Source organism: Corylus avellana, chromosome ca7, assembly GCF_901000735.1.
Source record: "Corylus avellana chromosome ca7, CavTom2PMs-1.0".
Classification (NCBI taxonomy): Eukaryota; Viridiplantae; Streptophyta; class Magnoliopsida; order Fagales; family Betulaceae; genus Corylus; species Corylus avellana.
In genome coordinates this window covers 3,544,172-3,657,955 of record NC_081547.1, presented here as the reverse complement: position 1 = coordinate 3,657,955, position 113,784 = coordinate 3,544,172, and the positions used below count along the sequence as shown (strand labels likewise).

The 113,784-nt window shown below is 35.7% G+C and overlaps 14 protein-coding genes across 15 annotated transcripts in view; 4 read left to right on the top strand and 10 right to left on the bottom strand.

Annotated features, from left to right (window-relative positions):
• Window positions 1-5,212: 5,212 nt before the first annotated feature.
• On the bottom strand, window positions 5,213-9,299 carry LOC132188810 (uncharacterized). The gene is made up of 6 exons (XM_059603362.1): window positions 8,948-9,299; window positions 8,059-8,294; window positions 7,715-7,973; window positions 5,982-6,161; window positions 5,746-5,901; window positions 5,213-5,653 (listed from the first exon to the last, which is right to left on the bottom strand). Exons 1-6 carry the CDS (start codon window positions 8,981-8,983, stop codon window positions 5,486-5,488), a joined length of 1,035 nt encoding a protein of 344 aa, XP_059459345.1. The 5' UTR covers window positions 8,984-9,299; the 3' UTR covers window positions 5,213-5,485.
• An 8,200-nt stretch (window positions 9,300-17,499) lies between these two features.
• LOC132188262 (patatin-like protein 3) lies at window positions 17,500-20,414 on the top strand. The gene is made up of 7 exons (XM_059602681.1): window positions 17,500-17,640; window positions 17,739-17,920; window positions 18,059-18,245; window positions 18,456-18,617; window positions 19,405-19,695; window positions 19,878-20,053; window positions 20,342-20,414. The coding sequence occupies exons 1-7, from the start codon at window positions 17,500-17,502 to the stop codon at window positions 20,412-20,414; spliced, it is 1,212 nt and encodes a 403-aa protein (XP_059458664.1).
• Window positions 20,415-20,881: 467 nt separating this feature from the next.
• LOC132186880 (uncharacterized) lies at window positions 20,882-34,344 on the bottom strand. Its single transcript, XM_059600990.1, has 12 exons — window positions 33,919-34,344; window positions 33,525-33,626; window positions 31,288-31,368; window positions 30,020-30,129; window positions 29,764-29,899; window positions 29,123-29,221; window positions 25,845-25,950; window positions 25,306-25,745; window positions 25,062-25,238; window positions 24,270-24,467; window positions 22,213-22,539; window positions 20,882-21,478 (listed from the first exon to the last, which is right to left on the bottom strand). The coding sequence occupies exons 1-12, from the start codon at window positions 34,222-34,224 to the stop codon at window positions 21,386-21,388; spliced, it is 2,175 nt and encodes a 724-aa protein (XP_059456973.1). The 5' UTR covers window positions 34,225-34,344; the 3' UTR covers window positions 20,882-21,385.
• Window positions 34,345-35,746: 1,402 nt separating this feature from the next.
• LOC132188648 (methionine aminopeptidase 1D, chloroplastic/mitochondrial) lies at window positions 35,747-45,083 on the bottom strand. The gene is made up of 10 exons (XM_059603165.1): window positions 44,844-45,083; window positions 43,960-44,029; window positions 42,334-42,562; window positions 41,806-41,967; window positions 41,667-41,708; window positions 39,579-39,650; window positions 37,908-37,987; window positions 37,307-37,404; window positions 36,820-36,867; window positions 35,747-36,216 (listed from the first exon to the last, which is right to left on the bottom strand). The coding sequence occupies exons 1-10, from the start codon at window positions 44,938-44,940 to the stop codon at window positions 36,071-36,073; spliced, it is 1,044 nt and encodes a 347-aa protein (XP_059459148.1). The 5' UTR covers window positions 44,941-45,083; the 3' UTR covers window positions 35,747-36,070.
• Window positions 45,084-58,947: 13,864 nt separating this feature from the next.
• LOC132187204 (cyclin-dependent kinase inhibitor 7) lies at window positions 58,948-60,605 on the top strand. Its single transcript, XM_059601430.1, has 4 exons — window positions 58,948-59,465; window positions 59,590-59,639; window positions 59,858-60,043; window positions 60,216-60,605. The coding sequence occupies exons 1-4, from the start codon at window positions 59,118-59,120 to the stop codon at window positions 60,283-60,285; spliced, it is 654 nt and encodes a 217-aa protein (XP_059457413.1). The 5' UTR covers window positions 58,948-59,117; the 3' UTR covers window positions 60,286-60,605.
• Window positions 60,606-65,152: 4,547 nt separating this feature from the next.
• LOC132187625 (uncharacterized membrane protein At3g27390) lies at window positions 65,153-69,610 on the bottom strand. The gene is made up of 9 exons (XM_059602001.1): window positions 69,393-69,610; window positions 69,057-69,165; window positions 68,720-68,915; window positions 68,471-68,604; window positions 67,680-67,968; window positions 67,483-67,589; window positions 67,159-67,333; window positions 66,183-66,631; window positions 65,153-65,448 (listed from the first exon to the last, which is right to left on the bottom strand). The coding sequence occupies exons 1-9, from the start codon at window positions 69,481-69,483 to the stop codon at window positions 65,304-65,306; spliced, it is 1,695 nt and encodes a 564-aa protein (XP_059457984.1). The 5' UTR covers window positions 69,484-69,610; the 3' UTR covers window positions 65,153-65,303.
• Window positions 69,611-72,845: 3,235 nt separating this feature from the next.
• Window positions 72,846-77,646, top strand: LOC132188473 (B3 domain-containing protein Os01g0234100-like). Its single transcript, XM_059602932.1, has 8 exons — window positions 72,846-73,075; window positions 73,169-73,249; window positions 73,501-73,535; window positions 73,647-73,797; window positions 74,189-74,395; window positions 76,358-76,448; window positions 76,563-77,266; window positions 77,472-77,646. The coding sequence occupies exons 1-8, from the start codon at window positions 72,905-72,907 to the stop codon at window positions 77,493-77,495; spliced, it is 1,464 nt and encodes a 487-aa protein (XP_059458915.1). The 5' UTR covers window positions 72,846-72,904; the 3' UTR covers window positions 77,496-77,646.
• A 612-nt stretch (window positions 77,647-78,258) lies between these two features.
• LOC132188347 (uncharacterized) lies at window positions 78,259-79,407 on the bottom strand. Its single transcript, XM_059602771.1, has 2 exons — window positions 78,851-79,407; window positions 78,259-78,726 (listed from the first exon to the last, which is right to left on the bottom strand). Exons 1-2 carry the CDS (start codon window positions 79,316-79,318, stop codon window positions 78,718-78,720), a joined length of 477 nt encoding a protein of 158 aa, XP_059458754.1. The 5' UTR covers window positions 79,319-79,407; the 3' UTR covers window positions 78,259-78,717.
• Window positions 79,408-83,727: 4,320 nt separating this feature from the next.
• On the bottom strand, window positions 83,728-84,315 carry LOC132188828 (calmodulin-like protein 30). Its single transcript, XM_059603387.1, has one exon. It carries the CDS (start codon window positions 84,256-84,258, stop codon window positions 83,728-83,730), a length of 531 nt encoding a protein of 176 aa, XP_059459370.1. The 5' UTR covers window positions 84,259-84,315.
• Window positions 84,316-86,528: 2,213 nt separating this feature from the next.
• LOC132188572 (protein DETOXIFICATION 48-like) lies at window positions 86,529-88,620 on the bottom strand. Its single transcript, XM_059603069.1, has 2 exons — window positions 88,088-88,620; window positions 86,529-88,001 (listed from the first exon to the last, which is right to left on the bottom strand). Exons 1-2 carry the CDS (start codon window positions 88,214-88,216, stop codon window positions 86,637-86,639), a joined length of 1,494 nt encoding a protein of 497 aa, XP_059459052.1. The 5' UTR covers window positions 88,217-88,620; the 3' UTR covers window positions 86,529-86,636.
• Window positions 88,621-90,688: 2,068 nt separating this feature from the next.
• Window positions 90,689-94,122, bottom strand: LOC132187005 (ATP-dependent RNA helicase eIF4A). 2 transcript variants are annotated; one of them, XM_059601155.1, is made up of 7 exons: window positions 93,855-94,113; window positions 93,715-93,763; window positions 93,449-93,586; window positions 92,485-92,718; window positions 91,416-91,455; window positions 91,226-91,323; window positions 90,689-90,947 (listed from the first exon to the last, which is right to left on the bottom strand). In XM_059601155.1, exons 1-7 carry the CDS (start codon window positions 93,902-93,904, stop codon window positions 90,930-90,932), a joined length of 627 nt encoding a protein of 208 aa, XP_059457138.1. In that variant the 5' UTR covers window positions 93,905-94,113; the 3' UTR covers window positions 90,689-90,929. The 2 variants fall into 2 exon arrangements, with proteins under 2 accessions (XP_059457138.1, XP_059457139.1); XM_059601156.1 differs by lacking the exon at window positions 90,689-90,947 and having other exon boundaries at window positions 91,264-91,323; window positions 91,416-91,521; window positions 93,855-94,122.
• A 2,696-nt stretch (window positions 94,123-96,818) lies between these two features.
• On the top strand, window positions 96,819-106,751 carry LOC132186355 (uncharacterized). The gene is made up of 8 exons (XM_059600286.1): window positions 96,819-96,956; window positions 97,173-102,519; window positions 102,610-102,863; window positions 102,943-103,090; window positions 103,929-104,127; window positions 104,215-104,535; window positions 104,629-105,326; window positions 105,685-106,751. Exons 2-8 carry the CDS (start codon window positions 97,363-97,365, stop codon window positions 106,342-106,344), a joined length of 7,437 nt encoding a protein of 2,478 aa, XP_059456269.1. The 5' UTR covers window positions 96,819-96,956; window positions 97,173-97,362; the 3' UTR covers window positions 106,345-106,751.
• Window positions 106,752-107,691: 940 nt separating this feature from the next.
• On the bottom strand, window positions 107,692-108,423 carry LOC132186547 (ethylene-responsive transcription factor ERF098-like). The gene has a single exon (XM_059600524.1). The coding sequence runs from the start codon at window positions 108,421-108,423 to the stop codon at window positions 107,752-107,754; it is 672 nt and encodes a 223-aa protein (XP_059456507.1). The 3' UTR covers window positions 107,692-107,751.
• A 4,282-nt stretch (window positions 108,424-112,705) lies between these two features.
• The window catches only part of LOC132186546 (ethylene-responsive transcription factor ERF109-like), a 7,843-nt gene continuing 6,764 nt past the window's right edge, over window positions 112,706-113,784 (bottom strand). Inside the window, exon 2 of the mRNA XM_059600523.1 lies at window positions 112,706-113,012. Within this exon, the coding sequence (XP_059456506.1) occupies window positions 112,706-113,012 (307 nt within the window). The remainder of the gene's footprint in view (window positions 113,013-113,784) is intronic.

Here is a 113,784-nt window from a genome sequence, read left to right as displayed (position 1 = left end):
ATAATTAGTTGTTTTCGCAATTTTTTTTGTTTTTTTTAAATTGCGTTAACCTAAATTATGTTTTCATCCAGCCCCAACATTCAAAAAAAAAATAAAAAATAAAAAAAAAATTACATGTAAATAATAATAAATAAATAAATAAAAAAGAAAAAAAGAAGCTTTAATAAACTTGATCGTAATACACAATTAATTGCCGAAACTGCACTTGTACATTAGGGTGAAAACATGAGATCTTCACCTGACAAAACTAAAGTCTACAAATTTAGAGACGATTAGCACATGAGAACACAATAAACCGGCCGCCACATGATTTCGGTCAATCCACATTAGCATAGGAAATTTTTTGCATTTTTTCAAGAGTTTAGATTTAATTCACTAGCTTTAACAAAAGCTAAAATTTAAACGATTGCAATCTTCGGCCTTTTGCCTAGACACGGTTTCCCAATATAGTTGATACACATTCCTCAGTAGTATCCTGTCAATTTTAAGGTGGAAACACAAAATTTTATGGAGAATCATGGCGGCATATACATATAAAAGCTAGCTAGCTCTGCCTGAATGTGAGGTGTTTCTCAAGTACCAGTTATATATGGTTGCTTCAGGAGTGAATGACTCCACAAAAATCTAGGCAATGTTGTACTCTTTGAAAGTTTTCAAACAAAGAGAGGAAATTTTCATTGATCGTAAACAGTAATATGTACACCACTATATAACTAGTGATGTGGTTCGTGATTTACAAGGCAAAGCAATGAGATAAATATAATTTATAGCAAGACAATTCCACATATTGCTAGTCAAGTATTTCCCATAGGTGAGCTTCTTTAATTGTTGGATATTTCCTTGATGAGACAAATTCCGATCCTTTTATTATGATAGTTGAATAGTACAAATCTTCTTGAGTGAATATTCTGAATTATCTCTCTTTTGCATTCCTGCGTGATTGATAGCAAGGCTCATTCCATTCTTTGTATGTCCAACAGCTGCAAGGTTATTGACAGCAACACTCCTTTCTTTCCTTGCATAATTGACCGCGCGCTGGAAGATGATCTTCATTTGGCAAGTGGAATTGCACTACACCTTGGCAGCAATATCATTTTCATTCTTAGGATTTGGGTAGAGGCAACGGCACTATTCACGTTAACACTCTTAATTCATGATAGTACAAATAAAGAAAGATAAACAACTCCATAATATTTCATGGAAAACGAAACAAATTAATTCATGAAGAACGACATATTACAATGCCTTATTGTTTGCACAACAATACAGAGAGTTACAAACCCTACACGTTCTAACATCAACCAAATTCAAAAGGCATAACATAGATGAAGATTATAATTACAAATGCTTTTTTTTTTTTTTTTTTTTCTTTTTTTGCTACAAGCAATAGGAAACAAACAACACCATTAATTTCGAACAACTGGACTTAATTATTTCCTGTACGACGAATGAGAACATGCATGCATATCACATAAACATGCAGGAAATTAACAAGTGGCCCTAGTTTTCAACGGCATGCCCGACACCGGGGCTGTGACCTGGAGCTGTGGGTCTGAAGTCATTGACGTCATTACCAGCTGGAGGTGGCGGCTGAGACACACCTACGGCCGGTGGCGTAGGAGGAGACTCTTTAGTAATTGCTTCGTTTGCTGAGTCATCACCATGCAACTTGCCGCCGTGCTTAACAGTTTCCTTAATTTCATAGATTTTATTTTGAGTTTGGAGGGTTTGGAATTCGCTATTCTTCCCCACAAGCAAACGCCTTCCCTCTATACACTGAATTTCTTGGGCAAAAATCAAAACAAGGAAAAGAAAAGCAGAGATTAACTTGTTGTGGGCCATGATAGAGGTTGAGAGAGATAGAAACAGTGATAGGGGGGGCTAAGAAATAAATTTAGAGCTGCTTAGGAAGCAATTAATTAGTGGCCAAGCTAGAGTTGAAAAATCAGCTAAGAAAGCAAAGCAAGTAGCTAGAGCTTAAATCAACTTAGCATTTGAGTTGCCTAATTAAACTCTTCAACCTGTGCTGGTATTTATAGAGCTTAGAGAATTCAAGTTGGCAAACAAGACCAATGGGAAACGTTACATTTGTTATTAATAAAAATTTTACAAATATAGTGCCGATAGTGCATAGCTAGAAGCCTAGAATAGCTAGGTCCACAGGAAATGACCTGTCAAAAAGTTGGATGTCCCCATGCAAATTGTTTATTTACATTCCCACATTATTATTAATTTGGATTAAAAAAAAAATGTAAATTCGGTTATTGTAATTTATTGTCCTTGTGATATTAAAATAAGCTTAGAGGTCCTAATTAAGTAATGTCAAAAAATAATTTAGTTTATGCATCCAAATTTTGTCAAAATATTTGACTGATTCTATTAAATGTCACGCTAGCATCAATAAACACCATTATTAATTAAAAAATATATAAATATAAAATATAAAAAAATTAAAGAGATTAAAAACTTACAAAATTAAATTTAAAAAACAAATGAAAATGGGGTAGCCTCGGTGGCTGCCGGTTCCTTTTTTAAGTTTTTTTCATTACTTTTATTTTTTAGTTTTATTTTTTATATATGTATATAATTCTTTTTTTATTAAGAGTGACACATGTATCATCATTTTATTTACGTTGGCGTGGCATCTAACATAACTTGTCAAATTTTTTGACATATGAGTTTGTTTTAATATATATATACCACATGAAACTAATTGTAAATCAAGTAAATCATATGGACTGATCAATGGTTGAAGAGTGATACAATGCAAAACATCCCATGAGTTTTGTTGCATAAATGAAACAAATATAATCTATTTTATGGTCCCCCCTTCCCTTTTCCTTATTTGATTAAAATAAAATAAAATACTACTTAAAGTCAGTATTGACACGTTTTTTTTTTTAAAAAAAAATTAAATAATTAAAAATCATATGCACCATTAAATACACAAACTTTTCATGAATAATATTCATTTTATTTAAAATTGAGAATATCCTTGTTCGAATCCGTGTAGATACCAATATTATATGGGTTTTACTACACAATTCAAAATACTGATCATTAAGACGGCAGCTAGCTAGAATGTATCTCTAGTACTTCTTTTATAAAGAGGAAGAACATGCATTAAAATATAAGTAAATTTTGAACACTTGACTGATCTCTAATATATCCAAGAAAAAAGGGTAAAATTTGAACGCACAACAAGGTATGTGGAGGACAAGTTGGAGTTCTTTTGTTATTGTTACAACAAGTAACAAGGATATATATATATATACACACACCAAACATTAAGGCATGTGGAGGACAAGTTGGGTTTCTTTTGTTGTTGTGCTCCACTTCTTATCGTGCAAAAAGTCTTGTATATCTCCGGACTCTTCTGAAGCCCCCATTATCTTTTGTACTTGGCAGCCTTGTTAATGTTATTTCCCAAGTAGCACTGGAATCTTTGGCTCTTTGTATAACTTTACAGTCAGCACGTGGGCGAAAAGAGTGGAAGAGCTAGCTAGGCTTTCACTCCAGTGAGGCTATTTGCTACGGCGAAGGCTAAGCGTGCATGGCCGCCATCGGCCCTCCATTAGAGGAGAGAAAGGAAGAAAAGGAAGCATGTGCCCGCCCGCAGACATTAAAAGCAGAACCCACGTGCACGCTAATGGGCCCGATTGACACATGACGGTCCACAACAATTTCTTTAATTTTTGCACTCAATATATATAAAATAATATGATCCTGATTCCTGGCTAGTGAAATCTACAAAAGGGACCACATGCATGAACCTATGCAGAAGACTATACATAATAATACACTAACACTGGGATGAATAATGAAAATACGAGAGAAGTTAAAGGAGGAAGAAACAGTTCAACTTCAACCGTACCTTCATTCAAACCTTTTTTATAATAAAAGTTTTGGTGGCTTGACTTTAATTTGAATTCCAACAGCAGCCAACTAAAAACCACTGGTGTCTGCGAGAAAGCAAAGGAAAAGTATCTGGCATATACCCAACTCTTTGGAGATTCTTTTTATTTTATTTTTTCCTTTTTGGTTGTTAATGGTCGGGTTTTAAATTCTTCCCCCAGCCGACATGTTCTTATTGACAAAAGGTAATTTAAGGCATTAAGTTGGATCTCATGTGGCTAAAGAGTGGGATCTTTGCTGCAATCGAAACGCATGCCATACTGCTTAACCACAATTAGGCTAAAGTTGATTCGTTGAATCACCACCGTCAACAATTTTTTTAGTATAAAAAATAATAATAATTATTATTATTATTATTTTCAAATTAAATAGTTAAGATTTTGATTTATCACTTTTAATTACTGAAATTTATCACATCAGGTTTTTTTTAATTAATTAATTTGAAAAATGAAAATTGTTAGAATTTCAGAAAATCTACAAATAGAATACGCTAATTCCTTGGGTTACGGAATGCGTGGATCGTGTCTAGTGACCCGAGAACGAAATAAATGGTCAATGCATTGGATCGTAGCCCACATGTCCAAAAACAGAAAAATACAAGCCCATTTGATCTTAAGGCCTCTTATTCTCTGAGCTTCATCTTGCATATGAGTTGGGCTTGAGCTCTTCTTCCATTTCTGTGTTCGTCTGCTTTACTACTTTATACGAACTGAGGAGTATAGTGGGTTTTGATAAGCCGGATGGTGGAGCTCTTGGCGTGTTGGGAAAAAAAGGCCACATCTTGTTTAATGTGATGCATTTGAAGAGAAAGGAATATTCTTTAACTTACAAGGATTATGAAAAGACAAGCTCAGTTCTACAACTTTGTTTCTTTAAATTCCTCTTCGAATAGAACTCTATTAATGCCCTTTTTATACGCCTTTAAGAGATTCTATAGAAGAAATAGTGGGTTACATTTGACAACATGCTATTGGGTAGTGGTCCAGCTTACGGGTCGAATCAATTTGTTGGATGCTCTATCTTGTATGCCCCTTACATTTTTAATAAATTTTCTTTGCTTAAATTAATTTTTTTAAAGTTTAATGACCGACTTGTCTACCATATATTATTAATAATTTATCTTCTTATAGATTGTCACGTTAATTTATAAGAGAATTGAGATTTTTTTTTTTTTTTTGAAGGTAGAGAATTGAGAATTGTAATAAAACCAATAGCTCCTTCAAGCATTGGCCAACAAACAGCCAGTGGACCAAACACACATACAGCCATGTAACCATCACGCAAATTACTCAACACAAACCTGAAAATTCAGAGCTATTTGCACTAAACAATTGCTGATCATTCACATTGATTATCTTAGATATACATGGCCTCTATTTGACCAATAAGAAAATGAAGGAAATGGTATAGGCTCATGACCATCAACGGTGGATTGATTGATGCTTTGGGAAGAAACAACCTTAAAAAAACAAAAAACAAAAAAAACAAAAATTTCCAACCAGGGCCAGTATCCTGTCAGCTTCGTATTTGGGTAAGAATAAGTTAAAGAGTTAGCGGCGGAGGACCTTGTTTAATAGTCTGAGGAGAGAAAACTCTCATAAGCTGTTCCAGTAAGTGTCCTGTTAACATCCTCCCAGTTCTTGATGTGATCCGACAATGGCCCTTTGTGTATTCGAATTTGACGGCTTGTCAATTCCTTCAGTGGAAGCTTTAGAAACTCCTGAACATCTTTTAGTTTCTGCAAGAAACATGGAGAAAAGAGGCATAATTACAGAGATGTTTTCATGTGTAAACTGCTGAACATCTTAGATTTCATGAATAAGTCCTTACAGTGCGGTTCATCATAAGATCCTCATAGTACAGAATGATATGCCGAGTGCTGTTGAAGTATTCCAAAACTTGGGCTGTTGTGACCTCCATATCCTTCAGATCCTTAATCAATGAGCTGGAGTTTATCAAAGGCTTGTACTCTGAGAGTATATTAGCCTACATTAAGCAACAGCCAATTAGCTCAAGTCCATGCATATGTCACAGAGAGAGAGAAAGAGAGAGGGAGAGAGAGAGACCTCTTCGTGTGTATGTACATGTGACTTGTGAGTTCCATTCAATTGCTTAGCATATCGATCATAGGAATTTGCAAGCATTGAAACCATCCGACGCAATAAATTTCTTCGGAAGAGAAATATTGCAGAAACGCCCTTACGATTGAAGTACTCTGCTATTTCTTTATGGTGCTCCACCAATCCCTGCATGAACCATAAGTTACCTTAATCCATGAGGTGATAACTGAATTTTGGACTACGATAATCATCATTATCCCCATTAGACAGGGACTAGCACAAACTTACATTTAAGGACAGTAAAAATATTTCAATCTTCTCATTTGTGCCATGAATGATTACACAAGGAAACAGTAAAGATATTTTGGTCTTCTTTTTGTGCTTTGTAGGGCACAACCAAATTAATAGCCACATTTGAGTTGCTTCATTTTTTTTCATGCCATATAAATGCCCAATTTCACTAGTTCTTTTAAAGCAAAGCCGCATCTAAGTTCTATATACTCCAGTCTCCCACAAAATAGCATATATGACTGCATATCTCTTAAAAGACATTAAGAGTGCACATTAGAGATCTAGCTTAAGATTGGAAGAACCACACTCCCACCTTCTATAACTAAAGCTCTTCATGCCCATTGCTTCGTTATAATCTGACCTACAGACCTTTCCATCCATAACCTAGAAGAGTTGTTCTTAGCTCCCGAGAGAGGGAACTTTGGGGCAAAACAATAAATTATAAAAATGAATATAAGCCGAATCCCACAAACTGCACAAGCATCTTAATAAACCAAATTTAGCATGTTTGTGTAAAATAAAACAGATGTGAGATGTGAGAATTCTACTTCATACTACCAGAAGAAATTTCACTAATCCAATGATACATCTGCAATCCATATTCGATAATTTAAAGGAAACATATTAATACAATATTTTCAAAGAAAACCATGACCACAAAAATCTGTTTCCTTGAATAGTTCAAAAAATATGCTACCCCTGACCTTGGAGCAACCAATGAAACCCATACAAGTAGTTAGAGAATCAAAAAAATTAACCGCTACAAACTCTGTGCAATTATATAATTCCCAAAATTATGCCCCTAGGCGATAAATAAGATGGTGAATTGGTGGGCTTGGATGGCACAAGACTTAGATTTAAATCTTGCACCAAAACAAAATCACAGGGCAGTTTAGAGGAGGGCAATTGCAACTAATAACACAAAAGTGGGGTGTTTGCATTACAGATTTAAAGCCAATCAAACAGTTATATGAATGGTAATTTTAAGGTTAGATAAAGAGTAATGCTAAAAACTACATTTTTATCCTACAATGTTGACGTTTTAGTTCCAATTAACCCTTGGATTGGGACTACCCATTATGAGATAGTTGTAAGATAAAAATATGGTTTATAACATTACTCTTAGATGAATAGTTAATCAGAAGTGTTGGACTGAGAAATGGCTTTGCCTTGAAAAGTCTTGGGATAGTTGTTGATTACCTTGATATTAGCTTACTTCAAATACAAAACATCATTAACATTAGAGAACACATCATTCACTGAAGAGAAACAACATAAAAATCAACAAAATGGTCTGGCATGAGAAATCGAGCAGCTGTTCTGATGTTCAGACCAATGACAATGACAATGACAATGACTACCTCCAGCTAATATAATAGAGACTAGCAAGAAAATATTGCCAACAACCATGGGGACCATTTATTGGCCTGAATCAAACACAACATTACCTGATTAAGCATCCACTTGAAGCCAACTGCTGCAGAGCATTGATTTTTGGAAGCACTACTGAACCAATCCAAGTTGTAAACTTTATCTAGAGTCTGTACAACTGAAGAAATATTTTTCCTCCTATCCTTAACAGAGAATATCTCCCCATTGGAGCTCACATTAACATGACTATTTAATAGGGTTTCAAACCACCCACTTCCTGATCTCTGCATCGATAAGATGGCAAAGAACTGTACAGGATTATGTTCACACTCAGCCCTGGTTACAATTATAAAAACAGAAATTAGTCCTAGGAGATCTGAATGAACCCAAATATAACATTTTTTAAGAAATTCTCAATTACCTGCTAAAAGTTTCAGGATTTGGGAAATGGACATAGGGAATTTCAGATAGCCCCATGGCGTTAACATGGCAGGGATTTTCAATGAGTTGGACGTTCAGAATTCTAGTCTTGGTGTAGATGCTTATCTGCTTTAGACAGACTGAGTAGATATAAACGCCACACACCATTGCAAACACTAAGACTACCATTCTTGATAACAATGGAGATTTCTTAGAAGCCTTTAATAAAAGAGGATCCTGTGACCCACAGAGAAAAGGGCAAAAAAAATTAATGGGAGATTACAAGAAAGGGTGAAACATCTATACAACTTGATTTTAAGTTAAATAGTTGAAAAATTGAAACTAGCGGGTAAAGTTTTCAAATTCACAAAGCACATAAATCACAAAACCACTAGATTCCAGCTGAACCAGCTGCAGAGGGACTGTCACTTGGCGGAGATGTTAATATATGGTGGGTTTTACACTGTAGAGATAATAAATAAACCCAAAATCTCTGAATGTAGATAAGTTGTAATGCATCTGAAACCCAGATCAGAACTTGCAGAACAATAGCAAAGCATTCTTCTTCCAACCCATCTACAATTTTCCTTACATTCCCATCACTCATAAAACTGAAATAAAACTATTTAGTTTCTGAAGTACGATTTACTGGTAGATGAAGAAGAACAAACAACACGACCGAGAGGGAACAAGAAAATGAACACCATTATCCTTCAAGACCAATTTTCATACCCATAAATCAAAACAACAAATTCCCACCCCCCCCAAAAAAAAAAAAAAAAACCACTCATTTATCTCAAAAAAGAAAGTCAATTTTGAAAAGTAAAGTGAGGAACAGCTAATAATAATAATTAAAAAGAAAATAGCGGAGGAGTGAGGGGCACCCTTACCTTATTGAAGAAACAGATTGCCTCTGGCTCTGCCATGGCTATCTCGGGAACGAAGAGAAAACTGGGGAAAGAGGGTATCCAGAGGAAAAGGGAAGTGCTCAGATTGTACTGCCCATCTTCTACTCAGTGCCAAGTCCTTCGAACATGTTGAAAGACAGAGGGACACAGAGAGATTGAGAAAGAAGCCAAGTAGAAATGTACTCCTACTGCCTCGTTTTGGAGCGGAGCTAACTTTTGCCTCGTGGAAAGCAAAGCCATTAAAGCCCTTCCTCAGGGCCAACAGTGAGGTTCCTCCTGTTTGGATCTTTTTCTGCTACTTCGTGCAAGTTGTGATTCTTCCAATGTGAATTTGTAAAATGCACATATAATATTGTGAAACCCCGTTTGTCACGCACAGAGTCCACACATGCTGTAATCTAAACAGAATACTTTGAATAGTCCAATGTTGGTTCCTTGGAAAAAAAAAAACAAAAACAAAAGTCCAATATTGGTAAACATCTAGAACAGCGTGTTTGAAGCGTGCGAAGAGGGGAGGGAGCCAATAGCCAATAGAACTGCTCTCCTTAATTACTTTGACTTTTACAGTGCATTAACCAATGAAGGATGGTAGATAAGTAGTACCCTTTTTTTTTTTTTCTTTTTTTCTTTTTAATAAATAATGTTGTTGTGTATTTATCTATTCTTTTTTTTTTTCTTTTTTTTTTCACAATTAGTCCTTAGATTAGTAAGACCTAAACTTTCACCACGTAAATTCTACAGATTCAATAACTGATTTTAAAAAAAATAAAAAATAAAAAATTGATGGAAGAATAATAGGAGAAATACAAAATGAACTTTCTCTTTTTTCTTTTTTCTCTTCGGTAAACTTGAAAATATATATAAACTGATAAACATAGGAATAACAAAAAATAAAAGGACAAAGTTTTTATTATCAAGTCATCCTATCACAGTTTATTAAATAACATTATCTTTTTATTTTTGACAAAGTTTTTTCTCTAAAATTTCTCCAACCTAATCTATAAAAGTAGCATGTATCCCTTGAACATGTGAGATGCACATATTTTTTTTAATAGTAGAGATAAAGTTTGAATAAATTTTATTAAAAAAACATGTACATCTCACATGTTATTAACAAAAAGGACACATGTCACTTTATAGACTAGGTTGAAAGAAATTCTTCCAACCCAATTTGGAGGAAAATTTTGTCCAAAATAAAAATATAATGTTATTTAATAAACTGTTATAAGATGACTTGATAATAAAAATTAGTTATTATATTAGCATGCACTTTTACAATAAAAAAGAAAATAAGAAAAGTTGATTTTCATTGTTACATCATCATAGTTGCATAACAATCATATAGCAGTCATAGAGCACACTAAAAATAGTTCAACAACAACGAGAATGGCACCCATTGTTTTTAACAAAATTCGCAAAAAGTGTTATGTTTGAAAGTGCGTTTAAAAAAATTAGTAATTCAAAAATGTAAAAAAAAAAAAAAGAAAAAAAAAAAAGAAGTTACGTTTTCAAATTGCATGTAAGGGAGTACATTTTTAAAAATGCCTTAGCTATGATTTTAAAGAGCAAATTGTGATTTTATCAAACACTTAATTGCATTTTCATCGATTGTATTCTTAAATCACTATTTTTTCAAACCATGCCTTTTGAAAACCGCCAAACTAAACATAACACTCAATGTTACTCGAATAAGTAACGGAGAAAGAATTTAGAATTAGAAGGAACCTAAACCTTTTAGATTTTAACAAATTAAAGATAAAGATACAAAGAAAACGGTTAACTAATAGATAACAATTGAAACTAGTTAAATCCCAAAGATGTAGCTCAATTGGATAGGACCACGCCTAATAAAGTGGAGGTCACTAGTACGAATCTCCTTCATCCCTCTTATGCGAATATGTAAAAAAATAATAATAATAATAAAATAAAAGATACATGCTTACAAGTAGCCCGTAGACTTTTTGCCGTAAAATTCTACTCTTACAACATTCAACTACCCAGTAACAATTCACTTATTACACTTACCATATCCCCATTAAAATGTGAATTATTATATGAATTTATAAAAAATTGTAATACCAACAACATCTCCCACGTTAAATTCTCAAAGAAACCACATGAATGTTACGTGAAAAAATCAAATGAGTACTACAACCCACGCTGCCAAAAAAAAATAAATAAAATAAAATCTGATTCTATAAATTCAAGATTTCTGGAATGTGGATTTTTCATAAGAGAATATAAGACTATACACCCTTGATAATTTCTTAGTAATTATTAGACAATAGACATATTGACGTCAATCCCAAGAAAATTGAAATTTGCAGAAGCTAGTTGCCATTGACTTGGCCATGGGAAGACCGACACTTGCAAACGTAATCGATGATGAGATAACGGACGATGAAATAAACGGCTCAACAAATTCAAAAACGAGGAAAAAGAAGAAGCCTTTGATTGCCAATTCAAACTTTGTATCGCATATAATATTAAACTATTAAATACTGTAAATTTAAACTATTTGGTCTAAACGGGCCAAAGTCGGCCCTTTATCATTATCAATGCTAGCATATATAGGCATGTAGATGTTGGTGTAGTTTCTTTTTATTTATTTATATAAAATATGAATATATATTCACGATGAAGGTAAAGTGGAGGTGGGGTTTGGGGTAAATTTGCTGTAACATGCAGAAGGCTATAAATAGGCCATGTGTGCTGAAAATACCCAAATTCCTATTAACGTGTGACCCTCATGCCTCTACTTTTCTGAAACTCGGTACTCGAGAACCTGCAGCCTGCAGTGATTTTTAATTGACAAATAAATTCCAAATTGAATTTAAATATGTATGGTCACGGTTCTGATATTACTGGACTGTCCCCTCCTCTTGGGGGCAGGCTGAGTGATGGAGTCTGACTCTACAATTTTAATTATTATTATTATTTTTTTTTTTATGACTTCTAATTTTGACATAAATTATTATAAAATTATTGTATTAAAATTAATGAATTTTAAATAATTTAATTAAATAAATTGATTTATATATTTTGTGTTATATATGGAATTAAGTTTAGGATCCTAAAAAAGTAAAAAATAGCAAGCAAAAAAAAAAAAAATTTCTTTAAGTGTCTTACAGCATAACAAAGCAAGAAAACACTAGTGAGACGGCACAACCTATTGCTATGCAGTAGCCGTGGCTTACACATATTTTTCTCCACCTTGTTGTGTTGCAAAGTCTTCCTTTTATAAGTCATTAAGTCGATCAAATAGCAAACTTCAAAATCAACTTGGACAATGACTCAAAATCAGTGCTAAAAGAAATCCCAAAACACAATGGAATTAGGAAGATAGTTTGGCCCTACTACTAGACTTGAGTAATTCAAGTCGTATCACAATAGTTTAATACTCATATTTCGGCATAATATGTTATATTTGTTGCTAATAATGTTTAACACGACTCGTATCTAACAAGAGAATACAAATTGCCTCATTTAGGTGAAAAGGTTGCCTCCTATTTGAGTAGGACTCCGTCTAAATAATGGTTAATTCGAAGAGAAGGGCGCCTACTCAAATGAAAATCTTTCTTTCACACCTTCCTACGATTTTTTTTTAAAAAAAAAATTTTTGACAAGAGATTGTAGAAAATTCAAATCCAATGTTAAGTAAACATGGCACATAACTATGTGTATTAGTGTGTAAGAACACATTTTTACTTTACAGGAAGATGTTAATATTTTTTCTTCACATGGGAAATTTCTTCAGAAACAAATAGACCACTAAGATGTTAATATTGTTCTTCTTTAGATTAGTAAGAAAATGCAAAAGGAATCATTTCAGGCATGGTGAGTCCATCATTGGCAATAAGTAGCACACATGTTACTTTTCTGGAAAGGAATTTGTGGCAAATGGATTAGGTTCATTCCACTTTTCTTTTCTTTTCTTTTTTGTTAATTTTTTCACTAGGTTTTGGGTATCGTTAAGAGTGTCGGCAATGATAAGTGAAAACTAGTAACAATAATGGAATATATTAATTAATTTCTCCTAACATTTTCCTTCTGCATGAGTTAGTAATTTCTTATTTAAAAAATATATATTATATGCAAAAAATTTAATATAAAATGATAAGGTATTAAATACTATAATAAAATATCATTAGTTCTCAAAAGTTTAAATTGACCGAAAAAATAAATTTAATCATTTAATTATATATTATTATAAAACTTATCGGTTGGAGTGAATTTATAGTAGATAAAACAACATCAATTCAATAAAAATAATTATTTTTAAATAAATGCGAATCGGAGAGTCCTAATTCTTAGAAGATTTATTTAACACTTAACAATACTACTATTAAGCAGAAAAAAATTGTCACTTCCAACACCTCACTATTATATATATATATATATATATATATATTGGTGTGGAGATGCATCAATCATTAGTACAAAAAATGACACCATGGCCCATGCGGAAATTTCGTAAAAAAAGAAAAAGAAAAAACGATATAAGAGCAACAAATAATTATCTACATAAATTACTAAAAGAACCCCACAATGATTTCTCCACCAGCCCAGTAGTGTTTCGGGACAACAACTAGAAACTTCAAATGATTTCTTCAACTCGAAGTTTAATCCAAATTTCACGACAAGCCAATAACAAAAAACAAAAAAAGAAAACAAAAAATCATTAAAAATAGATATCGGTCGTATGGAGACGTGAATCCGACGCAGAATAGTTTGTGGTGCCCATGTTTGTTAACATTAACAATCAAATAAATCATTTTCTTAGGTATTGTTGGAGATTCTGTCAGGCACTTCTTCTCCAGATCTGGATGAGCCCTCGCTTGCATTATAAACTACTTGAAAAATCCAGAGACTTTATTCACTGAGAAAAACTAGAGAAAGGGGAAAAAAAAAAATGGTTAATCATTTCCCCCAAATTCGTTTCTTCACATTACCAAACAGTTTTCTTTATTATTTTCTCACATAAAATTCAAAATTCATTTTATCTTTATATCACATCAATCAATTTCTTTATATTTCTCATCTTAAAACTATTTTCTAAACAACCCTTAAAGTTTTATTTAATTCAGTCATATTTGAGAGCACATTCATTTTAAACACGTGTCAGCTTAATTTCTCTAATTAAAAAAAAAAAAAATTGTCCATAAATGAATGTTCACGTAAGAGTTTAAGTATATATTTAAAATAAAAGTGAAAAACCTATATGAGACTCCAACACTTAGAAGGGGGTTGAATAAGTATATGTAAATAATACGCGAAATTAAAAATTAAACAATTACAACTAATCATTTTTCAAAATATGTAAAACAATAAATAAAAGAAACACATATATTTTAGTGACTAAGAATAAACATTTTAGAGAACGGTGTAAAAGTAAAACCTTTACGTGGCAGTCAAATATAGAAAATCAACCAATTATAGAAAAATAAAGATTACAAGAAATTCACACTTACAAAACCTTTGCAGTTGACACTCTCTTGCATAAGAGTCAAGACAAGCGACCCACTTAACATTTACCGCAGTAGTCATTTTCAAAACCTAATCTCCTAACTCTCAATATCTTAAACGCGCTCTTGGCATATGGAATTCTTATGTTGAATTTTTTACAATTTCATGCATAATAATTCTCTATATATAGACTATAACAAAATCTAGTATTAGTTGAAATAGGAAGAAAATCTTAGTAGTAGTTGGGAGTATGATTCGTCCTTATCTTGCGAGACAAATTTAGTGTAGAAAACGTCTGAATTATAAAAATCTTATTTCTTAAAATACTTGAAAGAATTTCGTAGTGTATGACGTAGAAAATTGAATTTGAAAATAGATATAAATATTAGATTTATGATTTATCCTCTTTCTTGCCTTCCGTTTCTACGAGACACCCAAATGGGCCTTTTTAAAAATAGATTTATGTTAGATTTATGAATTATCCATCCAACAAATGTCAAGTTTGGGCTTTACTCGCAGTTCGGTCATATTCTTAGCCATATGCCCATTGTCGGCTTTTCGGCTGGATTTGCCAACTGACCCAAAAAGCAAAAAAGAGATTTTACTTTTCTTAAAAGTCTTTTTGGTACATGTGGAAGGCCCATTATCAAATAGTTATGTATCACAAGTAGTACGTGCATATATTAGCAAGGGAAACGCTAGGTGTTTTTTAGTGTTCTCCGTATATCCTCTTCGTCTTAGATGTAAATTATTTTATAAAAACCAAGTGAGAAAAATAAAAACATCTTTCGTTTTTGTTTGTTATAAAATAATTTTCTCATAAAATCAGGAGAGTACTTAGCATGCCCCTATTAGCAATTAACATATATCTAATAAACGGATAGGATTATTTCGTCTAATATTTTAACGACATGTCAAGTCAAACCAATTAATAATTGACATATGTCTTACATACTTTATTAATATTATTTATTTATTTTTTTATAAAAAAAATAAAATAAAATTATAAAACACTTAGACTGTTACGTCAATTTGTAAGTCCACAAGGTACTTACTTATCACGTTAATCACTAAATAATTAAATTTTATTATAGCTGACATAGGAATAATATTCTATTCTATTTCATTTCATTTGAAATGGAAATGAGTTATTTTATGGTTAATATTTTTATAATGACGTAACATCATTAACACCATTAAATATAATAAAATATTATCCATAAAATGCCTCATCTCAATTTCAAGTGAAACAGAAAAAATCAAGTTTTAAAAAGATAAAAAAGGACTTAAGAGCGTTAATTAATTGTAATATTGTATGATGCACATGTAACATGAGGCACAGCCAAATTGGACCGACAATGGCTGGTCTTAGGAAGAAGCTGGCACCGCCTCTTTCTCACCCAGAGAGAGAGAGTAATAGTTTTGAAACGTCCCTCTTTATTTTGGATATATATAGAAGAAGGGACGACGTACGTGGCAGAAAGACGTACAGATTTCATGAGTAAAGCAACCGGCATAAACATTAAACATAATTAATAAACTGAAAAAAAATTAATTAAGGAGAGTGCCAACTCTTACTTTGTCAAATTCTCATTAAATAGGTCTGATCAACAACATCTATATGGTAGGTAAAGGATGTGTCCAGGTTTTCTATAATCTCACTTCAACCTTTTATTTTCTTAATATATATTTCTTGTACAAGTCAAGTGGAAAATATATGTAAATTCACAAGCTTATTTAATGTCAACTTGCTAGAGGCATCTCTAAAAAACAAAACAACCAAAGAGAATATTATACACTTCTGACAAATGCTATACGGTGTAATGGTGATTTGGGTACACTTTATTTAATTCTTGTTTACTTTATATTAATTAAAGTAAAGAGTATTTTTTGATCAAATTATTGTGAGAAAAATGCAGAGTGAATGTATATACTAAGTCTTTGTTTGAAAACTTTGGGAACTCAAGGTTTGCATGTAGTGGCCGGTATGCAAATTCATGTTAGCATGCCTTGTAAAGAAAAACTTCCCATTAATCTTGCAAGAATGAATTACACATTATTCTAAGAACATGCACTTCAAAGGGATAATGATGTCATCATGCATATGCATATTATCGAATAAGGTTTTTTAGCATATATAAGAAAATTTTTATAAAGTTCACCTGCTTAAATAGATCCTAGACAACTCATCCACTTGTTGAGGTAAGTGGGTTTGAGATCCCCTCCCATTATTCAAAATTAGAGAATCTCATGTTACGAAATCGTGGCCCTTCATTTTAAATTTAATGATCTATAAAATGTCAGATACATTAAATTTTAATTTTAAGTTGGCTTTTGTTTTATCGAAGTTTAAATAATTTTATAGACCATTGAATTTAAAATGAAAAGTCACGAATTCATAATATGAAAATCTCTAATTTTAAGTAATCGGAAAGGATCTCAATCCAAGTAAGTGACCTATATATATATATAGAGGCCTAGGCTCTCTCACGGGAATCCGAATCCCATATTATTAATGGCAACAAATTTTTGATGATCCAAATATGACCTCACAATTGACATCAATATGCATGATCAAGCCAATGACTATTAATTATATATGTTTAAAATACATATGATTCTCAAATGTATTTTATGAGATCCAGACTAGATCGTGGCTCCATAATCCATCTCTCTCTCTGATCTCTCCAAGTCAGCTGGATTTGTCTTTTCTTTACTTCATTAATTAAGGTTTTTTTTTTTTTGGGTGAACAAAGCACAGAGGGTGGGGGATTGAAGACCCACACGTAAAGTTACCAGAAATTGCATTAATTATTACAGCAGTCAGCAGTCTTGATCAGCACAGTGCACCCAATTGCTCAAAAGTCATTTACCAATGAAACGGGCCAAAACATTGTTCACTTATATATATATATATATATACATATATACATATAATACACTACTACTTCTTCGTGCCTCGAGAAAACCATCTTTCCCTACAGATACTGTGCATTTTTCTTTCTCATACTACTCTCGATCTTTTCTAGCAACTTTTTTCCCAAACTTCAACCAATTAATCACTATTAATGGAGCAGCAAAGTGCATCGTCCTCTGAAATTCAACCTCAAACATCTGGAAATCTCATTACAGTTCTTAGCATTGATGGAGGAGGTGTTAGAGGAATCCTTCCAGGAGTCATTCTTGCTTACCTCGAGTCTCAAATTCAGGTAATAATATATATATATATATATATATATATATATATATATATATATATATATATATATATTCGGTTCTAATCAAGTGTATATGTTGTGGTGTGTAGAAGCTGGATGGCGAGGATGCAAGGCTTGCTGATTACTTTGATGTGATTTCTGGGACAAGTACAGGTGGCCTCATTGCAGCCATGTTGGCAGCACCAAATGAAAAGAATCGCCCTTTATATGCTGCCAAAGATATAGTGCCATTTTACCTTGAAAACTGTCCCAAAATCTTCCCGCAGACAAGGTAAAAATGGACCACATTAGCATGGATATATATGATCCTAACCAAAATTCATGTTGACGATAAATACGTACCATGCAAATTAATCATATTATTAACTAACGCCGTGGCTCTTGGCTTTTCTTAATTAAACACATGCAGTGGAATATTTGCATCAGCAGTAAATCTAGTGAAAGTTTTAACAGGACCCAAGTATGATGGAAAGTATCTTCACAAGCTCATAAGAGATAAATTAGGGGACACAAGGTTGCACCAAACCTTGACAAATGTTGTTATTCCGGCGTTTGACATCAAGAAACTTCAGCCTACTATCTTTTCCTCGTATAAGGTGGTTGTTGTATTATTTGCTTAAAACTTAGTAGGCCAAAAAGAGAAACGAATTAATGAAAGACGGTGAACTTGAAATACCATGCACCCTTCTACCTAATAAATGCAATTTCACACGTTAATAATAAAAGAAAAAAGAAAAAAAAAAGGCTTCAACCTCTTCAAGCACTTGAACTTAATTCATATATAAAATTGGAAATTGTTGATGCAGGTGAGGAACAATCCACTCCTAGATGCTGCACTAGCAGACATATGTATGGGCACCTCCGCGGCCCCGACTTATTTTCCTGCCCACTATTTTAGAAACCAAGATACGCATGGGAACATGCAAGATTTTAACCTAATCGATGGTGGCGTTGCTGCTAATAATCCGGTAAATTCTTTGACAAAATTCAAATGTTAGAATATATAGGATATTTTCTATTTTAACCTTGCTATGTTTTCCTTATTGGTATGTGTTTATTAATTATAGTTGCTTATTGGTATGTGTTTAGGATTTGATTACCTTTTCTAACCTACAATATTTTCTCTATAAATAGACTGTGCAATATAAATAGTAGGATAAAAATATATATAGTATTTAGCATTATTCATTGTATAATGACTTTATTTAATAAAGAATAGTAAAAATTACATTTTTATCTTGAGTAATGTTATAAGTCTTCCTAGAGTTATCCTAAATGTGATGTGGCTTTTAAAATTACAGTTGAATTTGAGATGTAGTGTATTAAACTTTGATCTATTGGTAATTTTAAAAGGTACATCACATTTAGGATATATGACTTCAGGAGGATTCTAGAAAGACTTATAACATTACTCATTTATCTCACAATTATTCTAATAATACTATGGTGACCGTCCCAACCAACCAACCAACTATTAAATTAGTAATTGTCAAAAAATAAAAAATTCAAAGATTGAAATTGCCACATCAGTATTATAAGATAAAAATGTAAATTCTAACATTATTGATATAAATATAGTCTTATCGGCCGGACTCTTCCTGGCCAGTTGTGAACTTTGTGTTCTTTTCCACTCTCTCCACGTAGACTTTTATGACATATCTAGAAGGGCTTGTAGAACTTAAAAATTAACGATCAATCATGAAACAAACGGAAACTAACAGTACTCATGGTTTTCTGCTATATATACGAGTGAAGGCACTGGTCGCCATTAGTGAAGTGATGAAAGAGAATATTAAGAAGGATGGGGATTTCCTCCCAATATATGACCGTTTGCTGGTGGTCTCCGTGGGAACGGGTTCAAACAAGAGAGAAGAAAAGTACAACGCTAAAATGGCTTCAAAGTGGGGGGCAATATGTTGGTTATATAACGATAGTCATACTCCATTGATAGATTGCTACAATGAAGCCAGCAAGGATCTGGTTGATTTCTACAATTGTGTCGTTTTTCAAGCTCTTCGTTCCGAAAATAACTACCTGCGGGTACATGTATGTTAGCATCTCTATTCTTTTGTCTCTCACCAACTCCTTCACACAACACCATTTATATATATAAATTTTCCATTATTAATACAAACAACAATATAAAATGTCCCAACATGGAATATGAGTCGTCTAATGCTTTGGTTCAATTAATAATGAAGTGATATTGCTTTTGGATGATGAACCAGGACGATAATCTACGCGGTAATTTGTCTTCTGCTGATGTTTCTACGACGAAGAACTTGGAAGATCTAGTCAAAGTGGGTGAGGACTTGCTAAGGAAACCAGTAGCGCGCATAAACTTGGATACTGGTATCTATGAACCAATTCCAAATGGTGGAACCAATGAGGAAGCACTAGAAAGGTTTACTACTTCACTTCCATTGCACTCAAAATTTCTCCGAATGATGCATTTTCATAGATAATGAATAGAGATTCTCAGCAATTTTGGTGGATAGCATATGTGAGTCTTTATGTGGCCCATATGTCCGAACAAGTTTTGGGCAAGCCGCTTCTTTTAGTCTTATAGAGTTTTTTATATTAATTTGAGATATGAATTGCTAATAATTTGGATAGCAAAATATTAAACCAGAGAGGTAGCATCCATTCTTCTGCCAAACTACGTACTAAGCATAGTTTCAAATGCTTGCAGGTTTGCAAAATTACTTTCAGAGGAAAGAAAACTGCGAAGGTCGAGATCACCAGACACCAAAGGCACAAAGTAGTGAACTGAACTCCGTTTTGTTGTGCTACGAATGCCCTACGTACAAGTACAGTTATCCATTGATTTGTTGTTTACGTACAATGGTGGTGCAGAATAATTTGTTATTCTAATTGCAAAGCAAGGATAAACAGACGAAAATAAGATGGAATGTCAAGGATTTACAATAAGAGGCACTCCTTTACCCGCCTATCTACTTTCCCATTTTTGATGTCCCAGTGTTTTCTTTTTTCTTTTTAAACAAAGAGAGATCATTACTCTTTCTGCATCAGTGCTGATTGACAATGCTGCTTCAACAACGTTGGATAAAAATGAAATAAAAGTATAGTGTATTTACTCTTTTGGTCCATTCTTTAGGAGCCAGAAGCTTAAAAAAGAAGACGAAAGGCAAAGATACAATAAAAAGTGCATTGGAAAAAGCAGTGGTGAGCCTGCAAACAATAATACAAACGTATATCGGACCAGTTCAAGTAACTTCACAAAGAGAACCATATTTGATATTCCTATCAACCACTTGAATTATGGTAATGTACAAGAGCAATAAGAAGCAGACATATTCATGATACGTTATACTATTGCGAGGATTGACCCTTCCGCCTACATTTAAAAATGGAAGAAACAAACTGGTAGGGCAGTTATGGAGCCGTGAGGATGCGAAACAGCAACTGGAGGGCTTTCTGGAATGGCGGATGGAGTACGTCCCTCGACTGGCAAATGAGGAGGCTCATTAGCTTGCCAAATTAATTAGCTGTGTCTTTACAATCCGAGCAACTCTGGAAGACTGATTTTCCAGCTTGTATTTTCCCACGTGACCTTGCTTTGCAAGATTCTCTTTGATTAATGCAATTCTCGATGGTTCAAAAAACAAAAAAAAAAGGAAATGTATGGCGCGAATTGAATCAAATAATATCCATAAATAAATAAATAAACAAAAATATTCAGCTTTAGTAAGCTTTACAAAATTACACTCCTAAACTACGCAAATATTTGCTGAATGACCATCTCGGCATTTCCATTGCACTGTGCAAGAAGATGGATCGCGTCTGCCCTTGGCAAAGCAAGAAACTCCTGGCACCACCCAAAATATTAGACCCAACTAAAAAATTTGAATATCTTGTATGAAACAAACAAAGTACTCATATAAGCATCATCTTTCCTTACTAAAACACCCGGGAGAGAAAGGGGGAGAGAAGGGGTGGGGCACCCGAATTATGTTAAGTGTTGAAAAAGAGGAAGGCACTTTCAAAGAAAACAAGTGTTTAAAGTGTCATTAATGCTAAACTTACAACTCTTTTATAACTTGTTCACACATGTCAGGATGTAATTAAAGAGTATTAAAAAAATTTGTTGCTGATATGGAATCACACGTTTACACATATTAGCAATAAAAGAATTGTGGGGGTAACATTATTCTGAAGTCGGACAAAGGTTCAAAACTTGCAAAACACCACAAAGATGTGAAAAAAGCTAGACAAGAAATAAGCCCTGATGCCAAGAACACATGCACATGCTTTCTAGTGACCATTGTAATCGAATGGTTCTTACATAGATGCAGCCCTACAATTTATTGTTAAAAAAAAAAAAATCCTTTTTGACCAAGAAAAAGACCTCAAAAAGGTTCTAGAACGGAAAGGACAATAACATACAACTTACTAGAGTAATTAAATGAAGATCACACGTTCTACCAAAAGGCATGATAATATGAAGAAACACAATGCCAGAGCTCATAATATTAGATGACAAAAAAAATAAAAAATTATTGGACTTCACCGAGTAGTAGCGAGTAAGACATTCAAACTCACCATTACTTTAAGAATTGCATTTTCATCACAGACAACATCTCTGGATGATGCTTGGGTTGGACTGCTACCATCTTCTGAAATTTTGGCGCTTGAACATATTGTAACTTGAGAAGATCCAAGGGTAGAAGTATCGGCATTTGAATTCAGTGTAGCACCTGCAGTGAGCAAGGAAGTGTTGACTTCTTTCAAGGAATCAATCCTCAAATGACTTTCAAACCGATCTCTACACATTTGAAGTTTAAACCACTCATTATGAGTGTAAAGGGTTGCTTTCATTATTTTCATAAGCTGGGGTTCCTCGATACCAAGTTTCCTACCGACTGCAACCTATCCAAGAAAAAAACAAGCATTCAAGATTCATACGATGAGTTTAAATAAAAAATTCATATCATCACTAGCAAATTAGTAATACACTTAAAAATCAATCGCAAGGAAGATCTACATTTAGTAGTAATCTGCAAAAGTTCAAAGCATGCAGAGAAACAAGGAACTTATGACCAAACTTTTAGCCACAAATGGACTACAAAAAAGACCTTACGTTTTAACATTGCTAATCTGCTCTGTCAGTACTTGATTTTGGTCAATGTCACCAAACCACAACGTTTTAAATCCAACCAACCAGAAGTTGTCATTGCAACAATGAAAACTCCTAATTTCCAAATCAAATGGAATTATGGAAAAAGTGTCTGCAATCTTTACAGGTAAAATCAAGATTTTTTTGCTTGTAATGAAGCCAAGACCTTCCCCATATCAAAGAGAAATACCACTTTGCTACCAATGAGGCAATTTAAAACTGAAACTTCTAAAATAATATTGTGCAGAACTGGCAATAAATTACCAAAATAGGAGTATGAGCTCCCTCAATACTTCCACCACTGCCTTTGGTTGTCTCTAACTTCAAAGTTGAAGAAACAGAGCAATATGAAAATGAAATCTCATGAACCTTATCCACTATAATTAACATTTTAAATTTTTTCTATCGTATTGTTTTTAACTTATCAAAAAAACAATATGATATATAAAAGGCAAAATGAACTCTATGTTATCTTTTTGGATTGGTAAGCTCCACATTCCTGATGGCTTTTGAACTCAAGATAACACCCTATGTGCCTTTTTTTTACAGGGTACGAAGTATCATTTGAGCTAGAGCTCCTTAGTATCAAAATTCAATATCTTTTTTTATAAGCAATACACAACTTACGCACCCAAACATGATTAAACCAATGACCTCGCCCTCCACCCCTCACTAAAAGGTGAAGGAAATACCTGGTCCAAAGAACACCGGCCTATATGATGACGAAATTGAATTACTTGAATTCTAAAGCTTATAGAAAGCACATGTTTTATTAGTCATGACTCTCTCCAAGTAACTTATACAGCTAGCATTATGCTCACTGAATTGTGAACGTGCTATTTAATACTCCTCGAACATGCCTCAACTACTTGTCTTTGAAGCCTTATAATCATTACTTTCTCCGGCCTTTTGAGAAACTACTACCGTGTCCCCTCCATATTTTCCCCACACCATGCAGTCTGAAACATAATTTACATAAAATTACATGTTGCAAGAACTTTCAATAAAATGTGGAAATAAGGAGATGTGCCATCCAATAGATAGCAGTAAACTCCATAAAAAACGACATTTCTATATTATATTTTCCCTTTCCTCTGCCTGTTCTGCAGCCCAAGCCCACGTATATGAACGTTGAATCACTTAAGGTCCCAAAATTTGTATTTGTACACGTTGTTTGGTTCATTTTGACACTCTGACACCAGAGTCAAATTCCAGCAGCTTTATCAGTTTCCTAGTTACATATGGGTTAACAATAATATGATGTGGTTTCTTCCAGTCAAATCACTAACCAAATCACAGAGGGAACCGTATTGGAGTATTGGACCAGTTAAATACCAAACGCAACAAACTTCAGATCAAGCATATGCCCCAGACATCAGAAGATGGTAGCCTCAAACGTGGCAACCTAAGAAGCTTAATATTATAACTTAAAAATGCATCAAGTACAACTACCAATAAATTAGATCTGCAAATCACACCATACCTGGAGTGAAGTTGAAAGGGCATGTAAAGGCAAGCCTTTCCCAAGTGCATCTTCATTAGGTCGGAGCAATGCCAACAAAGTCTCCTTCAGGGGTTTCAGCAAGGCAGGGTCACTGGCAGCTAAAGGTCCTAAATGGGAACACGCAACTTTCAAAGCACTGGAATAATCACCAGAGCTGACCAGCTTAAGGAATTCCACCTAAATCAGCAAACAGACCGGATAGTCACATTTTTTGGAATTTATATATAAACATAAATTAGGGGAAACTATACTTACCCTTCCTTAAACTCTCACTCAATTTGAATGTCCCCTCCAAACTTATAGAAGTTGCAAAGTTCCCTCTGTTAGTATTTTCTATTAAATCCGACAGAAATGGGTCATGTGCAATACACATGACACAAATATCCATTATACCCCTATCATATAAAGAAAAATACAATTATGTCCTTAATTTTGTTTTTAATAATATAAAAATTAAAAAAAAAAACAAAGCAAAACCTTGCCTGGCCATGGAGACCCACAGCTAAGTTGGGGAGGCCCACTGCCATGGACCTCGGGGGGTGACTCATGGCTTGGTCTTGGGTCTAGAGTCACGTGTATTACTTCTGTCGGATTTAACAAAGAATTCTAATAGAGGTGGTAAGTGTAAGGGCTAGGTAGTTGGGGGGGACATTGCAATTTCTTAAAGCCTGGGGGGATATTGCAAATTTGGTAGTAATTTGAAGGGTAAGTGTAGTTTCCCCCAGAAATTATTTCCTTCCAATGAAGCCATGGATGATAGGATCCGCTAACCTGCTTAAGTTGGAACAACAATATAGGATTTTGCACAAAAATTTTTGGATCCATAGCATTAACTTCTTCAACAACCTCTGCAGCCATTCCCTTACTAGCTAGTTCCTTCATCCCCAGCACAATCTCGTATTTATCCTCCCTACTATTAACATCTAAAATTGAGTATTTTCCTGAGCCCTGCATAACAGCATTCAGTTAATAATCAACTTGTCACAAGGAATAACAATAAATATCAAACAAGTACCTGTTGTTCCTTTGAGATAAATGTGCTGGAAACCTGGGTAGTTGTGGTAGGCCCTTGCTTACTGCATTCGTCAAAAGGAACACCATAACTAAAATCTTGATCATCATGTCTTCCTCTCCATCGCTTGCGTTTACTCCTCTCTCCAGTTCTGAGGGTTCTATACCTCTGCTGAACACTTGGATTTTCAGGCTGATGCAATCCACTAGTGCTACAGTCTTCTTGGTTGCTGGTTGGCTCGCAAGCATATCGTAACTCAACATCCATTCCACGAATGCTAGACACATCGGCATTGTTTTCAGGAGAACCATCCATGTGAGTATTATTGACTGAGGTCTCACCATCTGAATGTTTATTGGCACCAGAATCCACTTCAAGAGAACAGTTTCTTGATGAACTACACCCAGGCTCTGGGTGATTAACTTTAGGTTGTGTTCGCATTTCTGAAGGCATCATAAATATTTTGATAAAGAAATAATCAGAATTTCTAGCAATAAAAAAGGGGAAAAATTGTAATAAAGATAGAAAAATTTGAATTTTACCAGAAGTGGAAGTGATGCCAGAATCCACAATTCCCCTATAAACACAATACTCACAAACAAGCTCATCAAGCATGGAAACATCCAATCTCATCCTGCATAATTCATTCTGCAATAAATACAAACAAGAATAAAGACTTGCAGGTTCGACATATATACCAGCCACCCAATTACAAAATAAGGCAGCCAAATAGTAGCACCCAGAAGAACCCAGTAAGTCTACTAATTGGATTAATGACCATGAAGAAAGCATGTTGTTTCAAATGATAAGACCAACATGTTTGTGTTTAAGGTTTAAACTTAGAAGAATTGGAAAAATGCAACTGGAACTTTTTTTTTTTGATGAATAACAAACATGCCACTGGAACTAAATATTTCGAGCTCACAACTGCCTATTTTTTAATAAAAAAAAAAATGCCGAACTTTCAAGTATTAAGCAAAGAGTAAAGCTACTCCTCACACCGATTTTTTACCGGCTGACGTGGCGTATTGTAAGTGGCTTTTCTTTTGCTTTTTTATTTAAAAGTGGCTGACATGGGAAGCCACTTACAACACGCCACGTTAGCCAGTGTGAAATGGGTGCAAAGAGTAGCATTACCCTAAAGCAAATATCTATAATGCTAGCGTTGATAAGTTTTCAATCTATAATAGAAAACCTCCAGAACTGTTAAGGATACTCATCTTACATTTACAAGGAGAAGATTCAAATATTTATTCTTAGAATGTATTGATCCCATAAGCGGGACCACCACCCCCTAGCATGTTGCTGCCAGAAGCATAACCCCATAAATTTCTTATATAGAATATCCTAATTGTTCCAGAGCAACTAGAAAGAGATTCTTTTAACCATAACGAATTCAATTCAGATGTAGGATACCTATCCAGAAGTTTTTGCAACTCTGGTCATGCAGGCATAGGATCAAGTAATGTGATCACTAGGAATAGAACTTCCAAAAAGGAAGGTTTATAGAAATCTCTTATGGAAGTTTTGACTGGTAGGTTCCTGCTGGTTCATCCATTTTGATTAAAGACTAGCCAAATTAGGAACACTTCCAAAGATAAATCAATATTTAATTGAAGAAAAAAGTAAATGGTGAAAACTCATGATGGGAAATAATGTTGTACTAATTCTCACAAACACGCTACTAGTATTAGATCATCAACATCTATATGCCCCTTTCATGTCTCCTTACAAGTGCCGCCATAAAGAGCCATGAGAACAAACATTGAGGGTCAATAATCTCTCTGTTTGCTCATATATTGAGATAACATCGAATAGCTTCTGAATGACCTCTACCCCAAAGTGTATATAATGTCAAAGTTTTGTACAATGTAATTGACATGTTGCTTTCAGTAACTTTCTTTCTCAGTCTAACCTTTTTTCTTTTAAACAATTGTTAATCAGAGTGCTTGCTATGTTGAAGTTTCAAGACAGTAAAAAATTGCAGAACTTCAATCAGGAAGTGAGAATATACAAGGGATTAAATTTTGATTGTGAGTTTGCATACTTCAGAAAAAGAAAAGAAAAAAGCACGCATATCTTTAGCATATGCCATTATATAAAAGTAATTATAGCTCCCATAGAGATCAATTTCCCTGATTTTCTTTTTATGTTCTCTTCTTCTTAGTCACTCTCTTGTATACTTCATGTGTACTTGGGTTGCGTCCCTCTGCGCTCTTTAATGCATCATTACTTATCAAAAAAAAAAAAATTATAGCTAAAAATTTCCAGCCTCATACTGTCAAGGTGTAGACAAGGCCTCCTAAATGCTGTCAGTAAGCTCCATGGTAGTAAAAGATGATACGAAACGAGTTATTAGTATATAATATTAAATTTTATTTAATTTTCAAGAGTCAATGGTATTAATAATGGCCATTGGCCCATTAGGTAAGTCAATAAAATAAGGTCAGGTAAGTTAATAAATGAGCGTTGCCTTAGGGTTTAGTTGGAATCTATTTAACCATGCTTTGTACTCCAATGGAGCCAAACTTTGATAGAATAAAATTATGAAAAATTGATTCTCTTCTCCCTCTTTCTTCCCCTCCTCTTTCTCTCTCTTTCCCCTAGCTTCTTCCTTCTCTCTTCTTCCCCTTCCTCTTCCCTGGCTTCTCCCTTTCTAGCTTCTTCGTTCTCTTCTTCTCTCTTTTCTGTAGCTTCTTTCTCTTCTCTTTTATCCTAAGAGAAAGAAGAAGCTAGAAAGAGAGAGGAAGAGGAAGGGGAAGAAGAGAGAGGGAAGAAGCTAGAGGAAGGAGAGAAAAAGAGAAGGGGAAAAAAAAAAAAAAAGAGAGAGAGAGAAGAGAATTGGGCATGTTTGTTAAAGTTTTACAAAACTATTTTCACTTCTCAAATGTTTGAAAACACTTCTCAAATATTAGTTATCCAAACGAATTTACAGATGTGGCCCCACCACCAACACACTTTACCAAAACAAACTATAAGACTCTTCTCAAAACACACACTTTTGGCCCGCGGTGGCTGCCATGAATGTTAAGCTGCCACAAACTTTCAGCGGCCCCAACCCCAAGGTGGCCAACGCAAACTTCCGGTGGCCCCAAGGTGGCAGCCACAAACTTCCAGTGGTCTCAAAGTGGCAACCACGAACATGCAGGGTGGCCCCCACAACCTTGAGGCAGCCCCACAATGGTAGCCACGAACTTTGGAGACCTCAAAATGGCCGCCGCAAACTTTGGTAAACCCCGGTGGCCGTCACGAACTTCCGGCAACCCCATGGTGGCCATCAAGATCGTCTGGCATGAACATTGCAGAGGCTAAAGCCATCGTGGAGTGTAAATTGCAATAGTTTTTTTCATTTATTTAGTAGAATACACTTTGATTTTTTATTTTTCAAAAACACTTCTCAAACTTTTACCAAATGAATTTTAATTGGTGGACCCTACATACAACATTTTTTCCGAATGTGGCCCCCACCATGAGGGAAGAAGCCAGGGGAAACAGAGAGAAAGAGGAGAGAAAGAGAGAGAAGAGAATTAATTTCTCATAATTTTATTCTATAAAAGTATGTCTCCATTGGAGTACAAAGCATACTTATATAAACTCCGACTAAACCCTAGGGCAATGCCTATTTATCAATGCCCATTATTTAATTACCCAAAATAATCTACAGCAACACTTAATACCATCGACTCTTAAAAATTAAATCAAATATAAAATCAAATACTAATAACTTGTTCCGAATCAAAAGACAGATGAAATTCAAGGATAGGATGAGGAATATATTGAAAATATTGTAATAAAGTATAATTGACAAATATTTGCTAACCTGAAATGCCAAAAATAAATCACCCTTAGAAAATCTCAAGCTATCAACTGCCCCTTGTCTTGTGAGCTCTACAGCATGTACAAGTGCTTGCACATCCACCTGGTTTTTTGAAATCAAACATGCACAATAACATACATAAGAGGCCCGCCAAAGTGCTCTAAAAATGAAATACTTGATACTGACGGTGTTAAACATGAAGAAGAGCATACTCATCTGTTTGATGGAAAATAATTTCCTAGACAAAAAAGAATTTCCAAGGGTTGTTATGGTGTGGTGGTCATGGGACTTTTGGGGGGTATAGGTTAATGGTGTGGTGGTGTAGAGAAATGGGAGAAATGGAGTGGCTGTGGTGGTGGCACTACGGATTGGGGGGTGGGGAAGGAGGTGGTAATAATGATGCAAGGAGGGAGGAAAATGGTGGTGGCGGCCGGAGGAATGGGGTGGAAGGTGAGGATAGGGCACATGCTTGTATAATTTTCCAATAACCATTAAAAAAAAGGAAAAAAAAAAAGAAGAAAAATTCCCTTTTACTAAAAATGTCAATTGCACTAAACACAAGAAAATACAAAAAACCATTTTCAAAAAAATATTTTACCTTCATCATCATCTTAGGACAATTAGTTGTAAGTTAGAAGTCTCACCTCGTCAAAAGGAGGTGCTTCATACAAACTCTCCTGTGGTGTTGCAGGGGGGTCACGTTCTTCAAGGAGTAACCTTTGAGTAAGATCTGAAATGGGTGATACAATACCTTGACGAAGGCAATATCCTTTATGTATGCTGCACAACATAGGGAGATAATTGAAAAATAAGCACAGACAATCTACCACATGTACAAAAACACAAGCCTCAGGGTAAAAATATCAAGTAAAGGCTAATTGACCAGATCTGAATGATAACCTTATCAAGTATCTCAATGTCATCGAAAAGACTGGGTCGTATGCATGTAAATGAGCTCTTAAGACAGAGGACATCAATCCAGCAATTTCAAACCTCCTCCTTTCTGACCACTGAAAAGATAGAAGATGCACAATTATACATGTGAATATTATCCCTGCAGAAAGCTTTACATATCAACATAATGAACATTTTACGAACAAACAACTAACTTTATCTTTATCTATCTAAAACAGCTAAAGTTGAAGATAAACATCATCCCAAAAAGAAATAGGAAGAGAAAGAACAATCCGAATATTCAGTAATGTGGAAGCAAAAGCAACCATGCCTAAAAACTACATAAACTTCTTGGCTTATGCACCCAAAGACACGAGCCACAATTTGATGCAGCAGCATATATGGAAAATTGTTGCGCCTATCACATAGGCACATAAATTTAGTGATATAGGATTTGCTTCACAATGTCCAAAGAATCAGTTTAACCAAATTCAAGGAATTGCTAAGAAAGACCAGCATCATATGTTCATCCAGCATTAAATATTATTGTATGACATTCGTATCATTTTGGTGGAAGAGAAACGACAAGTGGGCACAGATGCACTATAACAACTACCTATAATTGAAGGAAATATATACAACAGCTCTATTTCCAAAAGGAAACGAAAGGAAGTACTACCTTCAGATCTTAATATCTTTTAATTAATGAAGAAAAAAAAATCACTTATTAGACTTAGTTGAGTGAAACTTCCACTTGCTCTGTCCCATATAATCAAAAATCTATTATTCAAAATTTCAAATCTTTCACCTAATCTATGTGAAGTTGTATACTCAGCAAAAAGATCAATTGCAACATCAAGACCAACCATACTAATGTATCTTCCTTCACTTGTTACAATGATATTTCATAGGGATAAATAAAAACAATCTCTTCTTGACAACTTGGAGAAAAAAGAAAAATACAATCGCTTTTACAACATTCTGAATGCAACACATTCCAGACTCCCATTGTCATTGTAAAATTTCAAAGTTGTTAAGGCACCACAAGCCACTCCATATACTTTTTTAAGTGCATTTTATAATCAGAAAATATATATATATTGTCATGAATTACCATATCCTACGTGATAGGTGAATCAACAATTTGATCTTCGATATATAAGAGCCAAAACATATGTAAAAAACAACAATAGAATATATCATAGAGTTACTACTGTCTATGAAAAAAACAACATAAAGTCCAAGAAGTAGACAGAACATCGTACAAATCCCACCTCGTTTGCCACCGGAGAAGTTAGATCATCTTTGTTGTATATAAAGGCAAGAAGAACATGCTTGAATTCCTCATACGCTTCCTTGAATACAAATATAACAATCTGTCAGACTTCTCCACTAAACAAGAGAACAATTGAATTCCATAAATAAATAAATAAACAGGTTCCACAAATTTTGTAGCGAATAGAAAACAGTATTTTCCAAAAGCAATAAAACAAGGGTCAAACCTTTAACCCCAAGAAGCACTTAAACTGTGGGAGTACTTACCGAAAAACCATAGCTGGAAGGCCAATATGTAAATTTGGTAAAGTTCTAAAATAACTCCTTAAACTAGGGTATTAAAAAAAATTCAATTTTGGTAGTTTAGAGTATACTAACAACATGACGTAACAAAGTTTTTGATCATCAAACTAGGGGAAGATTAACATGAAAAGTTAAAATAAAAAATTAAATAAAATAAAAAAAAAAGAAACACCAAGAGAAAAAAAGCTTGTCACTCGTAAATTGGTAAATTTTACGAGCCCATCAATAAAAGATTTTTTTTTTTTATAAGTAAAGTTTATATATTAAAAGCGCAGAGGGGCGCAACCCAAGTATACAGGAAGTATATAAGAGAAAACGCCTAATTAGGAGAAGAAAAAATAATAAGAAAATCAAGATAGCTAATTAATAAGGGGGCAAGCCAAGTTGCTGTCTAAGTGAAAAGCATGTAGAAGAAGAACGCTGTGAGGTCCTCCAAAGATCTCTCAGAATTCTCAAAGCATCTCGCATTCCTTTCTAACCATAAACACCACACTAGACAAAGGGGGAACCATTTTCCACACAACACTTCGAGAATGCCCTCCCGACCACCAACAAGCGAATAAATCCACCACCTTTTGAGGCATGTCCCATGACAATCCAAACCGGCTAAAGATAGCATACCATAGAGAGCGAGCAATCTCACAATGGAGAAGAAGATGATCGATCGTCTCCCCATCCGATTTGCACAAGCAATATCTATTGATCACAATGAGATTCATTTTCCTAAGATTATCTATTGTGAGGATCTTCCCTAACACCGCCGTCCAAGTAAAGAAAGCCACTCGCGTGGGTGCCTTGGTGCGCCAAATACTCTTCCAAGGGAAAGGACTAGCCTCAGTACTAGCCAAAACATTATAGTAAGATTGAACATCTAACTTCCCTTTACTAGACGAAATCCACCACATTTTATCCTCTCCTTCCCTATTCATTTTATGAGAGTACAACAAAGTATAGAATGAGGCTAACACTTCCAATTCCCAATCATGAATCAACCGAGAAAAGCTAACATTCCATTGAAGAGCTCCCCCCGTGAGGTCCAAATTGTTAGCAATAGACACGTCTTTTGCATTAGCTATGGTGTAAAGGCCTAGAAAAACATTCTTAAGACACGCTTCTCCGCACCAAACATCATCCCAAAATCTGATTTTGGAACCATCTCCTGGATCAAATCTTGTATGGCTAGACAACATCTGCCACCCCCTACTAATGTACCTCCAAAGACCCACCCCATGAGACCCAGAGATGTTGATAGAATGCCAACCACCCCATTCAAAACCATACTTGGCATCCACGACCATTTGCCACCAAGCCTCTCTCTCTTGTGCATAACACCGCAGCCACTTCCCTAACAAAGCCTGGTTGTGAACAGTCTCAATTTCCTGATCCCTAAACCTCCTTTGGAGATAGGAGAGCAAATCTTATCCCAATTAACCAAACAGTATTTGAACTCATCGTTTAAACCTCCCCATAGAAAATCACGTGGAGCTTCTCTATGCGCTTAGCCACTGAAACAGGAACAGGAAAAAGGGACAAGAAATAAGTAGGAAGGTTAGAGAGGGTGCTCTTTAAAAGAGTAACCCTACCTCCCTTAGAAAGATACATTCTTTTTGAGCTCGCCAACCTCCGATCAATCTTTTCCAAAATGTCATCCCATATAGGTTTGGCCTTAAAGCGAGCACCCAAGGGGAGCCCCAGATATTTCAAAGGCAAAGATTCCGTCTCACAACCCAAAACACCAGCCAATTCTTCCATATTAACCACATCAACTACCGGAACCAAAGCTGATTTAGCCATATTCACCTTTAGACCCGAAGCAGCTTCGAAACAAACAAGTGATAGCAAGAAAAGATATGGTGAAAAGATGACTGTATAAGTGATAGCAATCAACTGTATCCCAAAAAAAAGAAAAATGCAGAAGATAATTAAACCTTACCGGGTACGCATCAAGAGCACAGGGCGCGAGAGCTGTCCTCAGGCAAGAAATTGCAGAGTCACGATCTTCGGCAGTCCCTTTCCTCAACAGCTCAATAAATTTCTTCACCAAAAATTGACCAAACAAAAACAATTCCCAATTCAGGAAATCTAAATAAAGAACGTAACCAAACATCAAAGCAGACACCAAAACGCAGCGTTTAGTCTCCCGGAAAACAGAGGAACCGAGAAGATACCAGAAGCTCAAAATTCAACATAGACACACGTTTTCTCAATTAATTAAAATCCAAAACTCAAAATTGATTATTATTCATTAAATCAAAATTGAAATATTCAAAGTATTCTATATTCCAGCATTTTCTCAGCAACCAAGCGGAGCATTACGGCACGCTCACCTGCTTCTGTAACCGGAAGAGAAGCCTATGATCGTCGAGGACGAAGGGCGCGTGGGCACGTAGGAGATCGATGGCGGCGTCAATGTCACCGGCCTCCAAAGACCGTCTGATCCTCCAGATGATCAACCTCGAATGGTAAGACGAAGAGGACAGCGACGAAGAAGAAGAGTAAGAACAAGACGAAGAAGAAGAAGGAGAGGAAGGCGGAGACGAAGCGGAGAATGAGTACTCAATCAGATTCTCCGATTTGGCGAAATCGATGATAAGAGCGTCGAGTGCTTCCCAATTCACTGGCGTCGAATCCATTTCTGTGTTTCTTCTCGGGAAAATCTTTGAGATAGAGTTCGAGAAAATCTTACTGTTTGGCTCGTCGATAGGAAAACAAAATTTATCGGAAAGAAAGGCGGCGATATGAGGTAAAAACTAAAAAAATGGATTGGAAGTTTTATATATGGAATGGTGCCAGGTGTGCTTTTTATATATGGAATGCTTGTGAAGCCTGAAGAAGGGTTTGGGTATTCTCACCTGCCGTGTGAACTTTTACTTAACTGACATCGACGTGGAAGTATAGCAATCAAGGACCAGGGTGGAGAGAGAAATGACAGCTTCGTCAATGTCAATTGTAGACAAGGAACCTCTTCTTTTAAAGTCAAATCAGACAGTCATTTCACAGCCTACGTGGCATGATTTTTTAACCAAAAATTCAATTTTTATAGACCAAATGTTATGCCGGTAATGCTCTACATTATTATTATTATTTATTTTAAAAAATTGGTATAATTTTTAAAATCATTATTGAAATAGTGATTTTCATTATGAAAAACATTTTTTTTTTTGGTAATATTTAGATAAATAATCATATTTATAAATATCATAATAAGTTTAAAGTTTGCTATTGATATTATTTATATTTTGTGTTCATTAGAAGTATCTTTTATTGTTTCAATTATGAATTTACGATTCATGAGGTTACCAATTGAATATTATCTAATGAAATTATGAAATTATCCCATCACCGATGATTATTTGGAGCATAGGATGTGGCTCCAAATAATCATGGGTAGGATACAAGACACATGGCACACTCAATGAATCTAATTCCGACTAAAATTGAACCAAAGACCAATCCAATTTTATGGAATACCAAACATCTATATATGTTCAATTCTAAAAATGACTCGAACATCAAACCAAGGGCTTCAATTTGTAATGTTTATATTTCAAAGCGTTCTTTCGATTCCCATTTTCTTTCTCCAATTTTCCACGAATCTCTGTCAACCTTCCTTTGTGCCTTGTGGTTCTATTTTGTCTCTGTTTTTTTTTTTTTTTGTTTGCTTAAAAAAATCCATCATGTGGTCTTGAATTATTACACCAAACCCACTTATACTATAAATTTGTTTGCACATAGATAACGAAAGAAGATTGTGAGAGAACAAGACAACCTACTATAATTAGAAGAAGAAGAAAAAAGACAACCTACTAGGAAGTAGTAGGAACCGACCTATCACATCCTGTAAGGTTTAATTAATGCTCAATTTAAGCTCACAGGAAAATTCTTCAACCTTTTCGTGCTGTGGATGGGATTTCAACATAATTGTTTTCTTTCCTACCATTAATTTATTTACGAGGTACCTTTTAAAGTGCTTTTCTTTTTAAGTTGATGATTCATTAAAAATCATGGGAAAGTTGGTAATGACTTACCAACTTGAATTTGAGTATCTCTAATTTGTTTTATTACCTCAATTTGGAATATAAGACCATATTACGAAACCTAAAATCAAGGATGTTGACACTTAATCATGTTCTTCAGAGAATCCAGAGCATGATAGATATTCTAAAACATGTGAGTTTATATTGTCACTAACAAAATAAATGAATATACATAATATCCACAATTCCTAAGACATTTATGATATGCAACAAGATATTGTACGAAATTCCTGTCTGTAGCCCAAAAAAGTAAAGGGTGGAGGAATAAATAGGGGGGGGGGAAAAAAAAAAAAAGAAAGGAAAATAAATACCAGATGAACCAGAAGCTGGGCCACATGAAGCAGGTCTAAAGGGCATAACCAAAATTAGAGATAAAATAAGGATTGCAATGATACCTCCTCCAATGCAAAATTTTTGATTAGGAGGCAAGTTCAAACCATATCTAACACTTTGTCAGTATCTCAGCCCCATCTTGGGTTATTAGAATTGTGTGTTCGAATTGTGCTGACAGGCTCCCGTCTTCTGTAACGATCGTCCAGTTATCATCCCACATTACAGGATTACTGCTACCTATTGTCAGCATTGGTTCTGCACAGGTTTATCACAATGCACAAACATTATCATCCATGATCTATAATACAATTGAAATAGAAATATTTCAATCATTACATGTTTGAGTCATTGATTACATTATAACTTCAAAATCCAAGTAAACCATGTGAAGCCATGATACTCCCAAACCACACCAGCCACCCCATCTAAACATTTTCCCCAAGTTAAAATCATCAAGTTTTAGTCATTGATTAGAAGTATTAACTCCAAAGGGATCGGTAAACATCTGAAGCTCTTTCGACTATTGGATTTAATGGAAACTTTAAGGTAACTTTAATACTTTAAACATAAAGTTGAATAATTAACTTGGTCCAACAAAACCACCTTTTGCTCTCCCCAAAACTTCAAAATAAACAACATGAGTCTACATGTACAGATTTCTGCTAAGACATCAATGGTGATCTCCATCCGGCCTACTTTGTTCTACTTTTCTTTTCATATCACCTAGGGCCAACTTTGAGTTCACGTGTACAGATTTGTGTAACAAGTTTTGAGATAATTGTAGAGAAACCACAAATCAAAAGCATGAGAGTTAACAAGGAACTCAAAAGTAAACTATAATAACGGAAACTCATTTACCAATTGTGAAGGTTTGATTCAACAGCATGTGTCCGCCATCATTGTTCCCTGAAAAGAATGAAGTATTATTTCCAACAGAATATGTTGGAAATCCGGCAGAAAATGTATACACAGATGCAGATAGACAAGCCATCGTGAAGGAGAAAATGTTATCATAACACTTGAATAAAAGAGGTAATGACAACAAATATTGAAACTCTATATTATTCAATTGTTTTCCATGTACTACTCAATAAGTACAAAATTTGGATTTTATACCAGTACAGCCAATTGCATTTAGGTTAAATGGCACTTTCATCTTCCGGATGGTCTTGTCAAAGTTGATATACCTTTTATATGAGTTCGGCAATTTGCATAACTTAGGAAGGAGGCACAATTAAAAATATAATTTTGGTTTAAACAAGATCACACCAACCAAAATCAATATGGTATTGACACTGCAGCCTAAAACAAAGAAAGGAGTAATATAAAAGCTCAGGAAAATTACTGAAGTGTAGAATAACTGGATCAGCATGAAAAACACGTCCAACCCCGTGGCCGACAAACTGTCGAACAACACCGTAACGATATTTATCTGCATGGTCACTGAGAAAAAAAAAAAAAAAAATTGCACACATACATGGTTATTATGAGTTAGTATCAAACTGAGACTTAGCTTTCATGTATAGAGAACTAAAAATGACCTTCAATAATAATATGTACCCAAAAAAACGATTATCCAAGTCTTTCAACATCAAATCAACCAGCTGGAAGAACTTTAAAGTACCCAAAGTAGTCAGTGCACATATGACTATATCAAAGGAACCAAGTTCCAGGTAAGAAATTAATGATGCATTGATTCATTAAAACGCTAGAGTTTATTATTATAAGTTTTTTTTTTTTTTTTTGCAAATTACCCAATTAAAAAGATTTGACGGGGGAGCAGAAGGTAACCTAAGCCTAGGGAATTCGATACACCAAAAGAAATGACAAATAGAACTACAATTCTCTAATTCTTAAAAAATTCATTCATTAATATAACTGCAGAGATTAAAGAGAAGAAATGAGAGCCACAGACTTAAGAAATAAAAGTACACATAAGGCCTTACTGAATCGTTTTGCCAATTTTCTTGAATTCCACTCCTGGTGCACATATTGAAATTGCTTTATGGAGACATTCTCTAGTCACCTGAAGCATATACTCCAAGCAATCATTTCCAAATATATGATTAAGATAAAGAAGAAAACATCTCGATATGCTAAACAATCTTCTTTACAACCAACACCATACAAGATACATTTCCTAAGAGCATCAAATGAAACCATGAATCAAAAAAGAAGTGCAGAAAAGGTTTAAAAATAATAATAATTATTGAATATCAAACGCAAGTTCAAGATGTTAACAGCTCATTTAGCATATAGTGATACTTGTTGCAAATCGACACACAATGTTCTATCATTAGTAAGTTGGGTAACATATAGTGCCAAAAACACAAAGTATGCCAGTATTTATCTTCCCTTCAGTCACTATTTTGTATTTGTTCAGGAAAGCTTTTCACAGCATCTGTGTGACGTAAGATTTTTTTTTTTTTAATAATACTACTTTTCAAACCCATGTCACACAGGCTAACATGGTGTGTTTTAATTAGTTTACAATGTCAACAATTTAAAAAAACAAAAACAAAAACAAAAACAAAAGTGTAAGTGACTTCAAATACGTCATGTTAGCCGGGGTGATAAGTGGGTGCGAAGTGTAGCATTACTCTCCCTTTTTTGTTTAGTTTCTTGTGAATTTCTAACAATGAAGCCAAATAAATAAAACCAAAATTATGCTCACTTATCTCGTCACCTGTTGGAGTGCATGGAAAAGAGAGGAGAAAACTCAAAACATTAGGCTCGGTTGTGGTGGATGCACCTTATGCTTACCATCCATTAGCCATTCAAAGAGCGGCGCAATTATTGCACTTATCTACCGAAATAATTGCACTGACCGGCTTCCAAGAACTCAAGGTCATATTATTCAACAAGAATTCTAGGAGCCAAGGCATGCTTCACCCAGTTAAGCCTCATTTAGGATTAAAAGTTAGTGGAGGTTTATGCCATATACTTTTCAACAATACCAATACAGGTTTATGCTGTGTAACTTTTCAATGAATTTGCTTTACTTATCACAAAAACAATACAAAGATAAAAATCGTTGGTTACCCAAGTTGGAGAAACGCTGGAATCAGGTGCGATTATAGGCACACAAATGGACTCAACAAGTCCTCAAGAACAAAGATAAGGGTGCCCTTGTTGAGTAGCTCTAACCCATTAGTTATCCCCACTTAATTAACACAGATACATTAAATAGATCTTTGATTGCACATAAGAAAACATTAGGTAAAAATATAGCTCTAAACATGATCTGAGCTTAGTTAAAATTTCAAGCTTGTATACGTTTCACCTAAGGTCAAATCAAAATTCCCAATATTATCACAACTTAGCTCATTTACATCTCCAAAGTCAATAAAGAGACGAGTATCCTTTAGTATATAGTGCTAGTAAAGTTATTTCATCAAATAATAATAAAATTTACAAAGTTAGTAAGCAATGATTCTGGTGGAGTTAGAAGGAGTTTTTACCCATTTGCTGAACCCATACAGATGTTCACTTCTTAACAACAAATCATCTTCTTAGTGAAGACATGATTTTGAATTTTTGATAGACTTATTTCCAACTATCATGAATCTGAAGAGAACGGATGGAGAGCTGCTAAGATTAAAGTCCAAGATAGCTACCTGAACTAGCTGTCTGGCCTCATCATCAACATCTCCACAGAAGAATGTTGCTGATGTATCACCATGATACCCCTGTGAATCACAGTTAGGTTACAAGTATGTAAATACTTGAGCACAGAATATACAAATCATAGAATATGAATTACAACAACTCTGAATGCAAGAAACTAATGGTACGAGAGTCTAAGAGAAATTTACTAACCTAGTGGTCAAGGGAAAAAAAATTGGAAGAGATAAAAAAGAGAGAGGAGGGATTGGGGGAAGGATAAAACAAGAAGGGGGGTATTGAGCACAAGAAACTAGAAACAAAAACATGCAGGTGATATAATTTTAAATACTTGCAACAGATTCAGTAATAAACCATGCACTACTAAAATACAAGAAAGATCACTATCAACTAAAGAAACAATAAAAATGGTTAATGCATCAATGTTCTCTCAAATCTTTGGATTCTTTTCCCTGGATATGGAATTCTTCTTCCAAATATCACTATTTGCTCACAACAATGAAAAAGAAAATGCTTGAAACACTACTCAAGGCCTATAACCCAGCAACATGAACATAAATTAAACCATCGTGAAAATTCTAGATTGACCCCAATATTGAATTAAACAGAGAATATCCCAATTTTACCACAATTCCAATTATCAATTTGAACAACAATGAAGCCAAACACACAGATTATGTTATCAAAATCCACATAATAACTTACAAAAATAAATCCGAATAATAGGCAAGAAAATAAATCAAGATCAACACAAAGATTTTGGTAACAAATTGAATTTTTTTGAAGAACTTATCAAAAGAAAAAAAACTCTGAGGGCCAACCAACCCTAAAGGAATTCCACTAGAAAAAATCAAATGTTACAACCACTCTACTTACAAAACCTTTGTAACCTAGACACAGGCTTGCAACCCCAACAAAGACCCATTTGCCTCCCACCACAGTGGCTCTAGAACCTCTGGCGTTTTTCTATGGAACTCGCTCACTCACTGCAATCTAGAACTCCCGTGGCTAAAGGTTTTCTTTTTGTGGTTTAGTGGTGACAAAAAAGGAGAGGATTAATCTATGTTCAGGATCAAAGTGTTTATGTTTCTCTCCAAAGTGTATGTTAATCTATGTTTAGGATCAAAGTGTTTATATTTCTCTCCAAAGTGTATGTAATAGTTGCACCCTCTCTCCCTATAAATTGTGCCTTAATATGCTTATATAGGTAGGGTGAAACCTAGGTTTAGATAGGTAAGTAGTTGAATAATAAAACAATTTGTGTCAACTTCGATGGATCGAGTATTGATCAACTTTTAGGGTTTTAGGATCGAATGTGTTTGATCAATCGTGCTACGATTGAGATGTCGATCGAACCTCAAAGGTTTCAATATGGCACTTGATGCACATCTTCAATCAATTGAACATCGATTGTGTGAGGGATCGAACATCGATAGTGTGAGCGATCAAACTTCCCTGGAATTTGTATGAGAATCTTCTGCACTAATTTGATCGATTGAACTACAATCGAAGTCTTGAACTCTTCAATTTTAGCCTTTTCTTGAATTGACATTTGACACCAACTCAACCCTAACTCTAGACCTAATCAACTTTGTGTCAACTTCAATCGATCAAGATGGATCGAACTTTCGGGTTTCATGATCGCACGTGTACAATCGATCATGCTACGATCGAGGTGTCAATTGAACCTATGGGATTTCACTACGACACTTGATGCACATCTTCGATTGATCAAACATCGATCGTGTGAGCAATCAAACTTCTTTGGAATTTATATGAGGATCGTCTGCAATACTTCAACTACGATCAAAGTCTTGAATTCTTCAATTTTTGCCTTCTCTTGAACTGACATTTGACATTGACTCAACCCTAACTCAAGACCTAAACATTACAACCTAAATGTCATGTTTTGACACATGAACACACTAAGACTTAACACATTGGAGAACCAACGAAATAATAAAGGAACCACATACACGGTCAAAACAATGCACATCAATTATCACCACTTTTAAATCTACATTTGTATAATATCGTTTCATTTCATTCAAATTATGCATGCCTAAACTGAACATACTTACATTTAGATAAACTGTAACATCAATATTGATAATGTCACCATCCTGCAAATAGAACATGTATCAGATATTTCATTTAAATTTATATTTAAACAATCAGAAATGCATAGTTAAGTAACTTAATAGCTTAAACGAAAAGGACCTTCAGTGCACAAGAATCTGGTATTCCATGGCAAATGCACTCATTCACTGATGTACATACACTCTTCGGAAATCCACCATAGCCAAGAGGCGAGGGGTAGGCCCCATTATCAATTATCATTTGGTGAACGGCTTGGTCAATTTCATCTGTTGTTATGCCTGGCTGCCAACAGAAGCAACAATTAAAACTTTGATAAATTAAGGTGCTCACCACCAACCTCATGCAAGTCATGGACTCAAGTTCAACCCTTAGCAACAAGAGAGAGAGAGAGAGAGAGAGAGAGAGAGGGAGATTATTTATTTTATTATACTTTTTCTTTTTCTTTTTTTTTTGTGGGGGTGGTGGAGATGGGGAGGGAGGATGGGAGGGGAAAGAATTAGCAGACTGTAAATATTTCATGGATGAAATATAATACCAAGTCTATCATCTAAGGCCTGGTACCACCACACGATGTTTTACATTGAACAATAGACTACAAATTAAAAATCTTTCTCAAGTACTAGCAAACCAAAAGAATCAAAGTGTCACCTTGACTAAAGTCCCAGCATATTCAAGAACCTGTGCTGCCAGCCTTCCAGAAGCTCTCATAAATTCTATCCCCTTCTCATCATGCACTTCAGGTCCACTTGCAATTCCAGGTGGTTGCTTAGATTTGACATAAGGAGGCCGCAGTATATGACCTGGAACAGGTCGATGAGGAGACACTTTTCCAGGCTTTAGACGTTCACGCTTGGCATTTGGCAATTCATCTAGATTTCTGCTAATTTCAACAGGAAGGCTATCAAATATATATTTCTGAAAATGTGTCATGTGTGCGAGGCCAAAGGACATTTTCATGATTGATTAAGTCCAGTCGTCACCCATACAGCAAAAAACCCAAAGGAGTGACCTTGACCAGATCAAGAATTTAAGCAAATTAGGAAATACAGACCCCAGAGACCAAGAACTTCTGTGTATGCATCATAATTTCTGAACAAAAATCAGCCTAGAATAAACCCATAATCACATCATAATTCTTCAACGGATAAATTTTTGTATAAAAGCCAGTCATTTGAAATAATATGTAACTAGGAGGTCAGCTCATATGTGACATAATTTCAATGGAGTAGCATTTTCCTTACTGTTTTTTCATAATAGCTTCAAAGGGCATACAGATTTTCACCAAAACTTATATCCTTGGATATGACTTCAAAAAAAAACACTGCTATGGTTTTCATGTTATTTAATTGTGACTATCTTTTTTTCTCCAACATTGATTTAAATTATGCACTTACAAAATTTCATAAATTACTCCATCTCATTTATGTTTGCTACCACGGTACAATAATTACTTTTTGCATATTGAGAAATAAAAAAATTAAATTAAATTAAATTTTATGTGATATGCAAACCTCACTTAATAAGTGGTTTCATCTTTAAACCTAGCTGCTGTTATATTGCACATGCAAAGGTGTGTAATAATTTGCCGTATTGAATTGCTTTCACATGACCCACAAATAAAAAGACAATACGGGAGTGAATCACATCATTAATTTCATACATTTTGATTATTTCCAATCTTACTAGCAGTCAACCATGTTTCAATTTTTATGATTTTCGCCGATTTGCACGAAGTAAATGATTCAGTCCTCCACTAATTCTAAAAACAAATTTTCATAACATCCCCACTCTCAATATTACCCACTTTTCTTCCTTATTTATAAAATTTAAGTATTACCCACTTTGCTGTTAAGATCTCAATTTTAAGTATTCCATAGAACCATTCAACTATACCATGACTAACACATCCTTTATTTTAATCAGAATGTATTTAAAGAAAATATTTGGTGAAATATATATATACTATCAGCAAGGAAAAGATAGAAAGTTTGACAACTATGCTCTACCTAAAGGTCACTTTTTGACATATAAATACAACAAAACAACCAAAAGAGTAAACAGAAATATAAGGTTTATAGATTTTAGTAACTCGAAACTATGCATCAACACAAGCAAATCCATAAAACAACATTGCTCATATCACGAAAAGCACACTAGAAGGGTCATTATCCAGTGCCAGTCCCAATTTAGTGGAGTCCTGGGAAGTAATCTGAACATCTTATGCTTGCTTCTGTCTAAATCAAAAGAATTGTGTGCAAATAGAGTATTACTCACCTTCTATTGAATAAGAGGTTGGTTAAGCCAGAAAGCGTTCTTGATAACTGCAATGTCACATGTTTGCTTCCTGCAAAAGCAGTCAAGATAACAATAACTACTCAACTTAAAATACCATTATTCACTAGGATGTCCATAACAAATTATACTAGTTAAAAGTATAAAATATTAATTAAAACAATTATATTTATCATTTCCTATCGGCTTAAGAGCTTAAAATATAGTATCAGAACAAAAATCCTAAGTTGAACCTTCTCTCAGTAATTTACCTCATATTTCAGTTAAATATCTACATTTTGGGCCTCAAGTATTAAGAGAGAATTTGAGCCTCAAATGTGAAGAAGCATGTTACAATATTAATTAAATTATTAAATCAACTATTTTTGGAATAACTAATAATTTAATATAGTATGATAGTACAAGTCCCGAATTCAAACCCTAAGTATATAGTTTATCCCCTTTCAATTAAACATTTCATTGTTGACCGAAAGTTTGAGTGAGCTCACACGTGAGGAGAGTGTTAAATTTATAAATTTATTACTTCCTATCCGCTTAAGTTTTTGTTTTTGAAATATGTGGTAATTTAAAACCTTAATACCACTTTCCTAAGCAAACTAAACGCGAAGAAATTGTTTTGAACAGTTTTTTATCTGTAACTCATTAATACAAAACAGTCTTAGCAGTTGCCATTGAGCTCTAACTCCAACAAAACTTATAAACAGAAAGAACAAAAAAAAAACACTCTGTCTAATTCCAATAACCTTTACGAACTACAGACATAATCACAAATCACAAATACAGGTTCCAAGAACCAACTCAGTGAGGAAAAGAATATGTGGAAATATTAAAAAAAAAAAAAAAAAAGTGGGAAGAAAATGAAGGACCTGGGTTGTAGCAGAAGAGTTGGTGAAGAGGCGGCGTTGAACGAAGAAAGCGGTCTCCAACAAAAGAAGAAGATAGAAGTTTGGGTCTCAGAGACATATCGCCTGCTATTCTTTCACTCACAAATTCTTCTATCTTTCTGCACTTTCCTTCTTATCATGGGTTTAATGGTTCTTCGTTATTCTGTGTCCTTTTTTTATTTTTTTTCAATTGAATTAGGCCTGGGGTGAGGCCTCATGACAGATTGTTCAGCCCAAACCCAAGAAGAGATTTTCTAACTATTGATTTTGACCCAAAGCGTTCAGAATCAGCCGCGAAGAAACCACAACAATTGGTAAATCGCCCATTGTTTATATATATATATATATATATAGTCATGTGATGTGTCTTGTTCCTGGTCAGAATTATTCAGTTATGAGATTTCTTTTTTGGTGGAAAAGAAACGAGAGTTTGCTTAAATAAATAAACAAAGTTTTTTCTTTAAATTGGGCATAAAGAAGTTTTTTCAATTCTATATTAAATTGTCATATATATTTCATAATGCAAAAGCATTTTTTAAGAGAAATGTTAAATATTTTATCATATATATTTTTTACTTACTTTTATTTTTTTATTTTTTGATGTGGTAGTAAAAATTACTATTGAATTTTGGATATAATGATGATTTTCACGACCACAGAAGAGTTCAAACATTTGAAAGTGTAGAGTTGAGAATTTGTGTAGCATTTCTCTTTTCTTAATAGCATGTGAAAACTATATGTTTTTTTAATAGAATTTTTATTGATTCTTTTAATGTTAATAAAAAAAGAGAAATGCTAGGAGGTCAATAAATTTTTCATATCTTGCCCATATTTTTCTACAAATTCAATAAATCAACTATTAGATTTGTTGGCTTATATTAACTCACATAAGGATGCGTTTGGGAGTGCGTTTTTAAAAAAATAATCTGCGATTTTAAATCAAATCGCAATTTTAGAGTGTTTGGAATTGCGATTTTAAAAATGCAAATTTTAAAATCGCAAAAAAATCTGCGATTTTCATAAGCTGATTAGAGGGTGCTTATTTGAAAAAATGCGAATTTAAAACAAAATCACGATTTCTATTAAAAAGATATTTGGCGCAATAATTTCCTTTTTAGAACGGGAATGAAAAAAATACCAAGAATACCCACCTAAAATATATTAAAACTTTTTTTTTTTTTGGTCTTGTTCATCCTTATTCGTAATTTGGTCATGAAACCGCAATTATATGCTAATGTTATCCAAACATTCAATTGATAAAAAAAAGTATTTTTTAGTATGTTTTACCAAACCCCTGTGCGATTTTAAAAACGCAATTTTTAAAATCGCACTCCTAAACGGGCCTTAAGTCTACAAATCTAATAATTAATTTGTAAAATTAAATTGACTCAATATGGGGAAAATATTGACCCTTAGAACCTAGCATTTCTCATAAAAAAATGTGTTTCCCAATTTTTCTCAGTTGACGTGGCATACTCAATCCACATTTTTTATTATTACTATTTAATTAAAATTAATCTAATAAATTAATAATGAATTAAACATGCCACAGCAACTAAATATGCTAAAAAAAAAAAAAAAAAAGGAACTAAAATTATGCAAAATAGAATTTATCTTTATCTATTTAACTCGGTAACTGGATCAGTGTAGAGTCTGTAGACCTTGCAAGGAACACATAGCGGGTCATATGGGCTCCGGTCAAGACAAAGCCCAAGTCTGGCAAGCTGACATTCCTATGCTATTGCTAAGCATAAGCAGAAGGAATTGTGAAATTGTCTAACCAAAAAGAAGAAAGAAGAATATATATATATATATATATATATATATATATATATATATATTTTTACTTTATTTCCTTTCTGAAGAAAAATAAAAGGAATTAAAGGACATATGTCATTCCCATTCATTCTGTCACCGACGTAGCTTTGGATTGATTCAGACAATTTTGCATGGGCCATTAGAAGGCTCCGGTCATGATTGCTTATTTTGGCAGCTGAGGATTTGTCTTTCCCTCAGGATCGGCGAGGAAGTTGACAAGGAAAAGCCGTAAAGACACAATCAAATCAAATATATATATATATATATATATATATATATATATATATATATATATTCTAGATGAATCAAATTAATCAAATCAAATATTGCTAGTCATTTCTGCAAAGCATGCAAACTATATGGAAGCATTATACAAAATAAAATTAAGATTATTACCCTTAATGATAAACCTAATATGAAGAATAATAGATTTACCAAAACAGTTAGCACGTTAAAATGTTAAAAGTGTTTTTGGTAGTTTCACTAAATGCTTAAAAATTCACCCCCACAATTTATTCATTTAATTATTTGGGAACCAATTAATCTATAGATTTCCAAACTAATAATGCATGATCAATAACTCAAAGTTTCAAAAATAAAGTTTCCTGAAGAGCCTCAAATCAATTATAACTCCCTGATGGAAAAATATAATTCAGTATATAATTGAGAGAGAGAGAGAGAGATTGCGCTAGAGCACAAAGCAATCACATCTAGGGTTGCACTTTGAAGAAGACAAAAGGCCTGAAAACGAAAGGGGTATAATTCCAAGCATCAACTTCTTCTGTGTTTCTGGGTAATTCCAAGCATCAGCCTCAAATATAGGGGAAAGCGATGACGTTTTGTAGGTGAAATTGCCAATTGACGTGAACTAGTGCTTGCATGATTAGGCTTCGACACAACAGCACCACCTCTGGCTCCTCGGCCCGCCCCGCACAAAGCCCATGCCAAACCCACCCGTCATTTTCGACTCTTTTTTCTAGAGGACAATTTTTCGGAATCCGATGCTACAGAGAGATACTTTAGCTCAGTCTCTCTGATGCCCACATGGACCCACTATCAATTTTGTTCAATACCCGCTGGGGCCCACACCACGTGTCAGAAGCTTCAACTGTACTAGTACTTCATTCACGTCCGTCCGCTTCCCAGTGATTGACCACGACAACTGCCTCCCTCTCCCAATAATTTCCATCACCAATAAAAATTGGATTTGCCTTCCAGAGCACAATTTTTTACAGAGAATATGTGGTCAATAATTATATACGTTTTTTTCTTTTTTCTTTTAGGAAATAATTGAAGTTCAAGCATGACAAGATTAATTAGGGTGATTAATTAGGGTGTTGTTGGAGATACTACAACTTTTACTATAATAAAATATGATTATTTTTATTTTAAGCGAAACGGAAAGTAATTATTTCATGGTTAAAAATTAGTTTTGTTGCATTTAACGATGTACGTAATGTTGCAACATGTTCAACCTTAATTTGACAATATTTTACTTGAAATGGAAATAATATTAATCATTCTATAAGTTTCTTACAAATTAACATGAAAGTACGTGATACTTACCTTATTAGCTACTGAACTATTAAACGCGACTCGATTGACACAATAATGCCGGATTTCGCTACTAAGTTTTTGTACGTGTGAGCGATTCTTTACTTCCTGTTTAGCATTATATTACAATTTACACATCTAGATTAAAGAATTAGGTTCGTTTCATCAATGATTTATCTATTAGAAAAAAAGACACGTACAACCACATAGAATTTTCCTATTTTTTGGTCCAACATGAAAACACAGAGTCACCCAAATGTTCAATCTATAAGAACGTAAAATCATTTTGGAATGTACAATATATAATGATAATTCTTCAGTTTACGACATTGTATGATACTTTTATTTTCTCCCCCAAAAAGGATACTCGGATGTTTTTGCTTTAAATTTTGACAAAATGGTCGAGTAAAGACAACTAGAGATATATATATCGAGCTTCAGACAGTGAGATATATGAAAAATAAAAATTACTCAACTGATCAAGACAAAATCAGCCAAAGCTTGTTTTAGTAAAATGGGTACGTACGATGTAGCAGCCCCATCAGGTAAGAGCATTTGTTCCCTTTTCACCTTCAAATGAAAAAGTTGTCGATAAGTACCAATGAATTCAATTGTATACGAATGCAGCAGCCCTGCTTCTCGATCTGCGACGTGCCGGTATCATGACAAATACAAGGTTTATATATATAAACCAGAGAGGAAGAAAAAACATATAAATAGGGATTAATTGTCTTTAGTGCTCTCCACGATTTTTCTCATAATTTTGTTAGTGTTTGGCAAACAACGTGGCTTTTTCACTTTCACCGTACTATTCACAAAAAAATAATAATAATAATAATAATAATAATGATTGGTATAGAAAAGTAAAAAAAAATTTATTTTCTAGTGATTTTTTTTTTATTTGACTAGTAGTAAAAAGTGAATGATGTAATATAAAAGTGAGAATATTTTTATGTTAATTTTTTTGGAGAATGAAATGAATAGTGTTTGAGAATGGGGGGTGTTGTGGGGTGTTGTTTAACAAACAACCCCTTTCTTATAGGGCACTCATATTTGGCTTGGGTAGTATTTTTTAGTTAAATTTATTTATTTTTTATTTTTTTATTTTAGCTAGTCATTTTTTTCAAAATGCCAGCTATTTTTTTTTTTTTAACATATTTTTGTTTAAGGTTAGCAAAATTAGCATTTGGCTAATCGTATGTGAGTGCCCACTATATTCACTTGTAGTGGGGTGGGATCAATGCACCAAAGAAAGAGATCCTTCAAAATATAATGGGGTTCAATGAAGACTCTCTTTCCATTAGGTGTCTAGAGGTTGTCTTCTGTTAGTGGACAGAAGTCACAGAACAACCTCCATAATTAAGAGTTGGACCAATAAATTCCTTTATAGTACTAGAAGTGCCTAGCTAGCTAGTCAAAACAATCACATTTGCTACTCAAGTTTATTGTTTTTTTATTTTATTTTTAGGGCAGATAATTTTTTTTACGACCTACAAATCTAACATAAATTCAACACAAAATTAATAGATTATAGTTGAGAGATCTTACTTGTTTTATTAAATGAGTCGGGTTAAAGTTGACCTACAAAGTTTTATATGTATGCTTTAACACAATCCGAAACTGACAAGCTACATTGAGGTTGACAATTTATACATAATCCATGAACCTGTCATGAACCCAACAAGAAATTAGCGGATTATAGTTAAGATGTTTGATCCGTTAAATTAAATAAGTCGGATTATGATTAATCTATATAATCTTATACACATGTCTTAACACAACCCAAACCCAACACACGAATACGAATTGAGATCCATAATTTTCTCATTTTATCATACTACAGAAAGGGGTGATTATATTAACAAAAATCAATATTTAATTTTTTTGGTTGTTTTGGATTCCAAATATACTATATATACAAAAATATATATTAAATAAATAAATTCATATTTGAATCAATTTAGACTTTAAAACAAATGACTAATATTGACTATGACGGACAACTTTTGACACAACAAGAATCAAATAAGAAATTAGCGGATTGGGGTTGAGGTGTCTAATCTGTTTAATTAAATGAATCGGGTTACAGTTAATCTATATAATCTTATACCTACATCTTGACACGACCCAAATCCAATAAAAAATTAGTTGGTTATGAATGAGGGGTTTTGACTATTTTAATTAATGGATTAGATTAGAGTTAACTTATATAGTTTTATGTGTATATTTCAATACGACCAAAACCCGACAAATGATATAAGATCGTCAATTTTTAACATCACCTGCAAACTTAATACGAATCAAACAAGAAATTATAGGATTAAAGTTGAGAGATACTCTAATTTGTTTAATTAAATGGGTTGGATTACAGTTAACCTATATAATCTTATATCTATACCTCGACACAACCTAAACCAAACACACGACATAAGAATTGATCAACACGAAATTAACAAATTATGGTTGAAAAATCTTACTCGTTTAATTAAATAAATCAATATATATATATATATATATATATACACACACACTTACTTTTACATGATTTAAACCCGGCATTTTGGTCCAACTACTGATGTTAATATCACATAGGCCGTAGGCAATGGTACTGGGTACGCATGAAAATCAATGCACCTTCCAGTCACTGTAGTTGTGGAAAGTTTGCCTTAACTACCAAATTTGATGCCAGACGTGACAGATGTAGACTAAGGTGGCCGGAGTAGAGAAGGAAGCGATGCATGGGGATGACTTTGCTGCAGGCTGAAAAGATATTGCTGGTGGGTGTTGGTGTTGGGGGTTGATGGAAGCGATGAGGACAAAGAAGCATATCCCCACCACAGTACTTAGCTCCAAATGGACCACAGCAACCTAAAGGCCTTTCCCACAACCGCACATGGCTCTTAATGGTTTACCTAATTATCTTTTCTAATGTTCCGTCTTTTGTCACCTTGTCTCTCTTTCTCAATTTTCAACCTTTTACTTGGAAGAAATTCAAAGGTGTACGTATTTGAATCTCGATCTCTTATATATATATATATATATATATGATTATCTTTTGGCACAGCATTCCCAGCATTAATTTGGATGAGATTTTCAATTCTTTGCTCTTCCTTCTTCTATTATTTGTACTTCTCTAATGAAATAATAAGTACAACACCTCATAAAGTTGGTCTGTATTGGTAAAATTGATTTTATACCCACATTGATCGAGTTGGGAGATTATAAAAGTACTAAGTTCTACATTGATTTTTTACTAGATAAGATAAGGCTTTATATGTAATTTGAAATAGACCCAATTGTAAGTTGTTTAGTCTTTTTAGAATAATAGTACATGCATGACTATCTCACCAAAAACTCGTTACTTCATTTTAAAGCAACAAAAGTCACATGCTAAGTCTACCTGCCTGCCTAAACACTCCCCAACTCGCATTGACATTGAGGTCACATGAGAAGCCTTTTGAATGCAATATTTGATTCAACTGAATAACAATGCTCTCGTCTAGGGATGGACAGAACTACATATTAGTCATGGGGCCATTTTCAAACTTTCTCAAATATATATATAATAAAAGTAATGCTACATACTATATCCCCGTCTCATGCACGTTAACCCCTACATTTCTTTTTATATGTCAACCCAATGAGATGTTGGTAGAATAAGAGTAGTATATTGCACATTTATATATATATATGTGTGTGTGTGTGTATCTTAGGGTTCCGTCACTGGTCTCCTCTACTTTCCACTATGCATATTTAGGGTTTAGTTTGTATCTTAAATGCATTATTATTACCAATGGCGCGGGAACTTTTACAGAAATTGATCCCACCAATAATTCAAACAACACGGCCCACAATTCACCAATCAATCGGGCACATCAAGAATGACACACGGCAAAATCCTAGAGGCGAAAAACTAGGCTTTGATCAAGTTAAAGACTACGATATCGATTTTTTTTTTTTAAACCAAAAAAAAAAAAAAAAACCAACGTTAACGTAGGCAGGGGACATTGAATTTTTGTATGGGTTTGAAAAGAGCTAAAAGACGTAAGCCGCAAAAGTCTGTCGCTTTTAAAAGGAAGAGGGGTCCAAAAGTTGTCCGATGCCAGACTTTGGAAAGAAAAAGGGCATGCTTTTGGCAATGAGAGAGGGCCATTTGAGCACTACCAAAGAAAACGTGTCTTGGACATGAAAGGAATCCCTTTTGAAACCTCTCTCTCTCTCTCTCTCTCTCTCTCTCTCTCTCATGGCATGATCATGCCATTTCTGAAATTGAAATTTTACTTCAACATTACTCCTATACCTTGAGATTCCTCATTTTTTTTGTTGCTTTTCTTCTTTATCTCTCTTTCTTTTTCACCTCTTTTTCTTCCCAGTCATGCATGTAATTACGCAGAGCACATCTTTTTACTGTGTAGTGTTCATAAAGAGAGGCAAAACCTAATATGGTACTCCTACGATCTTCCCTTTTTTCCAATTTTCTATCTTTGCCTTGGATCCACCACCACTTAATTTGTTTTGACCTTAACTTTGAGTACCATCAATCATTGCTGGAACTCCCATGGCTTTGAAATTGAGAAATGTTCCCACAATCATCACCCATCTCCTAAACATTTCTTTATAGCTACCACCCACATTATTTAAATAATAATTAAACAGGTAAACGGCACCTTTCAATTATTTAGAACATGCCCCATTATCATCTATGTCAACTCAAAACCCTCCCACTGATACAAAGTTTAAAATTGAAAAAAATATATATATTTTTGTGTTTTGAATTGTTTGTTTGTATTTCTATTTGAAAATAGAAAATTAACAAAAGAAAAAATATATTTCAAATAGAAAATTTTATATATATATATTAACAAACATAGTCAACAAAGACTGGATATGTCACTGTGCTGGAGGGGGTTTTAGAAGTTGTACGCTTGTGTTGTGCATGGTTGATCTAGGGAATGGTTGAAACCAGTACAAAGTGCAGAGGCAATGCCGATCGAGTGATTGCCCCCGACTAATTTTATTATTATTATTTTAAAAAAAAATTGTGGGTATATTTGTTTTTTTTTTTTTTTTTTTTTTCAAAAGTTTTTTTGAAGGACTTTTTATGGTTTGACCCTTTTGAGAATTTTAAGAAACAAAAGGTGTGGCCATTTTTGTAATATTAGAAAGTTAAGAGATTTATGGGGAACTAGAAAGATAGAATTTTTAAGAATTTTTATCAATTCCCATCCTACTTTATACTATTTTAGGCCCTAGCCATCTCCCTCTTTCAAACCAACATGCAGCATAAAAAAACTTTGGGTTGAATCTCCTTTTCTCTTTTTTCTCTTTTCAAGTACCATGGTTTATTGTGTGCAACCCATGACAACAAAGAGGAGGGAAAGAGAGGAAAAAAAAAAAAACAGAAAAAAAAAAGAAGAGAAAGCTTTTTCTTTGAAGATTACAAATGGGGAAGAGGATATCCATTACTTCATTTTTGTTTACAATAAATACAATTATTCAAGTGTTTATTGTTGTTGCATATTAGAATTTTCAGCAATTTAGGCAGTGCATTGTGAGAGAGCGTATACGAGATATATTTGGCCAAATCAATTTTGAGTACTCGAACAGGTAAATTCCATATAAACTGCTGAAAATTATTGATAATCCTTATCAATTTGTAGTATCGTTGGCCACACAAACAAGTCATATTTAAAATGTACGCAACTCTTTACTAAATAAATAATATATTTTGAGTAGGGTTTTGCGCAAAACAAACAAGTATCGCTCATACAACCATTCTGATAAAGAAGATAACGAGGGGGGACAATCCATCATGCAGGGTTAATTGGAGAACATTTGGTAATCATTCAATTACCTTTTGCAGCCATATTTACATATTCAACTGAAAAATAAATAAAAAGAAAATTCGTTCTGTGCATATTCTACTAAAGCAAACCAAAAGCACTTTCAGATTAAAGATTTTCACATTAAAAATAAAATAAAAATTTTCAATAGCATTAGGAGAGTGGTCTTATTAATGTGACTCCCTGTCTGCCGCCCCATTTTCATGCCAGGCAAAAAAAAATTATCCTAGTTTTCCGTGCCCAACCTCACCGAAGGAGTAAGATCCATGTGCCCACTGCCCATGTCCATTACCTTTTTATCATCTTCAAGGAATCTACTTTATATATCTTTTTCCTTTTTTTGCTAGGATTTTTTTTTTTTTTTTCAGCATGGCAAAGAAATTAAAACTGCTTACAACTGAGGAAAGAGATAAGAGAACTAGGGAGGACCAAGATGCAAGTCATTAAGCTGAAAATATTGACTGTTTTATAAATTAAACTTAATTAGACTCTATAAAAGTTGCTAACATAAACCCTAATACAATTTAAATTTAATTAGAATCTTTAAAATTTGCAAACATATATTTTATAGTTAATTATTTATTTTCCCTCGAACTATCATTTATTTACAAGTCGTCCTTGTGAATTATCACATGCCACACTTGTTTTGTAACAAAAAACCATGCATGTTAGGAACTCTTGTTAAATCAAACAGAATATGCTTTTTTAGATGTAAACGGATAATAAATATCCTCAAATAAAAAAATAAAAGAAAAAACTACTAAAAAATTAAGAATTAAATTTTTTTAAAAAAATAGTAGTACATAGTTCAACGCGGATGAGTGTGACAGCGTACAATGTTTATGACCAATTAAATCTTGATGTACCAATAGGTACAAGAGGAGATCAATATGATCGTTATTGTATTCCTACGACGAGATGCAGTAGTTTATGGAGACAATTTGTAAGTAAGTGGTAGTTTTAGGGGGGTGAAAAGGTAGTCTAATATCGTCCACAACTTAACGACTTGATCATAACTACCCTTTTAATTTGAAGCAAAACATCGAGCTTACATTTGACATGTTTCATTTACTAAATAGAGTATCACTTCTGGACTAATTGAAGTGCTCCATATTTTATTTGGAAAGTCTAGAGGTTTTGTTTGTTAATTCATTTTAGGGGGTGTTTTTTTTTTTTTTTGGTTTAAAAAAGTATTTTGATATAACCTAAAGGTGAAATTTGTTGTTGTTTTTAGTTTTTTTTTTTCCTCCTATTTTGTTTATATGAGTGAATATAACAATTACAACCTCAACCCAATATAACGGAAAAAAAAAATACAAATAACCAAAATAAAGACCAAAAAATAACACTATCCATTACAAACAATTCTTTCCACCGCTTCAAAGAGGATCATCAAAATGGAAGGAGAAAGTGGGAAAGCTGCTAATAGTGGCCCATGATGAAAGTTGTGAGCGCAAAAAGTACTCGAAAGATTCTTAGTTTCAGACTAGTTACAGAATGAGTTATGAAAATTAAAAGATAAAATACATACAAATAATGATTACCCACCATGGGTTGGGAACAAATAATAGCAATGCTAGTGTATTTTGAGGTTTAGATATGGATTTAGAATTTCTTTTGCAACAAGGCAAGTGTTTTGTATTTAGGTTATTTAGTACTGTTTTTACTTTAAAAAGAGAAAATAAATGGTAGAAATTTGACAACGTTTGATAATTAATTAATACTTTTGAAAAAAGCAGTTAAGAGTGTTTTATATTTTATTTTTGAAAACGTAAAATAAAACAAATAAGAGAAGGAAAATGACCTAATAAACAAACTCTCGACCCTCTCTCTATGTATATATATTGAAAATGATTTCTTTCCATAAGTGTACTATAGCCCCTTTAATTATTTCTTTCATAATTGTACTTTGAATTCTTGTGCCTTCTTCATCAAATTAAATGAAAGGGGGATTTTGTCGGCAATGTACAATATAAAAAGATGCGAGAATTTATGTAACATCTAAACTACTGTATAATGGGATTATGATGGTCAGAATGGGGTAGTTTTTTTTTTTCTTGTAACATATGATGGGGTAGTTTATTCTGTTAAAGATACTTGGACAAATTAATCTGTTAGTTAACACTTATTAATAAAGCAAAATTGTCTTTTGGTAATCTTGAGGGAACATTAAAAAAAGAAAAAACCATAATTATTTTAAGGGTAGTGGTAGTGGCACGTGTTAAAGACATTAGTGACGATTAGCATGTACCCTACCATAAACTGATTAAATGTGTTTCACACAACCTAGGAAGGAACTATGATGGATAAAAGAATTGGAAGTATCTAACCACCAATTTCTGTGTATTCGCATGGTAATTTTGGACCGTATAACCACTTTCAACAACGGATATAACATTTTATTTTTTTGGGTGTGGTGGAATTGAAGTTGTCTGAACATTTTGGACCCATCCGTATTTCTACACGTACCTAACACTTGTGCCGCCATGTCCCTAAATTAAATGACCAGCCGTGCCATGTCTCTCAATCACATGTGCATGCATCACATGTGCATTTTATTCCGAGAAAGGTTAAAAATCACGCTTGTTGAACCAAATTGTTAAAAATAATTTAAAAAAGTCCTAAACCTTACATTTATTGAACCAAATTGGTCCTAGTGCTTGCTCCATCTTACACGTTGAGCTAATTTATTTCTAAGAGCATTCTCATGAGACGTTAAAATGAGACTAAAATGAATTGCATCCGGCTAAGAAAATTGGAGAAGTATTTGGTGAGATGCTACGATGCTTGGAGAGCATTGTTCGCTAATCGCTCACCAAATGTGAACAAAAAAACTCTCACGCACATTCGTTCTCATCTTATAAAAAATAATAATAATAATAATAATTTTTTTTTAATAGAATAATGAAAGTGAATAGGTCAAATAGAAAATTTGATGTAAATGCTATGAAAGTCGGTAACTAAACTAATGAAAGATAATTTTTTTTTTTTAACTAAAATGGACAGGAAATTTGGTGAATGAAAGTGAATGCTTAAGCAATTCATTTTGACAAAAGTAAGTCCAACAGGAAAGGATGCATTTGGTTAATTAATTAGTTGTGCTTGAAAGCAATTTTCTGTATAAGCACCTTAAATGGCCTAATCGAAGATCTACTAGAGACTTAGAGCTTGTTTGGGATTGCGTTTGAGAAATAGAGCTTTTGAGCAAAAACTTCATTTTTAAGCTTTTGTCAAAAGTGTTTTTTAGTCATTTTTAGCTTTTTAGACTCTTAAAAGTGCTTTTAATTTTTTTTACCAAACGAGTATTTTTTTTTTCAAACAGATTTTTTGAGTATTAAAAGCACTTTTAGGCCCCTTAAACACAATCTCAAACAGACCGTAAGAGTTTTTATATATAGATTTTGTATCTTCTTAAACTGATCAATTTATAAATTCTTAGAGTTAGTTATTTATACATATAGTTAGTTGAAGTTATATATATATAAACTAATCAAATTCTAAAGTAGAGGACAATATCCTAATCGGGGTGGTTGCTGACCACCCTTAGCTGTTATGGTGGCGGCATGGCCACCTCTCCTCCATTTAGGTGGCCACATAACCACTCTAATTATTTTTCTTTTTAATTTTCTTCAAATAATAAGTTAGCTTACATTCCTCCAAAAGTTAAACGTCTCTTTTGCAAATATTCTTATAGGAAGGTAACTATACAATTTTGAGTAATATTATATTTTTATCTCACATTTATGTGAACGTCTCAACTAATTATTGTATTTTTTGTTTTTAACAATGATTAATCTAAAGGTTAATTTGTTAGGACTTAGGACTGTCATGTCAGCGCTGTGAGATAGTTATGTGGTAAAAACGTAGTTTTAGCTTTATTCGACAATTTTATAAAGAGCACTTTGTATTTTGATTTTGATTTTTTTTTTTTTTGTATGTTGTATTGTACTATTGTTTATTTATGTATTTGACAAAAATGAAAAATTCAAACTAAAAAAAATAAAAGAATACAATATTTTGACAAACAAAGCCAATATTAATTTCATCTGTTTCACAATAGATGATATATTTTAATTTAAATAAATTTTATTTATCCTTTAAAATTTTGGATTTTTTTAAATTCAAGTATTATATATATATATTTTTTAAAAAAATCTAAGTACATTCGAAAAATGATTTGACTTAGGTGCTTTAAAAAAGTTTATTTTAGTATACCTAAGCCAAATCCTTGAAAATAACAGAGAGAGAGAGAGAGAGAGAGAGAGAGAGAGAGTACATTAAGGGGTCAAAATTTTGAGCAATGTTATATTTTTTAGTACATTAAGAGAGACCGTGAGTAGAAGATAAAGGAAAGAGAATTGCATTTTGTTTAATTTAAAAATTCTTGCTATGTCAATTTGAAAAAAAATTTAGGTTCATTTATTTGGTTTCCTAACACTTCTCTATTCTATTTCTATTTTATTAAGGTGATGTAATAATATTTATCTGTTCTTAAATTATTATTATTATTTTTTTAATAGTGATTGTTCTAAAGGCGGAAGACAATTACACATCAAATCAATTAAACAAAAGTGTAGTACTTAGAATTTCTTGAAAACTAATTAACGGCAATTTTGAGGCATTGAGTTTAAGGGTAAACAAGTAATTCGGATTTGTCCACAATAATTAGGCTTAAGACCAGCTCTCCACCAAACAAAATTCCCAATTCTAACCCACAACAAAAGAAATTCCCAAATCTAAATTGAAATAAGATTGGATCCACGTGGCGCATACCGACTAGCTAAACATTCTGGCCCGACCTATTCGGTTCACGATCTGGATAACGGCGCCGTCAAATTTCCCGTTTAGAGATTCCCCATCACCCTTACACGGAGACTGGACCACCGCCCTTAAAATCTAAAACCCATCCGAACCGTCCAATGGACTGGTCATCATCACCATCACCATCAAACCCCCATACACACAGATACTCTCTCTCTCTAGCTCTCTAAAACCAACGAACACGAAGAAACACACGGAAAGTTAGTGCAGAGAGAGAGAAATGGTGAGGAAGTGTAGGGAGATTGCAGTGATGGAGGTGACTCCGGTGGGTGTGAAGACCAGGGCTCGAGCGCCTCTAGCCGTGGAGGCCGCCAGCTCCGCCACCAAGATGAAGAAGAGGAAGCTCAACCCTGCCAGGGAACTGAAGGTATCGTCGCCGACGTCTTCCTCATCCTGTATTCAATTAAGGAGCCGGAGAGGCCTGACGATAACGCCGGAGACGACGGAGGAACGTCGGTACTCCAGCCCTAGCTCCGATCACGATACGGCGACGTCGTGTTGCTCTAGTAACGGATCGAGCTCGCTGCTCTCGGAGGAGGAGGAGAGAAGCGAATTCGTAGATCTGCAGGTGAAAAATTGAATTCTGTGATAAAATCAATTTGTTCAAGAACTTTCGGCTCATCGCGCTTTAATTGCGGCTCTTTATTTCAATTTTTTTTTTTGTTGTTTAATTCTGAATTTAATGTTTGCAGGAAGGAAATGCTGAGGCCGAAACATCCACGTATAGTTGCTGCAGAGAAAGGTTTTCATTAAATACTTTAATAATTAAATATCTGAAATCCTTGTAATTCTTTCCGTCACTACACTTGAAATTCGAAATTCAAAAAAGTGTGATACCAAAACGTCTGTTTCAATTTAATTTCCTTCGGTTTCAAATTGTATATCTCCTACGTACTATAAATACATGTATATATGTATGTCTATTAAATTTCCTCTTTCGTTTATGGCATCTTCTGGCAGAAGAGAAACGACGCCGTCGAGCGAGCTTCGAGCAGAATCGGACGACCTGGATTCAACGGCTCGGCCAACCGAGGCGAACTCTAGCTGCAGATCAGCGGCGGAGAAGAAACAGAAGCCAACGCAGTCCGAGATCGAAGAATTCTTCGCCGACGCCGAGAAGGACATGCAAAAACGCTTCATGGAAAAGTAAGTTCGCAAACAAGTACTACTTTCGTCTCTCTTAATTTTTCGTCGTCTTAAGATAAAAAGAGAAACGTAGAAGCGTTGAAGTTTTTTTTTTTTTTTTCCCCGGCGGTTTTTCGGTAACCAAGCGCTGGATATTCAATTGAAGAGTTTGAAACTCCGAAATTCGTTGCAGGTACAATTACGATATTGTCAACGACGTGCCCTTGGAAGGACGCTACGAGTGGGTTCGATTAGAGCCATGAAGAGAAACAAAGTGACCTTTCCAGGCTTCCAGCTACTTCCAATTCAATTAGTTTAAGCTTTTCTCTAGAGTTCTTTGCGTTTTTTTTTTTCTTCTTCTCTTAATTAAATTATCTTCCCTTCCCTTTGCTTTTGGCGTTTTTTTTTTTTTTTCTTCTTTGCTTTTGGCGTATATGTACAGCTAGCTCTCTTTTATCAGGTAGAAGAAGCGCTCTAGCTCTCTGTTTGTTCCTTGTACGGCTCTGCCAAAAAATTGCAAAAAATCCTCGTGAGAGAGAACAAACAGTTGATCAATAACAAAGTTCAATTCTCATTCCTTTTAGTCCCCTGAGTTTCCTGTCTGTTTCCTCCGCTGTGATCACAGTCAGTAATTTTATTTTATTCTTCTATATTCTTAACAATTTATTTTTTTGCTATATTTTGAAAATATCCTGAATTATATATAAATGGTGATTTATTTATCTATGTATTAATTTGAGGAGGAAAATTAAGTAGAAGGTGATGATCAAAATATGAGCGGAGGAGATGACGGTGTTAGATGTGATTGGCAGGTGAGCACACCTTTCCGTGTAAGTTACGGACACGTGTTGAGGATTGTAAAGCTGATCTTATCCTCCATGTGCGAGCGTCGCTCACAGGCTTAAGTATGGACTTTTTCCGAGTACGCGTAACAGAAAATGATGACAAGAATAATATTATTGCTCTGTACATCCTTCTTTTATGTATATAAAATATAATTCATTGTTATTTCCACCCACTTTCTAGATCTGTTATCTCTACCCCAAAACGGATAAAGGCTGTTGGTGATCATATTGTGGAGTGGTGCCATGGTTGTCGTAGCCCCCTAGGGACCTCGTAACAAGAGCTATACGTAACTTTCCTAATTGGCGGACTGTAATGCTTTTTCTGATTAGTAGGAGGACCGATCTTCAGGTACAAAATATGATTGTTTTTCTCTGAGCCACGTACTAGTATGATTATTGGTCTTGCCCAGCAGATACTTGACTCGCTTCAGCCATTGAATAGACAAGTGGAAGCACGGAGGTGGAATGTGCCTTCTCTTTTTGTGCGTTATATTATTCTAGGAGACGTTGCAGAGAATGTGCCTTTGCCTTCTCTGAATTTTGGTGTAATCATTGCAATAGAGGGTGATGCTATTATTCCAGGACCAGGAGATGTCGCAGCCTTGAAAAAAAGATGCAAAAGGGTCTTAAATTAAATGAGCCCAATTCGTCCGAGCACCTCAAACGTTCATTCAATACAAGTTTGTTTTTAGGGGTAAAATACAGTTAGAATGCTGCCCTATCTCAAGGAGTATATATAAATGTGTTAGGATCAAAACAAATTTCACTACTACTTATAGTTTCTTATAGATTTAAATTTTTCCAAACCCATCGGTTGATTTTATTCCTACATATGTCGATCATGTTTACCATATATAGTTGTTTCATTTTTTTTACTTTGACATCTAGGCCTTCAATAATAGTCCCCATCTATTGGTAGTTATTGTTGTGGCAAAGGTGCGGGTGATTCGGTGTTCAATACCACTATTAGACCTTCTAATTTCAAGATCAAGCTTAGATGCTTGTGGGTTTAGATAATAAGGTGTTTATCAGCTCTATAAGCTTATATTAATTAATTCAAGTTCATGCTTAGATTTCGAAGCTGGAAACGAGTTCAATTTGAGCTCGATCTTGCATGGTTCGGTTTGACTCATTCACAAGCCTAAACACTAAATGGTAATTTTTATGAAGTCTTTTTTTTTAAATGAGAGAGTTGGCGCTTTCGGGGTTAGATTCTGCAAGCGTACACATAGGAAAAGCATGCCAAACAGAAAGTGTTAAAAGTGTATGAAACATATGTCATCATTGAACCAACGGACACTTTCTTTTCTCAAAGAAATCCTAAAATTCTAAGGTAGATAATTGATTCCAAGGAGGCATTAAAGTGGCTTCATTTCAAAGAAGCCATTCATGAGATGAAATTTGAATTGGTATTTCCCAGAAGTATCCACCTTTCTTTCATCGTAGTAGAGATCTAGCATCAATCTTGCTTTCTTCGTAGATGGGAGCCTCAAGATATAGGACAGAAAAGGTTGATCCATGGTTAAATAAACTCATAAATGTTCCCACAAATACACAATGTAGAAATATATAATATATAGTGAAAGATAGATTGGAAGTAAAGAGAGATAAGGAGACTGGTAAAAACCTTAGGGCTACATCTTGATATATATATTGAATATATTGAAGTATATTGATGTATCATAGAAAAGGGGGCCATTTTGCCTCATCTTATTATTCCCATTCAAGAGGGTGCAGAAGCATCAATGGAAATATCAGTCGTCCTTTGTGTTATTGTGTATGATATTTACTCTCTCTCTCTCTCTCTCTCTCCCTATTGTTTATTAAATCCAAATAAAAGAAATAAATACTCTCTCTCTCTCTCTCTCTCTCTCTGTCTCTCTCTCTTCCTATTGTTTATTAAATCCAAATAAAAGAAATAAATACTCCCTCTCTCTCTCGCTCTCCCTCTCCCTCTCCCTCTCAAGTACTCCTAACTTTTTTCAAAAAAAAAAAAGAAAAAAAAAAGGAAAAAGCAATCAATAAGTTGCGTAAACATACATTTATTTAATAATATCCTGTTAGTTATAGTGAAATTTGGAAATTGTATTTTTGTCTTTTCACTTTTTGAGGGACAAAAATACATTTTCATTATAATTAACTGATATTCTTCAGTTCAAATGAAATGGAGAGATTCCTAATTTTGAGAAGTAATGCTATAAATCTTCCTAGAATCTTCCTAGAGTCATTCTAAATGTGATGTGGTTTTTCAAATCACCAATATATCAAAAATCAATAAATGACATCTCAAATTTAACAGTAATTTTAAAAGTTATATCACATTTGTGATGACTTTAAAAATACTCTAAGAAAACTTATAGCATTACTCAATTACGAGAGTATGCCTAAATCGTGCAAATTTTATTTATTTATCACACAAAAACAGATGACATAGCGGCCGCCATAATTAAGATCTTGCCACTCGCAACCAAATAAAAGGATTAATGCATGTGACATGCAGAGGCATAAGGTATATACGGTAGGCACTAAGCAACCCAAGGTGGCGTCATTGCATTTCTCTTGGATCTGGTGCCCCGATGAGCCATTTTGTTTGGTCTTGTGGGACCCCAATGTTAACAACTGTGTTTGATAATGGAATGAGAAAAAGGAGAGAAAAAAAAAAAAAAAAAGTTTTTTATAAAAAAATTAAAAAATTGTTTTGTAATAATTTTTTTATTTGAATAGTAATAAAAAGTGATTGGTATGATGTAAAAAATAATAATGTTGATGTTGATTTTGAGAAGAATTTTTTGAATTTTTGAGTCGGATCCGGTCTGGTCGGGCCCTTTGCCAAACACAGCTGTTCCCTTTCAGATTTTCTTGCTTTCAGCTTCAACTTGTTCCTTGCTAGCTAGTAGCTACTCTACAATTTCTGCTGAATTTTAAAGAATTCGAACTAAAAATTCAGAAACGGAATCTCGAGTTTCAAGATTAAGAACCCAAATTAGTATAATAAAATTATATATATATATAAAAAACTGTCCTTGTGGAGCACACTTTATAAAGAATTATGATCAATTATCAGTCCTAATATAATACACATATCCGGAAACATTACAATTTAAAGTGAACCAATTATTCTTTGGCAGTGCTTTGTTTTTTTTTTTTTTTGGTTACATAGAACTAAAGAAATTGTATGAAACTCAAAAGCTAATTCCGTCTTTTCCTTTTCATCGCATAAAAAAAAAAAAAAAAAAAAAAGTTAACTGGACTACAACGCTAGCTACCAAAATTTCCGAAGCTTGGACCATTTCGGAAGCTTATGTCAATTAATTTATAAGATAAACCAGCAGATGAAGAGAGCCAGAAGTTTGGAGGAAAAAAGAAAGAGGCTGATGGCTCTGATCCATCGCCGCCCCCGATATAAACGCTGAAGATGGCCCACATCTCTGATCTGTCACAACAATCCAAGAACCTAAACGACAGTTTTGTTTTCTTTCATTTATTGGGTGAATTGGGTCACTGAACGTCACCGTCGTGTAACTTCGGGAAACCGGATACCAACAAACAAAGAAAACCCAGTGGCCCAAATCTTGTGTCTTGGTATATTCACGAGGCCCAAAACACAATACAGTCTGTCTACCGTCATTACAACTTCGCTTCTGTGGGTGATTTAACCCAAGTTTTCAAGCCCGATTTCTGGAAAATTGGGCCAAGATGCCATGGCCCATTTACCCCCAAAACAAAAGGAAAAGGCAAATGTGTTACAAACAGTTAATTCTGTTGAGAAATGCTAAACATCTCAAATTTTTTATACAAAAGTTAGTTCCCAAATGATGTGTTACCATCCTATGAGTTGGTTACACATTTATCAAAATAATAAATCTCATGAAATGTTGACACATTATTTGAGAACAACTTTTAAGAATAAAATTAGAAATAAGTAACACTTCTCTATTCCGTTTAGCGTTTGGAAAAACTACTCTAAAGCTCTTGCTCTAGTATGATTCTCACTTTTGAACAACATATTCATCGGTAAAATTTGTAATGATTGAATAAATTGCTTCTTTATATGCTACGAAATTCAAAAAGATCAGTGTAGATCTTAGGTGTCACGCACAAGCTTCTCATCTAAACTGATTAATTGTAACAACCAAAGAACAAGCGCGTTAATCACATTTACGTTATCACTCGAAAATAAAACATGTCTTACCTAGTATTTACGGACATTTTGTAAAACTTATCTTTTTGAGGTGTCACATTAATGATTAAGCTTTTGTCTCTTATCATGCATTTTGCATTTTCAATGGCATGTTCTTAATGGTTGCTCAGTATCAATAATTTCCAAACTTAATAAGTTTCTACAGCAATTGAGAAACCTAAAGAAATTGGCAGGCTAAAAGCAATTTGACAAAGAGCAGAAGGCATAGGTTTGAGTTCATCATATCCTACATATCTTAAAATGAAGCAATTGAACATAATGAAGTTGATCTGCTAGAACGCTCCTTCTCTAGGGAATACGAGATTAGACCCTTCACAACTTGCTGGAATCTTCTCCTGTAAGTAGGAAACTTTGATACACTTCTTATCATTCCAATCATCCTGCCAAAGTATAATATTATTAGAATACATTAAACTAGGAGAAGAAACAGAGTAAGAGAAGATCTCTTCAGTTGCTTTTTCAAGTTCTACATCATATGGAGTGATAATTCCATTTTCTGCATTAGCTGCATTTGGATTAAAGCAGTTGGGAGGGAGGAAGACAGAGTAGCTCCATTTTCTTGGCCAAAATCCTATCGCTCAAGGCTTACAAAGTGACAGCAAGGTGAAAATCATTAATTATCTCCATTTAATTGCTGTGCAATTCCAGAAGATTCCAGTTAGGCTTCCTAAGTTTTGTTCCCACTGCATGCTTTGACGTGTTAAAATATTTATTAAATGATTAACTTTATCATTTTTTGTTGGATTAAACTTTTGGGATAAGTCGTTATTTAACATAGTATAAAAGTAGAGGTATGAGTTCGAACTTTGACTCTAGAATTCATCCCAATTTTAGATAAATATTTCACATGTTGTGTCTCATTTGTTGAGGGGAAGTGTTAGGATATTAAATAAATGATTAAATTTATCATTTCATATTAACTTGAGCTTTTGGGATAAATGGTGATTTAACACAACATCACAACAAAGGAAGTTCTAGACAGTTTCATTGTTTTTTTCTATAATTTTGCAACAATCAAACAGTTGTTAAGAAGACATGAACTTAAAAGGCACAAGTATATTGGAAGTTTTGCTGCTCTAACTACGTGGAGTTGAAATGAAGAAAGAGTTTATACCTTCTAGTAATGCCCTGGATTTGAGCAGCTCTGAGAGCATCTTGAGGTGCTAAACTGCCATTTTGCCAAGCCTCCATACGTTGTGTATTGCTTCCAAATAGAACTGCATTCTCCAAGAACTTCACCTCATCCTCTTCTAATTTTATGACACTAATCTGTTCCTTTAAGACCATTACAGGATTAAAGAACCAGTCCAACAATTTGTCCTTTGGTCTATTCAAGTAGGTTACTTCAACACCATCAAGAAGCAACAAACCACCCGAATTGGCTTTGATAGAGTGGAGAAGAGCCTGCAAGAGAGAATAACAAGGCAAACCAACACTAATAACGGCTGCTTCATCACTATTCTTTGCCCTCACCCATTCATAGAGGTCAGCTGGTGTAATTACATCAGCATCCAAAAGTTCCTTCCCCCTCATTTCACAGGACCTCATCATACTCTGCCAGATCTGTTGCATTTTGGGAAAAAAAAAAAAACACAAGAAATTGTTTCATTCATCTTCTAATATAACAAGCTAGAGTGCTAATTCCCAAATAGCTCTTTTATAATTCAGAAAGATGCCTCTGCCATTTTTAACTTGAGGCACTCTTATTTATTTAGGAATATGCAGTTTGATGATGATTTAGAACTTGTTATAATTGGTATTACCAGTCAAAGAGCTTCTTTGTGAGACTGGATTCTTTGAAGAATAAATCACATTGCTAGTGTTCAAACAAAACTCTTGGTAAACAAATTTCTCTTAAGTTACCTTTCTCTATTCAGAATAACAAAATAGTAAGAATTTTGATATGGTGTTCCTTTCCTATGATCAGATATCTCTGTAGTCAAAGTTATATTCTGTACTAGTCAAAGTTATATTCTGTACAAGTCAAGCTTTATCAAAATGAGGAAGAAAGTAACTATTGAATAACACAGTCAAAATATAAAATAAAATCTAGGAAAGCCACACATCTGCCTCACAATATAAAAGCCCACCTGCACCACTTTTACTTCTTGTATGGTCTCCATAACTGATCTTGAATGGGCTATACTTGGCACTAGCATTGCAGGTGCTTCTGTAGAAAAAGAACCTATTATGCCTCCATTCATGTGATTTCCTCTAAAAGAAAATTCAGATGATTGAGGGACACATTTCTTTCGATACAGGGGCCTGGCTGCACACGATGTGATTATCAGCGTTAAAATTTTTTTAAAAAAAAAAAGAAAAAAAGAAAAAAGAAAAAAGAAAAAAGGAATTCTAGCAGTTTAGCTTAATGGGAATGATAAAACACTTTGGAGAACAAAGGGGAAAATGATTACTTTGGAAGAATAGTCCCCTCTCGAAGATAAAGCCAATCATTTGTGTATTCATCAAATTCAGCAACCATTGCAATCACATAAGCTACACCTCTCCGGAAAGATCTTTCCTATATCCACAAGAAAGTTTATGGGTAAGTTTAATAGCACTAAAAGGCCAAGGTTTGAATATAAAGGATTACACCAAAGTACAAACAAACCTGATATACTATAACTGATGCATACAATCCAACAAAAATGCTCGAAAAAACCGCCATTAAGATGCTCGCCGTAACAACAATTGGCCACAAAAGGATTGTCAAACCAGCAATGGGGACGCAAGCTGTTTCAAGAAATGGGCCTTCTCGGGTAATTAGATCATGTACCAGTCTGAACCAGCCTTTGAACAACATATATGGACTCTTTACAATAGCAATTGCAGTATAAAGAGGAATGTCCACGATCAGTCCCATCAACCCAGCAGTGATACATGCAGGTATATGAATAAACCTGTAAGATAGTTCCAAAGAGTAAGTTCTGACAGCCTTGCTGCTTTCAATAAGGATGATCAACTCAACCCCCCAATATTTTGTTTTCATCATTTTTCCAACAATATAAAGTTAACCTTTAAACTTGTGTTCCATTTGGTTGCATAGAAAAGAAAGTAAGAGCAACATATATTTAATTCCTATGCTGGTTTGGGCTCCAAACTAATTTAAGCTCAATTGAAGGATTTGGCTTAGGTACTAAAAAAAAATCACTGGAAATTGCATGTAATTTTTTCAACAGTTTAGATTTAATCTCTCTCTCTCTTTCTTATGGAAAACTTGAAATTAAATCTTGACCGTTGAAAAAGTTACAAACAATCTCCCGTAGTTTTTCAGCAGCACCTAATAAAAATATACTCCCAAGTCTCAGGAACCAATTGGAACATAACATAAGATATGATGTTATTTCTGAATTGCAAAAGAAAAAGGACTATAGTTAATATCATCAATTACAGCACCATTACCTAAGTGTTCGAAGTTCATTTGAAGCAGGAGATTCACGTAATTCCACCAAGTAAAGTGGGTATGAATGAAAACATATATCTGCAAAGTCTCTGACCACAGTACAGCTTCCTTTAATGGTTCCCCATGTTCCATCCTAAGAATTCATTGATGTAATTAATACAAACGTCGATTTCTTTCTTTCAGAAACAAAAAGAACAAGCAAAAAGCGACAGAAAGCTCAAACGAAAAAGGCCTGTCCAAAACTTTACCACAATACAATGTGAGAATTTCTTGGACTCATTGTCATGCCTGAAGGCCTCAAAGGTAGAAACCCAGGGAGTGAAGAACCCATAGCCGACTCCCACAAGAACACTCCCAGCAATGCTTAGACCCAGCCATAATCCAAATAAGGCTGGTAAAGCTATCAAGATAGCAACTTTAAGCGGTGCATCAAATCTATTAGTCCTGTATTTACCACACCCCACACCATTTGCTGAATCAGGTAAAAAAAAAATTCAAAAACCATATAATAACCTAAATTAGAATCACTACAGGAAGATACAGTTATTGAAGAGATTCTTAAAAAGGAGTTTGAAAGGTAATTACTTTATAAGGCTGTAAACTGTCCAGGCAACATGTGCAGGAAACATACCAAGAATTACCCCAACATTCCCTATTACCAGTATTAGACCAGCAATAGGACCCACGAGTAAACCTGCAACACTTAATGAAAAACCAATAAAGATTTGAAGAACCCATTATCAAATTCACATGAAAAATAAAAATAAAAATAAAAAATCCAACAGAGAGATTAGAACTTAGAACCACAAAACAAAATACACCATAAATTGATGATATCAAAAAATGCAAGGAAATTAAAAAAAAATAAAATAAAATAAAAAATACAACAATAAAACTGAAAAAGGAATGAGAAAGGGGAACCTTTGAGAGCACCCAGACACAGAGCAGAGCAGAAAGCAAAAACCACATAGAGGATCCTCAGCCATCCGCTAAAAGAGGGTGGCAAATCCATACCCCAGAGATCGCATGAACAAGAATATATAGCACCATGAAACAGATATTACTGACCAAAAATTGACAACAACAGCTTCTGAAAACGATTAAGCGCAACTAAAATTGGAAGTTAACAGAAGGTACAAGAACTATCGATATATGAGACAGATAGAAAGCGACAGGAGAGACGTGTGCTGCAAGAAGGTGACAAAAAAAGAGAACAAGACCCGAAACCCAATAAGAATCAATTACACCAGGATTTTAGGAAACAATACTCACTGCACATATATATATATATAAGAAAATGAAACTATATTTGGAGCAAAGTTGTTTGTTCGTTCCTTCCCTGCGCCGTCGTTGCAGGACTTAACCTGTGAGCTCTTGACAACGTAGTACAAATCACATGCCACCATCACCAGAACTCGAATCCAACGGCTCTTATTGAGGCTGTATAGCATTATTACATGCAACTATCACCTTTGTGATACTTTCTCTTATTGTTTCTTTAAGAAAAAAACTTTTTAGCTTTTTATATATAGGTCCTAAGCTGTTGGCCATGTGGTACTACCGAATCCCTGGTCAAATATATGCATGTACTATGTGGCGTGCAATTGCAAATAACATATGCACATAAAACGCCTTTTGACGAACCGTTTTGATGGGGCTTTTGGGAGCTCAGGAGGGAATAGCCACCTAGACAGCGCTCAAACATGTCGGAAAATGCCACAAAGGCTGGCTGGCCCACAATAATGCGTTTAGGGTTTTATGGTGTGTTTGGCGAATGGCTTGAAAAAAAAGAAAATGACCGGAATTGTAATAGAATTAATTAATGTGAGACAAAAAAAAATAAAAATATTTTGTATTAAAAAGTGAAAAAATTTGTTTTGTAATGATTTTTTATTTAAATAGTAATAAAAAGTGATTAATGTGATGTAAAAAATAAGAATATTGAGTTTGATTTTGACATAAACTTTTTGGGTCTTTGGGTCCAGTTCAGCCCAGGTTACCTTGACACTCTGGTAGTTAGGGGTGATTGGTGAGGATTGGGATCCTCAAATTAGTTTTTTTTTTTTAATTTTACATAAATTCGCACCCACTTATTTAAAATGTTCAGAATAGGTGAGCCGTGCACTTCCATCTTTTAAGTTAATTAAATTTTTATAAAATTCGAACAACTAGTTTATAAAAATCCTCTTCCGATTACTATGGGCTTAGAAAAGAAAATATAAAAAGGGTAAGATTGATTTGACATTGTTTGATAATATATTTTTTTTCTTTTTTTTTTTTTTTTAAAAAAAAGACAAAAACAAAAACATTGAAAGAATTCACAAAATACTCAAAAAGATTTATGTCAGATTAAAATATTTTTTTAAAAAATAAAAATACCATTTAAAAAATGTGAACAACCAGAGGAATTTGGCATATATCGATGGAGTTTAGTACTTTTGATGATTCTTTAATTTCTTTTGGTAGTTAATGATTACGAGGATTGTTACCAAAAAAAAAAATGATTACGAGGATGAAAAAATTGGGAGAACCCAAATAGAAAAGGCAGAAAATCAATTGTGAAAAGGGACATCTTACTTCCACCTCGTTGCCATTGATCCGACTGGGAATGGGGTCAACTCCGCATTTGCGTGGCGGAGGAATATTACCACGTCAAGTATTTCCTACTCCTTTGGCATTTTCTGCTTCTCTTTATTTTGACCCACCTTCCTTTTTTTCTATTTAATTTTTTAAGTGTTTGATAATGATTTTAAAACGTGGTTTTATTTTTAATTTAATTTCTGTCAACAATATGCTTATATATGCATATATTTCCAGGATCTTTGTGTGTGTAAGGAGTTACAAAGCTAGACTTTTATTTTATTTTAATAAAGATGTGAATCAAGAAGGATTGGTCAACAAAATATTAACTAAGAGATTGAAATTTTCGAACATTTGAGTTGACCTACAGATAAATCAATAAGAAAATTTAGACCTTGGACAATAATGTAGGGATTATAGGGAACATACACCCTCACCAGTTGAGGCTACCCCAGAGAACCTCTACATTTTTATTACTAAAACATATATTGACAACTATAGATCATTTATTTGATTAAAAGTAGATAAAATGATCATTTCAAATAAATATACGCATTTTTTAGGATAATCTCTCATTGGATTGGGAAATACCATTAAGGGGCCCATTGACTCTTCGGAGCCCAGTAGATGTTGAATTTGCAGCTTCACGCAAACCACAATGTCATCGGCCCAAACCCAGGTAAATAACTTCAACCTCTGTTTTTTTTTTAAAAAAAATAATTTTTATTGGACATAAATTTCCTTCAACCTAGTAACAAGTATCATATTTCACATATTTTTTAAATATTTTTAAGAGTCATTTATTGTCATTTTATTAACCTAAAAGCACTCATAAATCATATTCGACTCAACAAACATTTAGCTTAAAAATACTTTTTTTTTTTAATTTTATTTTAGCTATCAACTTTTTCAAATAACTTACATTCGACTCCATAATTTAGTTATTCACTTTCACTTTTTTATTTAAAATATTATTTATTTATCTACTTTTTCTGTTCCCAAAAAAGAGAGAACAATATTACTTTATTATTAATATAAATAAGGATTTATTGAGCTACACTCATTTTTCTAGCTCCACAAATCCTTAGTCATTTTATTGAGCTTGATGTGGAACATTTTTTGTTACATTGCTAGTTACTGTAATTTACAACCACAACAGTCCTCAAGGGGTAATTCAATCGGCAGTGGACTACGCTTCATGAAACAGAGGTCATTAGTTCGAATTCTCATCTTCCTTCATTTGTGTAGACATGTAAAAAAAAAAAATTTTAAAAAAAAGGGTTTACAACCACGGTAAAATGGCTGTCCTATTCAGAAATAGAGAGAGACAGTTACAACATTCCAAAAAAGTTACAGATCTTCAAGAGCAGTTAAAAATGTCTTCCGCGCGTCCACTTGGAGCCAAACCCACTCAGATTCTGTTTTAAACAGACACTCTTGCCGCGGAAACCGTGCGATAACGCCCGGCCCTTCCAAACAAAAAATAGATTATGCCACTAAATCTCACTGTTAAAGGTTGTGTAAACATCAATAATCATCATTTATATTTATAGTATTCGTAAAAATTAAATTTAATCTATTAAATTAATATATGTTGATTTTTATTTTACATTTTTAAAATGTATATATAAATTAAAAATATACGTGAATTTAAATACAGGGGAAATTTGCTCGTATCTTAAATATTCCAGCGGATTTGCGCGCATATATATATATATATATACCCGAAATGCCAGGCAGGCAATAAAGGTCACGACGCACGAACGTTACGGTTCTCTCTCTCTCTTTCAGGTTCCAAAAAATCAATTTCTAGTCCCGTTTTACTTACATTTGTTGCCGAGAAGTTTGTGATTATGGATCGAGTGGTCAAGAGGGAAAAGGGAGAGAAGGTGAGGGGAGAACCGATGGAAACGGCGTCGTGGGAGGAGGAGGAGATCATGATGAAATCCACGGACGTGGACGACGTAATTCTGGCGGAGCTGTACAGGTCTCCCAATCCCAAGTCCAGGCCCTCTTCCTCCACGGTTAAGCTCCAATCTCTCTCTGTGTCTGTGTGTGTTTTTGTTATTACCGTTTCGTTTCATAATTTGGTGGTAGCTTTGGTGCATTGTTGACAGGCCAAGCAAAAGAAGCCAATGGATAAAAAGGAAGCGCTCTCGAGCTTCAAGAAAGAGCGTCCGGAATCGATGGTTAAGCATGTAAGCGTTTCATTTGCTTCAAATGTGTGTAGTAGTGTCTGATTCGAATCAATGAAATGCGTTGTTTGGTTTGCGAAGATTATGGCTCTTTATATTGGTTTCGTCATTAGAATGGAGATCACATTCAAGAATCAGTTTCTTTTATGTGAAAGTTTTGTTTCTGGAACGAAAATCGCATAAATGAGAGCGAATTCTTGTTTTTACAAACTGGAGTTGTTGATTAATTGGAAAATTTTGTAAATGCTGAGCAGGCTGTGACAAGTCAGGCAATGAAGGCTGTGATAAGGTTAGTAAGGTCTCTTAGATGCTTAATTTTGATGTGCTTCAATGATTTGTGCTTGCATTTGGTGGATATGCTTTGTGACAATGCTGGTTCTGTGCTATGCTTTACTTGAAGCTCTATGAAAGGTAAAGCTGCGGATGGACTTGGTGGAGCCAGGTCATCGGCGGTATTTGAAGCTGAGGAACTTCGGTTGAATCTTCCACAAGAATACCCTAGCTTTGTCAAATCTTTGGTCAGATCACATGTTGCTAGTTGTTTTTGGATGGTGAGCTTTGTTAAAATTGCACGAATTTGAACTAGGCTGATTACAATGAGGATTCTCTAGAAAATATTTATATTTACTAGGGTAATAATCATACAGTAGAATTTTTGAAATCCTAATGCTTGTCTTAAATTAATTGGTTCAAATTTTGCCATCTTAACATACAACTTTCTGATATACAATCAATTAAAGAAAATTTCAGGATTCTCTAAGGGTGATAAACACCAAAATGACAAAATTCCAACCATTTTGGTTAAGATTTCAAGAACTCCACCATGAAATTATCTAAAAAATCTAGAAAACCCCAATCCTGTTAATAATACTACTTATGAAACTATACATATCTAGCTTATGTCTTTTTTTCTTTTTCTTTTTTTATAAAACAAAATAACAGGGGCTTCCCGGGGCGTTCTGTAAGGCATACTTACCAGGTAAGGATACTACAGTCATTTTGGAAGATGAATCTAGAAAACAATATGAGTTGAAATACATTGCATGCAAGACTGGATTGAGTGCTGGTTGGAGACAGTTTTCTGCTGCACACAAATTGCTCGAGGGAGATGTTTTGGTCTTCCAATTAGTTGAACCTACCAAATTTAAGGTGATGATTTACATTTTTTTTTTAATTATATTTATATTGTAAATGTCTGTTTGGAACTTCTAGATATTGTTATAACATGTCAAGATGATATGATCGTTAAATAATTTTATGAGTTAATGTATGGAAATTCATTGTATCTTGTGTAGTCTTATTTACATGTGAATGGAGTGAACATTGGTCAAAGTAACAAGCCTGGCATGTTAGGAAGATTGAGGGATATGTTAGAAATGTTTAAAAGAAAACCATATAGTTGAGGGTGGGAAAGGTGATGCATGTTCAGAAAATAATAAAAAGAGAAAATTACAGTTTACCCCCTCAAAGTTGACAGCGTTTTTCAATTCGATCACCAAAGTTTCAATTTTTGAAATCCACTCCCCCAAAGTTTCAAATTTTTGCAATTTGATCAATTTTATCCAAAACTTCTCATATTGCCCATAATTTTTATTTTTTTATTTTTTATAAAAAAAATTCGGGGTGGCTCTTTGGTCATCTAGTCATTTTTGCACCCCCAAATTTGTTTTCGTTTTCATAAAAAATAAAAAAAATAAATAAATTAGGGGCAATATGGGAATTTTGGGATGATATTGGTCGAATTGAAAAAAATTGGAACTTTGTGGGGGTGGATTGCAAAAATTGGAACTTTGATGTTCGAATTGAAAAACGCTGTCAACTTTGGGGGGGTAAACTGTAATTTTCCCTAATAAAAATGTTTCCTTCCATAATTACAATAAATAGTCTTAGAATTTTGGATATAAAGCAAATGATTCCTGAGGGATGAGAGTGCATCAAGTATTCTAATCCATGATCCTTAATCACAATGGAAACAAGAAACATACTGCCACTTTAGCCTGTGTATTTCTAAGGAACATGAAAGCTCCGCTGGTTTTGGTCTGTTCAAAGGATAAGCTTTCCAAACACCTAACCAGCAAAAAAAGGAAAAAAAAAAAAAAAGAGAGAGAGAGAATGAAAGCTAAAAATATGAAAGTAATCATAGGCAGCCATCCAGTGGTATAAGGTATTAAAAAAAAAAAGTATTTAATTCCACCACCATCCTTTTGCGGTCTTCAAAGTTATGGTCATTTTTTTCTCTCAAGATCGATACACCAAAATACCAAATTATGCAGGATAGAACCATCTTCTACAATGGTGTTCTATGAAGACTACCAAACTTACCTCTTCAACATGTGAAGAGATCTACCACAAGTCTAGGCATTACCCGGTCTAACCCAAAAAGAGTGAAAATAGAATCCCATAAGGCACTAGCAACCACACAATAGAGTTAAAGGCGATCATCAGATTTCTCACTCTTCTTATATATATAACGCCAATCTATCACCATGATACATTGTTTCTTTATGTTATCCGTAGTGAGAATCTTCCCTACTATGGCCGACCAAGCAAAGAACGTCACATTCAAGGAAACCTTTTTCTGCCTAGTATTCTTCTAAGCAACATGAGTCCTATCATGGGGAGATAGGATATTATAGAACTATCCTACGTTGAACAACCTTTTCTTGGAAGAGGCCCAACAGAGCTTGTCTTCACTGCCCCGTCTCAATCAGAAGGAGCACAGAGCACAACAAATTGAAGAACAAAGTAAAGAAATCCACTTCCTAGTCCTGCGCTGCTCTTATAAAATTAACTTTCCATTAATGAGAATCACTAAAAAACTCCAAATAATCTACCGTAGAAGCATCCTTAAAACGAGCAATATTGGATAATTTAGGAAAAGCTACTTTAAGGGACCCATCCCCACATAGTTAGAGTGCATTATAATTGATGAGAGAGAGCGAGAGAGAGAGAGTAATTTTAAGTTTTTTAATTTTGCTAATCTGTAGCTTTCTCATACTGAGACTATCTGCAGGAGAAAATTGATATTTCAAGATACTTTTGTTTCTTTTGTTATAATGATAATTCAGATCTAGGATAACTGTTTGTAATGTATATCAATCTTTTGCGTAGGTTTACATAATAAGACCAAATGATTTAACTGAAGTGGATGGGGCTCTTGTGCTACTAAATTTGGATGCTCAGACAAAACAAAGTTCTGCAGGCAAGTTCTTATGTCTATGTTTAAAGTTTTAGTATCATCCATGCATCTCAGGAAGTTAACATTTCATTTTGTACTATTTTAACGTTTCTTCTTGGGTGCGGATGGGTACAATAGGTTCCAGTAATACCAAGAGGAAACGGCCAAAGCCTCATGGTCTCTTAGAAAAGAAGAAAAAGACTGACCCGCCGAGATCTGTTCCTAACCTTGGACCGCCAGCAGAACAATCTGAAAACGAAAGTGAGGAGGTTGTTTCGGAAGTTTTGGAAGACTTTAAGTTGCCGGATCCAGCTATCCAGTTCAAAGACATCAAAAGTTTTAAGAATTTCTGCATTCTAGTAGATGGAATTTGTATGGATTCTGAGTTCTCTGAGGATGTTCGGAAGAAATACTACAAGCTCTGCTATAGTCAGAAGGCATTTCTTCATGACAGTCTAGTAAACGGCATCAATTTTATCTTGGTTGTTGGGATTATTTCCGAGACTGTCAATATTGCCGATGCCATAAAAGCTAGCAAGCTTACCACCTCTCGAGAGGAATTTTCTGCTTGGGACAAGACTTTGCAAGCCTTTGAGCATTTAGGCATGAATGTAAGGTTCTTACGTTCTCGGCTCCGGCGGGTTATAAGCCTTGCCTATGAATCAGAAAGTGCCACAAATACAAGGAGGTACTTCGAAGCTAGAACTGAACAAGGTTGCGCAGAAGATGAAATAAGGAATATTGAAGCAAAACTATCGGAATTAAAGGAAGCCTGTTACGGATTTGGTGCCTATATTGATAACATGAAGTCGAAAGCTGAAAGCTACGAGTTCAAGTTCCAGGTAGAGGCTACCGCTCCATGGTGACAATGTCCATGCTAAGCGCCAAATGTATATATTTTTGTGTTATCAGTTATGCATTGTGGATATTTTTTTTCTAATCTCCCGCTGTATCTTAAAACAACAAGACCAGCCATGCTTTGTTGTATGATTTGATAAATTTCTGACATAACTAACAGTTAGTAACATTAATATGTTGCTATTGTAGGAGCTGTGTGAGAAGGAGCTTTAGATACTCGCAATAGTTGAACACCATGCATGTGGTGGAGAGAAACTTTACTGGCTTGCTTGCCTACCATTTTTATTGTGCTTCTATTCTCCCATGTGTAACAGTAGCGTCTTTTCATGAGCAAATGACTGCTTTACTGTCGAAACTGGAAAATGTATCAATTTTTCTCATCTCCCCTTAAGAGAGAGAGAGTGAGTGCTTAGTCCCGATTCTACTACGGCGTTGGGTTGGGTTTCAACCTTTGTACCTTCTTGGTATACATACGAAGTAAATATGATTTCTTTTTTAGTTGTGGGTATAATGCTTATTCGTTCATGTTTCCTCCTTCCCCTACACTTAAAAAAAAAAGAAAAAGAAAAAGAAAAAGCCTTTGAAGGTGGAAATGCTGGTAAAAGAAATCACAATTAGTTGACAGCTAGAGAAGTAGAACGAGAGAAACAAAGGAGGTGAGTTGGACCAAAAAAAAATAAAGGCGGTGAGTTGGAGCCTGCTCTTAAAGTACCTATGCTTTTCCTTTCCGGATGGGGTAAGACCATTTATGTTGGTCACGGACCGGACCCCAATGCACTGCCACACGGCCCACACCACACTGATTTTTTACACTATGAACAGCGGTGGCTTAGCTGTCACATTTATAGCACATTGCCTATCAAACTACCCCTTCCCCAGAACACCCCTTTTTTAATTTTTTTCCTAGTTAAAAAGATACCTTAGAATCTCAGTATGTTGGCGATGTCATCTTCTCACATGGAGGTAGGAGTAATTAACAATAACATCTTCGGTGAGGCTCTCCCTCTTTCTGTGCACAAAATGCTAAAAGGAGAGTTCTTCCACCTCCCCATTCATAGAAGCTAGAGCGATACGTACAATTAGATCTTAGAGGAAGATGCATAACACCATTGAACAAGGAGAAAATTACTAACAAAATTGAAAGAAAAAAAAAGAAAAAAAAAAAAAAAAACATGAGACAAGTTCAACTGCAATCATTTTTTACACCAAGCAGCGAAACCGGACAAACATCTACCAAAGTTGAAAGCTCAGAAGAAAAAAAATCCACCAAAGTTGAAAACCAACCTACTAATTCAGATCAGATCAGGACCCTCTCTAAGTTTTGTCCAAACAGAAAACTATCACTCTAGCCTCTCCTTCCCAAAAAAAATGCCACACACCTTTTAAGTATCTATATCCCAATCTCCACATTTCTGTAACTCGAACCCCATTAGTTCTACAGCTCCTGCGATCAATGAAGGAATTAAGCAAATTAATGAGACAAACCCAAAAATAAAAATACAAAAAAGTAAAAAAGCAAATAAGTGTGTGTGTGTGTGTGTGTGTGTGTGTGTTTTTTTTTTTTTCACCTGTGAAGCCTTGCTGACATGGGCCTCCTCACGAACGAAATCAGGCCTTCTTTCGACGGACGCTTCACCCTTGTCAGCTTTCTTGGACCCAATGTGGGTTTTCTTCAGACCCAGAAGCCCCTTCCACCGTGTCGACCCCTTCGGCGGCCTCATCGACACGTGTTCGTCGTCGTCATCAACAAGAAGCTCATCCCTGAGAGTGGTGGTCCTCTGCATTTGGTTGTTGTAATTGTCCTTGAAGGGCAACAACCTACCCTTGAAGAAAAGCTCGTCGGCGCCGCTCATCATGGAATAGTTTGTCACGGAAAATTCGAAATCCGATGACGCTGGCGCATCTCTGGAGCTCCTTTCTTGCCTGCTGGCGGCCTGCTGGATATCCACAAAGTCGTTGGAGAAGGAGATTCTTGGGCTCATTGGAGCGCAGTGGTGACCCTTATGCTCGGAGTTGTACATGTCTAAGCATGCCATGGACTTTCAAACCAACATGAAATGAAAAAGAGTGAAACCAAAATAAACCCTAATAAATTCTACTAGGAGTAGGGACCCCTCTTCTACTGTTACAACCCATATATTTGTATTTATATCTAAAAGGGCCTATGGGGTTGGAGATTTATGTTTCTTTTCTTTTCTTTTTTTTCCTCTGTTTCTTTGGACATTCATGCACATCGCAATTCGCATGCCATGATAAGATGTTTTGTCTTGACATGTTAAATTGGCCATTAAATCATATAATGTTTTCATTCGATGTTTGCGAAGTTGCTGAGAACCTCTCTTTTATTCTTCCCATTAAATAAACAAATAAAAAGGTTCCCTTTTTTTGTTTGAACCAATCCCCCTATTTTTCTGTTTATAAGGCAATGAAATATTGGTGAAGAGCTTTTACGAAGTTTCCAAGAAAAGTGGCCTTTTTTACTGTAATCTTCTTCACCATGGTCAAAAGTTTCTTCACACTTGTCATATATGGATTCCGAGAAATCTTCACATCAGATATTCAGTTTTAAATGTGACAGAAGGAGCAAACTCACAAGATTCTAAAAGGATTAGCATGCATAATGCAACGCTATAATGACGTGGGTAATATTCACAAGAATAGCAATATTGCAGTGAATCAGTGATGATCGAAGCATGCATGGCACACTTTACTCGCTCACCGTAAATGTCCAAACATATATATATAAAGGGAGATTTATTTTGTTTCGAAACAAGAAAGTGAGTAAATGTGAGGCTATGCAACGATGAACGTCATCAAATTGGACAGTGAAGAATTCATCTTTTTGTGTGTGAGAGAGAGAGAGAAAGAGAGAGACGCAGTGGCAGAGTCCAGAGAGGCTTGGCAGTTGGCATGTATTGGTCTGGTTGACCGCGCTTTGACTTAGAAGTAAATTAGCAGTGAATGAGCTGGCGATGCAGACGGATCAAATGGACCACGTGACCAGGTTGCCTTTGATAAATAAAAATTAAATAATACATATTAAGTGCTACTTAATAGGTAATAATTTCCTGTTAAAAAAGGGAAAGAAAATTTTATTTTTCTTTTTTCTTTTTTATTGGCAGGAAAGGATAATAAAGATTATTAAAGAATAATAGTTTTGCTAATGAAAGCCTTTTCTTTTCTTTTTTTTTAAGTAGTACAAATGCAAGCATTGGTTTAATTTGGGGTTGTTGAAATCCCCGTGCATCCGAAACCGATCCAATCGGGTTGGCTTGGTGGATTGATTTTTTTATAAGTTATTTTAGACTTCTGACACAAGTCAGGTGGGAAGTCGATATATAGTTTGAATTTTCCATAATATTGGACTGCTTTTTTGACCAAATATTTGTAGATCTTCTGGAAACATCCATGTGCGACGAATAAAGGGGAAGTGGAGTGTATCAGGATTTTAGGAGGAACCCCTATTATTATATCATTAACTTGTATTCCAAGGACATGGTTGTCACTCTCACATAGTTTAATCCTTTTCAACTGGTCAATCAAATAGGGATACACCACGTGGTGGATTCCCATCGAGCGTGCAGGGCTTTCGGGCTTTTTTTTTTTTTTTTTTTCTTTTTTTAACCTCGATTTGGTCTCCAATCTTGCTAGCAGTAACCTTTTAAGGTTATGAAACTAATTGCCCAGAAAAACATTAAAAAAGAAAAAAACTCTAAATAAAAAACTTGTTTTATAGGTTCTAATGTATAATTTAATTATCTACTTATTGGCTCATTTCCAAATAACAGATCTGAAGGAAGAGCGGCTCGTTTTTGTAGTCTCTGGAACCAATTTATACAACGCGTCATTGAGTCGAGTAGCGCGGCGTACGAGCCACCTGCGAGTGCAAATGCATTACTGCAGACAGTGATTCTCTACAGTTTCTCTCCTCTTTGGGAAGGAAAAATTATATATAAGTGTTCTTATATGTAAGTTTTGAGTTGAATTCAATTTTTTAAAATTGGCTTGTAAGGAGAAAGTATTATCTTATATACATTAGACTCTTTAGTTAAGATTGTACTTAATTTATGTGAGAGACGCTTTGAATTATAATATATAAAAGTAATTCTATAACAAAGAGAGCCTTTATTCGAGTAGGGTTCCATAACTTGAATAGAAAATTCCTTCTTAAAAACCCAAGGAATGAGTAGGGTGAAACTTTTTTCTACAAACCGCATGAGAAACAAACAACTATAAATCCGTCTTTCAAAAAGCGCATATTTTTTTCACACGGGACAAGTCATTATTTTTAGAGGTTAAATTGTAAGAAATTTCTTTGAACTCTCAAAATTAAATTAATTTTTTTTTTTTTCTCTAAAAAGTCTTTTATATTTTTGCGGCTTTTGCCCCATATCAAAATATTTTATTGGCTCGCTCGCCTGCTGGCCGAACCGGTGCTCTTATTCATCTGACACTTTGGATTGGGTTGAATTGGGTTGAGTTGTGAATTTGTATTGATTAACATCTACACAAAGCCCAACTTGTCCCAGAAGAAAAATGATTTATGGATATTTTCAATTTTTATCGTGTTTAATACTCACAATTTTGCTCGGGGAATAGTCAAATTTAGAGTGGTTATGATCAATTGGGTGTAATAATTGGTTTTGCTTCTGGCACCCTGCACAAAATGTTTTATCAAATTCTAGCCACATCTAAGCTTTTTCTGAGTCCTATATAATCAACAAAGTAGAAGGAAGATACAAGTGGGAAAAAAACAGAGCAGAGACAAACAATTAATCAAGTGATTTGATCAGCAATAAATATACGGCCAACTCAAGCTTGGGAAATGATGTTCATTATTCAACAAACACAAAAAGCATGGAATTAATAAAACCCAAATTAATACTTACTAGCTAGTGTGGATTGATCAGAACAAGCTAGCAGACGCATGCATGCATATGTAACATGAAATACGACCGACCGACCAACTATTCTCCATAAATTTTGACGTGCAAACGTTGTTGGGCGTAGTTGACAAGCTTCTCTATTTCCTTGGGGTTGTCTATTTGGCCATTGTGATTGGAGTCGGCTTCCTTCATTCCCTGACGGGCCTTCCACCACCCAAACCAAATTCTCAAGCTTTGCAGAGCCTCTTTTAGCTCCTCATGGCTATACTTCCATCGTGATCCGCGTCAAACCTGCGCAGCCAAGCCTTGAATTGTTCCGCTGTCATCCCTCGTTGAGGCTGCACCTGCATACAACACAAGAGCCATCGATTTCTCCCCCTCTCTCTCTCTGTGCAAAAATCTATGAGAAATATACAAATAAAACGCAAGGTTATTCTCTTAGGATTGCATGCCGGCCTTAAAGGCTAAAGCTAAGGCTTGAGGAGGCTGTGGTGGAGAACCGAATCTAGCTAGCTATTGGCATGGCCTGACCGCATCTCTAGCATTTCTTTAGGATTATCTCTTCTTTTTTTTTTCCTTTTTTTCAAATCCACTGCTTTATTCTTGCAATTATATATAAGCAAAGTGTCCAAGAGCAAGGCTACCAGCTAACCTTCTCATGAGTCATGGGCCTCGTCACGGGTCATATACTTTTAGATGGATAATTTTGAGCATGCAAAAAATAGAGAAATGCTTGGCTACATTAAAAAATTTATTTTTTGGTCATATTAATTCTAGGTGGCATGGTCCATTTTAAAATTAATAGATTTTAAACAATAAATTAATAAATTTCTGAAAAATTGATCATGCCACCTAAGATTAAAATGACCAAAAGATGAACTTTTTAATAAAGCCAAACATTTCTCCAAAAAATATGCATTTAACACGTACGTAGACTTCTTAATGCAGGGCAAGCAATAAAAAGGAAGAAGATATTAGATCTGTGCATGTGTTAAAGCTTAAAACTCTAATAAATTACTTTTTTCTGAATTTTTTATTTTATAGAAGGTGTTTTTGTTTTTTCTATTGTAGAATGGGACATTGTAATCTCAATGGTAAATTGAAATGACATTATAATTAAATGCTTTAATTTATGTCAATGGAAGAAAATGATATTGTAAACACTGAAAATTGTAATATTTGATGCATTTTTGAATGAATGAATGAACGAATGACATTATAAAAATTGAAATATTGCAATAATAATGATAATAATAATAATAATAATGATATTTAAATAGAGTAAATATTCATTTATTATTTAGGCTAGTCACTAGTGTAAAACTCAAATTGTTGCATGCGTGGGTGCATGTGCAGGAGGACACTTCAATTGAGTTAAAAGCACAGATTATGAACAACATAGTCCCCCAAGCATAAATAATTCTTTTTATTTTTTATTTTTTATTTTAAAGGAGTGCTGAATAAATAAATAAATAGAAAACAAAATTACACTTATCTCTCAAACTTGATCCAAATTGTAATGGCTCCTTAAACTATCTAATATTTTGACTTTAAGCCACTCATGGCAGTTTCTTGCCGCTTGCCATCATGCTCATAAATTCATTAATATCAATAAAACCATCCCCGTTCGTGTCCACCGCTTTCACGATTTTCCGGCAAGCCTTGAGGCTGCAACCTTCTCCTAGCTTTTTCAGAACCTGCGAAAGTTCCTCCGCGCTTATTTTACCATCGCCGTTCAAATCAAACGCTCGGAAAGCACTCTGAATCTCAGTCGCTTTTACCCTGCCACCCACGTTAAACATTTCCATGAACTCTTTGAAATCAATGAACCCATCTCCATCAGAATCAATGGTCTGAAATAACTTGACCAACTCCGTTTCCGGGATTCCTTTATTCAGTGCCCTTTGTGCTAACTTGTACTCCTCGCGGGAGATCTTCCCATCTTTGTTGGCGTCAAATTTATCGAACACCCATCTCATCTCCTCCATGCTTGGCTGGAAAGACCGTGACGTGGAGTTGCTCGACTGGGTTGGTTTTAGTGACGACTTTCGTGAAACCCCAAACTGGAAATCGAGAAAACTCATCGACATTTTGTAAAGCTCCGGCCTATACAGCAATGTTAATTAGCCTTCCATCTATTTATTAAGGAAAAACATTTGGCAAGAACTTATTCTCTTGATTAAGGGACGATAGATTTGCGTATTCCTTTTTCACAAACACTAACTTCACGCAACTTGCAAGAATTCCATAATTCTGAGCACACGGATCTCATCACCGGGAGAAAGGAGAGTTCGGTGGGCAAAAAAAGTATGCAGAGCAAAAAGATATTCTCTCTTTAACAAGTTGACGTACATGCTCTTCAATGTCTTCAATTCATTGATTCTCCCTCAAACCTCTTTTTGGCGAAGTAGCTGGTTTCTTGCTGTGACAAGGAAATGTTGATTTGTATTCCATCATGAACTAAGGAATAAGAATAGAAATGTTGATTTGTATTACGTAAGTTAATTATAAGGAATTTGTTAGGAATTTATTTGTATTTGAAATTATTCAAATTAAATATTAAGGAAATATGTAGTTAAAAAGACTTTAACGTGTGGATATATGCCAAACAACAAACAACTTAATTCTTTTTTCTTTTTCTTTTTCTTTTTAATTTATTATGAAATTCTATACACCTCACGGGAAATTGTTAAATCAGTTGAGGTGCTAATCAGAAATGCCTATAAGAAGAATTGTAATTATCAAAAGAGCTTGTTAGAACGACGTGGGAATTATAACGTGTTACTAACGACGTGTGTGACATGTCAAAAATTCAAAAGTCACTAATAGGAATTAGTGACGTGTGAAATTGACCACATGCACGTCACCACCTAAAGGTGACATATACGAGTTACACATCTATTGATTATCCATCTATCTATCGATCCATCAAATACAAGTTATCAATTATGCACCCGCGAATCGATGGTGGTTGGGGCAAATCAATGGTGGTTGGGATTAATCGTACCGTGCCAACCTGTACTATATTTGTACCAACCTCAACAAATTTTATTGTCGGATTCATCCTAGTGTCAAACTCACCCACAACTACCGTCACTATAGTGTGTTAAGGATATGGATGACAACCAAAAAACAATTGAAGAATCGTCTTCTAGTTTATCATGGACTTTATCTCAACATAAAACCTCCAACTAATATTCATAAATAAAAAAATAAAAAAATAAAAGGAAAAATCATTTGACCTGATATATCATGATCCGTACTACCATTATGTGGTTCAAAAGGGTCCCATTGTAATGTATGGTAACCTCTCTAAGCAGATTTTCTCATTAAAATTAACAGATCATTTGTGCTTTAACTCGAGTGCATCAAAATTCAGCCCCAGTTTCATTTGTTTGATTCAGTTGCCTTACCAGTTACCTCCACTAAAGAATCAAACGATTGGAGCTATAAATGACAGTCCCATGGAGATTCTCGAAGCTCTCTGATTTGTTAAGAATGGTTTTCGACGCACATAGATTGCATCTACTCTTTCCATTTAATTAAGTTAACACCACAAAGAAAGAGGTAAAGGGATGCTTTTCGAATCACATGGTGACAATGCATGTGAAAGTGCGATATACACTAGCATATATAGGATAAAGCGTTTTTTTTTTTTTTTTTTTTTTTTTTTGGTCAAAGAAAAATGTCAAATCTAGACATAATTTCAATTATGACTAAATTATATTATATTAACCAAAGGTTTTGTAGCCTAAGCTGATTTTTTTTTGGAGGGGGGTTATTGACTTCTATTTTAGAGAGTTTAGTTATCCATTATATCCGGCCTATGAGCTATAAATTCTTTTTTTAGTGTATAAAGTAAATTACGGGAGTGTATCTTGGAGGTGAAGGAGTCGAAAATGGTCGTAGGTGCAAATTGCAAAGAGAAATTCATCTCCTTCAGGGTGGATGCAAACTACGAAAAGGGACAAGAGAAGAGAAGATGAATCCTTATGAAACAAACGGCAGAAGCAAAAAGATTTCAAGTTTTAAGCCTTAAAACGATGAAGGCTTCGAAACAATACGGTTTTACCTACAAAAATATCTTGTTAAAATATTGTAACCTATAACGAATTCGGAGTCGAGTCGGGTCAAAACCGTGTCATCGACAAGTCTACGGTCGAAAAGTTGGAAATTTGCATATCCTTAAAGTAATAACTTGTAATTCAAAATTGAACAATTGAAACTAGTAATTTCTCGCATAAATTGCTAACTAAATGAAAGGTGAATGAGTTGAGCATGGAGAAATAAAGCACAGACGAAAAGGTTGGTGGATTCTTTGCAAATCCATCAACACAAACCGAACTACTAATTTTACAAGTTGCAAACAAAAAAACAAAAACACCAACTCTGAACTCTTTTTTTGTTTTTTTAATCTGCTTCGTATGGTAAGCTTATAAGTGTGAGCCTTTAGGCCGCTAATTATCCGTCAAGGGTGTTGGTCCTCCACATGAATACTAGTAAGGTCTTCGGCCCTGCCTACTTGTTCCATCCAATCCGTTTTCGACAGCACGAGCACCATTATTGCAGCACACACCATCTGAGCAGCCAGTAAGCCCAACCAAAGGCCCAATAGGCCCATGTCCATCCCAAAGCCCATGAAAACTGCAAAGGGCAATCCAACGCCGTAGAACGATCCCAGGTTGACGTAAGCACCCAGAGATGGCCTGGCACTGCCTCTCAGCACCCCGCAAACGGTTGTCTGCGGGCAGTTCCCTAGCTCACACAGTCCCACCACAGGCATCGCCGCTGCCGTCAACGACAGTATCGCTTTATCGGCGGTGAAAATCCGACCCCAAGCATTTCTCATGGTTATCATGAACAGCATGGCCATGAGGCCAGTGAAAACGGCGCAAGATAGCGCTATAATTGACGACTTCTTCGCCTTGTATGGCCGGTTAGCGCCGAGTTCGTTACCTACCCGAGTCGAAACAGCTTGGTTCAGAGCAATAGGGAAGTTGTAGACCAGCGAAGTTGCCTGTATAAGAATTCCCATGGTGGCGACTGCCTCGGCGGCGTTTGTGAGAATGCCTGAAAGAAGTATCATTATCTCGTACCACCACCACTCTAAGCAGACGGAGATACAGCTGGGGATGGCTTGGTCGAGAATTGGTTTCCATTCCTTGAAGCATTGGCGCGACCAGCCCTGCCATGATTTTCTGCAAGTGCCGGAGAAGCAGATGTAAAGCAGAAGCATGACAAGGAGGTTTAGGTCGGTTAACACGCCTGCCAAGGCAATGCTTCGAATGCCGAGGTCGAGATGATGTACAATGAAAGAGGTGATGGGGGCGTGAAGGGCAAGAGAGAAAGCTGCGGTTAGCATAAGAGGGAGGGTTATTTCTTGGGTTCTGAGGAAGATTTTGAGAGGGTTGATGAGGGACTGGAAGAGGAGGTCGGGAAGAGAGAAGGCGAGATAGGTAGCGGCAATGGATGAAATGGTGGGGTTTTGGCCCCAAAAGAGAAGGATGGGTTGGAAGTTTAGCCACAGAAATGAAATGGGTATGCAGGCTAAACAGAGTATTATGATAGTGCGCTGGAGGGTTAGACCCATGAGATGCCATTGCTTGGCCCCGCAAGCTTGAGAAGAAATCCCTTCCATGCCCATTGCAAGCCCGGAAATGACAGAGTAGCCGGAGATGTTAGCTATGCTGATTGCGAGAGAGCCACCGGCTAATGCTTCCTTCCCTATCTTCCCCATGAAGAACATTGATATTGCAGATTTGCCGTAGATGAAAAGCCCGGTAAGGATCATTGGAATGGCTATGATATATAGCTGTTTGATCTCTTCAACCACCTGAGAGAGAGAGAGAGAGAGAGAATTAGTACAAGTGCACAGCATGCAAAGAAAACTACAAGAAGTCTGGCGTCACAAAAACAAACCTCTGAAAGAGTGGGGCGGGAGTATTGAGAATCTTGTTCAACACCTAATTCATCATTCTCAGCACTTTCCTCCAATTTCGAGGAGTTGTAAAAGGATAACAATGGGGCTGAAGGTGCATCCTCATACATCTTTTTGATAGAACCTTTCAGTACTTTCGTGCAGGGAGGAGGAAATGAACGTGAAAATGTTGAAAAATAGATGACAATCAAACAAACCCAAAGGAAAGAGATTTTTCTCTCTCTCTCGGTTGGTTGGGTTTAGATGGTGGGAAAGAGACGAGTGTGAGCAAGATAAAGAGGTGGCCATGCGGGTTGTTCGTCATTTTCTGGGAGGGACTTCAGACAGTTGGTGGCAGTCCCTGCAAATGCCAAAGCATGGAAAGCTGTCAACAAATCACAAAATCAGTGCAGATGCCCAAAACAGTGGGTCTGACTTTCGGGTCGGGTCTTGAGTCTCTATCAGGGTTGTGCACGTGTGCTTCTGGACACTGCACCACCCACGTGCCTTTTAAGAAGGCATGCAAGCTTTTTTCTCATACTACATACTACATTAATGTGCTGTGTTAGCCGTTAGGTAAAGACTCCAAAAAAAATTTATCGGACATCAAACTTTTTTGCGCTGCACGATTAGGACTTTTAGGAGCACAAGCTACTTTCGGCAGACATCACCTCTCTTCTTCTTTTTTTTTTTTTCTTTTTTTTTTTTAACACTTACAAAAAAAACCAAAAAACCGTGACTTGCTGGGAAAACAATGTTTTTCTTACACATTTTTTATGGCAATTACGGTTAACAGTTATTAACTAAACTATTAACCACAATTGTTAAGACGATTAGTAAAATCGAATAACCATCTCCTTTATTTGCCTAGACATTAAGTGGTTATTGAATAAGAAAAAATCAATATTAAACGCTAAGCGCTTTTTAAAATGAAAAAAAAAAATAGAAAATAATAACTTACTACATACGACGTCATTTTTAGAGTTTTATATATTTAAACACCAAAATAATATTGTTTCATATATATATATATATATATATATATATATAAAATGAGTCCTGCTATGCGGCTGCCTCTAGTGTAAGACATATATTAAAAAATAATAAATAAAAAAAATTTGTCATTTTTTTTTTAGTTAAATTTTTATGAGTTAATATTTAATTTTTAATGCCTCAAAACTTGTTTTTAAATTTAAAATTAAAATCTAGGGATAACAAGTTAACCCTTTAGAGATTGTATTACTCAAAAGAGATTCGATCATCATAAATTTAGTGCTAATGTCTCAAATTTAGTGTTAATACCTTAAATTTAAATTTTCTTTTAATATCTCTTTTCTTCAATTTGAAAAACAAAAAAAAAGAAAAAAAAAAAAAGAAAAGATGCAAGCAAAATATCTGACGTTATTTAAAAAGATAAAAATAAAATAAAAAAATTGGCCACGTCAACTTTGGCAGGCGCTGAGATGACCCAAGGCTGCCGAAAATCTTACTTCAACCATAGGCTGCAGTACTGCTAGCGAGCAACCACCCATTATTTCAACTCTAGCATTTTCTCATAAATGCAGAAATATCGACGACAATTTTAAGAATTGACGTTACAGTAGCTCTTCTTCTTTTTTTCTTTGCTTAGACACCGGTATATAGAGGTGTTTTATTTATTTTTAAATAAAGGCATATTTTACCAAAACCACGTCATTTCATCTCTAACCTAACTTCTAGCTCATAGGGGCGTTCCAACTTCCTAGGTATTGGCTTGGAGAGCTTCAGCCCGAAATATACGAAAATACCCAAATGTCCTTAAATTAAAGAAAATTTAATAAGTAGAGACCAAGGTGCCTTTTTCTCGAAAAGAAACAAAAATTTACAAGGGTATTATGGTTATTTTGGGTCACATGCATTTTCGTCAGATTTAACAAAACCATTTTTAATGCTAGGGCCAAGTAAAAGGGGCAAATAGTTCAGGAAAAACATTACGAACTTTTTTTAGTTTATAGGCAATATATATTGCAATTGAGGTGATAATTGGAAGAAGTAATCGTAATTTCTCCAAAAAAAAAATATATTTTATGAGACAAAAATATTTTTAAAAAGTGAATAGCTAAAAAAAATTGTTAAAACTTAACTAAACTCTTGGCTAATCAAATACTATTACCCTCACGTAGCATTCTTATGCCAAAAGAAATAGGTCAGAGACTCGAACATTTCTTGGAAAATCAATTTGTAAAGGAAGGACTTCAAGAGCTTATATAAGTATGATTAAAATTATACTTAACCCATATGGGACACAAAATCGCAACATATCACTACACTTCTGCAGACGGCGGCTTAGTACTCTATCGACACTGACTCGATAATAGCTATTTCTTTTTTGAAAACTCCACTCACCCATCAGTATTTTAACTCAGCTCATAGGTCACCCCCTCCATGACTTAAACTTGTGATGTGGTGTTTAACTCTGATACCAAATTATACAAATCTTGGGTAGAACTCACTATTGAAAACCGGCTTGTAAGGGGAAGGTGTTCAAGAGCTTATATACACATGATTAAGATTAGACTTAACCAACAGCAGTCCTCAAAGTAAAATTTCTAATTTAGAATGAATATTGTCCCCGAACCAAATTATGTTTATTCTCTTCTTTCCTTCCATATTTCTGGCTAAAATAACAGATCTAAAGTACAAAATAACTTGGTATCGTTTTTTAATAAGCTGAACAATTCAGACAAAAAAATCAATATTGTTCCGAGTACTCACTGAAATATGATCACATGCTTCAACAATTAAAAGAGTACAAGGAATCAAGTCTTTTGACATGTTTCTGGCATCGCAAAAGACCATACATCTTCACAAAATCTCAGAGATCTGCAGTAGACCAAATTTCAAAGCCATCTCAGACCCAGAAAACAACAAGAAATAGAAGGTGACAACACGTCAGTGGAAAAAAAGAATTCTAAGGTCCAAAAATAGGACATAAATATGGTCCAGTTTAATGAACTATTGATAGATTTACATTTAACTTTTACTCGAAAAAATTAAAGGGGACTCCATCAGTTGCAATTATTTGTGCTTTAGATTCATGTTTGTCAAAAGACGTTTTCTAGAGCATAAATAAAGGAACACAAGGTAAGCAAGGAACTCACATTTATGGGCATTTCTGCTATGACAAGACTGCTGCTTTCTTCTATGTTTTTGAGGGTGACCACTTCACCCCCAACAACCATATTGATTACAATCCCATCTGCAGATATTTATATTAAGTTATTGTCAGAATGCGAATGCAAAAATCCATGCCATCTGACGAGTAAAATGTTATGGCATAGGTGAAAGAACCTGCTGCCAGACAAGTTGCCATGCGCCTCATATATGTTTCCTACAAGCCGGGCACACACAACATGGGAAAAAAGGTCACAACCCAACCCATGCATACTGCATATGACTGGAAACAAATAAAACACATCCACATGCATTAAAGATATTTAATAATATAGAATCTCAGTCTTTAGCGATCACGAGGGTGATGGCTAAGAAACCGCCACAACATATGAGGAATTATTAAGTATGGGTCGACTTTTGGATGGAAAATGAAGTAGCCTAGGAAACCCAAGGGGTTGGCCCAAGTGGTTGAAGCCTTGGTCTTAAAGTTTGCTCCCTTCAAGGTCCAAAGTTCAACATCTCATGGGTGCAAACAATCTCTTGGAGCCACACCCCTGGTGAAAGCCAGTGATTAAACCAGTTCCGTATAGTAAAACTTCTGAGGGTGCGGTGCACAGGACTGAAGTTTACTCTGCAGGGGTGGGTCCAAAGGGCCCTGCCTTGAAGAGGTTCTCCAACGTAAAAAATAAAAAAAATAAAAAAATAATTGTTTTCTTTCTGTGTTTTACTTCTTGTGTTATAAACGCAGATGGCAAAACATTAGGTAGATTGTCATCAGCTAGTCTGTAGACACCCTTTAAAGACCTCTCAAGGCACCACACAGAAAGAAGACTTTGGATGCTGTATGACATCTAGGATGATATATCAATTTTCATAGAGACAATATCCTCTGCAAAATAGGGCGCAACCCCACCAAGTGGAAGATTAAGAGGGAAAAACTGCACACGCTGTCGTTCAGTCATTTGGAGATGTGGTAGTCTGGGGTGCTAAAACATGCAATTACACAGACAATTTGTGTGCAAACAACAAAAAAGTTGGCATTATAATTGCAATCTATTGAAAAGAGCTCTGATCTGTAGGATCATTGCAAGGTCAAACAAGCTCAAAGTATATTTGCACAAGAACATGATATGACATCTTTCATAAGAAGTGATGAACAGTCGAGAAAATTGGCTTCAAGAGATTGTACAAATGAAGGCATGGAATTGTTCCACTTATCAAGTTATGAAGGAAGGACAGACTGCACCTTCTTTGTTGGTAACTCATAATTTATCAGAACACGAGCAGAAATGGGCAACTCCCCAGAAGCAAGAAGTGGGAGACAAACATCAGTCACAACTATCATATGAGACTTTTGTTCATCTTTTCCAATTTCACTGTCATCTCCTGATTGCACACTGACATTTTGGTTCCAGTTCATTGTGGCTTGCCGAAATTTCTCCAAAACTAGAGCACGTTCTGCTTCAGCAAGGTCACTGTACTGGCATATGGAAAACAATATGCACGGTATATTAGCAAACATTCAAAGTTCTAGCAAATGAATGGTTCCCAAGTTTCAAACCCTGAAAACACGGGTGCTGATGGCCAACAAGTTTACAACATCTCCGAAATGAATGCATCAACAGAGAATGCAACAGCACATGTAGAAACAAAAAAGAAGAAAGAGGGAGGAGGGAGGGTCATGTATGTGTTTCACAATATATTGGGTAAATTTAATATTAAAAATAGGAAACATCCCTGAAAGTAATACTTCAACTGCGTGGCAAAAATTGGTCCTACACCTGTTGGGAGTTTGTCATGAGATATGAATAAAACCAAACAGCATTAGGTACAAAAGCAACATGAGAGAGCGTGCTAAACTGCTAATGTTATACAATGACTTGATCATATATGTAACAAGGTTTGCTCACACTATCAAGCTCAAACACGAATTCATCCCAATTTCACATTCCATTCGTAAAGAATCTTTAACGAAGCGACCCATGAGCCCTTACCCAAAAATAAAGAGATCATTAATACATGAATTACGTTCACTACAGCAAAACACCCTTCAATCGTTACTACTTGCTCATTAGATTTCATAATACAAATACAGGCGCAACGAGAAAAAAGAATATATATATATATATAGCAACACTGCTGACCCAGAATGCATAAATCAACAAAAGTCATAAAATTAAGTGCACAAGTTAAAGATCAAAGAAAAGTACCAGAGGGGATAGAGAGATAAAGGGGAGGTTGGAGACGGCGGAGCATACGGCGTCAAGCTCGTCGCGCGAGCTGCAGCACACGACCGTCGGCAGGGAGTGACGCCGTCCCACCACGCCCAACAAGTCTACCAACGTCTCCTGCGCCAAATTCGATCGTACCATCAAATCAAATAATTTAGTTTTGACTTGGGTTTTCATTGTAATGTATAAATTGTGATACTGAGAAGTGAGAAGTTCTAAGTGATTAAGAAGAAGAAAACAAAAACCATTTTGAATCGGAGCCTGTCCACGGCTAGGTAGAAATGGCGTTGTTGACTGCGAGAGACAACAAATGGCGTTGTTGAAATTAGAGGAAACTTCAAAAATTAAAAATTAAAAAATAATAAAATAATAAAATAAATTGTACCTGAAATGGGAAGGGGGCAGAGAGGGAGCTTCGATTGCGTCTATCGCCATTGCTTCTCCACCTGAGACTCCTCGCTTTTTTACTTTCACTCTACAATTAGTTTCTCCTTGCCTGTCGATTTTGTTGCGTAATTCTTTACACGGCGTCGTTTCAGGAGCAACCCTTTATTTTTTATTTCCAGCTTTGCTGACTCGTGTCGGGTCTCGGGTGGTTTAACGGGTTCGATTCGAGGGGCAGGGTCAAAGCTAGGCTGTGAATCGCAGAGAAGAAAAGAGAGAGAGACACAGAGCATATTGGATTATATATTCTGTGTTTGCCATGAGCTACAAAGAATTTTTTGGCACGGCAAGAAATACAACTTAATATAAGATTCTATTAAAGCGTGCTGAGTTGTTAACGGAATAAATAATACTACAAGTTACTCTTACATCCTTCTAAAAATTATATGTTATTAACAAGAGAAATAATGCATTTTACCACTACAAATGAAGGCACAGGCATAATACACATCTACTATTATCATCATTAAACACGCTACTATTATTATTGTTGGGCGCACAACTATGATTACCAATAGATGCATATTATGCATCTACTATTACTACTAAATTTGACATGGTTGTCATTGCTAAACTCGTCAAAATTACTATTGTTGAACCTTGGGCTTTTTTGTCTAGTAGAATTGTGGGCTTGAGTCTTTTGTAGTTTTATGCCACCAACTCTTCTAATTTGAGTGAGTTCGAGGTTTGATTCCCTCTTTAATGAACCTAAGCCCAAAGGAATTATTCACCCAATTTTGAATGCCTAGACAACAACCAAAAATGTGCCTCAACAAGGGTTAAAACAAAAAATGATTAAAATATTAAATAATATAATTAACAAAAAACTAGTTATTATTTAAAATATATAAATATAACTTGTAATTTTTTGTTATGCCTAACATTAATTTATGAAGTTTGTTATCGATGAGTTTTTATATTTTAAAATCAATGCATGATTTATTTATTGTACTATTGAATATATCTTTCTCAATGCTCAATACTAGCCAAACAATCATTCATCTAATAATATCTTATTCAGTTGAATAATTAATTTAATTTATGACAATATTTATTACTGAAAAAACTATTTCAATATATGGTTGTTGCAACTAGAAAAATTAATGTCAATTTAATCAATGAATAAATTAATAAATACACAATATCTTTTTAAAATTTCTACCATTTTTTGAGCAAGCTGTCTAATTAGTATATTTTATATCTATTATACAAAATATTGATTTAAGTTACAAAAATTTTGTTATTTATCCTGATTATTTTTCAAATATAAAATTTGAGTAAATTAAGATTTTAAATTGATATATATAATCACGTTTTCAATACCCTTTTAGCCTAATGAGACAACAAGAGATTGTATATTAGAACAGAATAAAATGTACACATGGGTTATGCTGACTATCCCCCCTCTACAAATTTCCCTTGTCCCACCACTTCCTTTATGGCCAACTTTTAATTCTAGTAAAGGCAATTGCTTGATGGCTAAGGAAAAAAAGAAAAAGAAAAGCCAATTAGTTGATGGCTACCTACAAGTGTGCAAAAGGATCCAAGATTTATGTAATTTGGTGTCTCTATGTTACCAATCATGGAAAGGTACCTTCTAGGCCAAATTACATTCCTCGACCGACTGAGAAGGTGAAACACATTGCACATAAGATGTGACTCTTAATAGCCTCCTGCCACTTTTGGTGAGTATTGCTTTCAAGCTAAAATGCCAAGAACTATAACAACATCAAAGCTAGCTTTTTATGGGACTTTATTAGAAGGAAAAAAGACGGAGGAATAGAGGTTATAGGATGGGGATGTAACACCGCCAACCCGTTAAGGGGCAATTTGAGAAAGACGATTTTCTCTTCTTTAAAATGAACTTTTCCTTCTTTTAGTACCGCATGTATTTGAGTGACATTATAGCGGTTGAACTTTAATAAAGCTTATAATTAAATAAATTCAAAGCATGCCGTTCATAAAACATAACCAATTTAGAACATTGATAATCATAAGTTTTGTATAAGCATAACATAAAATCATATCATAAAACACATGCATAAAAGGGACAAGGGATATCACTAAAACTAAACATACTCCGATTCTAGCTAGAGGTTGGTCTTAACTAAGACCTTTATTGGGTTATCCATTTTTATAAAATATTTGTATAGAAATAAGCTTAGTGTTTAATATAGTTAAACACCGTTTTATGTTGTTGTTGGAATTAATCCAAAAATAAATAATTTAATTTAAATAAACATTTAACTTGTCAAAATAATTTCATTTAGAATTTTCCATACTTTTAAAACATTTTCATTTAGAAAAAATACATATTAGTCTATCTTCATTCTATAAACTTATAAAAAAATTCAGAATTTTTTAAAATTATTCCTTGAATTTATAAGTTATGGAATCACCAAAGTTAGCCTGTTTGAACCTTCTCCTAACTAGGTTATATAAATTTTGAAGCTGAAAAATACTTAATCAAGCTTACAAAAATATTTATTTGGCTTGGGCCCGATTAGCTAAATTGATCAAACGTGTTCTAAATTGCATTTCATGAAAACTCATGTAACTCAATCAAATCAGTAGCTACATGTGAATTTTTATTGAAAAATTAATATAATACAATATGGACCGGTAATTAGGTTGGGATAACCAGATTTAAAGTTTTAAACCTTGTCACCATTTTATGAGTTGGTGACACATTTTTCAAAATAATAAATCTCATGAGATATTGACATATTATTTGAGAACTAACTTTTGAGAAGAAGATTTGGGATGTGTAGCAGTTCTCTTATGTATACATAAAAGGATGTATTTACCAATTATTCATTATTATGGGGAACAAATAAAATTAACGAAAATACAGGGGAACAAACACGAAGACATCCAGACACGAAAACAGTTCTAAAGACTTTCTTCTCGCGCACTTGGCTCATCTCTCATTCCCTCTCTCGCTTTCTCCGGTTACAGTAGGGCTTCTATCTGACGCTCTCTCGTGCTCGATTCTCCGCGGCGCACGCTAATCCCGGCCGTTCGCTAACTTACGCCCCCGGAGGTGAGCTCCTTATCCTACGCCCCCTCCCATTTCTTGTTGATCTCTTTGCTTTCTCATTACCACCACATCGAAACCCTAACCAAACCAAGACACACTCTGTTCATATTTCTCTGATCACTATTTTATTTACTTCAATTAATCAACCTCTGCGTAATCGATCATAGCTTTTGATTTTTTTTTTTTTTTTTTAAATTTGTTGGTTGTTGCTTTGATCAGGGTTTGGCAGAGAGTTTCTAGGGTTTGATTGTATTGGATCATCGATTTCTAGCGTAAGATCTGTGAGAAGGGAATAGCAATCTGTGAGTCATTATTTTCGTGGTGGAGGGGAAAATTAGGGCTAGGGTTTTGATGCGTTGGCGGAGATCCGAATCCGTTAAACCGGTTACGTTGCGGGTGGGACCGTGCCATGGCTAATCCCGGAGTCGGGACCAAGTTTGTGTCAGTGAATCTGAACAAGTCCTATGGGCAACCTCCTCATCATCACCACTCGTCTAATTCCAGCTCGTACGGGTCGAATCGGACCCGTCCCAGTGGTCACGGTGGTGGTGGAGGAGGAGGAATGGTGGTCCTCACGAGGCCTCGAAGCTCGCAGAAGGCTGGGCCGAAGCTTTCTATTCCACCCCCCTTGAACTTGCCCTCGTTGCGAAAGGAGCACGAGAGGTTTGATTCATTGGGGTCGGGTGGTGGGGCTGCTGGTGGGGTTTCGGGAACTGGGCCAAGGCCAACTTCGTCTGGTATGGGGTGGACAAAGCCGGGCATGATTGCTTTACAAGAGAAAGAGAAAGAGAAAGAAGGGTTCAGTAGTGATCATGGGACTGATGGAATCGACCAGGGTGTGCTTAGTGTTGATGGGGTGAGTAGGGGGAGCACTGTGTATTTGCCCCCTTCGGCTCGGTCGGTCATTGCGGGACCCCCAGGTTCTTCTTCAGGTCAGCCTCAACCTCCTGTTGTGGCGCAGAAAGCCACGGTTTTGAGGGGCGAGGATTTTCCTTCTTTGCAGGCTGCTTTGCCTTCCACATCGGGGCCTACACAGAAGCAGAAGGATGGATTGAATCAGAAACAGAAGCAAGTAGTTGGCGATGAGTCATCCAATGAGCAGAGGGATGGTTCCCGTTTGGGCTCGCTTGTTGATATGCGCCCTCAAGTGCAGTCATCCCATCATGGTGTTGGGAATGGTTTGATTGAGAATGGGGCTGAAAGTAACAGTTCTGGTGGCTCATGGGTGTCAGAGCGAGCTCGGAGGAAGGAAGAGTATTTTCCAGGTCCACTGCCGCTTGTTCAGTTGAATCCCAGATCAGATTGGGCTGATGATGAGCGTGACACGAGTTTTGGTTTGACAGACCGGGGCAGAGATCATGGGTTTCCTAGGAGCGAAGCTTCTTGGGAAAGAGATTTTGATTTCCCCAGGGTTAGTGTTTTACCACAAAAGCCGATTCATAATCATTTTGACAGGTGGGGTCAGCGTGACAATGAAGCTGGAAAGGTTTCTTCCAGTGAAGTCTGTAAAGCGGACCCTTTCGGCAGAGATGTCAGAATGCCTGGTAAAGATGGGCGGGAAGGAAACTCATGGCGAGCTGCTGCCTCTCTTCCCAAAGATGGATTTAGTGTTCCAAAAGTTGAAAATGATAGAAATGGTGTCAGTGCGAGGCCGTCTACCCTGAATAGAGAAACAATTAAGGAGAATAAGTACACTCCATCACCATTCAGAGCTAATGCTAATAATGATATTGGAAGAACAGATATCGGGTATAGACAGGGAGGGAGACAGCCATGGAACAACAGTACAGATCTGCATAGCGGCAGAGGGGCTGAAAGGACTACACGGGAACGGTACCACAATGAACATTACAACAAATACAGGGGTGATGCTTTTCAAAATAACTCAGCATCGAAATCCTCATATTCATTGGGTGGTAAAGGGCTTCCTGTTAATGATCCACTACTCAATTTTGGTAGGGAGAAGCATTCACTCTCAAAGAGTGAGAAACCTTATTTGGAGGACCCTTTCATGAAAGACTTTGGAGCTACTGGTTTTGATGGACGGGATCCCTTTTCTGGTGGTCTTGTTGGTGTGGTTAAAAGGAAGAAAGATGTGCCTAGACAGACTGATTTTCATGATCCTGTAAGGGAATCTTTCGAGGCTGAACTTGAGAGAGTTCAGAAGATGCAAGAAGAGGAGAGGCAGCGGATCATTGAAGAGCAAGAAAGAGCTTTAGAGCTAGCTCGAAGAGAAGAAGAGGAGAGAGCACGGTTGGCCAGGGAACAGGAAGAAAGGCAGAGAAGGTTGGAAGAGGAAGCCAGGGAGGCAGCATGGAGAGCAGAACAAGAACAAATGGAAGCCATTCAAAAAGCTGAAGAACAGAGGATAGCTAGAGATGAGGAGAAGCAAAGGATGTTTATGGAGGAAGAGAGGAGGAAACAGGCTGCTAAACAAAAGCTTTTAGAATTGGAGCAAAGGATTGCCAAGAGGCAGGCTGAAGGAGCAAAGCCAGGAAGTAATTCTCTGGCTTCAGCAGATGAGAAAATGTCTGGGATGGTAGAAGAAAGAGATGCCTCCAGGCTAGCCGACTTGGGTGATTGGGAAGATGGTGAAAGAATGGTGGAGAGGATTACAACTTCAGCATCTTCTGATTCATCCAGTCTTAATAGGCCCTTTGAGATTGGTTCTAGGCCTCACCTTTCGAGTGATGGTTCTTCTGCCTTTATGGACAGAGGAAAACCTGTTACTTCATGGAGAAGAGATGTGTATGAGAATGGGAGCAGCTCAAACTTCCTTATCCAAGACCAGGAGAATGGTCACCATAGTCCCAGGAGAGAGGTATCTGTGGGTCGAAGATCTTTTTCTAGAAAAGAGTTCCATGGAGGAGCTGGATTTATGTCTTCTAGGACTTATCATAGAGGTGGGATTCCAGAGCCTCACATGGATGATTTCACTCATTCAAGAGGGCAGAGGTGGAACCTTTCTGGGGATGGAGATCATTATGGCAGCAACACGGAGATTGACTCTGAGTATCATGAGAATTTTGTTGAAAAGTTTGGTGATGCTGGATGGGGGCAAGGCCGTCCTCGTGGTAGTCTTTATCCTCAAGATTCTGAACGATCGTATCCAAATACAGAGTCAGATGGGCCTTATTCCCTTGGGAGGTCACGGTATTCCATGAGGCAGCCTCGTGTTCTCCCCCCTCCATCGTTAACTTCCATGCACAAGACGACCTACAGGGTTGAGAATGAACGCCCTGGTCCTTCTACTTTTCTGGAAAATGAGATGCAGTACAATCATGCAGCACGAAGTGAGCCTAGCATGCAGACTGGGTATGATGATAGTCATGAAGAGAATATTGGACAACGTGAAATAATTGGTATCCAGCGACAGAATATCGAGAATGAGGAACCAAAGCTAGATAATAACGCCACCCCAAGGTGTGACTCGCAGTCTTCACTCTCTGTTTCAAGCCCTCCTAATTCTCCAACTCATCTTTCTCATGATGATCTGGATGAATCTGGAGATTCTGCAGTAGTATCAGCTGCTGGAGGATCTCAAGATGCTCCCCTGTCAGAACCTGAAAATGAACCTGTTGGCTTACCCACCCAAGCTGAGAAAGAGAATGTGATGACTACCTCAAGTGCTGTCTCTACAGGTGATGATGAAGAATGGACATTAGAGAATGATGAACAGCTGCAGTTGCAGGAAGAGTATGACGAGGATGAAGATGGATACCAGGAAGAAGATGAAGTGCACGAAGGAGACCAGGAGTTCGAAGATATGCATCTAGAGGAGAAAGGGTCACCCCACATGATTGATAATTTGGTTTTAGGCTTCAATGAGGGTGTTGCAGTTGGGATGCCTAATGATGACTTTGAAAGAAGTTCGAGGAATGAAGAAAGTACTTTTGTGATATCACAAGGATCCACAGGCACTGTAGAAGAACGTGGATCTTTTAATGGAATGTGCGGTGATGGACAAGCCCTTCAACCTGTCAATGCCACTACTCAGGTGAGCGGTGATGGTTCTTCCAGAATGTTTCAGGAAACTGAGAAGGCAATGCAGGATTTGGTTATTCAGCCCAATAATGCTCCTCATACTTCAGCAGCATCTGAGATTTTAGATCATGTGGAGGCTTCTAGTAGCTCTGGTATGTCTGCTCAGCATCCAGTTCCATCTTCAATCAACTTGGCCTCACATTCTTCATCTGGTCCGACTGTCATGTCTACTGTACCTGCTGTACCGAGTCAAGCTGAGGTGCCTGTTAAACTTCAGTTTGGGCTGTTTTCTGGTCCTTCTCTGATACCATCTCCAGTTCCTGCCATACAAATTGGCTCAATTCAGATGCCTCTTCATATGCATCCTCAGGTTGGCCCATCCCTTAGCCACATGCACCCATCACAGCCTCCTCTCTTCCAGTTTGGCCAGCTAAGGTATACATCTCCTATTTCTCAGGGAGTACTGCCATTGGCTCCTCAAGCCATCTCATTTGTTCAGCCCAATGTTCAAGCCAGTTATTCTTTAAATCGGAACACAGGAGGTCCTCTGCCACTTCAAACCGGTCAAGACACATCTGCTCATAATCTGATGAAGAACAATGCTATGTCTCTTGCAATTGATAACCAACCAGATGTTGTTTCAACGCCTTTAGACCTATCTCAAGGGAACATATCGAAAGAGGTGAATTCATTGCCTGCAAGACAAAATGTTGGAAATAGTGTTATGCAGCAGGGTCATGCAAGGATTTCCCATTTTGGTGATAACAGTGCTAGGTCTGAATCGCATTATCGGGATGAAGATCCGGAGCACCATAATGCAGTTGTGAAGAACTACAATTCCTTGGCCAATATGAGAGAATCAGAAAGGCAGCATCAAAATGAAGCAGCAGCGTCTCAGTTGGTTTCAAAGGAAAGAGATTTGAGTGGGCCAAGGGCTCAACGGCCAATATCTGGTGGCAGAGGGAAAAGATATGTCTTCACGGCTAAAAATCCTGGCCCAAAATCTTCATATCAAGCTGCTGATGCTTCTCGCACAGACTCTAGTGGATTCCAGAGGAGGCCTCGGCGTAATATTCAGCGCACTGAGTTTCGAGTTCGGGAAAGTGCTGATAAGAGGCAATCTACTGGTTTGGTCTCATCTAACCACCTTGGGATGGATGATAAGCCAAACGGCAATGGAAGGGGTACAGAAATTTCAGCAAGAAGTGTGCCTAGAAAGGTGGTTGCGTCAAATAAGCAATTGCAACAGACATTAGACTCAGAATGCTTGAGCTCAAGTCTATCTACTTCACGGGAGATGGATTCTGGAAGCAGGGCTGAAAAGGGATCTGGAAAGGAAGCCTTGACAAAGAGTCAGAACATCCTACCTTCTGGAGAGGGAAACCTTAAAAGGAATATTTGTTCCGAAGAGGATGTTGATGCTTCTTTGCAAAGTGGAATTGTGCGTGTTTTTGAGCAACCTGGCATTGAAGCACCTAGCGATGAAGATGACTTTATTGAGGTGAGGTCAAAGAGGCAAATGCTGAATGATCGTCGTGAACAAAGAGAAAAAGAAAGCAAGGCAAAGTCTCGGGTCTCAAAGGTTTAAATGCATTCTCATTTTCAATCTGTTGTGCGCTTTGCTTTGCATTGTATGAATATTGTGTTTACTTTAGTGTGTTGTTTATACCAGATGCCACGTAAGCCTCGTTCTACTTCACAGAACACTATCATCCCAGCCAAGTTAAGTAAAATTCCCGCATCAGCGAGTGGAGAAGCGTCAAAGAGCCTTCGGCCTGATCTCATTTCCTCTGAGGGGCGTCGCTTGGCAAACATTGAAGCATCAGCTGGATTTAACGCTGCCATAGTGTCACAACCATTGGCTCCAATTGGTACTCCTCCTGTGAAAACTGATTCCCAAGCTGATATGAGATCCCAGGGAATCAGGTATCTACTCACCTGAAGAAATTTTAAATTGCCAAAAGGATATGAATTAGACATGGAAATCTCATATTTTCTGTTACAGGTCCCTCCAGACAAGCTCCATTCCTGTAGTAACCGGTGGTGGAAAGAGCATTGGACCAGGAGTGATATTTGAGAGCAAAAATAAGGTTGTTGATAATGTTCAAACATCATCTTTGGGGTCTTGGGGTGATTCACCAATTAATCAACAGGTATGCAAGACTAAGTGTTGCTGACTTTTCAATGTCCCTAGTCAATTCTATTTTTTGCAATCTCTGTTGCTCAATCAAATTTGAGTTAGGGAAAAGACTTGGTTATTTTTGCTTTTGTTTGTGTGTGTGTGATTATAGGCTCCTGCTATTTTTATGTTTTTCTTTTCCTTTTCCCCCCCCCTTCCTTAATACAGTATTTTAATTGATCAAATTAAAGTCACCTTTAGACCCTGGGAAAAAATTATGTTACTTTAGTGCGGGCTTAATTTTGTTTTATTTAGTACCTTGGTTTGCCGACTTTAATGAGTGTGCTGCATGAGTTTGGTTCGTAATATGGACTCATCTTGTTATATTTGGCCCTCGTGTGGTTGATGTGAGGCTGGGCATTTAGAACTATTAGGGACACCTAGTAACGCTTTGCATGTATTCTGTATGTAATGTGTGCTGCATGAGTTTTGTGTACGTGTGTAATGGATCTGTGTTAGTGAAAAGTTTTTTCTTGAAATTTTGGAGATCGACTGCTGTGTATTGATAGTGAGAGTCGAACAAAGTCTTTTTTTCCTGGTAAGCAGCATAAGTTAATATAGCACAGTTCCAAGAGTTCATGATTTTTTTTTTCTTAGGCATTTGATTTTTTTTTTTTGGGAAGTGATCAGGTAAAACTCAAGATTGATGGTTGCTACTTTGAACTTGACAATGCATAAATTATTGATCCTTAACGCGATGTCAAGCAACAGGCGCTGATCTATTTTCAGCTGATTCTACTCTACCCCCATCATATTTTGTAATGATTTGGTCATTATATCTGCCGAGAACTTGAAACTGACTTGTCTGGCAGGTTATGGCTCTAACACAAACCCAACTTGATGAGGCTATGAAGCCTGAACAATTTGATTCTCATTCTTCTGTTGGAGATCAAAATAGCTCAGCTAGCAAGCCCACCATGCCATCATCATCCATCTTGACCAAGGATAAGTCATTTTCTTCTGGTGCAAGCCCAATCAATTCCCTGCTTGCGGGGGAGAAAATCCAATTTGGTGAGCATGTATTCTCTTTTAAACTCAAGAATATCTTGGGGTTTCAATTGCCTCAATTCTGAAAGCATTTTGTATCTTTATTATCAGGTGCGGTCACCTCTCCAACAATTCTCCCTCCTAGCAACTGTGCTGTTTCTCTTCGGTATCGGTCAGACATCCAAATATCCCACAATCTTCCTGGAGCTGAGAATGCTTGCAGTCTTTTCTTTGAAAAAGAGAAACGTGCCCCTGAATCTTGTGATCACTTAGAGGATTGTGAAGCTGAAGCTGAAGCTGAGGCAGCTGCTTCTGCTGTTGCTGTTGCAGCCATCAGTAATGATGAGATTGTCGGGAATGGGCTGGGTACTTGCCCTGTCTCTTTGTCGGAAACCAAAAGTTTTGGACCAGATATTGATGGAATAACAGCAGGTGGTTTTTTCTTTCTTTATTTCTTTTTTCATCATAATTATTAACATGATTTATACCCTATTGAAGTGTATTTTTATTATTTGGCTGGTGCAGGTGGTGATCAGCAATTAGCAAGTCAGTCTAGGGCTGAAGAATCTCTGAGTGTTGCTCTTCCTGCTGATCTATCTGTTGAGACCCCGCCAATTTCCTTATGGCCACCCCTGCCGAGCCCACAGAACTCCTCAAGCCAGATGCTTTCACATTTTCCCGGAGGGCCACCTTCTCATTTTCCTTTTTATGAGATGAACCACGTTTTGGGGGGTCCCATCTTTGCATTTGGACCACATGATGAATCTTCATCTACTCCCCAATCGCAGTCCCAGAAGAGTAGTGCATCCGGCTCAGGGCCACTTGGGGCCTGGCAACAATGCCATTCTGGTGTAGATTCATTCTATGGTCCTCCAGCAGGATTTACTGGCCCTTTCATCAGTCCTCCTGGAGGCATCCCAGGGGTTCAAGGCCCTCCACACATGGTTGTGTATAACCATTTTGCACCAGTTGGACAATTTGGACAAGTTGGCTTGAGTTTCATGGGTGCCACTTACATTCCATCTGGCAAGCAACCTGACTGGAAGCACAATCCTGCATCATCTTCAATGACTGTGGGTGAGGGGGACATAAATAACTTGAATATGGTTTCTGCACAGCGCAATCCGTCGAACATGCCTGCTCCGCTCCAGCATCTTGCCCCTGGGTCACCTCTTCTGCCGATGCCTTCTCCTTTGGCCATGTTTGATGTTTCTCCTTTCCAGGTAAAGTTTGAAATAGTGATTCTGAATTTTTTTTAAGCATATGGTTGGCAGAATGATACCCCCCTCCCCCACAAAAAAAGAGAGAAGAAAACCTCCCCCAAAAAACTATTTTGAATTTTATTTTTGTAACTTAGGGAGCGGGTGTTTACAGCAGTATAATTGTAGTATGATGGATAACATAGAAGTGATGCCATTTAGCTAGATCTGTCATATGAGTTCGACGAATGTAGGCACTGTTTGCTGCAAGAAGATGGAAGAACATTAAATTTATATATATCTTGCTTTATATTTTTTTAATAGTCACTGTTACTTTTCTTTCTGGCATAACTAACAGTTTGATGATAATTACTGTACCCAGTCTTCTCCAGACTTGTCAGTCCAACCTCGTTGGCAGCGTGTTCCTGCTTCACCTCTTCAATCTGTTCCTCTGTCAATTCCATTGCAAAAACCGGTGGAAGGTGTACATACTTCTCCATTTAGCCATGGGCCTCCAGTGAACCAGTCATTGACTGCCAACAGGTTTGTTGACTCCCGATCTTCAACACCCTCTGACAGCAACCGGAATTTTCCTGTGGCAACTGATGCAACTGTCACCCAATTGCCGGATGAACTAGGGTTGGTAGACCCATCAAGCTCCACTAGCACTGGGGCTCCAGCACAGGCTGTGGTCACTAATAGCTCATCTGTAAACGCCATCACAGATGGTGGCAAGACTGATGTTCAGACTGGCGGTAGCAGAAACAGCAGTGGCCAAAACACAAGTTCCACTTTTAAAACTCCGTCGTCGGCTCAGCACAAGAATATGTCTGCACAGCAGTACAGTCATTCCTCAGGGTATAATTATCAAAGAGGAGGTGGGGTTTCTCAGAAGAATTCGGGGGCTGAATGGTCCCATCGCAGAATGGGGTTCCAAGGAAGGAACCAGTCTTTGGGTGCAGAAAAAAGCTTTCCCTCATCAAAGATGAAGCAAATTTATGTGGCTAAACAGACTAATAGTGGGACCTCAACAGCGTCATGAAGTTGGATTTGAGGAGAAAGGCATCAGATTGAAGCATTTCTCAAAATAAAAATTTTGCTTACTTATTGCAGCATCTATTCTATTGTATTGGTAGGATCCAATTAGTGTTGAGATGTGCTTTTTGTTGACTAGAATCTATAGATGTTTATGACGGTTTTCCCAAAGAAGGTTGCACAACTGGGTGGTAAATACCAAATTTTTAGTCTTCTAGGTTGTTCAGTAAGGAGGGGGAGGGATGGGTGTAGTGTGATATTTGTTGATAGGCACTTCTATCTATTGTTGTTAACCGGTGCCTAACAGTCATTCGTGGTCTATCATTTGTATTTTGGCTGCAAACCACATTGTTAATCTCCTGGGATGGATGTATTAAATTTTTTAATGATCCAGGTCATATTTTTTGCTTGTTAGTAATGATAAGTCTAGACTATGAGGTTTGCATGTCTCCCATTGTTTTTCCTTTTTATCATTTTTGGTCTAATTACTCTTGTTCTGTTTTTGCATTTGCAGAAAGAAAGTTGAATAGAGCTGTTTATTTTTTATTGCATGTCTCCCATTGTTTTTCCTTTTTATCATTTTTGGTCTAATTACTCTTGTTCTGTTTTTGCATTTGCAGAAAGAAAGTTGAATAGAGCTGTTTATTTTTTATTTTTTCTCTGGTAGGATGGAAAAAGGGGGGGAAGCAAGTGGGTGGATGTTTTTTTTTTTTTTTTTTTTTGGGTCCTTTTTCCTCCTCCCTTTCTGTTAGCTAGGAGAAGAAAAAATAAGTGAAAAAAATGGAAACGAATGAGGATAAGGAAGAGAACGAAAGGCTTTTTCATCAGTTTGATTGGATGGAAAGTCGAGGGAACTGGTAAGTGCTTCATTACAATATTTCCGCCCTAAAGTGTGCAGATGATGATAGGAGGTTGTGAGTGAAGACAACAGCTAGTGAGGTAACTAGCATTTGGCGACATTGTGGATGCATATATTGGTGCTTATGTGAATTTTCCTGGTATGCTAACTAGCAGAAGCAGGAATAATATAAAAAATGTCCGAAATGAAGAAACAATTCTCAGATATGTTGATTGCAAAGGACAATTAAAATTACTACTACTACAAATTTTTCTTTTTGGAGGTCTGCTCAACCATGAAATGAAAAATACGAATAGAAAAAAGAATTTCATTTTTTTTTTTTTTAATAGATACATAATTTCAATCTTTAAATCACATATTCAAACAACAAACGAACTTGGACCCATTTCCTAGGAATTTTATAACCTTAAACCACAACTTAAATTACGTTTCAACTAATATTCGACTCCAACTGCCTGGGACCCAAAAACTGCCCTGCAGTCACTTATCCGACACTATACTGTAATGCTAATACGTCTCCGTTTTATCAAGTTTTGTTTATTCTCAAAGCGAATGCTACAAATCCGTCATCATCCCTCTAAGCTCGTCCTCAGTGAACTTATCCCAGAATTCATTCTCTTCCTTAGAGCTCTCTCCCACTTCCACACTCACTGTATTGCTGCTCTTCGACTCATCCGCCCCTTCCCCTACGTTTGGCTTAGCCTCCTCTGCGGCTGCGCTTTGGCTTGTCTCCCCGTAGTCCGACTCTGGGAAGTTGAGCTTCGCCCTGGCTCCGCGGAACTCCAATGCAGCCCTGTCGTATGCTCTCGCCGCCTGCTCCGCCGTCTCGAACGTCCCCAGCCAAACCCTCGCCGCTCGCCTCGGGTCCCTTATCTCCGCCGCCCACTTCCCCCACGGCCTCTGCCTTACTCCCCTGTACTTCTTCTTCGTCGTCGTCATCGCTGTCGACGATTTGTCCTTCTTCTCGTTGCTTTCTGTAATGGGGAGGAAGAGATCGAACCCCGGACAGTTAATCCTGGATACTGGGCACGCGTCAGCACCCACGCTGGCTCCAATTGAAGGGAATGATGCTGACGTGTCATTCTGAGCGGCGGGTGGTAGCATTTGAAGGTGCAAATCCTGGGTGAGACCATCAATGCCGCCGTTGATCACTTGCTTGAGAGCTGACACCATGATGTCGTGCTCCACTTCCTCCGACACAGGGCGATATATCCCAGGAGAGGTCATATCTAACAGCATGAAACGATTTCAGTCTCTGGTTGGGTCTTTCAAGAATTTCTGATTTCTTCAAGGGTCCTTTTGCAGAGGTAACGATTGTGCGAGTGATTTGTGAATTCGAAGGCGAAGAAAGGGGGGGAGAAGTTTATTATTTATAAGGCGGGACTCCACGTAGCTGCCAGCTGGTACGCAGTTTATACACGGTAGATCTTTTGCTGAGGTTTCCTTCTGCTTCGTACAAAAGTGCTTCAAAAGTGGGGTCCAAGTCCTTTCAAACAAAAAAAAAAAAAAAAAAAAAAAAGGGGGCGCAAGTTGTGCCAGGTCGTGTTCACTGCCACGAAGAATGCTACAGTTAACACTTACGTCTGTAGAGGACACGCGGCGTATAGATGAGGGGTTTATAAGACATCGTATTCATGTTTTTCTCTGGCCGTGGCTGGACGTGAGCCTTACAGCGGCAACGCGCCCAACTACCAAAAAGGGTCAAAGCCTTTTTTTTTTTGTTTTTTTTGAAGGGTCAAAGCCATTTCAATGCCAAAAAAGATCAAGATATTTTGTGTCAGATAACGTTAAAAATTAGAAATGTTCTAACACTTATATAATTTTATTAAAATATTTTTAAATTAAATGTTGGTTTAAATATATCATAAATGCTATTATATAGAATGTTAAATGATTGTCCCACAATTAAGATGATATAACAGTAAAAATTAGTATTTTTTTTTTTAGAAGTGTTGATCTAAAAGCTAATTTTCATTACTACAGTATCAAGTTGTGCGACAATTTACTAAATAGTATTATTCATAAAATATTATCTCAACATAGACTCATCAATTGTATCTATTTTATTGAAAATTATAAAATATTTTTTTTTTATGAACTTAATATTCAAATTTAAAAGAGAAATACTATATATACTTTTAAGTCCACGTTTCTAACTTTACAGTAAAAATTATGGGTAATTACCTTTTCTCTCATCAACTATCATACATTGTCAATTTCTTTCCGTGAACTGTTAACCTTATTACCCGACCCTGTCAGACTACTATTTTTTTCCCCAAACCTCCCATCCATCAGTCGAACTCGTTAAAAAAATTTGAAATGACCTAAATACCATAACTTTATAAACAAAAATTACATAAAAAAATATATATTATTAATGTATCGGTGCCAGTTTCAATAAATAAAAAAATCAAAAAAAAAAAACTAAATTAAATAAATAAATAAAAATTAAAAATATATTAAAATTAAAAACGCTTATAAATTAATTTATAAAAATAAAAAAAGTCAATATAAAAAACTAAAAACAGTTAAAAAATACTTAAACTAAAAAAATATATATAAATGTAAAATCAGTCAATGTGGTTGTCGAAATTAAAAATTCATGTGTGATATAAAAAAGATAATAATAATAATTTAAAGATTATCGGGATAAGCCAAAATAACAATTTAGTCCCTGTAATCAAATTCCGTCAAAATACTTGACGGATTTCATTAGTGTATCACGTCATTACCAATAGAATAATAATACGTGTCATTCTTAATTAAAAGTAAATAAATATATAAATTATTAAAAAAAAAAAATTGAGAGGTGGCCAATGAGCCACCCCCAGAAGTGGCCGATGGTGGCTCGCCGCAACCTCTGACCCACCGGGGTGGCACGTGGCCACCCTAGCCACCTTAGGTGGCTCACGTGCAAGGGTGGAACTAGACAATTAAGATTAGGGGAACATAATGTAAAAATTTAGTTTTTGGGAGACATTTCATAAAAATCCATAAATTGTAGGAATAAAATTTTAAATTTTAAGGGTAATTTTAAAATTTTAGAACTTGTGTAGGTTTGCCCTTGCCTGCATGCCACCCCTGAGGTGGGGGTGGCCTTCGGGTTACCCTTTGATCTGGTTGAGGGTTGGTAGCGCCACCCCCATGCCCCATGGGCATGGGCCACCCATAGCCAGATCTAGGAGTGGACGTGGGTTGGGGGGTGGTAGCAAGCCACCCCTGGCTACTTCTGGGGGTGGCTTGTTGGCCATCCCTGTTTTTTTTTAAAATGAATTTATAAATTTTATAAATTTACACTTTTTATTTGGGGTATTTATGTCTTTTAATGACATTTAATGTTTAAAAGAGAATATTCAATCCAATTTAACGAGTTTGATTGACATAAGGGAAGTTTTGGGAAGAAAATGGTAGTTTGATAGGGTTGAACAGTAAGGTTGGCAGTTCATGGGGATTTTTTTTTTTAACATGGCCAACACAAAGAAATGGGGGATGGAGAATTCGAATTAGTGATCGGCGTGGTTCACAGTCGATTGAGCTACGTCTTGGGGACATATAAGGAAAATTAACAATGCGTGATAGTTGATGGGAAAAAATATAATTACCCCCTAAAAATTATTATTGAAATAGTTGTACATTTTAAATTTAATAATAATGTTTATTGTCACATTAAAAATATATGCGGTTAACATTATTTTGGTTTGGGAAAATCCTTCCCTCTCCCGGTTTCCCATAGATAATTATGCGGAAACAGTCATGGCAAAGTCAAATTGGATGTAGGAATTGACCAGAACAGAGGCATGAGAGACCAAGACCCGGTAAGCTGATCGCCGCAACTCAACGAACTTATCCATAACAACTGTCTACAGCTGATAAGATGACAAGGACATGAACCGTCCAACGTGGGCCTACCAACTTGTAAAGGAAACTTTTGAAACAATGATGCGGCTGCCGAGCTGGCTGAATTTCCAACATGACAAAAATGGAAAGGGTCAACCCTGGTCCCCTGGCTATAGCAATAGGGGGTACATAATACAGATTTTTGTGAGTACATGTACAGCTTTTTATGTTCTGTTTTCATTTTCCGACCACTCGCAAGAGAATTCCTCACGGTTTTTGCATGTCAATCAATGATCTTTCCGCCGTCCACTACCTGCACATTCCTTTGGCTGCTGTATACGACGTTAAATTTAAGCCCCCCACCATTCCCTGTTCGGCTGCTCCCTAATATTGACATCTTCTACGCCGGCCGGCAAAAGTATGTCTAGTGGGCCTTATTCCCACCGAAAACATTTTTGTGTTTTTTTTTTTAATTCCCTTTTAATTTTTATTCAATTTTGATTTTCTTTAGATTACATATTATAAGATTTGGGATAATATTAAACATCCTAACACTTTTTTTTTTTCAAATTCTTTTTCCCAAATGATCTAATCCATTATATATATATATATATATATATATTTTCTTTTAAATGAATGTGGGTCCAAATTATTTAGAAAAGAAAATTTGAAAAAAAATATTGGTATTTCTAACAGCTCTCTTAAAACAATCTCTTAAATCAGCAGTACACGCGATTGGAATTCCCAATCATGAGTCACAATCAGAAGTGGCACTGGGGCCTATTGCTGATGTATTATTGGAATATCTGAGCAAAATCCTCTTGACCCCTATTCACCATATTCGCTGTTTCTCGCTTCTTCCTTCTTTGTTCATTGAAATATATCTTGGAAAAGAATTTATCTCAGTTCTCCTATCCGAATGTAAAATTCATAATTCCTTCCTAAATTAATATTCAATTTGAATTTTCTTTCCTAACAATAAGTTACTTAAATACAAATCAATTCTGTATAACTAAAATTTGATTCTAATGATAGGGAGCACGTACAGTATATACTTCAGATATTTCGCTTGTAGATTACCTCCAAACATTATAAACTTCTAGCTAGTTTATCTTTGTATTTTAGAATGTTAACCCAATCACTTTTCATTACCTCTTCTTAAAATATAAATTAAATTAATTATTTTTTTAATCAATTTAAACTTTTACGATAAATAGTGATTTAACCACTAAATATTTTAATAAATTTTAATTTTTAGAATAAATTGTGATTTAATATCTCTCTAATTCCTTTGGTCTCTGCATTCCTAAAATTCCTAATTCTGTCCTCTGATCTCTGCAATCCTCAATTCCCAATTCTGTCCATAATGAATAACTGAAAAAAAAAAAAAAAAAAAAAATCCAATTCCCATATTGAAATTATATATAAAAATATATAAATTTATTAATTTAAACTAACTAATGGAGCCAAATTAAATGGGATTCTAATTCTAACACCACCGTACCTTTTTTTTTTTACAAGGGATTAAAAAACAAAATTTGAATTAGTGTCTTTCGATTTATAAGATGTGGTCCAACCACCCTTTTGGACTCCTTGGAGACCGTAAATCTTATTCTCACGGCGCTAATATAAACCAAGTCTTTTTTTTTTTTTTTTTTTTTTTGTTGCATTCTCAAAGCAAATCCATGACCATCCCTCTAAGGTCGTCCTCCGTAAACATATCCCACAACTCCTCTTTCACACTCTCAGTCTCGCTCTTGTTATTAGTTCTCTTAGACTCATCCGCCGCTACATTTGGCATCTCCTCGTCAGCTTTCTCATGCTCCCCGCTCTGCTTTTTATCTGCGTAGTCCGACGCCGGGAAGTTGAGCTTGGCCCTCGCTCCACGGAACTCGATGGCGGCCTTGTCATAGGCCCTCGCTGCCAGCTCCGCCGTCTCGAATGTTCCCAGCCACACCCTCGCCGCCCGCCTTGGGTCCCTTATTGTTGGGAAAATTGATAATAAATTAGCAACCAATTTCCCACCAGCCCTTTATGCGAAAGACAAGTTTGGAAAGAAAACACACGAGAACACACACCAATCACACACATACACAAAGAGTTTACGTGGTTCGGCAATATGCCTACGTCCACGAGGTGTGATCCAGTCTCCTTCTTTACTATTGAGAAATATTGAGTATAATGGTACAAGCCTAAACCGCTCAAATTTAATATCCCAAACCCAAGCCCTTAACCCCTTGTACACCTCACTCAACTGTCCCTCTCAAATACCCAGTAAAGAAACTCTCTACACTTTGTAAATGCCACAAAGTGGTCTCACCATATTTGGATTTTCGGATTGTTTGCTCTGCACTTATTTTTGGTGTACACAAACACAAAGGCATCATTCCTTTATATAGGAAAACCATTGTGTTGCCTAGAAGACATCCGGAATGTTCCACACACATCAAGAACACTCTTTCTTCTTAGAAGGTTTCGGAATGTTCCACCAACATCAAGAAGACTCTTTCTTCTTAGAGAAGGAAACCATTGTGGATCTTTGTAGAACACAAGAGAAAGTTCCAGAAGATTCCACCTACTAGATTCAAGGCATACCTTAACAACTTCTTGGTTGCTTTTTTTGTACAGACCCTTCAAGAACAGTGAGGCAATCCAAGGTGGGTCTTGAATGAAGATTCTTGGGCACGATTCTAAGGGCGTAACTTTGCGGATTTTATTGATGGGTATGTGGGAATTCATGGAATTCTCAAG

Excerpts from the sequence above, each read along its gene's own strand:
- LOC132187204 (XM_059601430.1), top strand. The coding sequence starts at position 59,118 with ATGGTGAGGAAGTGTAGGGAGATTGCAGTGATGGAGGTGACTCCGGTG. Across the intron at positions 59,466-59,589 it reads GCGAATTCGTAGATCTGCAG|GAAGGAAATGCTGAGGCCGA; the intron begins GTGAAAAATTGA and ends TAATGTTTGCAG. Across the intron at positions 60,044-60,215 it reads CAAAAACGCTTCATGGAAAA|GTACAATTACGATATTGTCA; the intron begins GTAAGTTCGCAA and ends AATTCGTTGCAG.
- LOC132186547 (XM_059600524.1), bottom strand. The coding sequence starts at position 108,423 with ATGACCTCTCCTGGGATATATCGCCCTGTGTCGGAGGAAGTGGAGCAC.
- LOC132186880 (XM_059600990.1), bottom strand. The coding sequence starts at position 34,224 with ATGGATTCGACGCCAGTGAATTGGGAAGCACTCGACGCTCTTATCATC. Across the intron at positions 30,130-31,287 it reads CTTCTCCGGTGGCAAACGAG|TGGTCAGAAAGGAGGAGGTT; the intron begins GTGGGATTTGTA and ends CTATCTTTTCAG. Across the intron at positions 29,900-30,019 it reads ACATTGAGATACTTGATAAG|CATACATAAAGGATATTGCC; the intron begins GTTATCATTCAG and ends TATGTTGTGCAG.
- LOC132187005 (XM_059601155.1), bottom strand. The coding sequence starts at position 93,904 with ATGGCGATAGACGCAATCGAAGCTCCCTCTCTGCCCCCTTCCCATTTC. Across the intron at positions 93,764-93,854 it reads CTGCCCCCTTCCCATTTCAG|TCAACAACGCCATTTCTACC; the intron begins GTACAATTTATT and ends TGTCTCTCGCAG. Across the intron at positions 92,719-93,448 it reads TTATCTCTCTATCCCCTCTG|TACAGTGACCTTGCTGAAGC; the intron begins GTACTTTTCTTT and ends TCCATATGCCAG.
- LOC132188572 (XM_059603069.1), bottom strand. The coding sequence starts at position 88,216 with ATGTATGAGGATGCACCTTCAGCCCCATTGTTATCCTTTTACAACTCC. Across the intron at positions 88,002-88,087 it reads CCCGCCCCACTCTTTCAGAG|GTGGTTGAAGAGATCAAACA; the intron begins GTTTGTTTTTGT and ends TCTCTCTCTCAG.
- LOC132188473 (XM_059602932.1), top strand. The coding sequence starts at position 72,905 with ATGGATCGAGTGGTCAAGAGGGAAAAGGGAGAGAAGGTGAGGGGAGAA. Across the intron at positions 74,396-76,357 it reads TTGAACCTACCAAATTTAAG|GTTTACATAATAAGACCAAA; the intron begins GTGATGATTTAC and ends TCTTTTGCGTAG. Across the intron at positions 77,267-77,471 it reads GCTACGAGTTCAAGTTCCAG|GAGCTGTGTGAGAAGGAGCT; the intron begins GTAGAGGCTACC and ends TTGCTATTGTAG.
- LOC132188648 (XM_059603165.1), bottom strand. The coding sequence starts at position 44,940 with ATGTCTCTGAGACCCAAACTTCTATCTTCTTCTTTTGTTGGAGACCGC. Across the intron at positions 39,651-41,666 it reads ATGTTACAGTTTATCTAAAT|GGGTATCATGGTGATACATC; the intron begins GTAAGTATGTTC and ends TGTGATTCACAG. Across the intron at positions 37,405-37,907 it reads AAAATTGGCAAAACGATTCA|TGACCATGCAGATAAATATC; the intron begins GTAAGGCCTTAT and ends TTTTTTTCTCAG.
- LOC132186355 (XM_059600286.1), top strand. The coding sequence starts at position 97,363 with ATGGCTAATCCCGGAGTCGGGACCAAGTTTGTGTCAGTGAATCTGAAC. Across the intron at positions 102,864-102,942 it reads ATGAGATCCCAGGGAATCAG|GTCCCTCCAGACAAGCTCCA; the intron begins GTATCTACTCAC and ends TTTCTGTTACAG. Across the intron at positions 103,091-103,928 it reads ATTCACCAATTAATCAACAG|GTTATGGCTCTAACACAAAC; the intron begins GTATGCAAGACT and ends CTTGTCTGGCAG.
- LOC132188828 (XM_059603387.1), bottom strand. The coding sequence starts at position 84,258 with ATGTCGATGAGTTTTCTCGATTTCCAGTTTGGGGTTTCACGAAAGTCG.
- LOC132187625 (XM_059602001.1), bottom strand. The coding sequence starts at position 69,483 with ATGGATTTGCCACCCTCTTTTAGCGGATGGCTGAGGATCCTCTATGTG. Across the intron at positions 69,166-69,392 it reads GTGTCTGGGTGCTCTCAAAG|GTTTACTCGTGGGTCCTATT; the intron begins GTTCCCCTTTCT and ends TAAGTGTTGCAG. Across the intron at positions 66,632-67,158 it reads AAGAAGTAAAAGTGGTGCAG|ATCTGGCAGAGTATGATGAG; the intron begins GTGGGCTTTTAT and ends AAAATGCAACAG.
- LOC132188347 (XM_059602771.1), bottom strand. The coding sequence starts at position 79,318 with ATGGCATGCTTAGACATGTACAACTCCGAGCATAAGGGTCACCACTGC.
- LOC132188262 (XM_059602681.1), top strand. The coding sequence starts at position 17,500 with ATGGAGCAGCAAAGTGCATCGTCCTCTGAAATTCAACCTCAAACATCT. Across the intron at positions 18,246-18,455 it reads CTATCTTTTCCTCGTATAAG|GTGAGGAACAATCCACTCCT; the intron begins GTGGTTGTTGTA and ends TTGTTGATGCAG. Across the intron at positions 20,054-20,341 it reads AATGAGGAAGCACTAGAAAG|GTTTGCAAAATTACTTTCAG; the intron begins GTTTACTACTTC and ends AAATGCTTGCAG.
- LOC132188810 (XM_059603362.1), bottom strand. The coding sequence starts at position 8,983 with ATGGCAGAGCCAGAGGCAATCTGTTTCTTCAATAAG. Across the intron at positions 7,974-8,058 it reads AATCCTGAAACTTTTAGCAG|GGCTGAGTGTGAACATAATC; the intron begins GTAATTGAGAAT and ends AATTGTAACCAG. Across the intron at positions 5,902-5,981 it reads ATGTACATACACACGAAGAG|GCTAATATACTCTCAGAGTA; the intron begins GTCTCTCTCTCT and ends TGCTTAATGTAG.